The sequence below is a fragment of the Schistocerca piceifrons genome, chromosome X, assembly GCF_021461385.2.
Source record: "Schistocerca piceifrons isolate TAMUIC-IGC-003096 chromosome X, iqSchPice1.1, whole genome shotgun sequence".
Taxonomy (NCBI): Eukaryota; Metazoa; Arthropoda; class Insecta; order Orthoptera; family Acrididae; genus Schistocerca; species Schistocerca piceifrons.
This window is the reverse complement of record NC_060149.1, coordinates 252681209-252785247: the sequence shown is the minus strand read 5'-3', so window position 1 is coordinate 252785247 and position 104039 is coordinate 252681209. Positions and strand designations below refer to the sequence as shown.

General features: G+C 38.8%; 1 protein-coding gene across 1 annotated transcript; it reads left to right on the top strand.

The window, feature by feature from the left end:
- The first annotated feature begins 13043 nt into the window (after positions 1 to 13043).
- On the top strand, positions 13044 to 85016 carry LOC124721319 (PI-PLC X domain-containing protein 1-like). The gene is made up of 6 exons (XM_047246229.1): positions 13044 to 13192; positions 37560 to 37718; positions 44995 to 45223; positions 48444 to 48680; positions 71716 to 72011; positions 83090 to 85016. The coding sequence occupies exons 1-6, from the start codon at positions 13132 to 13134 to the stop codon at positions 83455 to 83457; spliced, it is 1350 nt and encodes a 449-aa protein (XP_047102185.1). The 5' UTR covers positions 13044 to 13131; the 3' UTR covers positions 83458 to 85016.
- Positions 85017 to 104039: the final 19023 nt, after the last annotated feature.

Genomic DNA, 104039 nt, shown 5'->3' with positions numbered 1-104039 from the left:
CACACTCTGACATATTCCACATTTCTCTCTCACCATCTCTTTTGACTCACTGCTCACTGGTTAGGCTGACACCCAGTTATTTGTGGGGTGCTATGCATCGCAGTATTTCCACTCATCCTGAGCATTTTTTTGTGGATACTATCAATCCACTATGCAAAATATAACACCGACTTTTCTTGTGAATAGGGAAAGTAATGCCAAGAAGAATGAGGCTGCAAAAAAGTACAGATGGAGCTACATTACATTCTCTTGGCACACTGAAATTTCTAACTTAAAGAAAAAGTTCATGTTTCGTTGGAATAGTTCTGGTGCATATGATTCATTATAAATATAATAGAGAATTTGAAGTCATTGATTATGTGAATGCTAGAAAACTTAAACTAGAAAAACTGTGCAAGGTATCATAGTTTAGGAGAATGTGTATTCAGGGGGCAGCAGTTCGAATTCTGCTCTGGCCATCCATATTTTTTTCTTCCATGATTTCCCTGAATTGTTTAAGGTCAGTGCCTTGGTTGTTCCTCTAAAAGTCCATTGCCAATTAGTCAGCATGCACTCACTTTACTTAAGTGTTAAGTTCTTCATGCTGTCACACTCTGACATATTCCACATTTCTCTCTCACCATCTTTGTCTTTTGTACCTAATGACCTTGTTGTTGAAGGGATGTAAAACTTAATCTTCATTCCTTCCTTTCTTCCTTTTAAACAAGAAAAAAGGAATAGTGGGTTTGCAAAAATGTTTAGGTTCAGTTACTTCCACCACAATAATGACTGAGAACATTTTGTGATCTAGAAATCTGTAAGTTATTGTGTTTCACATATTGTTATTCATTGATGTGCTCTGGGATCACATAGGCTGTTTCACTTCTGCCCCAGAAGGTATGGGTGCCTGTGAGAGCCCACAGCTAGCCCACCAGTGAGGTAGATGATGAAGGCCACACCCATCTTCAAGCCTTGTTCTGTTGGATGCACACAGCCTTTCTCACTGGTATTATGAGACATTTAAATTAATTAAATATGATACTTTAAGGAAAGGGACTACCAGTTACTTATGTCTCTGGTAAAATTAATGCATTCAGAGACAAATGGGATCTGTTTGGAGGGCAACTTAGTACAAAAAAAAAGTAACTTTTTTGACCAGCTTTCATTTATACAGTTATCCTCAGACACATTACATGGTGTATCATCAAAACATTGTGCAACTTCATCAGATGTCTGAGACAAGTCAAGAGAAGTGTAGCCTATAAAAAGAACTGAAATTATTTTGCACTAGATTTTCAGTTACACCAGCTTTTGGAAAAGCAATCTGAAGTGATTTATTTACAACACTGAACTCTGCTCATGGGGAGGTATTACAGCAATGTGAATTTTTGTATGATGGTACCATGACATACACATAGAGCAGTGTCCCAAGTTGCACAGAAATGTACTGAACACCATGTCTGTTTATGGGTGTGCCTTTTATTGTGAACAATTTTTTTCTGGGATGGAAAAAGAAAGAAAAACTGCAGAAAGGTGCCGCCTTCACGATCCAACACTGAAGTTCAGTCTGTATCATGCTGTAATATTTTGTCAGTTGTGAATAAAAATAAATGTCATGGTCCACAAATGTAATAAAATGTTAATATTTTGTACTTAAATTAAATTTTTGTTTTGAACACATCCTGTTACAATCATATTTGCTTTGTCACTTCACTAGTGGATATTGTTGTGTGCAAAATGTTGACGGCTTTCACAACAGCCTTTTGCCCAGCCCTTGGCTCACAGGTGCCCATTTGCTCACACCCAAACACTCAAGCTGCAGTAGCCTGGAATAATCATTGGTTTGGTATCTGCACCTGCCAATAATACCATGGCAATGAGGATGTAGATCCAACTATGTTTGCAACAAGTGAACTGGTCACAGTGGCCACCAACAGGGCACACCCATGCAGTGTCTGTTGGAAAGAGCCTCTGGTGACCAAGGCAAGAAAGAAAGGCAGCTGCAGACTCAATTCACTAGTGATCTTACTAGTTCATAAGCCAGACTTGCTAATTCTGCCACACATAGACAGTTCTCTCTGTCTCTCTCTCTCTCTCTACTCTTTATTAAAATGCATTGTACAAAAGAAATTTATTATTACTGTATGGTGTTCACACCCAGACATTTTTCTTAATTTGTTCAGGAAAGGGAATATTAACTGCAGTGTCATGGCATATTTATCTACAAGTGAAACATGCTGATAATACTCATTTTTAATTTGGGAGTGACAGAGATATTTACAGCTGCAATAGCTAAAGAAAATTGTCTGTGGCGCTTTCAAGTGCTTCAAACTTTGACACAGAAAGAAAGGAAATATGCAGATGGAGGAGATCCGAGAGCTGATCAGTTCCAGTCATTCCACCAGGAATGAGGTACACGGCTTGTGTTGTCTGTAGTTCAACCATGCCTAGACAGTCAATACCACAGTTCAATCACATCCGCATTGTTACTTTGCACCAGGAAGGGCCCTAAACAAGGGAAGTGTCCAGGCATCTCAGAGTGAACTAAAGTGATGTTGTTTGGACATGGAGGAGATACAGAGAGACAGCGACTGTCGATGACATGCCTCACTCAGACCGCCCAAGGGCTACTACTGCAGTTGATGACTGCTACCTACGGATTAAGACAGCAACGCCACCATATTGAATAATGCTTTTTGTGCAGCCACAGGACGTCTTGTTATGACTCAAACTGTGCGCAATAGGCTGCACGATGCGCAACATCACTCCCGACATCCATGGTGATGTCCGTCTTTGCAACCACGACATCATGCAGTGTGGTACAGATGGACCCAACAACATGCCAAATGGACTGCTCAGGATTGGCATTACGTTCTCTTCACTGATGAGTATCGCATATGCCTTCAACCAGACAATCTTCGGAGATGTCTTTGGAGGCAACCCTTAGACGCACTGACCAGTGAGTGCAGAAAAGTGGAGGTTCCCTGCTGTTTTGGGGTGGCATCATGTGGGGCCGACATATGCTGCTGGTGGTCATGGAAGGCATCATAATGGCTGTACAATACGTGAAAGCCATCCTCTGATCGATAGTGCAACCATATCAGCAGCATATTGTCGAGGCATTTGTCTTCATGAACGACAATTTGTGTCCTCCATCGTGCACATCTTGTGAATGTCTTCCTACAGGATAATGACATTGCTTGACTAGAGTGGCTAACATGTTCTCCAGGCATGAACCCTATCAAACATGCCTGGGATAGAATTGAAGGGCTGTTTATAGATGACGTGACCCACCAACCACTCTGAGGGATCCATGCCAAATCGCCATTGAGGAGTGGGACAATCTAGACCAACAGTGCCTTGATGACCTTGTGGATAGTATTCCATGATGAATATAGGCATGCATCAATGCAAGAGGCCATGCTACTGGGTATTGTAGGTATCGGTGAATATACCAATCTGGACCACAACCTCTTAAGGTTTTGCTGTGTGGTAGTACAACAAGGAATGTGTGGTTTTCATGAGCAGTAGAAAGGTCAGAAATTATTTTTATGTTGATCTCTATTCCAATTTTCTGTATAGGTTCCGGAACTCTCAAAAACAAGGTGATGCAAAACTTTTTTTTATGTGTGTACATAATCAATTACAAAAATGTGTGTGACCATGCTCTGTGCAGTTCTGCCCCTTTCTGTGCATTTCTGTCCCTTGTCTTCAGTCCTGAATGGCTCAATGTGGCCTGTACTGTTTTGCAGAGAAGTTATTTAATAATCTATAAAGCTAGCACTACACTGTTCATTCATTTCTCACTCCCAGTTACTGCATACACAATACACACACTATTTTGTAATGTAACACTACACACACTATCAGTTGACATCAAGGCCATAGTGACAATGTTTGGTTTCCATTCTGTCTACCTCAACTTTCCATTGGCCAGCCTGAAAAACTGAGTCAGCATCTCTCTCTATAGTGAGATACTGAGATGGGAAAGAGGATAACGTGCCAGTTATTATTATTATTATTATTATTAATGTTGCTGTTGTTAAATTTTTTACTGAACTCCTCTGTGTTATTGAAGTAATCCTTGCTGTATAGAATGTATTGCTTAACAGGTACTTTTTAAATGCCTTCTAAAGAAGTTCATTTTAGTACCCTCTTTAATATCCTTGGGAAATTTATTGTATAGTTTTATTCCTTGGTAGAAAATGCTGTTTTGTGTCATATTTACTTTGTGTTGGTGAATGTACATTCCATCTAGATCTTGAGGGTGTGTCCTTGGGTGATGACGGTGACAGTGATAGCAATGGTGGGCCCAGGTCCACTGGGTTGGTGAGCGGGGACAACGAGGGCAAGGGCGCATCATCCATTGCTCCTCCTGGAGTGCCCTAGTGGCACCAGCGGGTGGCTGCAAAGGCTGCGCAGTCCTGTGAGGCTGTGAATTTGGGGGAAGAAAAACAGCAAATCACAGGGCAAATGACATGCGCTAATTTGGCTATGCTGGTGGTGCTGCAAACCATCAGGATCTGCAAGCAGATACATAGAAGAGCCAATGCATTCCTGGATTACACCTCTTTCCCAGTGCCCATGTTTGCCATAAACCCTGAAAAGAACAAGATCGCTTTGTACAAAGTGATACTTGTGGACCACTGGTGGTGCCAGACAATGCGGTGAGTGTAGCAAGTGTAGCAGCATCCAATAGCGGCAGCCGTGCAGAAGTTCCATCGGTGATGGTCCAGCTCATGGGTGGGAGTGATAGGAGGCAAGAAAGAGCTGCAGCGCCTGTTCCCATGCATGAGTGGTGCAAAGTTTGGCGATCTGTTGCTTAAAAGTGCGTATGAAGCATTCTGCTTTTCTGCTGGACTGTGAGTGAAATGGAGCACTTGTTAGACGATGAATTCCTTTGCATGCACAAAACTGTTCAAAGTCACATGAAGTGAACTGTGGTCTGTTGTTCGACACAAGTGCTTCTGGCAAACCTTCTATGCAAAATATGGAGGACAACACTTGTATAGTTCTGTGTGATATGGTAGAGTTCATAGGCACTGTAAATGGAAACTTGCTAAAAGAGTCTACCACTATGATCCAATGAGTGTTCCAAAATGGTCCTCCAAAGTCAATGTGCACTCATTGGCATTGTAACCAAATCTCAGGCCAAGCTGAGAATGTCTGTGGTAGAGCTTATTGGTTTTTCACGCATGCATGACTCTGTGACATCATCTGTTCAATATGGGCATCCATGCCCTGCCAAGTACAGTGTTGCCGCACTAACTGTTTGGTGTGAACAGTTCCTCAATGTCCTTGGTGGAGCAATCGCAACACATCCTTTTGTAACTCTTTGAGAATAAGCACATGTGATTGCCCACTGTCATTTTGAACTAGAATCAAACCTTGTTGTACCGAAAGGTTAAGCTGATGAGCAAAGTATCGGCACACAATTGAGTTCTGGATACTGTTCAATGAACGAGGCCAAGGTGTGCAAATGTAATGCAACAAAATCTAGAGATCTGGGTCTGCATCTGTGGCCTGTGCTATTTTTCTGTAGTGCAATGGAAACAATTCCAGCAATTCAGAGTTCTGCACATCTATTTGACAACAAGACGTGGCAGACGTATCAAAATCAGAGACGGACCCAATTGGAAAGTGAGATAGGACGTCTGCATTGCCATGCTTTGCTGGAGGTCTGTACACAGTTTCATACTGACACTGCAAAAGCAACAAAGCTCAACATCACAATTTATTGGCAGTGTGTGTAGGAACCTGCTTTGATGTATGAAACAAGGACTGCAAAGGTTTGTGATCTGTCACTAAATAGAACTTGCAACCATGCAAATAAAGCTGGAATTTGGCCACATCACAGACAATAGTGAGAGCCTGTTTATCTATTTGAGAATAATTGCACAGAGTTTGAGTGAGCAACTTTGAGGCAAAAGCAATAGGTCCGGAAGCACAGCGCTGATTCCGTAGGAAGAAGTGTTGACATGCAAAACTACTGGCTTGGCAGGGTCAAAATGCACTAATCATCTGTCACTAAGCAAGGCATTTTTGAGTTTCTGAAATGGATCGTGACAGTCTTTAATCCCCACAAAAGGTACATTTTGTGACACAAGTGATGTAATGGAACCACGATCTGAGCAGCACTCAGTATGAACCGAATGTAGTATGTAATATTGCCTAATGCTGACTGCAATTCAAACACATTGTGAGGTACAGGCAGATTACCTTGCAAGATGGATTGCAAGCAAATGAGATTGGAGGGGGTGCACACCCTGACTGATTATCACACGACCTAAGTACAGTAGTTCAGTTTGAAAAAAAGTCAAACTTTTCCAGACAACACTTGACTCCTGCTTCGGACATCACTTAAAAAAGAGAACACAAATTGGCAATGTGTTCCTCTGGTGTATGACCTGAGATGACAATATTGTCAAGGTAGTTTGAACAAAATCACACTTTTGCAGTAAGCTGTTCCAAGTAACGTTGACAAATGGCAGGTGTGGAAGCACTGCCGAAGGACAAACACAAATACTAAGTGTGTATTTACAACAAACACTTTCTGTGACTCTTCATCCAATGGAATTTGCAAGTAGGCAAACCTATTTTAGAAAAGTAACATCCTGCACTGGGAGCAATTACACCATTATCTTGCTATTCCTTCAATTCACTGGCTACTTTGTCTCTTAAAGCAATTGGATCAGGAAGGGCCCTGAAAAACTTAGGCTGTGCATTGTCTTTCAATGTGACATGTGCTATGAAGTTATTAGCTTTTCTATTCCTTCTGAAAATAGTTCAGAAAATTCTATAAGCAAGCTAGTGACACTGGCTTTTGGTGCGAATGTAGAGACTGGCAGTACATTGTTGTGGATGCTAAGGCCAAACAAATCAAAAGCATCTAAACCAAAAATGTTCTCACTGTCTCTTGATTTCAACACGTAAAATTCTCTGTCCAGCTGTGAGATTCGTAAGTGGCAAGCAAACTACACTGTCCAAGACTGGAATTGCCTGTACATTGTAAGCAGTGAGGTGCTTTCTAGATTTAGAAAGGTGTGGTGAGCCTAACTGTTCGTACATGGTACAATTAAGCCAAGTTACTGAGGCACCTGTGTGTTACTCGAAGTTCACACGATGGCCAGCAATTCTTAGTGAGACATATAGTGTGTTAGAATGTCGTTGCACAGCACTAGGGCAAGAAGGAGGCACAACCTTATTCTTACTTTATTCAGAACCTGCTGTGGGTTTGGAAAACACGATATTCGCTGCATGTGTAGAGTCTGTTTTTTCTGGGAAGTGGGCAAAAATTGCCATTGCAAACAAACTGTTTGGACATGGCCTTTTTTTCCAAATGTGTAACACGTTGTGTTATGTGATGGGCAATTCTGTCTTTAATGGCAAGCAAAACATTTAGGGGAAGACATCACTAAGTTCCCAGGTCTGTTTACATGTCTACATGGCTGACCATGCAGCTTTTTCCACGCTCATTGTAGTGGCTGCTTGGGGCAGTCACAAACAAGGGGCAACTTGACCCAACAAATCGGGGCATGGTCAAACTTATCAGTCACTATGGCTCCCGAATGATATAGCTCTAATATTTGCAAATACTTGTGGAAGTGATGCATCAGAGTAATTTAAGATCTGTTCCTGTATTCTACTATCTGGGACATTGAATGTTATTGCATCTGTAATCGTTAAATCACTGTAAAAGTTGCCACAACTACACTTAAATTTACACTTTTTAGTAGTGCTCATTAATCCTGTGTACCATAGTTGGTACGCCTGTTCTGGATTTTTCTGCAAGTGAAAAAACAGATATCTGGCTGCAGCTACTTGAACTTCCTGGTCACAGTACTGAGTTAATGCAGCGATTACTTTGTCATAGCTGAGTTCATTGGGAAATGCCATTGGAAATAATTTTTGTATTAACCTGAACAGTGGGGATCCTGCAATTGAAAGAAAGTATTCTAGCTTCAAAGTACCTTGAACACGATGAACTTGACAATTTGCTTGGAACTGCATCAGGTATTCGAGCCATTCCTCTTCTGAGTTGTTAAACTGCCGGCACATTGTTATGCTGGTCAGCAGCACTTGCTCTGGGCTCATTTGTTCATCTGTTGTGTGGTCGACACAGCTTGTGCAGCCAGTTGTTGTTGTACCATCATCAGTAAGGGAGCAATGTTTTAGGCTTGAAACTGAAAAGCTTGTGTTAGGTCCACCACATTGGCCACCTGTGGCTGAGGTGCGGGTGCAGTGGTGGAGGGGGCTGGGTAGCCATGGTTTACACAAATACGTTATAGCAATAAAAGTAAGCAAATATTCTGAAAAGAGATGTTTGATTAGTTCTGTGGCTCCCCTTCTGGAATACATGCAAGAACAAACAACAACAAATTAGCAAAATGACCACACCTGCAAGCTAAAACACAAAATAAGCAAGCAATATCTTCTTCTGCACTGAATTATCCTCGTCGCCATGTTTGTGTCATCTCATTGCCGCTGTTGAGTCTTGTGCCATGGGAAGCAAGGAGAGGATGATGTTTGGTCACTCGGTATCCTCTTTCTACAACACAACTGCACACACGTATTAACAGGGTTATTTATTTATCAGAACAGAAACCTACTTACCTTTAAGCTAGTCCATGTGTTGTGGTACAAGTTCTTCTGTAATAGTCCATGTTAGTGTCACTTCTGGTGAAGTACAAGTCCTGCTATAAACACTACAATCTCATAGCCAGTGATGTAAACTGACAGCTGCCAACTAGAATAGTGACCAACTCTGTGACGGCAAATGAGTGTGACTTGATGACTCTCTCTCTCTCTCTCTCTCTCTCTCTCTCTCTCTCTCCTCAGTGGTGACCTAAATACTGGCGGTTGAGAGGCTGTTGGTGGCACCTTTCTTGTAAGTCTGTCTTCGTCCTCTCTCCTTATAGGCATGCTTGATTTGGCACCTATCACCGATCTTGTTGCAACCTCTTTGCTGACCTGTGTGCTAGTGACAGCTTACACCTGCACTGTAGATAGAGCTGTTCGTACAGTAATTATCAATGTTATTTTTTGTGTGTACAACTGACTGGTAAATGCACTCACATATTGCAATTTAAATCCCTAATGTACTGAACAGGTCTTTACACTGGCTTTACTAAAATTTTTGGTTATTATTCTTATGGTCCTTCCCTGTAGTTTGAAAACTGTGTTCATATTTTAATGAATTTGCTCTCCATAAAAGAATTCAATAGCTAAGAACTGAGTTTACGTACGAACAGTATGTAAATGAAAGACACTAGTTGGTACACACCAATGGCAGTATACTATGGCCATAACGTGCTGATGACATTTTGAAACTTCCTGGCAGATTAAAACTGTGTGCCCGACCGAGACTCGAACTCGGGACCTTTGCCTTTCGCGGGCAAGTGCTCTACCATCTGAGCTACCGAAGCACGACTTACGCCCGGTACTCACAGCTTTACTTCTGCCAGTATCTCGTCTCCTACCTTCCAAACTTTACGGAAGCTCTCCTGCGAACCTTGCAGAACCAGCACTCCTGAAAGAAAGGATATAGCGGAGACATGGCTTAGCCACATCCTGGGGGATGTTTCCAGAATGAGATTTTCACTCTGCAGTGGAGTGTGCACTGATATGAAACTTCCTGGCAGATTAAAAATGTGTGCCTGACCGAGACTCGAACTCGGGACCTTTGCCTTTCGTGGGCAAGTGCTCTACCATCTGAGCTACCGAAGCACGACTTACGCCCGGTACTCACAGCTTTACTTCTGCCAGTATCTCGTCTCCTACCTTCCAAACTTTACAGAAGCTCTCCTGCGAACCTTGCAGAACCAGCACTCCTGAAAGAAAGGATATAGCGGAGACATGGCTTAGCCACATCCTGGGGGATGTTTCCAGAATGAGATTTTCACTCTGCAGTGGAGTGTGCACTGATATGAAACTTCCTGGCAGATTAAAACTGTGTGCCTGACCGAGACTCGAACTCGGGACCTTTGCCTTTCGTGGGCAAGTGCTCTACCATCTGAGCTACCGAAGCACGATTTACGCCCAGTACTCACAGCTTTAGTTCTGCCAGTATCTCGTCTCCTACCTTCCAAACTTTGCAGAAGCTTGGAAGGTAGGAGACGAGATACTGGCAGAAGTAAAGCTGTGAGTACCGGGTGTAAGTCGTGCTTCGGTAGCTCAGATGGTAGAGCACTTGCCCGCGAAAGACAAAGGTCCCGAGTTCGAGTCTCGGTCGGGCACACAGTTTTAATCTGCCAGGAAGTTTCATATCAGCGCACACTCCACTGCAGAGTGAAAATCTCATTCTGGAAACATCCCCCAGGCTGTGGCTAAGCCATGTCTCCGCTATAAACTTTCTTTCAGGAGTGCTAGTTCTGCAAGGTACGCAGGAGAGCTTCTATAAAGTTTGGAAGGTAGGAGACGAGATACTGGCAGAAGTAAAGCTGTGAGTACCGGGCGTAAGTCGTGCTTCAGTAGCTCAGATGGTAGAGCACTTGCCCGCGAAAGGCAAAGGTCCCGAGTTCGAGTCTTGGTCGGGCACACAGTTTTAATCTGCCAGGAAGTTTCATATCAGCGCACACTCCACTGCAGAGTGAAAATCTCATTCTGATGACATTTTGTTTGTGTGGTGGTACCACATCAGCTGAGAATAAATATTCATTCCTAGAAATTTTGTCTTTGTTATGCAGTCTATAGAGGTCACATCCACATGTAACTTAACAGTGTCGTTTTCCTTCCTCAAACTGAAATTTATGGCATTGCTTTTCTTTATGTTTAATGTCACTTTATTGCATATTGGCTGTTTGTAAACTTCTTTGAGGATTTCATTTGATTTCTCTTCAATGAGTTCTCTTACTTCCTCAGTGACTACAACATTGCTGTAATTAACAGAGAGAATTTATGTCTATGGCTGACAATATTCATAAAGTCACTGATGTATGTGAAGAACAGTACTGCTCTTAATATGCTGCCCTGAGGGACTCCCATATTAATGTATTTTGTTTCTGATAAATGTTTCACTAAAAGTTTACCCTTATTTGAGGTTTGTGTTGTCCATACACTTTCAACCCTGCCTGCTCGGTATGATCAGAACAAGTCATTAGCTATCAATTAAAGAACAAAAACTTGGCAGGTTTAGATGAAATCCCAATGTGTGTGCTGAAAAAATGTATAAACTGTTTCAAAGCTCCACTAACAGAAATTCTAAATGAATCCTTCAAAACTGGTTGCTTCCCTGACTATCTGAAGCACGCCAAAATTTTACCAGTTCACAAGAAAGGCAACGTAGAAAACATTGAGAACTACAGACCAATAGCCCTATTGTCATGCTTTTCCAAAGTGATAGAAACAATAATGAAAAACAGGCTTTTGAGCTATCTAAGTTAACTCAACCTCCTCTGCAATGACCAGCGGGGTTTCAGGCCTGGTAAAGGTACAGAATCTGCAATAGCACAATTTACAAAAACAGTTTTAGAGGCACTAGATGAGAACAGCTATGTAACTGGCCTTTTCCTAGACCTGTCTAAGGCATTTGATACAGTTGACCACCAGAAGCTGTCTCATAAATTAGAGGCACTAGGAGTAAGGGGAGTGGTTCTCAAATGGTTTCGTTCATATCTAGAAAACAGAGTACAGTCAGTAGAGATCACACATGTCTCCAGTGGATCAAAGTACATTGAGAAACACATATCTGATCCACAATATATCAATACTGGGGTCCCTCAAGGAAGTGTACTAGGCCCTGTATTATTTCTGGTGTATATAAATGATTTCCCATAACATATCAGCCATGGAGAGAAGATATTGTTTGCGGATGACAGCAACACAGTAATCACCAGTAAGACACCAGCGAAAATGTTGGAAAATTCTACTGAAGTGCTGAGGGATGTTCACAAATGGTCTCAGGAAAACAAAGTAACTCTCAACGTAAAGAAAACAAATACAATATGCTTTAGAATGAACAGAAAACAGAGTCCTTTAAATTTAAAACTAGATAACATCTCCATAGATGATGTACCCACAACAAAATTCTTAGGGTTGCACATTGACAGCCAAATGAAGTGGAATGCACCTGCTATGAAACTCTCGAAAAAGATATCCACAACATGTTATGCACTTAGAGTCCTTGTATCCGCATGCAGTAGTGAATGTTTGAGAACTGTATACTTTAGTTATATTCATTCAGTAATCAGTTATGGTATTATTTTCTGGGGAAACAGTGCTCAGAATTTACAAACAGTATTTAAAATGCAAAAGAGAGCAGTAAGAATTATAACAAAAAGCAGTAAGCAGGCCCACTGCAGAGAACTTTTCAAAATGTTAGAAATTCTAACTGTTCCTTGTGAATTTATATTCCAAACCATAGTGTACATCAAGACAAACATAGAAAATTATAGCACAAATAGCATTTTTTATAACTATAGTACAAGAACAAGTCACTGTCTTCACCTAGACAGGAAGAATAAACATAAGACTCAAAATAGCTTTTTGTACGAAGGTGTAAAACTGTATCATAAACTGCCGCAGAAAATAAAAGAAGCAGATAACATGTACCGCTTTAGGAAAAAAATCTTAAACTGTTTTTGCAGGAACACTGCTTTTACACTATAAGTGAATTCCTTAGTACAAAATGATTGTAAATAGCTTTTGTTTCACAATATTTTGATAAGGAGCAAAAATGATTGTAAATAACTTACATGTCACAATGTTTAACTGCATGTAACAACAAACTGTATAAATATATGAACGTACGCAACTGACAACATCCATACATTTTAAAATGTCCACGGATGGCTAAATAAATAAATTTAAAAAATCTTAATATTTTTTGATAGGCTAGAGCCATTCCACTGTTTGTCGAGTGTGTAAAGGCACTTTTTCTGGATGGTGGGTTAAGTGTTTGCTAAGGAGAGCTACTGTAACTACCTGTGAGTAAACGTGTATGGCGTTTTTGTGGGTCATATCAATCTACATGTAGGTCAGAGAGAAGCTTATACACTGCTGGGGCTACCACGAGTTGCGTACGGGGGCGTGAGGACGCCAGATTGCGGCATTAGGTCAATGGTGACTGGCAGGGCGTGCAATTTGCGTGATTATTCAATTGACAGGGGAGCCGGTGCCGCGAAACTAGCACACATCCCATGTCTTCACTCGTCGATGCGACCTCCCCGTGTCAACATGTTCGTCCTGCTGCTGTTCTGCGCCGATCTAGCACACAGTAAGTTTCAGCAGGCGTTTCCCGCGCCTGTTCTTCTTACACATTATTCTATGTCTGCTGCAATGTTTTTAAATATTCATAAACTCAGTTTCTTATTTTCTTCAATGAATGAGACCAAAAATAAGAAAAATGTATTTGTACAAAGAATTGTGTTTGAATGGGACCAACAGTGTGTGAAATTTTTGGAATTAATTGTCTATTTTAACGATACATAATATGGTCTTTTGTTCCCGTCCTCTTTTATTCGTTTTGTGGATTATTTGATCACATTTATCCCATCTAGATTTAGGATTCCCACAGTTTTCCGAAAACAATGAATTTGGATGCCAGAAACGTTCAATTGAAATGACCACAGCCATTTTCAGAGATTTGATTTTTATCTGGTGTTGTAAAATGACGGTTTGTATCATGTCCAATTAGAGTTTGTGCTTAGTCTCTACTGATTTCGTCATCGACAGAACACAAACCGTAATCTTTCGATCTTTCTTGTGATTGCTGAGATCAAAGTCTCGTGTTAAATGTGCTGAGGAAACAATAATTAAAATATTTCTACTTGGAGTCGTGGAACGTATATCGAAAAGACAGATTAGAGGCCATAGGAGTGGGAGTGTCAATTCCAGTTGACAAAAATATTATTGAGGTCGAAGTTGAATAAGACAGTGAAATCATTTGGTCGCGTATAACAGGCGTAGGTGAAACTAAGTTAATTTTTGGATGTTTTTACCTGCCACCAGATTCTGCTGTGACAGTTCTAGAGGCATTCAAAGAAAGTCTACAGTCAATAGCGCGTAAATACCCAGATCATGCAATAACAGTTGGAGGCGACTTAAACCTGCCGAGTATAGACTGGGATGTCTAGGGATTTATTGCGGGGAGTATAGACAGACAGACAGACAGACAGACAGACATGCGAAATACATTTTCAGCATCCCATACGCAATGGACATATCTTAGACCTAGTAACTACAAATAGGTCGGACCTTCTCGACAATGTCAATATACCGGGTGATCAAAAGTCAGCATAAATTTGAAAACTTAATAAACCACGGAATAATGTAGATAGAGAGGTAAAAATTGACGCACATGGTTGAAATGACATGGGGTTTTATTAGAAAAAAAAAGAAAAACAAATACGCGTGAAAGATCTCTTGCTCGCGTCGTTTGGTGATGATCGTGTGCTCAGCCGCCACTTTCGTCATGATTGGCCTCCCAGGTCCCCAGACCTCAGTCCGTGCGATTACTGGCTTTGGGGTTACCTGAAGTCGCAAGTGTATCGTGATCGACCGACATCTCTAGGGATGCTAAAAGACAACATCCGACGCCAATGCCTCACCATAACTCTGGACATGCTTTACAGTGCTGTTCACAACATTACTCCTCGACGACAGCTATTGTTGAGGAATGATGCTGGACATATTGAGCATTTCCTGTAAAGAAAATCATCTTTGCTTTGTCTTTCTTTGTTATGCTAATTATTGCTATTCTGATCAGATGAAGCGCCATCTGTCGGACATTTTTTGAACTTCTGTATTTTTTTTGTTCTAATAAAACCCCATGTCATTCCAAGCATGTGTGTCAATTTGTACCTCTCGATCTACATTATTCCGTGATTTATTCATTTTTCAAATTTATACTGACTTCTTGATCACCTGGTAGATATGAGGATTATCGATCATGATGTCACTATAGCAACTATGATTACGAAAGTTAATAAGTCAGTCAAGAAGGCTAGGGGAGCGGTTTTGCTAGATAGAGCAGATAAGCAGTTATTAGCATCTCACGCAGTGTGTGAATTGGCGTCACTGAGTTGATTATAACATTCAAATAGCATTTACGGCCAATATTCGACAAAATAGCTGTTATTTTTGTGTATTTAAACTTTAAAAAATCACTAAATATAGAGATTTGGCATGTGATCGAAAACGCTCTTTTATTGTCTGATGCTCTGGTGATGTCACAGACTAGGAGTAAGATGAAGCTATACATGTGCTATAGGAGTGCTAGTCGAACTTAGGAGGTTTTTACGTACTTTTTCTGCAACCAGTGTTGTTATATAGTGATGGAAAACGCAGTTACAATTTTTATCTAACAGTAGAAAGCAATTTGGTGAACGCTGATAGTGGAAACATTGTGAAAGTTGATTCGATTTGCTCCAACCATTTAGAGCGGCGATATGTGCAACTAAGGACATTCTTTTCCCTGCTCCCTGCAACATCATTAAACTCGCTCAAAACTAAGGAATTGTAGAACTTTTGCACTGCGTCAGTATATTATAACTAGATTGTCGACTATCAGTGATGGGCTACAAACCAAAGCACAATAAAACTATTCTTGGCAAATCTCTGTGCTGTTTCCCTACATAGAAGACATTCAGCTGCGATATTTCTTTAGTAGTAGTAGCAGCAGCAGCAGTAGAAGTAGCAGTTCTTTGACTAGATGCTCAGCGGCGCAACGGATAGCGCAGCAGACTCCGAAGTTATGTAGTTAGGAAAACGCGTTTTGTAGCTCGCGTTCAGCTTTCAGACAGGCGGTCTGGGAAGAAATCAGGACGTGGCCAGACCAGAACATATGCAACAATTCTCAGAAGTAGAATGAGTTTGTTAGGTCAGAACATGAGGAGATGGATGAAAAAAATGTATAAGAGCCTTTTTTATCTTCAGTATATTTTCGAATCCATGAAAGGTTATTCATTTTCAAAGGTTTTGCACGAAATACGAAAGTAGAGTTAGCAGAAACCAGTTGCATCGATGGTGGGATGTACTATATATAGCGTCACTTTAATCTTAATCTGATGAATGGATAACAGAGGATAAATGCATTTACTTTGCGAACAAACATCCCACTCTTTTAGAAAGCATTGCTAGTAGTGAAGATATAACTATACGACCACAGTACAACGAGGTGTATGACGATGGTGTTCTCTATGCGGGGTAGAAAAAATCATGTACAACATGAGGGTAATACAAACGTGAGGTTTGTGATGTACGTGAGTGTAAACTAACGCCAGTCTCTGAAGCAGACTTACGTCATCTTTATGCAAGATGATGAAACTTCAGAAGTTTAAACAAATAGCACCGTAGCTCGACAGTACAGAGATAAAATAACTTGTTTCTAATAAAGTAAAAAGGATTTGGTCACATTAACTAGAAAATATCTTTCTGAACGTGACATGTGTGAACAGTGATTGCAAATAATGTCAGCGCATGTAAACAGCAAGGAAAGCACAATAATATTCTGTTTCGTATATGTGAGGTGACGTTTTGCAATTTTGATGTGGTTTTCATATGAGAATACTATCGAGTTGTTTTATAAATAAGTTGAAATATTTTTCTGGTTGGATTCGAACAAGCGATCTGCGGGCATCATCTTACAAAATTCGACGTACCACGCTAATTACTGAGCTACCGAATAATGCAGATAAAGTTGAGTGAAACGACGATGTTCACTAAAAATTTAATTTTGTTGGATGACACTATCCTTCATTGTAATAGAGGGAAAGCATACCTCGGAAGCAAATTTATATTAACTTCACAGTGCAATATATTTGTAATTAACTTGTTAATGAACTTGTGCGTCAACGTGGTGGCACTTTGCCGGTTCAGTGCAACCACATTTTATGCATCTCCTCATCTTTGGAGCACTCAAACTTTTCAGGAGTTATTATAGATTTATTTGTACAGTATGGTACTAGACACCGTTTATAACCCATTTTCCGAAACGTGAATTCCAAAGCAAGACACCACTGTGAATCAGCATTATGACGGTAGTAGTAGTAGTAGTAGTAGTAGAAGAAGAGAGCTAGCCAGTGACGTCACAGTCATAATATGACTGGAATTGAGCGTTTTAGCAGGCTTTCTAATTATCTGAATTTCATTTCCGTTTTTGAAAAGAATACTGAAATTCAAGAGGAAAAACAGCATGTCAGGAGCATAAAATGGCATAATCAATCATTCAGACAGTTTCCAGAAAACAATCAAATACCCTATTATGGGCAAAGTTTAAGTAGATTGTAAGTCGTGGCATGGAGAGTTATGTGCTTAGTAAATGGATAAAGGATGGAAAAGACCGACCATGATTTAATAACGAAATTCGGCAGATGCTGAGAAAGCAGAGGTTGTTGCACTCTCGGTTCAAAGGAGAGCTCACAAATGACGACAAGCGAAGGTTATTAGAGATTGGGGCGTCTGTGAAAAGATCTATGCGCGAAGCATATAACTATCACCGTCACATCTTAGCAAAAGATCTGACAGAGAATCCGAGAAAGCTCCGGTCTTATGTAAAATCGCCATTCATTCCCTTGTTCACCAGTCTGGGTGGCAGATGAAGGTAGCAAAACGAAAGTCATAGTTTTAAATTTCACTTTCAGAAAATAGTTCACTCTGGAGAATGGTACAAACATGCCGTCATTTGACTATCGAACAGACTCTCCTATGGACGACACAGAAATAAGCATCCCGAGCATAGAGAAACAACTGAAAAATTGGAAAACAAATAGATGACTAGGTCTGGATGGAATCCCAGTTCGATTTTACAAAGAATACTCTAAGGCACTTACCCCTTACCTGGCCTGCATTTATCGTGAATCTCTCGCCCAGCACGAAGTCCCAAGCTATTTGAAAAAAGCGCAGGTGACTCCAGTGTATAAGACAGGTAAAAGAACGGACTCGCAAAATTACGGACCAATATCCTTAAGTTCGCTTTGTTGCAGAATGCTTGAACAAATTCTCAGTTCGAATATAACACATTTTCTTGAGACTGAGAAGCTTATGTCCACGAATCAACATGGTTTTAGAAAGCTTCGCTTTTGAAAAAGTCAGCTTGCCCTTTTATCACACGATATATTGCGAACAATGTGTGAAGGGCAACAGGCCGATGGCATATTTCTAGATTTCCGGAAAGCATTTGAAACGGTGACCCACTGTAGGCTGTTAACGAAGGTACGACCGCATGGAATAAGATCACAGATATGAGAGTGGCTCGAAGACTTCCTAAATAATAAATCCCAGTATGTTGTACTAGAAGGCGAGTGTTCATCAGAGACAAGGGAATAGTCGAGAGTGGCCCAGAAAAGTGTGATAGGACCGCTTTTGTTCTCTATATACATAAATGATTTTTCGGACAGGGTGGGCAGCAACCTGCAGTTGTTTGCTGATGATGTCGTGGTGCACGGTAAAGTGTCGAAGTTGAGTGACTGTAGGAAGAGACAAGAAGACTTAGACAAAATTTCCAGTGTGATGAATGGCATCTAGCCCAACATGTGGAGAAATGTGATTTAATGCGGATGAGTAGGAAGAGCAAACCTGTAATGTTCGGATACAGTAGTACTAGTGTCCTGCTTGACACAGTCAGGTCGTTTAAATATCTGGGCGTATAATTGCAAAGCAAAGCCAGATTAAGTGGAACGCCGACCGGGGTGGCCAAGCGGTTCTAGGCGCTTCAGTCTGGAACCGCGCGACCGCTACGGTTGCAGGTTCGAATCCTGCCTCGGGCATGGATGTGTGTGATGTCCTTAGGTTAGTTAGGTTTAAGTAGTTCTAAGTTCTAGGCCGTCTAGGGGACTGATGACCTCAGATGCTCAGTCCCATAGTGCTCACAGGCATTTTTTTAAGTGGAATGTGCATATGTGAACTGTGGTAGGAAAAGCGAATGGTCGACTTTGGTTTATTGGGAGAATTTTACGAAAGAGTGGTTCACTTGCAGAGGAGACCGCATATAGGACGCTGGTGCTACTCATTCTTGAGTACTTCTCGAGTATTTCGGATCCATACTATGTCGGAGTGAAGGAAGACATCGAAGCAATTCAGAGGCAGGCTGTTAGACTTGTTGTTGGTACGTTCCAACTACACGTAAGTGTTACAGAGATGCATAGGGAACGCAAATGGGAATCCCTGGAGGGAAGGCAACGTTCTTTTCGAGAAACACTAGTGAGAAAATTTAGAGGACCTGAGTTTTTAAGTTGACTGCCGAACAATTGCGCGTAAGGACCACGAAGATAACATTCGAGAAATTAGGGCTATACGGAGACATATAGATAGTCGTTTTTCCTTCGTTCGATTTGCTAGTGGAACAAAAGGAAATGGCAAGTAGTGGTATAGAGTACCTCCCTCCACGCACCGAAAGGTGGTTTGCGGAGTATCGATGTAGATGTAGTTAAGTGTCCACATATTTTGCGTAGACCTTGTAGTTTGGGGGGGGGGGGGGAGTATTTTTAATGTTTTGAGAGACGAATGGCGACTTGTAAGCGGCCGTAAAAGGTTCCATTCCGACCCTATTAAAAACCTGCATAACACCATCTTTTAAATCATTTTCTTGAAAGAGAATTACTTTATTACATTATATTTGTGTCCTTCGCGCAGAAATAAATGACTAAGTGTAATTGTGTACAAGTAGTAACTTGCTTGGAGCTCTTTTTGTATGTAAAATCCTGTATATTTGTAATAGATAGTCCGCAGCTCGTGGTCGTGCGGTAGCGTTCTCGCTTCCCACGCCCGGGTGCCCGGGTTCGATTCCCGGCGGGGTCAGGGATTTTCTCTGCCTCGTGATGACTGTGTGTTGTGTGCTGTCCTTAGGTTAGTTAGGTTTAAGTAGTTCTAAGTTCTAGGGGACTGATGACCACAGATGTTAAGTCCCATAGTGCTCAGAGCCATTTGTAATAGATACACAGTTTATAATCATCACATTAATTGATGTTGTCATATCTCATCTTCTCACAATACTGCCTAGTCCTGAATCAATAAAACAATAAATTACAATTTGCCTGAAAGCTGGGATGGGGGGCGGGGGCCGCTGAGTTATGGGCTCCCTTGGGAAGATATTCACTGAAACGAGCTTGGTTACTAGTAACGCAATGCGGGAAGCATTTGATAAATAATTACCGTAACACAGGACCCTTCCCAAATTCCAAGAAAGTTTCGTCATATGTTTAGGACTGCATGTAGCTTACAAAAGCAGCATCTATAGAAATATGAACAAGACAGGAAACGAAATACAATATGGCAAAACAAAAGCCGAAATTGTGAATTCTGTCTTCAGAGGTCATTTTATAAAGGAATGTTACCATCATTGAAAAACTGTACCGTCGGCAAGGCGAACGAGACGATAGTCTCTAGGGTATAATAACGCTCAAATGCAGCTTAAATCGCTGAAAGTCAATAAGATCCCAGAGTCTAAGGGGGACAGTGACAAGATATGCACAGAATTTGCTAGTAAATTGTTTCCATTCATGATTATAACTTGCCACGGATCCCTTGCTCAGAGAGATGCCTCCTGACTGGAGAGGAATTCAGGTCTTTCCCCATCCTCGTGAAAGGAAATCGAATTGATCTAGAGAACTACCGTTCTATACCACTCATGTCTATTTGTAGCAGAGCACTGGAACATTTTCTGAATCAAGCATTACGATCTACTTAGCACAAAATAACCTCCATGAAAATCAGGGTGGGTTATGAAAACATCGATCATGCGAAACTCATTCAGAGGTTTTCACACATAAGTATCGTCAATGCGATTTATGAAGGAAGCCTAGTTGAATATCTAATCCTAGACTTTTCTACACTTTGATTCTGTGCCATATCGACGTCTTCTAGTGAAAGGTGGCTATGGGCAGGGCCGGTTCGAGAACATTTTTTCCCCACAAGTGACATATTATTTTAATGCCCCCCCATCACACTCTCTTGGACATCGACACGTTTGCGAACTCACGTTTACTGGAACTTTTTTACCTCTATTATCGTATACTTTCATCCGATTCTGCTTTCGCTACTAATATGATAAATCCTGTATATAAAGCTTGCACTTCGGCACACCTGCGCTCCTCGCCTGGCAGAGGGTTCATAGAACTATCTGCACAATAATTCTCTATTACTCCACTCTCGAATAGCGAGCGGAAAAAACGAACACCTTTCTCTTTCCGTGCGAGCTCAGATTTCTTTATTTTATTATGTTGATCGTTTCTCCCTATGTAGATCAGCGTCAGCAAAATATTTTCTCCTTCCGAGGAGAGAGTTGGTGATTGAAATTTTGTGCGAAGATCCCGCTGCAACGAAAAACGCATTTGTTTTAATGACGTCCACCTCAAATCCTGTAACATGTCCGTGACACACTCTTCGCTATTCCTCGCTAATACAAAACGTGCTTCCCTTCTTTGAACTTTCTCGATGTACTCCTTTAACCATATCTGGCAAGGATTCCACACCGCGCAGCAGTACACCGGACGGCCAGGCGTAGTGTAGGAGGTCTCTGTAGTAGATCTGTTCCATCTTGTTAAGTATTCTGCCAATAAAACGCCTCCTTTGGTTCGCCCTCCCCACAACATTTTCTATATGTTCTTTCCAATTTAAGTTGTTCGTAGTTGTAATTACTAGGTATTTAGTTGAATTTACGGGCTTTAGATTTGATTGATTTATCATGTAACCGAAGTTTAATGGATTCCATTTTAGCCATCATGTGGATGACCTCACACTTTTCATTATTTAGGGTCAACTGCCAATTTTCGCACCATGCTGATATCTTTTATAAATAGTTTTGCGATTTATTTTGATCTTCTGATGACCTTACTAGACGATAAACGACAGCATCATCTCCAAACAACCTAAGACTGCAGCTCAGATTGTCTCCTAAATCGTTTATACAGATAAGGTACAGCAGAGGGCCAACACGGCCTTGGGGAATGCCAGAAATCACTTCTGTTTTGCTCGATGACTTTGTCAACTGCTGCAAACTGCGACCTCTCTGACAGGAAATCAAGAATCCATTCGCATAACTGCGACGATATTCCATAAGCACGCAATTTCATTACAAGCTGCTTGTGAGATACAGTGTCAAAAGCCTTTCGGATGTCTAGAAATACGGAATCAATTTGAAATTCCTTGTCGATAGCACGTGAGTAAAGAGTGTGTTTTACAAGAATGTTTTCTAAATCCGTGTTGGCTATGCGTCAATAGAGCGTTCTCTTTGAGGTAATTCACAATGTTCGAACACAATATATGTTCCAAAATCACGCTGCATATCGACGTTAATTATATGGGCCTGTAATTTAGTGGATTCCTCCTGTTGCCTTTCTTGAACACTGGTGTGACCTGTGCAACTTTCCGGTCTTTGGGTACGGATCTTTCGTCGAGCGAGCGGTTGTATATGATTGTTAAGTATGGAGCTATTGCATCAGCATATCTGAAAGAAATTTAGTTGATATGCAGTCTGGAGAGGAAGACTTGCTTTTATTAAGTTATCTAAGTTGCTCCATTAATCTGAGGATATCTACTTCTAAGTTACTCATGTTGACATCTTTTCCTGATTCGAATTCTTTGGTGAAGGAATTTCGGAAGGCTGTGTGTGGTAACTCCGCTTTAGCAGCACTGTCGTCGATAGCATTTCCATTGCTATCACGCAGAGAAGGCATTGATTGTGTCTTGCCGCTAGCATACTTTACGTATGACCAGAATCTCTTCGGATTTCCTGCCAGGTTTCAAGACAAAGTTTTGTTTTGGAAACTATTATAACCATCTCGCATTGAAGTTCACGGTAAATTTCGAGCTTCCGTAAAAGATCGACAATCTTGGGGATTTTGCGTTCGTTTAAATTTGGCATGCTTTTTTCGTTGTTTCTGGAATAGTGTTCTGACACGTTTTATGTACCAAGGAGCATCAGCTCCGTCGTTTGTTAATTTATTTTGTATAAATTTCTCAATTGCTATCGATACTATTTCTTTGAATACAATCCACATCAGGTCTACACTTACACTGTTAATTTGGAAGGAGTGGAAATTGCCTCTCAGGAATTTTTATGTGCTTTTTATGTAATAGATATATTTATCGTTTATTTTTCGTGGATCTGAGAGTTAACGGTATTCACTCCCGCTACGACAACGTATGTTCACTAATCCTTGTACCCGTTTCGATGCTCGTTATTAGTTCAGGATTATTTGTTTCCACAATCATTTACTTTCTGGTGGGCTCATAAACCAATTGCTCAAAATAATTTTCAGAGAATGCATTAGCAGAACTTCGGATTATGCTTTATACATACTTCCGGATTTAAACGTATATTTTCGCCAACATATCGAGGGTAAACTGAAGTCACCACCATCTATAATTGTATGAGTAGGGTACTTATTTGAAATTAGGCTCGAGTTTTCTTTGAACCTTTCAGCAATTATGTGATCTAAGTTGGGAGGTAAGTAAAAGGATCCAGTTATTACTTTATTCCTGTTTCCAAGAATGGCTTCTACCCATATTAATTCACAGGAACTATCTATGTCAATTTCGCTACAAGATAAACTATTTCCAATAGCAACAAACATGCCACCGCTAACTACGAGGGCTATCCACAAAGTACATTACGTTTTGGAATTAAAAATAAATAAAGTATTGTAATTTTTTTTTATTATATACAGATGAAAACCACACTTCAATACTACTTTTCTACATAGTTGCCATTTAAATTAAGGCACTTATCGTAGCGATGGACGAGCTTGGAAATTCCTTTGTCGTAAAATTCGGCCGCCTGCGCCTTCAACCACGTGGTTAGCTCTTCTTGAAGCTGTGCGTCGTCATCAAAACGCTGGATAGCCAACCACTTCTTCATTGCTGGGAATAAGTGGAAGTCGCTCGGTGCCAGGTCGGGACTGTACGGCGGATGAGGAAACAACTCCCACTTAAAAGATTCGAGAACTTCACGAGTGGCATTTGCCGTGTGGGCCCGGGCGTTGTCGTGAATCAGCAAGATCTTTGAGCCCAACTTTCCCCAGCGCTTGTTTTGTATTGCTCTTCTGAGGTTGTGCAGACTTTGGCAATACCTTTGAGAGTTTATTGTAGTGCCTCTTTCCAGGAAATCCACAAAAATCGTATTTCTACCGGGTTACTGATTAACCACGTGGTTGAAGGCGCAGGCGGCCGAATTTTACGACGAAGGAATTTCCAAGCTCGTCCATCGCTACGATAAGTGCCTTAATTTAAATGGCAACTATGTAGAAAACTAGTATTTAACTGTGGCTTTCATCTGTATATAATAAAAAAATTTTCCAATACTTTATTAATTTTTAATTCCAAAACGTAATGTACTTTGTGGATAGCCTATCCTTTCTGAACACCGTTATGTCCTTCGTAAAAATTTCGGCTGAACTTATCTCCAGCTTTAACAAGCTTTCAGTGCTTATAAAGAATTGAGCATCAGTGCTTTCTATTAGCGCTTGGAGCTCTGGTACTTTCCCAACACAGCTACGACAATTTACAACTGTTACACCAATGGTTCCTCGATCTACGTTCTTCCTATGCTCAACTTGCACCCTTTGACACTGAAGCCCTCTTTGTGTTTCCCTGAGACCCTCCAACCTAAAAAACAGCCCAGTCGACACATACCTTGCTACCCGTGTGTGGAATGGTCCTATTTAGCGGAACTCGAGCCCCCACTACCCTATGACGGAAGTATAGGAATCTGCAGCCTACACATCACAGAACCTCTGAGCCTCTGATGCAGACCCTCCACTTGGCTCTGTTGCAGAGGTCTGCAACAGGTCCTGTCGACTATGCTGCAAATGTTGAGCACTATTGTCACCTTGCAAGCAAGACTGGCAGCTTTTACCACCTCTGACAGCTGCCCGAAACCAGAATGTCTTCCGATCCAAAGCCACACACATCATTGGTACCGACGTGAACTACCACCTGCAGTTGGCTGCACCATGTGCTCCTCATGGCATATAGAAGGGCCTCTTCCACATCTGGAATGGCTCCACTCGGTATGCACTCGAAGTGCACACTGACTTTCTTCTGCTCCTTGGCAGCCATGTCCCTAAGGAACCCAATAACGCTACTAACATTGGCGCTCCTAATTACCAATAATACCACCCTCTGTGACTGGCCAGACCTTGTAGACTGAGAGGTTTCCTTTGAAACTGGACTAGCGACTGCATCTGGCTGAGAGACACTGATAGCCACAGACAGCACCTGGAATGTGATTGTCAGACTAACAAGGAAGGCCTTACGTTCAGCTTCCCGTGTAGTCTTTCACAACCGGCCACTCCTCGAGGCAACCTCCCACTTGACCACGTGTGAGGGGACAACCTCTATGTGAGCAGTAACTGCACTAGGCACTGTTGTGGACCAATTGGAAGACTCACTGGTTGTGCTGGACATCTATTGGATCCCCACGGCCAGTCCACAACAGCGATGCCCATCCACTGCAGCCTCAAGCTGTGTAACTGAAGCCAGCACGGCCTGTAGCTGACAGCGAAGTGTCGCAAACTTAGCACACATTCACACACAGCAGTCACAATCCCTATCCATACTAAGGGCTGTGGAAAACTATACTATAACTATCGACACGCACTGTGGAACTAAACTGCAGTCACTGATGAAAACACAAGAGCTGTGTCTGGTAAATTAGATTAACATGCAGAGAACCATAAACTAAACTACCAAAGCACACAGGTGAGACTAATAATTTGCTACTGGTTAGGAACTTATAACATGTCACAAAATCGGTTACTTTCCGACACAAACGAAAACTCGAAAACACTATTATTTATGATGCAGTTATGTATGAGGAAATTCTGTCTAGTAAAATCTCGCAAATATATCAGTTAAGACTGGCACTAGCTCTTAATGTAGAGGAATGTAAAACTGCACCCTCCAAAAAACATAAAAACATGTTAGCTTTGGAGCACAGGATTAATGAGTCACAACTCGCCAGTAATGCGATAAAAATAGTTATGAGTATTAATGTGTGTAGATATCGAGTGGAACGAAAACATGCCCCATCAGACCGAGATTGGGTTAATAAAAAAAAATAGAGAAAAGTTCAGATGGTTGTTTTAATGCTTCAGGTGCTGTACATAGTCTCCCCCACTTGAGTACAAGGCACATAACGTTCATAAAACCATCTGAAACTGTCAGAAAAGTACTTCTTTGGGATGATGTTCAACTCGCACATCACATTTGCACTTGCTGTGTCTTGACGGAAATGCAAAATGTGGACAACTCTTTTCTTGAAACAGTCAAAAACAGGCGACGCGACTTGAAGTTACCAATATGAGCCTACTACCAAAAAGACTCATTTCTCTGCAAACCACTGTGAAGTGCGTGGGACAGGGTAATTCTCGTTATACCGTAGTGCATATTAGTGTTTCTTCCCCTTTCATTCCCGTACTTTGCGTGAGAAGAATGACTGCTTAAATGAATAAGTTTGCACTGTAATTAGTCTAATCCTGTCTTTGTGGTCCTACCGAGCCGGGTGGCGCAGTGGTTAGCAGAGGACTCGCATTCGGGAGGATGGCGGTTCAAACTCGCGTTCGGTCATCCTGATCTGGGTTTTCTATAATTTCCCTGAATTGCTTAAGGTAAATGCTGGATGGTTCCATCAAAATGGCATGGCGATTTCCTCCTCCATCCCTCCCTTATCCGAATTTGTCCTCGGTCTCTAATGACCTCGTTGTCAACAGGACGTTAAACACTAACCTCTGCCACCACCACCACCACCTCCTCCTCCTCCTCCTCCTCCTCCTCCTCCGCGGTCTCTATGAGCGCCATACGTAGGAGCTCTTGTATATTCCCATATCTCTCACTTAATACTGGTTTTTGAAACTTTGCAAGTAGCATTTTCGACCGTTTTAAGCGTCTACCAGTCTGAGGTCAGTCTGGTCAATGGGACCCTCGGGTAAGGACCTGAAGTCCCCCCCCCCCCCCCCCCTGCCTCCGTACTTGCCTGCTCCCCTTTGCCAAATCATCAAAAAGTCGCCCACACCTTGTCTCTCACAGCCAGAATAAACGACAGACCGACGCTTTGGATTTAGTGGCTTTTGTATTACCCAGGAAATACTCACGGAACACTAACTTTTGTGGTCCTGTCGTCATCAGTTGCGTATAATGTTACGGTATGCTGATAATTTTTGCTTTTGGAGCGTCTAATTACAACTGAGTGAAACACAAGTTTTCTTGCCATACGCGTTTCGCCATTATTCTTTGCAAGGCATCTTCAGTGGCAGGTTATGTGGATGTTGTTCTACCTGCTGTGTTTTGGTTGCATTTTTGGCGTTGTTCTTCTTCTTACAATTGCCGTTTGAAATTTTATTTTTCAGACTTCGCAGCACTCGGAACCGAACACGATATCAAAACAAGTGGTTAGTTCCTTGTTGCTTGTGTGCATTTTGGTGTGTTCCCTTGTTTTATTCGGCTTCCCCCATTGGAGGTTCACGTCCTCCCTTGGGCATTGGTGTGAGTGTTGTTCTTATCATAAGTTAGTTTAAGTAGTGTGTAAGACTAGGGACCGATGACCTCAGCAGATTGGTCCCTTAGGAATTCACACACATTTTTGAACACCTTGTTTTATTATTTGCCATGCTGCCTTGCATTTATTTGGGGCTCTTTCTATATAGTTTTCCACTGCCAGGTAATTAACATACAGCAATAGCAAGTCCACCAATGCTTTGCAATTGCTAAATATGTATGGGAATTGGATATCCCAACTGACTGCAAGAAAGAAAACGAAACCGCACATTAGTACAGCACAGTGCCTTCGTTCTCGCAATCGGTTGTAACAGGAAACCTGTACATTGTTGCTTGAAGAATAATTATATCCCATGTGCGTCTGAAATTTTATTAGCGTGTCGTGTAATAATTTGAAGTAAAGCGTTCAAGGACTTTTAGGAATTTTTGCTATGAACGCTTTCCTATTACATATCATTTACACGTTTATGTATTAAAACATATAGGCTATGTCCTTCCGAAAGTTTATTAGAGTAGCATGCAAAAATTTGAAGTAAGTCGGTCGAGAACTTTTAGAGATTTTTTGGTAACTTTAAACGTCTTGTCTGTATACACCAGTATAGAAGAAGAGGAAAGGTTCCCATACGCTACCCGGGGGCACGCCTGAAGTCACTTCTACACTGGTAGACGACTTTCCAACCAAAATAACACGCTGTGTCCTCCTTATTACGAAATTTCTAACCCAGTCACAAATTTTATTTGATACCCTATATGATTGTGCTTTCGTAAATAAGCATTGATGTGATATTGAGTCAATTTTTTTCTTTTGTTTTAGAAGTCAACAAATACTCCATCCACCTGATTGCTTTGATCCATGGCTTTCAGGATGCGTTGTGAAAAAAGCACGATACTGGTTTCACATGACTGATGTTTTCGGAGTCCATGCTGGGTGGCATGAATTTCATTTTATTCTAGGGACTTCATAATGTTTTAGCTCAGAATATGTTATAAAATTGTACAACAGATGGCTGTCAATGATACTGCACAGCAGTTTTGAGATTCAGTCCTGCTTCCCTTCTTGTGTACAGATGTGACCTGTGCTTCTATCCAGCCACTGGGCGCAATCCTTTGCTCAAGGGATGCACTGTATATTATGATTAAAATAGAAAAATTGTTTGTAACGAATAGTCAAGAGTTGACAAAGTGGATGCGTCACTGATGATAATCCAGACAACTGTAACAAAGTCAAGTGCTTTGGAAGTACAATGTTACATAGTTGCTCACAACAGTTCTATTAATATAAAATGTGTTGTATGGGGGCTGTGCAGGCAGTAAAAAAATTCCCATGAAAAGAGTGGCTAGGGTGCAGATTCAGGAGCAGCTTCTGTACAGAAATTGCCAGAAATTCCACCAGTCCCTGGGGCAATCCCAGTTTTTTCTCAAAGCCCTGACATTAATATACACCATGGGACCAAAAGTATCTGGACACCCCTATGTAATGAGGAACTGAGCACCAGATTTCACAATAGGTGAACCAGCCAGTATAAAAGAAGGCAGGGAGTAGTGAGTTGTCGATAGAAATACAGTAGCAGCAGAGTAGGTCGGTCTGAAGAGATTAGTGACTTCAAATGTGGATTAGTCACTGGATGTCACCTGAGTAACAGATCCATCAGGGACATTTCAACCCTTCTACAGGTGCCCAATTCGACTGTTGGTGGTTTGATGGTAAAGTGGAAATGCGAAGGAACAACCATAGCTAAACCAAGACCAGGTAGATCTCATGTAGTGACGACCATAAACCAACAAGCAAAGCAGAGGGTGACTGTAAAAAAATAGTATGAAATCAGAGGAAGGAATCATTCGTGAGTTACAAAGTGATGTCAGCAGTTGAGCTAGCACAGAATGTTACCTGTCATCATGGTACAGTGAAGCATGGGTGAGGTGGTGTTATATGGGGAGATTTTCTTGGTTATGGTGTTGTCACCTTACTGCACTTAAGATAACGTTAAATGCAGAAGAATATCAAAATGTTTTGCAGCACTTTGTAGTGCATACAGCAGAGGAACAGTTTGGGTATGATAATTTTTTGTGTGAAGATGGCAGTGTACCCTGTCAATAATCAGCATCTGTGAGACAATGGTTTGTGGACAACGACATTTTTAAAATAAACTGGTCTGGCCAGACTTCCGATCTGAATCGAGCAGAACATATTTGGGATGAGTTTTAACGTCGACTACGCTCCAGACCCCAGCGCTCAACATCACTGCCTTCTTTGGTTTCGACTCTTGAGAAGAAATGTGTTACGGCATAAAGTCGAGCAAAAGCACGCCAATCAGGAACGAGAGAGCAGAGAGGGGTGTGAAGAAGTCAGCCCATTGCACGCTGACCGACTCCTCTCCAGCATTGACCTCTATGCGAAGAGAACATGAGAGCCGTGCCCGACTGGCTGCGGCCCAGTTCTACAGAAGCTAGAAGACTAGTAACTAGATAGAAGCGTCAAAGTTAATTACTTTAGTCGTACATTCTATATAGCTCAAACCTGGAATTGTTATACTGAAGAACATCGTTTATTTTGTCTGTCGCCTTTTGCTTGCGACACATCTGTTTAACACAAATTTAACTATTGTCAATTACTTTTCGTAATAAAACTCATTAATACGATTTGTTTGAATTGTTGGCTAGCGATTCGATAAAGCAGGTTTTCTAAACATCGAATATTCCACGACTAGGCAGGATTCAACTAAATAAACTGCCATTCCTCCACAGACATCCACACACCTCACTGAAAGTGTACGCAGCAGAGTTCAAGCCGTCATAAAGGCGAAGGGTGGACACAGTCCATATTAATGTCCACTAATAAGTCGCTGGATACTTTTGATCAGGTAGTGTGGAGGTGTGAGAATTAAACTGGGGCAAAAATCCTGGATCTTGGTTTCTAAAATAACGTCCGAGTCTGGGTTCAACGTTTGCTTTTCCATCCCCAGTTTCTTTTCTGCGTCATCTGTGAGTTTGTGGACAGTAACTTTGGTGCCACGGCAGCCTTTACATGTGAGCAGAATTTCTATATTAGAAGGCTTTCGAAAAGATCTTGTTAGCTGTTGAAAGAGTCACACATTGCAACATGTAAACGTGTTTCATTGAGCAGCCTTCTGTCTACAGCCATGTGCTCTGTTTTACATCAATTGTACAATACCGGTCGCCGTTATTTCCTTAGAAATTTCGTTATAGAAATTCTATGCCGTGGACACTCCATCCCTCCCCCTCTTCCACTGCCCCGTCAAGAACTTTTCTATCAGGACATATCTAACCAGTGCGTGGTCAACTTTTCTTGTACACATGAGCCATAACTTATCTACAAGGCCATAGTTGAGAAATGACAATACTGCATTTTATCTAGTTTGCTGAACTTCTAAAAATTTCTACTTTTTTGTTGCCCTTTGCATTCGTTAAAGAGGACAGGAATATTTATTGGTATTATATCTAATATATTTCTTCATGACTGGGCTTCAGGAAAACCTGTTCTAAGCGGTTCACAGGGAAAGCATTTACCATTGTTTTACATGATGTCTTGTCATACAGATTACTCATAGTACCTGTCTGAATGGATTGCTGGCTGATTAAAATCTTCTAGCAATATCATTAAGGAACATAACTATCAGTGAGCCGAGATTTTCTGGTTACATCTTGTGGTTGATAGAAGGACCGACCTGTGAGTTTTTACTCATCCTCGATACTAAGACTCTCCCGAACAATCTTGCATACATCTTCAGGTCCTGTTACGGTGGGTTTCAGTTTCTTTTTTACTACCGCAACGATTGCACCACCTACATTCCTCGTTAATAACGTGTCCTTTGATATGTTGCAGTTAATAGTGGAGCTCAGACCTACCAGAAATTTCCAGTTTCAGTCGTCATGGAGAAAGCGAGGATAGTACAACTTTTGTTACTATTCTCTGTACAAGCACAGTCTATGTTAGACTGTGGTACAAGTAACTTGATTTAGAGGTTACTATTCTGACTCAGTAATCTCCACGGATCACAGGACTGACATTTGCTTCGGAAATAGCTGGCTCTAGTCACTGGCCACAGGTTATCGGACACTTAAGAGCGGCAACAAAAGTGTATTCTTACTTGAATGACTTTTCCAGCTACGGCACTTTACTGAGTGTGACGAGTTTTCAATATACAAAAGAAAGTTTTCTGATGACTTGTTCACAAATACGGGGACGTTGACTGAATGAAAATGCTTTTGTCAGGTCACTAAGTTCATCGACGTGCTAACTTTCGCAGTTTCTTCCGAAATAATCTTAAATGAGTCTTATGCTCAAAGCTTAACGTTTTACCTCTCTTTACAATACCATTGGCAACGTAAAAGAAAGCTTTATGGTGCTAAACATTAGGGCGTTTTCGTCTGTGTGTTCATCCAGGATCTTCCAACAGATAAGTAATCAGAGCCAGGGCCTATCCATTGTGCTCAGAAAGGAAGGGTGTTAAATTATTCACACGCAGTCGAAGGTGTCCATGACTGAGTTTTTTTCGCAAATTGAACTACATGGGCCTTTAGTACCTCGAGATCGCACTTGTATGGCCGGCTCTTAATGCCAATAAAGATAGATGTGAGTTCAGGACAGGGACTAGCAGAGATGGAGGCTAGGAGGAATGTTTGATCAATGGATGCGCTGTAAGGGCAAATCCCGTCTACATATGAAATTCGGAAAAGCTGATATTCAGGGAAGGATCCACATGGCATGGCTTGTGAAGCAAGGGTTGAGGTGGAGCATGTTGTACTCAGCTGCTTGTTCTACCTCTGGGTGCTCAACTCTTTTCTTGGTCACAACTTGACAGTGGGAATTTCTTTGGATCGATGGGTGATTGGTGGATCATGACCAAATAAAAGGCTGTGCAGAAGTTACAGCAGAGCTGGTGTATGATATGACTGATTTTGTAGATGACCTTGCTTCTCATAGTATAGTATATGCCTGCGATGGGACTAGAATAGGATGTGCAGCATGGATGCATCAGACAAGTCTTGCAGCTGTATTTTCCGCAGGCGTATGAGACTTTCTAGGGTAGTAGGTTTGGCAGTTATCAAAATGGAAGTACTATTAGTGGTTAATGGACTTGATATGAACAAATGTTTATTGATCTATTTGATATGTGGAGATCAATGCACAGGAAGGTCGTTTACTGGGTTGAAGAGGACTATGTAAGGAGGGTGGGAGGATAAGTTTGAGGTTATAGAGGAATGAGGGTAGGCTGCATTGCTCCTAGACAGTGGTTTTGGGATCTTGGGTCGAAAATTGGCTATGAATGTTAGGGCATACCCCACAAGTGATATGCCTTCCCATCTCCCAGGAAACATGAGAAATGAACAAAGGCTACCCACCACTGGACAAGGCGGGCTAAAGAAGTTATTCCATCTATGAATTGCAACTGTCAACATTTAACCATGTCCAAAAGAAGCTAGGAATTAGCTGAAACCTTGAAAAACAGGCACGTACACATTACATATATCCAATAAACCAAATGGAGAGAACCAAAGGCCTGGGAGAATGGTGATGGATAGAAACTGTACTACGACAGCACAAGTAGCACTCATAATGGCATAGACATTGTGACAAGTGATAGGCATCAGGACAGTGTCACAAATGTATACTGAATATGTGACTGACTCATGAGTGTAAAAATTGAGTCTGACACGTCTAAACTTTGAACTGAGTCCTGTTACAGGCCCCAGGTTGTATGCCTTGATGAAGAAAAGGATGAATTTTGGACAGAATTAGATACCCATTTGTGCACTATTGATCTCGAAGAATATCTGGTAATAGGAGGCAACCTCTATGGTCTTGTAGGATCAGCAAGGTGTATGACCAATGTCATGGTGGAAATGGGTATAGCACTGTCAATGAGGATGGGGTATGATTGCCCAAGAACATGAGCTTGTGGTGACTAACACATTCTTCAGGAAGGAGCATATACATCTGATAACATGGTCAATTTGAATCTTGTGCCCACCATTTGTACATCTGCTTACAAGAAGACATAACCTGAAGCTGGTAACTGACATAAAAGTCATCCGCTCAGAATTGGTTACTCCCCAGCATTGGCCTCATGGCATGGACCTCAAGCTGAATATCCACAACTGAAATCATCCCCAAATCATTGAAGTGCAGAGAATCAAGTGGTGGTATATGTCAGAATGCAAAGCCAGTATCAGGCATATGGGACAGCATTACCAGCCAAGCCCACTGTGAAGTGAATAACATTCTTGGTGGGACAAAACCAGGCAAATGAGCAATCAGTAAAGAAGTGCATAGTGGAATGAAGATGTGAGGGAGAAGAAGGCTTTTAAAGTATGGTTCCAGTCCCACACTGATGAAGATCTGCAACACTACAAGATGCAAAAATTGGCTGCCAAATGAGCCGTTGCAGCAGCCAGATCTTCTACATCTACATTTATACTCCGCAAGCCACCCAACGGTGTGTGGCGGAGGGCACTTTACGTGCCACTGTCATTACCTCCCTTTCCTGTTTCAGTCGCGTATGGTTCGCGGGAAGAACGACTGTCTGAAAGCCTCCGTGCGCGCTCTAATCTCTCTAATTTTACATTCGTGATCTCCTCGGGAGGTATAAGTAAGAAGAAGAAGAAGAAGAAGAAGAAGAAGAAGAAGAAGAAGGCCCATAAAGAGGTTGTCATAGAACAGTGCTATGTGCATGCTCGTGGCTGTGATGTGGATTTGTTTATATACATTCCACTCAAAGGAGAAACAGTTGTGGGTAAGGATATAATTTGTCAGCTGTATAAGGAATGATGTGATGAGCTTGGAGTTGGTAAGACACTGGGACAAGTAGTGTTTTAAAGTGGCAAGGCCATGGGCATGGAGGATTCTGGTGTATAGGAAGATGGCTTCAGTAGTTATGGGTAGGGATGCAAGTGATAATGAGATAGAGATGTTTGAGAGACAGAGAAGGAAGCGGTTTGTGTCTTTGATATAGACAAGCTGTAGGCAATGAGTTGGAGATGTTAGTTAATATGAGGTAAGATTCTTCCATCGATAGCTCAATGTATCTTCTACAAATTCTTTTATGTGGTCGTTAGCACCAACAAGCTATCCACTCGAATTAGTGGCCAGTACAAAAAGAAAAGAGTTGATCACCTAGTGGCAGAAATTGCTACTGAGCAAAATATGCTCCACCTCAGTGGCTGCTTTGCAACCCATTGCATCTGGATCCTTTCTGTCTAATACCAGCTTCTCTGAAGTATGTGAATGGAAATTCTTTGATATTCCTTGATCAAGCAGTCCTACTGGCACCAATCTCAAGAAGACACTCTCCCTCACCTACCTGCATTGCTGTCCCTATAGCCTTCACCAACTTCAATCATTTTACACTCTCATGTTCCCCTTCACAGTCTGCCTCTTACTCTGTTCTTGTTTGCACTCTCAGTCCAATCATGCGTATAATTGTGAATCATCTACAAATCCCAGTGCCTGTGCCAGAGTTAGCTCACTGGTGCCACATTTGTATCCAGTCATGACTTAAAAAATGCAGCCAGGACTTCTGATTTTCTAACATCTCAGAGATAATCCTGGACAGCTTAGCTATTTACAAGGACTTGGTTTTCTTCTGGCCACACCCCAGCCATTAGTACACATATCTATAGTAACCAACCATCTTGTCAGACTTGTATCTCACACTCCAGATGTTGCTACATTCCATAGTCAATGTTTGACATCATTCTGGGACTGATATTTAGCTAAGAGCTTAGACATTATACTGGAACTACAGTAAGAATTAATGTTTGGGAACACAGTTGGGACTGATAAATTGTTTTTCCCAGTTGTGATGTCCATCAATGCTAAAGCTGTGATTTAACATAAATTTTTCTGTTGTAAGATACAACGTAGACCTACAGAGAACCATTCACCACATCCTTTTTAAATATGATATCATCACGATTGCAATGTCAATTGTTGCAAGCTAACTGAAATCAGTAATTTAGCAATAAAATTGCTTTGTTGGCGATAATTTTACATGACTTCTGTAAGCACTGTATCACAGAATGAGAGATAACTAATACTGCTTTCTACATGTGACAGTGCAGACAAAGGGGCCTTAAATCACTAATTGTGCAAATCTTTTAAGTGGTTGACATGAATGATCAGTTTAATGTTAACTAGAAGTAATGTCACATCAACAGCGAGATCATTAAAGACAGAGCTCAAGCTGAAATTTGACATGGGGGAGGGAGAAAACACATGTGACTTTTGAAAGGAAAGCTATTGGCATTTGCCTTAAAAGCCTTAAAGAAGCTGTGGAAAACCTGTATCTGTATGGTGATTTGAGCCTCATACCTTTCAAATAAATTCCAGTGCCTTAATCAGTGTACCATCCTTTGTGACCTGTCTTTTCTATGAAGAGCCTCTTTGATGATGTTGTGTGCTCTCATAAAGACACAGAAGTCTCAAAGTAAGCTGTGATGTGTTTTGGTTGTAATATTGTGATGTAAAATGGAAAGTCCAGGATTTTGTTTCATACTGTTTTCTCAACTCACTAATACATATATGTTTTTCTCAATGCTGTGGCCTTAAAGTTTTTTTATGAGGGATACAAATATGAGAAGAGCTTTGATTGTGAGACATTATGATACATATAATCAGTTCACATCATAAAACTCACACTCTTCAGTGACTAAGACATTATTTGTTTTCCAAAGCATAGAAACTGAAGTCTTCAAAACTAAATCTTGTTTCCAAGGTTTTGAATGATTTCATGTTTCTGCACTGCTGGCAAAGTTCTTTCAAACATCTTTATATTCAGAGCCTGCAGCTTCCACCAAGTCTTTTATGGCCTTCTGAATGTACACAAGATCATCCAGAAGGTTTTAGATAGAAAGAATGGTCCAAGTGAGATGGCAGAGTGTTTAAGGTGCTGAACTTAGATTTGGAAGGTATGGGACTCAAATAGTTATCTCGTCAGTGTAAAACTAAATTGAAACAAAAAGTTTTCAGTTCTAAGTTGCAGTTTTCTATAGTAATTAAATGAGATCATTGTAATATCTTAAAAGTTTTGAAGCCAAATATGTGATATGATTTTTTTGTATTCTTAGTGTGAAAATATGATGTTCCCAACAATTGTTGATTGTGACAATTCTTCATTCTGTTTCCTGGTGAAAACCAGTTCACCAAAATGTTTCAAAAAGCTGAAATCTTCTAACCTGAATAATTAACAAACTAACAAGTTATTTTAGTGAAGGAATACATTTTTGGAAACAGAAAAATCTAGGCTACAAAACTATGATGCTGGATTTTGGAAAGAATTACATTCTGAGATATGAACATTCTTGAACACGAAAATTTTAAAAATGAATAACTTTTAAGTTATTGTGAATTTGAAGAAAGTAAAATGTTTGTTGAAAAGTGAAGAAAGTGTACTTTTTAAATGAACAATGTTAATCTTCAAAGAAACATTTTTTAGTAGTATGACAATTTGAAATGCATTTGGTCTTCAAGTCTTATAAATTATGAATATTAATTCTAATAAAATGTTTCCATAACAACTAATTATACCATTATCGGCAGTAGTCTGAAAACTATCTTGTGAATAATAAAGTTCCGAGAACCACAGCATGAACAAAAAAATTAGTTATTTCATGTAACCATCATATATGTATTACTAATAAAAAGAATCAGAAAAAATAATATTGGTAACAGGAGTGGCATAAGATCAAGCAGAACAGTCCCACCTCACTCTGTTACAAAATGTTTACTGAATAGCTTATTGTCTCTTCTATTTAAAATTGTTTCCCAGCTCTGCCTCTCTATAGCATGAAGCAGAGTACTGTTTGTGACACTCACCAACGTACTATCTATTTGTGTTCTTCCCTCATCTTTTAAACTCCCAGTGTAACATTCCACTTCAATTGCCTTTTGGAAGCACACAAACAAAGTGGATATATAGAATGACACCAGACACCTGAGACTGGTAGTTATGTGTTTAGAACTGAATATGTATCCTCATTTGCCCTAGACTACTGCTAGTTGAATGCATATTAAAAGCCTTTCTGCCAACTGAGGAGCTATTCCTAACACTAATGATAAACTTCCACATGGAACAAATTAAATTCCAGTATATGAAGTTTGGTGAATGTGAAAAAAAAGTTTCTGTTTTCAGCTGGAAATGGTTTCCCAGATGTGTCACTCACAGTGTGTCCTGCAGAGGGGCATGAATCCAACACACTTCAGTATGATCTGGAACTGAACTGGCAGCCTAGTCTGGATGCAGACTGGATTTGCCTTTACAATGTATCTTCACTGCAAGAAGTAACACAAGGTATGGCCTCCAGCAACATTGGCTTTGATACTTGATTTACTAGCATTTTCAGTTATTAGTATTTCCTCATTGTAACCTTTCCAGGTACTCTTTAAGTTAATTAAGTGTGAACAAGGACATTCTCCATTCTTCACTAAATGTGCTGACAAGAAAGTGGTTGTCATAGTTCTTGCTTACTTTGATACTTAACACTACTCATTTCCTACACACAAATGAAAATAAAACAGAAAAGTTCTTGTGATGCTTGAATGTTTCAATGTGTCCTAAAAATGCAAGCAATTTACAATTCTGCTACAAGCTTGAAATTTTAATTGTGTATGAACTGCAGCTACCAGTGGAGTTAAAAATCAGAAGCTGTATTTTTGTCTTTGTTTTCATAATTTTATAGTAAATATAACACATTCCAAAAGTTTGCCAGTCATGGTAAGAATGGTTTTCCTGAAGGAGCTATAAAGCAGTGAAAAATGAGGGAAGCAATAATAGTTTATATATCTATGGACAGTGAACATGTTCATATTTCAGCTATTTGACTGTGTGAGTTGGTACAGTGGTTACAACACTGGACTGATATTTAGAAGGTGTGGGATTTAAATCCCTGTCCAATTATCCAAATTTATGTTTCAGTGGTTTCGCTACATAATTTCAGGTGAATACTGGTATGTTGAATACCTTATTGAACAGAACATGGTCAGTTATATTTCCATCTTAGACCTATTGAGCCAATGCTCCATCTCTAGCAATTTTAGTGTCGATGATGGCCCTTACTTTTGCAATTTTTTTTATTTTACTTAATTCAGTTTTTAAAAAGGAAAATGTTTACACATTTTGACAAACTTTAAAATGCTGTTTAGAATATCAGTATTGAAGGAAATAAAAAGAGCAGCTTATATAACTGTCAAAAATTGTGACTCTTTTTAATATTTGAAAAAATAATTTTCTTACTATATCAGAATATTAACAATAAATAACACACTTCTTTTTGTTGTTACACCATTCTCAGTTTGGCTGTAGATGCCATTTACCTGATTTCTAGTCATATTAATAGAAGGATTTGCTGAAATGTTGTGTAGACAGTCTCTGAAACCCATTCATTTATTTGAACTAAGAACTACAGCACTGCAGTATGTTGTTTGGCATTGACATTTGTGCTAATGACACAGGCAACTCAGCTCAGGTGCAATGAACCCACTCATGGTATACTTTCAGGATAGAGACATACAAACAGTTTGCTAACACTGGCATTTCCAGAATATTGTTCCTCTTGGAATGAGAGACAGAGGGTGTTCTGTTATGCAGTTTCCACTTTTACTTGTGAGTACAGCAAGTAAAATGCATATAGGCGAACTGTAAGTTTTACACACACCTCATTAGTTAGTTTGTTAGTAACATGTTCCATGGATCCTTAAACAGATGTCTTCAAGATGATTGTGGGTGAGCACCATATATTGTTCTCACAGTATGTTTTTTCACAATGAATACTTACTTTCTTTAAGATGAATTTCCCCAGAACAGTATTCCATATCACATTCAATGACAATACGCAAAATGTGTCAACTTATTGTTTTGTCCCTTCCCCAAGATTTTCAATGACTCTAAGCACAAATGTGGCAGAACTGAGTTGTAGAGGTTTCAAAATGTGTGCGTGTGTGGTTTTTTTTCCAATTTAAATTCTCATCAACATGACCCTAAGAATTTTGAAGTTTCCACCCATTTTTTTTACTTCCTCGCCATATGTTATGCTTATCATTGGTGTTGTACCTCTAGTGTGCAGAAATGAATACGTTAGTTTTTTTTAGAAATTGTGGGTGGGACCATTCACAGATAACCAGTTGATGATACTTTTAACAATTTTATTTACCATTTCTTCTGTTTCTGTATGTATGCACAAATTGTTTACAATACTAGTGTCACCTGCAAAAAGAAGTAATTCTGCTTGTCATATACTAGATGGAAGATTGTTTACATATATGAGGAACAGTAGTGAACCCAAGACTGAACCTTGGGGAATCCCATATGTGATTTCTCCCCAGTCAGAATTATGTCCCTGGACTATTTTGCTTGAACTGAAAAGCACAAATTTCTGCATTCTTTTGGTTATATATGATGTTATCCATTGGTTGGCTATACCATCAATCCCATAAAATGTAAATTTATCTAGGAGAATACTGTGATTCACACAGCCAAATGCCTTACAGAGGTCGCAGAAAATACCAACTGGCGCTATTTTATTATTTAGTGCTTGCAAAATCTGGTTATTGAACATGTAAATGGCGTTCTTAGAAGACCAACCCTTCTGAAACCCAAACTGTGATTTTCTAAGGATACTACTGTTGCTAAGGTGAGATACTATTGCAGAAGACACCACCTTCTCAAAAATTTTGGAGAATGATATCAATAATTACTGACCTGCTTCACTGCTGACATCTCTCTTATTGCCTTTCATAAGGAGAGGCTTAACAATGGCATTAATCCACATTATGTGACATGTATCCAAATTTACACACTATAGACTTCACATCTAGAACATTGTCAGAGAACTGTAACCTGACTTGACTGCACAGTGTCCCTAGCCCACAGTTCATAAAATGTCACAGAGGTTTCTACTGTGACTCAGGTCACTGGCAAACAATAATGGGTTTGAACCAACTGCCTCTATGTAGATAAAATCATGAATTAGTGTCCTTAGCCAAAAAGATTAGTTGATATATTCAATAAAAATTCTAGTAATAGTGTTTACTTGTTTCTGACGCTAATAGTACATGTTTTTGTTGGTTCTACATAAACTTTCATGATCTAAAGTCAGATACCAGATGCTGGTATAGGAAAGGAACCCTTCTTCTTCTTCTTCTTCTTCTTCTATGAGTGGGTGTCTCAAGGATGCATGCTTTAATGTATGAATCCTATAACCAATGAATTTTCCTATCACTTTAAAGTGACTGATAATATATTTTTTATTATTTGTGGTGGTACAACACAGTAATTTCATGCACACAAAAAAACATAAGACTAATTGGCAAAAGGAAGTGAAATTTAAAGCAAAAGTATAAATTTTAAAGAATGCATCAATTTAAAATGTAAAAACAAAGAAAAAGGTGCTAAATATTTCAGTATAAAATCACAAAGGAAAGGGGTGCATTTAGGTAATAGTTACTTTAGTAACACCATGAAATTTATTAATGGAAGATACTAACATATCAATATGTGTAACATCACTTTCATCCGGCAAGGATGCCTGCAGCAGGAATGCAACTGATATTGCAGGCTGGTCATGTGAACTTCTGTAGCTGACAAATATAAGGTCACCTAGCAGTGGTCTTTTCATATGTTCCTGTTATTGGACTCACCTCTACCTGTGAACTCTTAACTGCGTGACTGTTTACTGTGTGCAAGGTGGTATGAAATATTAACTTGTAGTTTCCACCACTGCTAGGTTTAATGGAATTATGATTAATAAACCTTTGTTTATTAGCTAAAAGGTGCTTGGACTTGAATTATCAACAACTATTTCATATTAATTTCTATTGTGGCTTGGACAGATATTCCACCAAGAACTATTACTGTTCAGTTCATGAACTAATAGACCATTTTAATTGTTTTTTTACAGACGTTCCCTGTGTTCAACAAATAAGTGAGGGTTGTAACAGTTATAAAGATGCATCACAAATTTTTGCCATATTAATGCCACTGATATTAGTCTATACTGACTCAAGCCTTATACAGCTAGATGGAGATAGAGGGCATTTCATCAAGTGCATTGTTGTCACAGTTTTGCTACATAAACTGTTGGTCTCTCCCATTCCAGTATCCCCATATTATTCAGGTAACATTTACTTTAATTGAAGCCCATTTGTAGCCAAATACACCCCATATTTTTTCATAACAAGATCAGGATTTCCTGAATGGTTGGCAAACTTATGGCTCCATAGTTTCATTTTTTATTAATCTGTGTTTGGTGGTATGATAGAGTGCAGGAAACCATTCATAGACCTCATTTGAGGACAAAAAAAGATTATTTTCATGATAAGAGTGAGCTAGTCAAGTGGGAATCCTTAATTGTTCCATAGTTTCATTAATTTTATGACAGATGAGACATGGAAGTATGCTTGCAAATGCAGACTGTTTATCAATGTTGCTTTTAGGCACCCTGTGGATGACATGCATATTTGGTTTATGGTGTCAAGCATATTGGAACAGCAGTTAAGGCATCATACTCATATTCAGGAGGACAAGTATGCTGGAAAAAAAGCTCTTTCCTTTCCAGCAAATTAAAAATAAAACATAATGTACCTCAGGGCTCAGTACTAGGACAGGTTGATTTATGTGGACACCTTGTTGAACATAAGAGTCGCCAAATAACTATCCTATTTGCTGATGACTCCAATATATTGCTCATTGGATCCAGCTCAGAAAGTTTTATGAAAATACATTCAGAATTTCCATAAAAAATTCATTGTAAATACAAAAAAAAAAAGTTTGTGTCAACATTCACTTATCTCCCCTTTCTACACAAATGTCTGTTCAAACAAGATTAAAAAATGATCCTCTAGAAAATGTAAGTGTGACAATATTTTTGGGTCTGTGTGCTCAGCAACACTTGAAATGGGACACACATGTAAATAATTAGTCAAAAACTGTCATTCATGTGCTATGGTCTAAGAGTATTATTAAATTATACAGCAGGCAAAACAACAGTACTGAAGGTATAATATGCATAGTTCCACTGGCTGCTGTGCTGTAGGACCATTTTCTGGGGACACTCAACTCGTAGCATACATGTTTTCAGAATACAAAAAAGAGCTCTAAGAATAATTTGCGGCCTTAAAGAAATGGAATCCTGTAACTTTCACTTTACTGAGCTTGGTGTTCTGGAAGGTCAATGCTTATTCATCTGTGGAACTATCTTATTCAATAGCAACTGGTTTGTCAAACCAGACAAATTATGTAGGACAAAAATCTACATAACTACTGTACCAGGGGGCAATAAAATGTCCATCAAACATATTCCAGAACAGCATCCTACCAGAAGAGCATAATTAATATTAGTATCATACTTCATAATAAGATACTAGATGCAATATATAACCAATGTTTAAAAGTAAACTAAAGGTGATCCTAACAAATTACTGTTTCCATTCTGTAAAAGAATTTCTGAATATGTAAAAATAAATTTTAGTTAAACAATTCTGGTAAACTTAGACTTTAGGAATATGTGCCTAATTGTGTGTCCTTATTAGGGTGATGATATATATTTCTCTATTCTCATTTTGCCACATCGTTAAACAGTTATAAACAAACTTAGGTTACAAGTACTGTATATTTACCTACGTACCTTACTTTCACTTTTTTCCGATACTAAATTTAACTGGAACTTCATTTTCAAGTGTCCAGTACCATTTGTACAATTTGTGGTGTATGTTGAAACTGAACCAATTAAAAAGTCAATCAATCAATACCCATCTGGATATCTAAATGTAGGTTTTCCTTGTCCTTAAGGGCCTCAGGGAACTTCTTTTTCTTTCTACCCAATCTGAGGTACTGCTTTGTTTCCAATTTAGGACAAAGTCAACTTTTCTAATACGCTTTCACCCTTTATATACATGGTAGATGAATTCTCTTCATGAGTAGCCAAATGCTGGAGCTATTGTCTTTATTGTTGGACAATGTGAATCTCCCTACTGTCATAATTTGTAAACCACTAATGCATAAACAGTTATAAATAACACTGCTGTACCAACCTAGGTATAAAACCTACAACCTCACCATCCTCATAATTGCTTGATTACCCTTGTTTTTTGGCACTTAAAGTATCATCTGCTCATTCATATTTATGTTTTCCATGATTTCTCTATATCAATCAAGGCACATACTGGGATGATACCTATGAAAAGGCACAGCTGATTTTCTTGCCCATCTTCCTATAAAATATTACAGGATGAATTTAACAAATTTTTAATGTTTAAAAACGCAATTTTATAAATAATATATACCATTTTTTTATCCAGATATTCCTCAAAATTAATAATATAATATATTTTTTATTAAAGTTCATAACTTACCTCTTCATAGTCAGTAATAATAAATATCAGCAACTAAAAGAAATGCATCCATACTATTCAGACTGCCCAAGACTGGACTTCTGAAGTGGTTCAAGAAATTCTCACAATGCTGTTTCATTTCCTATTCTTTTAATGTAAAGCACTGCAAATCTGTAATGTATGGAAAATATGGGAAAATGCTTCTCACTATAATGATACAGAAATTCATTGAAAGCATTAAAAATTTGTTGAACTCATCCATAGAAGGATGTGAAGCAACTTTTCAGATTCTTATAGAAAAAGATGCAGTGCTGTGATAATTTATTGAACCACATCAGTTGTTGAATCTTGGGAGTTGTGTACATCATGAATGCATGTTTCAGCTGTTGATATTCTTGAATGAACATGATGTTTGCTACTGGCCTTTATCTTTAAGTACACATATGATTTGTTTGTGAGTGGTACATATAATTCACAAATTATACCAATTGTATTTTATATCATTCATTAGGCAATGCAGCAATTACATTGATAGATAAGAGAATTAAAGATATGTCCCAGAACGTTTTGGTTACCAGGCATGCACTTTACTGCTGGACCAACAGACTCAACAGTTTGTATATTAGTTAGTTAGTTCATAATATGGACTTCTAAACTAAAAAACCAAAATATTTTCTATAAGAATATATAATTTTATGTTAGAAACATAATAACAGTTTGCTTTATTTGGGCAAATACACTTATTATGGAGATCTATTAATTATACATGCTGTTCTTTCATCTCATGTATGCTTCGGTTTGTTAAATTACAAGAAGACAGAATTGCAGGTCTGTAGGCAAAATCCCATATACTGCCAATAGAAACAGTTAAAAGTAGAAAAACTAAGATGTTTCCTTTTGTCTTCATAACAGGCAAGTCCCTCTAAATCTCCTTACAACCTTCCTCAACCAATTCCTCTTTCCTTCCTGAGGAAGGAATATAAAATTTCTGAAAGCTACACATAGGTTTCTTTCTATTTTTTTAAGTAGTTCTATAAACAGATTTGAAATTTTGCCTTGTGGGTGGAAATGGTAATTTAAGAGTTTCATGAGTCGAGTATGCTTAGGCACTTCACTATTTTTGCAAGTTACCGACTTTATAAACACAGGTTTTTTTTAACGAAACTCCAGTTTGATTCCATGTGCAAAAAACACCACAGAACTGATGTGTTTTATCTCTCACACGGATATTTGGATTACAGACACAGAGCCTCTCATTCGCATCAGTCCTCATGATTACCCTGATGGATACTACAGTACTAATATCAGCTTTGCTGAACAACAGTACCCCAATGGATGGAGTAAAGGGTCTGGAGAAAATCCCGTGCCTGGAGATGCTTGTCTGTCCTATTGGATTGCTGCCTACAAATACAATGAATTGCATCAGGCTGTCTGTCTTAAAATCCACCCTACTTGGATGTGGGATCATAGGTAAGGTGCTGATTGCATCTTTCTGTATGATGGCAAACAAGAACACAATGCATTTTAATATAATTGTCATAACTTTCATGATTTAGCCAGATAGTATATTGAATATTGTATGTAAATTTGCATTTTTTGTCAAATACTGCCAAATGCAACAATACCATTGTATGCATACACCAAGAAATTAATTTTTTGTTGAGTACTGTCAGTCATACGAAGTGCAGTGAATTCAGCTGCATAATTCACACCAATTGTTGTGTATATGTTAGCTATCATTTACAAACATACCGGTATTTTCCAGTAACATACAAGTTAAATGTGGAGTAAAAGTAATTGACTTTAGATTTAAGGTGTGTAATGAGCAACAGAATGAGACCTTACAATTACATAGTACTCATATATCAGAATGTAAATTCTGTTTTTAAATGGCAGAGGATTTTCACCATCATTAATAATGGCAATTTTTTAAAATAAATATGCAGTAGCTGGAATATATGATGAAGGAATTTCTGATGTTCTACAAAGCTATGCAGAAACAATTGTATAGTCTCCTTTCATTAACATTTACAGTATTGAGCTCTTACTCAGTGTGTGGTATTTTATTCCTTTGACTGTGCTTCCACACCTAATAGTGTGTGAAGTTACTGAAGAACTCAGTAATATTTAAGAAAAATGGAGGAGTCATGCAGTGGAATGTCTGGGACGATTCAGGGAAAGAACTGAAATATTGGACTATTATGTGGATGGATTAGGCATCAAAAATGAGGGTAAAAATTAAATATATGGTAGAGGATCCTAAACTGAGTATTTTGTAATAAGGATCCAGTGACTGGAAATTAATATTTAAGTCAGTATGAGGTCATGAATGCAGAATATATGTGAGGCTAAAGGTGCTCTCCCCCCCCCCCCCCTCCCTGTAACCCCCCCCCCCTCCCATCCCAACACAAGCTCTCAGGAAAGGAAAAAAATATAGTGTAGTCATGTCTTTTCTTTCAGCAACATATATTCTTTTTTATAGAGTATGAAAGGGCACAGCTGCTTTCCTTCTCCATCCTTCCCTTAATCCAAGCTTGTGCTCTGTCTCTAATGACCACATTGTCGTAGGGTGTTAAACACTAATCTTTCCCTCCCCCACCCCCCCCCCCCTCCTCCTGCCAATAGTACATAAACAATTGTTGAGCCCACAATAGATAGATCATGTCTGTATGCGTTTGGCACACAGTATTTGTTTTGCCTGTGACGTCATCACACTAGTGTAGACACACACACATGATTGTTATGAATTAGACTTGTGTAAAGTTATAAACTGGTGTAGTGTGGAAACATGTTATGCTAGGACATTGACTCAAGTGTCATTGCAAAGAATGTGTGGAGAAATACTAGGACCCAAAGTGAGACAATAAAAATATTGAACAGAATGTAAGTGAAGATCTGTACTAAGCTGAAAACTGCAAAATAATCAAAGATGTGATCTCATATGACTCTTAAATTTGCACAGAATTATATAAAACCCAAGACAGAGGAAAACTCACATTGAGTGAAATCGAAAAAGCCTAATAAGTCCTGCATTTAGTGAATGCTAGGCCTACAGGTGCATCAAAAATGAAATGAAAAAACAACACAAGGTGATTATGTGGATGGTCTATCGGGCATACAGAGGCCAGCGGCAGTCCAAATATCTACAGATCATGTGCAAGCATCATTCAAAGGCAATACAGAAAACAGTGATAATATAGACATCACCAGCTGAGTATGTATTGTAACCACCAAATATCATCAAGTTGTCATCCAACACTGACATGTCAGGCATCATTGCACATACATTGATGGAAGGTACTATGGAAGACTGATGTCACTGGTGTAGCCACTGTATTAAAGAGAGTGATTAGTTAGTTACTTTAGTGATCCATGCATCATTTTGCATGATAAATTGTAATGATGTGGAACGAGTCATTTTACATTCACATCACAAACTAATTTGTAAATGATTAAATTACATTTAACATGAAACACTTCTTATGATTTTATCTCACCATGTTAAAAAAATCCAAGGCGTGGAATGAAAATGCACACACAGAAATTTTATTTCTTGTTTATGGTTATTAACATGCAAAATTAGTATTGGCACTGTTTTAGAAGTTCTTTTTCTGGATATGTACAAACTTTAATGCCATTTTCTTCTGAATTTGTATTATTTTTAGTACTCATGAAAATAATTTTTTATCGTTGTAAAGCATTTCATTTGTAGGCCTTTTTTTTTTTTTAGTGCCTTGCTTTAGGTCTACTTTGTGAGAAACAACCACTCTATGACGTCGCAGAGATTAATTCTCTGTTCCTACCAAATGAGATTTACCCTTCACTGATCCTTTTCCCTGAGGACCAGGCAGTTTGGAATTTTTATATTAGCACTGCAAAATCTTGTCAAGTGAGGGGTCAGGACTCATATTTGTTTTTGCTGTGGTGTAATGACTAGCATCTTGCAAATTTACAATGTTATAATAGAATGAACAGTTTTTATATATATATATATATATATATATATATATATATATATATATATTTTTTTCCACGTGGGAAAAATATATCTAAAAACAAATATGGTGTGACTTACCAAACGAAAGTGCTGGCACGTCGATACACACACTAACAAACAAACACAAACATACACACAAAATTCAAGCTTTTGCAACAAACTGTTGCCTCATCAGGAAAGAGGGAAGGAGAGGGAAAGACGAAAGGATGTGGGTTTTAAGGGAGAGGGTAAGGAGTCATTCCAATCCCGGGAGTGGAAAGACTTACCTTAGGGGGAAAAAAGGACGGGTATACACTCGTACACACACACATATCCATCCACACATATCCATCCACACATATATGTGTGTGTGTACGAGTGTATACCCGTCCTTTTTTCCCCTTAAGGTAAGACTTTCCGCTTCCGTGATTGAAATGACTCCTTACCCTCTCCCTTAAACCCCACATCCTTTCGTCTTTCCCTCTCCTTCCCTCTTTCCTGATGAGGCAACAGTTTGTTGCAAAAGCTTGAATTTTGTGTGTATGTTTGTGTGTCTATCGACGTGCCAGCGCTTTCGTTTGGTAAGTCACATCATCTTTGTTTATATATATATAGTATTGTATCAATAGTTTTCTATATTTATTTATTGTAACTTGCAGAATAAATTAATTACTGAATTTGAATACATTTTTTCTTTTCTTTTCTTTTCAACAGAGCTGAGCTGGAGAACATGCCTCTTATTGGTTTGTTCTTTCCTGGTACATACAATTCAAATCACTTTAACAGAGGGAGTATACCCTTGCCAAGGCAAACAGTCAGCCATTTTCTTCTCACACAAGATTCTGATGTCTGGGGGGAATTAATTCGTGGTATTCGGTACCTTGATGTTGATATAGAGTATTGTCCTAACCAGGGGTCTTCTTCCACCCCTGCAATTACAGATGATGACAGGTACTTACAAAAAATAATTGTGTAATTTAGGTACTTAATTGTAGTAATTACTGTGCTTCAATGCAGCATGTAAAAAACTGAACTGTAAAGTATGGGAGTATAATTATATTTTCTCTGGTAGTTTAATATAATAAATCATACAATAAATCATTCAGTTATAAAGAGCACAGCTTTGTGAAATGAGTCCAAGCCAACAATAGTTTAACGAAATGAAAAAAAATCAGTACTCCAGCTGTATTCATTTCATGAAATGCATAGTTACAGAGAAAGTCAGAAAATTATGAGGAAAAACAATTACATTTGACTACGGATGCTGTTACTTATTCTTGTGCTCTGTGGTGACTGCTGTGACTCATTTAGATACTGCTAATTCCTTCTGCATGCCGTCCATTGATCTACAAAGTATGCTATATATATTTTAAAATAAGACATAATGGTTCCACTGAGACTTTCTGCTGTCTGAATAAAATATTTTATTTATGGTTGAAATTGGCCAATAGTGAAGAATATATTTTAGTACAAAATTTACATGATTAGTGTAAGGCAGTTTATCTAGCTATTGTGGATGTGTAGACTTCCTTTGCCATGTATTTTCAGTATACAAATTTTTATGAATTGAAGTGTGACACTTGTCTTACAGTGAAGTTTAGTTTCATACTTAAAACTCCTTAACCAAATGAAACATATTTAATTTCTTTTCATTTTATTTGTATCATAATGCAGCAAAATGACTATGTTTATCATGAGAATTAATGGTGTTTATCTTAAACAAGATTTCATTTATTTACTTATAATTATTGGCATAATAGTACCAGTATAGGATATGTCACATACAACATAGGTAGTCATTGTTTTTACTAAGATTGTACAGGTCTCATGAAAGTAACACCATTTTTAATAAGGTGGCTCATACTATAAAATAATCCATTGGAAACCTAGAAATTAAAAAATAAATTTATAATATTCTTCACTAAAAATATTTTTATTCAAATAACTAATTTTATAAATTGATTAGTGTGAGTAACTATGAGCAAGCAAAACTCACATCAGCAAACACGTGAGTAACACTGTAAATATTTACTGATGAACTTTGGAGCTCTCCTCCTTGGAGATGGTTTTGTATTCAATTAGCATTTATTAGCTGTGGATTCATTCTTCTGATATTCCTGATACAAACAACAAAAAAGTTAAGTTGATACTCATGTTTCCTACACTATGAAGTATAGCCATAAATATGCTTACAAACAACTCGCGTATTGATTTTATTGTTATATGTGTGGCATCTGTTCTGTTGGACATGTCTGATAGAACAGAGACCACACATACAATAATTTATATGCACCTCGACAGCAATGATAACTTCAGTGCAGATGCATACTATTTTCCGAACTCTTGTAGAAACTGAGAAAAGCTGTATGAAGGGGGTGTGTTATTTTTCACATTTGATTGGTTTTTATAGTTAGAGGATTGGTATACAATAGCTTGGAAGTCGAAATGCTGGTAGATGAAGGTATTTTATTGCTTTTTGAATGACTCAGTTGTCTACAGCAACATTTTGCTTTCACAACCAGTTCAGCATAGCCTGTTACCCATATTAATTTTAGAAGTCAACTTGCAAATCAAGTAATCAGCCACTTCTGCAACAGAGCACTTTATAGAGAAATCAACTGAAGATATAAAATCTGAGTAAATCTCCATGATCTTTTGTTACTAATGAAATTAAAATTGGGATCTCACTGGAACATAACAAAAAATCATACAGAAATGGAGACACACAAAGTAATGAAAAAAAAAAAGTTGACAGGCCACCAAAAGTCCTAGTCTCTATGGGTACTGTTGGTAAACATTTACCTATTCTAGAGATAATGCACAAATAGGGTTAATAAAACACTGCAGAAGGGCAAAATTGGAGCAACATTGTATGGAAAAAGAAAGGAAATGAAGTTGCTCTCTGTAAAGCAGTGTTTCACTTCTTATGATATAAGGAAGTAATATAAAATATGAAATAGATGTGCTGATTTGTGAAATGTTTTACTGTAACTGTTGTAGTATTAGTTATTGGTTGTAGACTTGTTTGATCCAGATACTGTTAAATAAATTGACATTAAGGATATTTAGCCTACCAGTGAAACTACTGGGCATAATTTTAAGCTCTTGAGATGTTGGTTTGAATATTCACTACCCTACTGCTCGTGGAACACACAGAAATACATAATGAAGTGATCATTTCATTTATCTTTCCATAGAGTAGCTATAACTTTGAATTTCATTATTATTTTGTCACTTTGGGATTGCTAGGATGGGATGAGTGACAGTCGTGCTGCAAATAATGAGAATGATTGCATTATGGTCCACTGCCACATTTTCAATCAATTTTAACACTTACTGCCAATTGTGGAGTTGAAATGGAAATATTTTTGTCATGATTATTTATGGATTCATTATGGATCTGAATGTAAACCAATGCCTTCAGTGTTTGCACTTGGCATTTGAAATTACTTTTCCTTCTGCGATTATGCTCATCTAGTAAACAACATTCAGTGAAACACTTTATGCAAGGGATCGTGGATTTGCTACATAGTAATACTCTGCATTTTTTGATTTATTGTTTTTTTATTTATTAGCACTTGGTTTAGGATTATAAAGGTCATATCAATTATAACTGAGATGACTAAACATGGACCACTTAACACCACTCTTGATAATGATATGACTTATGCCTGAGGAATAGTTTTCACACGTATGTGAGCTAAATAATCTATCACTAACACCCAGCTTATCATTCCGAACAGCATGAATAACAGAGGAATTTAAATAAAGCCACATATATCTTAGGTAACTGGAGGGTTCTGTAAATACCTTCTAACCCTTATCATCCGCTTATACAATAAGGTAATAACCAGACACAGATAAATTTCGAGTGTCAGTGTAATGAACAATGACCTGGTACACTGGCCTGCCTGTGTATGGTTTGTGAACTATTCTATGCCTATTTAGAGGTGAGGTGAGATAGTTTTTTATATTAACAGTAAGAAGCGCAAACTACAAAGCTTAAATGATTTACAATCAAACATTACGTACAGTGATTCCCATTACAGTTGTGACAACATTAGCAAAGACTGCAGCATACAAGGACCTTCACAGGAATCTCAGTAATACAGTAACTAGGGAAGCAGGCAATTATGATTTAGTAATTTGTGATTTAGCAAAGGAAACAAAATGTAAAAGCATTTCATTAAATGAGCACTGTAAATCATGATTTTTTTTTATTTCTTATTTTGTAATGAGTGGAATTTACTTATCAGTGTTAAGGAAATTGTCCAAAGCAGAGAGAGAGAGAGAGAGAGAGAGAGAGAGAGAGAGAGAGAGAGAGAGAGAATCTTTATAACATTCTTTGAAGTAAAAATTTTGATACACACATCTTCATTAACCTACATAGTGGACGGTGGGAATGCAGCCAGATACAGTGATAACAATAAATGAAATAGCCTCATAGTGCAGTAATGGCATTACGAGTTTTACTGCATGATCAATCTGAAGACTTCACATCTCATCTTCAGATATACATTTGAAGATAGAAAATATTATTGAACTAGTACTGGTATTTGCTATGACTAAGTATAATTTCTATGTATTGGGATTCAGCACAGACCTCCAACCCAACCTTAAGAATGGTTAACTGATTAGCTTACAGCATATACTTTACAAGAAATGTATGTTGTGTTGTATATGAACTAATTTACGTAATCTTAATTCTTTTTTTACCATGTGCACAGGTATATATAAAGATGAGACATGAAATCTTGAAATCAATCATGCAGTAAAACTTGCACCAAACCTGCACCCTAAGGATATTTTATGTATTGCTACAACTTTGATATTTTTTATTTCTTTTGAGAGAAAATTCAAGCATAGTGATGGAAGAAATGAAACATATTACAATAATGGGTATAAAGTATGAACTATGTTGTATTTGGAATTGTGGAAATAAGAAGTTTCTGTAAGACCTTCTTGCTAAAAGCACCAGCATAAGTATTGTACTCAATTAAATACAAATGTGTGAGTAGTGATAAGTGTACTTGTGCTTGATGTCAGGTAAATGATTTACTTAGCCAAGAAGTGGTTTCTATAAAGCCCCTCTTACACTTTGTGTTAGTATTATCAGAGCCTGTCATTTGTTGAACTATATTTAACAGGTTCAGATATTTACATTTATTGTGGGCTATGCTGTTTGGAAATGAAACCTGACCCTAACTAGAGATTTTGCTCTGAAGACTATTTCTTATATTAATATAATTAGTGATTCTTTTTATGTCCATTACAAAACATGCAGTTGACACTGAAGCATTTTGTCTCTGAAGAATGTCCATTTTATCTGGCAAATTATCAGTAAAAATACAAAAATGGTACGTGGTACGAGTAAAGACAATAAATCACTGTAGATAATTTCGTTGAAATATTGAACCAGCAGGAAAGTAAGCGACTTTTTGGGTGGAGGGAGGAGGGTGGGTCAAGATATGGGATAGAAATAGGGGTAGTGGTACATGGAGAACAGGGTATAGCAGAAACCGATACAACGAGGATTACAGACTTGAAAGATATGTTAAGAGTGAAAGTTTTGACCTGCAAATTTCAGTGAACCTGGTACATGTAAGGAAGGGGAAGCCACAAGACACATACTGTGCAACAGCAGTGGAACTTAATCATGTTGTGCTAAAAAGTGTAAAATCTGACCTTATGGTCAATCTTGCCGTTGGTAATGATTTGAGATTGAGCTATTAATGTAGGAAGATTGGAGATTATGGACAGCACATGGCTATATGGTTTCTTATTAGAATACCTCTTAAAGAACACACTGAAGAAAGGCTATGACTTTAGCCTCTAAAATTTAACTGAAGTTGAATTTGTTGCTGGGAGTAATTGGGAGTCAAATCTGTTGAGACAGCTCCTCACTGTCATTTCTGATATTTGTTCAGTATGAAATTTCTGGAAACAGTTGAAACATAATATTTACTATAGCATCTTTTAATACACAAATATTATCAATGTCTCCCAGATTGGTGAAGAACTTTTAAGAAATATAAGGCAGTTGTCTGCTTTCATAATTCCATTTGTAGCCCAAAGCAGTAACAGTACTGGGTGAGAGAAATTTGGTGAATGAAGGCTGTAATATTTTTTAAAAGCTGCTCTTAGTTACGTCACTAGTTTCAGCTTGAAAAGCCAATTTCAAGTGTTTACCTAGAGCAAGTTGCCATAAATATGGAAATGGCAGCAAAATTTTGTAATACACTACCATTTGTGATAATGTTTAACAAACAGTAAGAGCAGTTAAGGTGGGAAATAAATTCTGTAACAGGAATGCTTGGATGCAGTGTTCTATGGGGCAGCTACAGCTGAAACATAGAGCAAACACTGTCAAATATTGAGAAGTTCTACCTTGTTATGCAAACACTCATGATGTAGCCACATCAGCTGACATGGCCATAAGCATAAGAGATTCATCATTTTATTTTTCTACTTATTGTCAGACGCTTAATGCATCAGCCTTTATGTCAGTCAATATGTCAGTCAGTATGTCACAGGTTTAGTAAGCACTACCATGTTGTGACAGTCTTCCCCCATGCAGACTAATCATTCACCTCATTGTAACAGTGCTTTGCTTGTATTACACTGTTAAATATTATTTCACAGTCCTTTGGGGCAATTTACAGCTCACTGAGAATATAGAACAGTTGTCAGATATCACAACCAGAATCTGTTTATTGTTTCATAATACCACAGTGAATGTCAACTGTTACATTCTTGTTGTAGACATTTGCCTGTGTCAACAGTTTTTCACACTAAATATACAATTTCCTCAGTTTACCCATTTACATTATAATCTTTAATCAGAAATTAAATACATGCTGAACCTTTCTGTGTCAGTAATCAGGGTAGTTTTGAAGTGTATATACACAAATTACCATTGCACTTTAATAAATAACTGTGACCTGGATGTCCCAAAGTGGTTTAACCATCTAAATTGCAGTGGTATTTTATTTTATTTGCATCACCTTGGAGCATTCCTTCATGAAGTGTGTGTGCTATCTATTCAATGTAATAGTTTTGTGTAAGAAATACATGTAGGTTGTAGTGTTGTGTTAGCGTTAACGATGCCAGTGACAGAGCAAGGAAGAGGATACAACCTACTATCACAACATATCCTGTTTCTTTTGGATGTCACTAGGTGGGGCATCACACTTAACACACTCATTTTATGAGGAGATTGCTTACTTTTGTACTTTTAGTAATACATTTTTATTAACATTCTACAATAGAAGCTCCAGAATAGTGGATACGGACACATAAATGGGATGGACAAAAATGTGGGAACACCAAAACCACAACAAATTACAATGCCTAATAAGTGTAGGAAACCCATTGGTATTTAAAACAGCTTCCAGTCATCTCAGAATGGATAAATCCAGGTAATTTATGGTTTTCAATGGAATCTTGTACCAATCCTTCTGCAAAATGGTGGCAAGTTCAGGTAATGATGATGGAGATGGATAGCTATCAAGCACCCTTCCCTCCAAAGTAAACCACAAAGACTCAATAATATTGAGAACTGGTGACTGTGATGAGCAGGAGTGATATTACATTTCATCCCTGTACTCACAAAATCAGTCCTGGTTGATGTAAGCTGTTGTCATGTTCCAACACGGCATCATCATTTGGGAATGAATGTTGTAACATGGGATGGACCTAATCAGCCAGAATGCTCACATAACCTTGGTAGTAGTACGACCTTGCAGAATACCTATTCAGCCCCTGGTGTACCATGTTTCACATTTGGGACACGAACTTAGCCAGAAGTTCGAAACAGTGTCCAACCAAATGACTTTCTTCCATGGCACCATAGTCCACATTTTATGGCTTTGGCACCACATTTTTCTGTTACCAACACTTTCATCACTGATGAGTGGTTTTGGAATTCCAGCTCACCCTGCAATTGCCTGCTTATTGAGCTCCCTGAATGTTTTTTTGATGCTGACAAGGTTCATGAGTGTGACATTCAGTTGTGCAGTGACTTTTGTAGCTGTCATTCTTTTATTTTTCCTCAGAATCCTCTTCAATTATCATCTGTTATGATCACTCAACACACACTTCATCTGTGTTGTCATTTAGCAGATAATGTTTTCCTGCTTTCCCTGTATGTGGTATACATCTTTGATATGGTGCCTTTTGAAACATGAAACACTTCAGCTCCCTTGGCTACAGAAGCATCCATCTGCATTTATGTCCAAGCATGCATTTCTTGCATTGTTTCCATATTTTTGTTCAAACCCTGCACAATGGAAAGCATATTTCTGCAGAGTCACTGTAGGCTCAAGAGAAATTCTGTGAAGGAACATTCCAAGCAAGACCAATCCATAGCACAAGTTTCAATACTAAAGTTTGAAATAAACAGCTGAAAATTAGCTCAAGCAAGCATAAACATGTCCATTGTGATAATGCAAAATGCTGCTCTAGCAGTTATCTAAAAATAACTGGCAGAGGTGCTACCCAAGAGATGTGATGAAGTTGGCACACAACAGTGCTTGGGGTGTCCCACTGGTGGCACTCTCAGCAGTATGATAACAATTGTGAGCTCCTCTGTATTGCTGTCTCAGGGGGGATAGCAAACCCTTCCTCCCCATGTTATCAGCCTGTGGGGATGCTGATGCACCAGAATGGAATCTGATACAGCAATGACGGGAAGGAGCCACCAAGATCCTTGCCAGACTCCTGCCAAATGATGTTCTACTGGCTAGTGAGGCCCCCACAGAAAACAACATGGCTAGTGGAGAGGCAGAAGGAGTAGAGGCATAGAGGTAGGTGTAGAGGTAGAGGTGTAGAAGGTCTAAACTGGCACTGAGTGGAGTTAGACCTCTCCTCTGATGGTCGTTATCTCAGCTAGTTCTGCTAGCATACCAAGGCCAGAGGTACAGGTAGAAAAATCAAAGAATGTGACATGTCAGTTTCTCCTGAGATGAAAAATGGCTTTTCTTTTTGAATAGGAGAGAAACGAATTCTGTTTAAGCTGAGGGAACATGTGAAATATGTCAGTTTGATAAAACAGGGGATTTGATTTTTTTGTAGGAAATGTGGTTGTTGTGGCTTTTACCAATGGGAGAACCAGAAAAGAATATAAATTATTATGTTTATGAGGATAGGTAACTATGTGGGATTTGATGACACTCCTATTAACACTGATAGATGACGTGGACTTTTACGTAGATGTACAGGTCTGGAAATGGTCTGTTTCCATGTTAAAAAAGGAAACAAAATTTTATTTGTTTTTTCACTATTGTGTCAATTTTGATATTCCTAATGTAGTTACCTTCAAAAACAGATTGATATAATACCCACCACATTTGTTGCACAAATAGTATATATGCAATATGTTCTGACACATCAGTAAAAACTTCTGCTGCACCCATAATCTGTGCAAACAAGTCGTTCTCCAAGTGTACTGGGGTCTCATAAACAAGACTCATCATTGAGACCCACAAGCAGAAGAAATGGATGGGAATTGCAAAATTTGTTGTGTGAGCCATTATGTTGAAACCATATTTTTTCATCAAATCTACCAGCACATTTGGCAGAAAAATCAGATATCTCTGACAAATCAGGAGGAAAGGAGAGAAGTATGACTGAAAAAAAAATCACTGCCAGTGATACCTATCCATACGTAGTTGCTGACAGCAAGCTGAAATCCATGGGAATGTGGCCGTTTTGATTATTGAAAATGGTTTCCTGGTAACGTGTATTGTCAGTATAAATACTTTACCTTGAAAATAAGGTAATGCCCACATAATACTTTAGTAACCAAGCACCAAAGTTGACACAAGCACCAAAATCTGACAGGTTTATAGTCTGTCCCTTCTGGTAAGGATAAGGCTACAGAAACTGCTTATGTAGAGCGCAGTAGTGTTGCGAAGCAAATCCTTGTCACATGCAATGGCTGCAGTACTCGGCACACAGTTTCTCTTCAACTCTAAGCATATCTGCTTCAAAGTCAACACTGTTTTGACTCCTAGGAGTACCACAGTTTTCCTTATTGACTGTGAGCATCCACAGAACCACTCTTACACTCTAACAAAACTTGTACATGATAGAATTGTGATGTGGAAAAAACTGTCAGTAACATCAGCTGCCTGTATCACATAAGCACTCATTGTGGCCAACGACAAACGTGAACACTATATAAGAAACATCAATATTAATGCAAAAGTTAAAAAATATGAGTTAGTGTTATTTTATTATAGGTTAACTGGCTGAGTAAATCAGTTCAAACATTAGAGGAAGACAGTGACCTCCAATAGTATCATGCATAGTAAAGTAGTGTAGTGTTGAAACCAACATTTGAGTGGGTGGCAGTTTTACATTTATGCTACATGGAAACATATCATTTCTACACAAATGTTGTACACAAAACTTCACCTGCTAGTCATGTCTATAATGTTTAGAAATACATAGCTGAAATATTGTAACACTTTGTATCATCATCATCATCATCATCATCATCATCATCATCATCATCATCAAATGTCAGACAGCAACTGACAGATAAAAGTTTACTCTAGCCTTTTCCATTCTGCAGTCTGCACATATACACATTCATGTTGTTCTTGCACATTTTTTAATCTCATCTGCCCACCTTACATTAAATCTTGATCCAGATAAGAACTCCCTTGGTCTGGATACCATCAATTTGATTGGCTAAATGTTCCACTCACTCCCTTTCATTTTCACTGTGGTTGTAATTACCGAGTCATCCTTTTGTTTTCTTGTCCTTCCTAGTAATTCCTAAAATATAATTATCCTCTGCTAACAAAGTGATCACTAGGTTTTGGATGTTTTTTGTCTTAGAATTTCATGTCTCACTACCTTAAGTCATAACTGAGAACACACAATAATTGTAAACTTCCATTTCTGATGTATCAGAAGCTCAGGTTTGAAAACCACATTTAGTCTCTAAAAACATCCTTATTTCTCTTTCCATCCAGACATTGTTATTAACTGCCTGAAATACATAAACTAATCCACTGTTTTCTGTTTGATATCTTTATGAAACATTATTTTAGTCTCATTGTGATTGATTTTTAAGCCAAATTTTAAACTTGTTCAATGAAGTTCATGTTTTTGAAGAGAGTGTGTGCAAGAGGCAAACAGTACAATGTTATCAGCAAAATCAAGGTATTTCAGACACATTCCACTAACATGTATTCATTCTTCCTTTTTTTCCCTGTTTGAGCATTTGAAAAGTTGGCCTAAGGTTGCTGTAAATAGTTTTGATAAGAAATCATTTTGCCAGATTCCTCTTTCAGGTCTGACTTACCCACTATCCTGAAAAAGTCTAATGGATGAAGTAGCATTGAAGTGTGCACAGCATTCTAGAAATGTGATAAGCTTCGAGGTGTTGTAGAGGGTGTCTTGAGGAACAAATTGAGGATAGAAATCAGTGTCCAATGCTGCCACAGAGCATTGAAGTTATAGGCACTGGTGCCTGCCATTAGGCCAGCCCTTCATCAGCGAATGTAACCTTTTACACTGAAAGATTATAGGCAGAAAGTCTCGCAAGGTTGTTTGTTAGTCAACGATCGTGACTGACTGCCATTATCACAGGAGAGAAGATTGAGCTAGCTGCTGTGTAGACGTGCATTATCTCCTACGAGTGCAATGCTCTGTTGCCTTGTTGGATGACAATTTTGGACACAGATTTCCATCTCCAGTTTATTTTTCTCCTGTTTACTGAAAAACATTGGACACTTAGGGTTCCAGGAGAAAAATAAACTGTGATGGAAACCCGTGTCTGAAACTGTCATTCACCTAGGCAACAGAGCATTACATTTGTAGGAGACAAAGCCTTTCTATGCAGCAGCTAGCTCCATCTTCTCCATTGGTGACCACAGCAATCAGTTGCAACCCATGAATAACAATCAATATTGCGAGATGTTCCACCTATGGTTGGTCAGCATAAAAAGTCACGCCTGCTGCCAAAGAGGTGGCCTAGAAGCAGGCACTGGTGGCTATAACTTTGATGCTCTGCAGTGTCATTGGATGTTGTTTCTGGACATGGGTTCCTATTCTCAATTTGTTCTTCAAGACAGCCTCTACAACCCATCATAGTTTGTTGCTCATTTCTAGGACATCCTGTATATTCTGTAGCATACCAGAGTTTCATGCAAGTTAGAGGGCAGCTATGCTATGCAGTCTGCAAAGAGAGAGATGTTGAATACTATACAGACTCACCATTGTGCTCTGTTTTTCTATCCCACACTATCAGCACCAGCTGTTACCTGGCAACTCTTGAAAAATTTAGATACTTGCAAGACTATAGCTATTGCATGTTAGTGTAATACTATTTGTGTTCACTTTAGGTCAGTCATAATTAAAAACTACACCACCATTTGTGAACATTTCAACTCTTAGGAGGAGATGTGATTACAATGAAATTTATTCCACAGTTAAGGGACAAGACAACACAAATGATTAGAATTACAGAACTGTTCATGATTTTGACAGAGAGAATTCAGTATGATGTGTAGCTACATGCTAGAATCGGAGTCTCTGGACCCTGCAGTAGGGAATCAGAGAGGTCCTGTATATGCTGCTGGGGGTATAAACTGCCATGTAGTTTGTATTCACATCCACAAAGCACCAACAATGTTTGGAGATGGACCAAAATGATCAAGTTGCTGACCGAACATATACTGGACATGTTTGATAGGCGACATGTCAGGCAAATATGCAAGCCAGAGTAGCAGTGGTACACATTGTTCTTCAAAGATGGATTGCACTTTCCTGGCCACATGTGGGCGGGTAATGTTCTGGTGAAAAAAGCCATGTCGAGGGGCATTACTTCAGACTCTAAAGCCTGCCTGGCATAGCAGATGCTGTTCAGATTGCCCTCAATATGTAGGAGATGAGATTGCACATTATAGGCATTGTCACCCCAAACTGTCACATTTGTCATTTGCCCTCTATGCTGCTCAACTTTGCAATCTGCCTGATTGTGTTTAACACAGTAGCACCTAACACGTATGCAGCTATCACTCACTGCAGGACAAGTCGAAATGGGATTCATCAAAAAACACTTCATTCTGCCACACAGTACACAGTGATGGCATTCAGGTGCTCATTGCAGTCTGAGGTGTCGGTGGTTTCTGGTCAGTGGAAGCCAACACAATAACGTGTGCCGTTAGTCCAGCCCCAGCAGAGGGTGTTGAATCATCTACACAGACATGTCCACACCCCCTACACTACACCAACATTGAGCCAACACTGTGGACACAGCTGTTCTGTTGGTTGTGGCCATATGGATAAGATAGTGATCATTCCATTCTGTGGCCATATGCTGTGTCCAGTACCCACTCGTAACTGTGCATGACCCTCTTCTATCTGCTCATTCCTCATACCCTTTTTCCAGAAGCCAATCATTCTGCCCCATTCAGACTCTCTGAGATACTTATACTGCTCTCTTGGACATTGAAGAGTCATACCAGCACTTGCTTGCAACTCATTTGATGGTTCTGTTCTGTCTGAGGGTGGCATGACACTGACCTGTCCATGCCATATGAAAGAGAGTGCTGCTGGATCTACAAGCATGTCAGCTTTCCCCAGTCTTAATCACCTATTATTGTTCCACTGTTCTATACATCCTCCAGTTTTGGAGTGGTCCAGACCATTATTTCTGAGTGTTGCAATTTTCACTAACAGTAGAGTACAAATGCTAAGAAAAACCTTATTGTTCCTATACTGACACAGAAAACAATTTAATTGTTCTATGTACACCCTGAAGTGCACACTATGGACAAGCACGGCAGAATGATGTTACTGGGTGATGAGTCATGGTACACTGCCCCTTCCCTACCTCTTGCCATCTTAGGTGCACATCATTCTAATATAGTTTAAATTAATGCATTGTTTCTCAAAAGCTTTGAGTACAAATTGTGTTGAAACTGAGTCAAAAAGCTTTCTCACAACCTATGAATCACAAAAAGGGGCATTTCATATTCATTTTTTCATTCTACAATTTTTGGTCATTATTTGTAAATTGTCTATTCTGCTAAGTCCACTTCAAGAGCCAGCATATTTCTTTTCCTGATTGAACTCTATTGTTTTTCTTGTATATTGTTGAATGAATTAGAACACTGTGGAATAAAGGATGAGTTATTTGGTAGGGTTCAGTCTTATTTAAGCAATGGAAAGAAGAAGGATGCTTACATTCTCATATAACAGAAAATGAGCTGGTATCCAAATGGATACTGTAATATGAAGTGCACCACAGGTTAACATATTAGGTAATTACTTTCTTGATATACATTGCTGGCCAGTAAAATTGCTACACTAGGAAGGACAGCAAATAGTTAAGTGTTACTTGCTGTATGAATATAGTACAAAAGAAATAATACATGATTATATCTGTAGGTGATTTTGGTTGTATTTTAACACATTTTATCCTAATGACATAAATAAATTTACATTTTATCATCATGTCATAAGTAAAAGTACCACATTTTTCTTTTAAGAGTTTTCCTCTATTCTTACACCAAAGATTGCCTTTTAACAATAAGAAAACATTCATTTTGTAAAAAATTTTTGATATATGAGGAATGCTTTTAATTTCCTTTCGAATACTTGTACATTATTAATTTCCTTTTTTTATGTTAATGGGAAACTTATTGTATACTTTTATACCCCACTCAGTAACTCCTTAGTTTACTTTCAGGAGAGTTGCCAAGCCTTGGTGGAAATTATACATTGGATATATGTGAAATATGACAACAGCATAATTGTTCTGTCAACAAAGTGAAAAATTCTTCTCAGTGCAAAGCATGCTGAGCAGCCGATCGGCATAATCAAAGGGCATAATAATATAAATTGACATACAACATAGCTTCTACATTTGATAGCAGTGGTTATTAAGTGGGATGACTTGATAAACACAAAGTAAATTATAGTGTGAAGTGGCATAATACATAATTAACAATATTTGCGAAATGAGGTGTATCTGATATTATGATTTAGAAATTCAGAGACAGAGCAGAAGCAGTGTTCAAGCAATAACTGTTTCAGCCTTAGCTTAAATATATGTAATTTTGGTAGGCATTTTAGGCAAGAAGGCATACGGTAATGTAATATATCTCCAATACGATACACTCCTCTGCGGCATAAGTTGGTACTTACTGTGTTTATGTGTAGATTTAGCTTCTGCCTAGTTTCATATATGTTTATATATTAGTTATGTTTGAAGAGGTTTTCTTTAAGATTTTCTCTGTTGTGATGAGATAAAACTACTTTTGTCCAGCCATAACTGTGGGTTCCTTGATTGCTCTGGGACAAGGCTCATCAAACTACACTCATGCTCATAAATTAAGGATAATGCTGATACATGGTGAAACAATGCTGTGGTGGGCAGTTTGCATGTTTAAATCACCTTGGGGTATGACCATGCGGTGCATTTGACCTGCGGTCATCGTACGGTGGCACTGGTAGGAGTCCACATATGCAAAGATGTGTTGGTGCACGTCAGAGTACAGGGCAGTGAGGAAGTGTGCAGACGTTTTCAGATGTCCTAATGGTGACTGTGTGTTGAAAATGGCTCAAAGAACACATATTGATGACGTTATGAGGGGTAGAATACTAGGGCGACTCGAGGCTGGTCGAACAAAGCAGGTCGTAGCGTGGGCCCTTTGTGTGCTACAAAGTGTGATCTCAAGATTATGGCAACAATTCCAACAGACAGGAAACATGTCCAGGTGCTACAGTAAGGGACGTCCACAGTGTACAACACCACAAGAAGACCAGTATCTCACCATCAGTGCCCACAGACTGCCGTGGAGTACTGCAGGTAGCCTTCTCGGGACCTTACTGCAGCAACTGGAACAGTTGTCTCCAGACACACAGTCTAACAGACGAATGGACAGACATGGTTTATTCTCCCAGAGACCTGAAAGGTGCATTCCACTGACCCCTTGTCACAGGAGAGCCCATAAAGCCTGGTGTCAAGAACACAGTAAATGGTCATTGGAACAGTTTTCCCAGGTTATGTTCACAGACAAGTCCAGGTATAGTCTGAACAGTTATTCTCACCAGGTTTTCATCTGGCGTGAACCAGGAACCAGATACCAACCCCTTGATGTCCTTGAAAGGGAGCAGTATGGAGGTCGTGGTTTGATGCTGTGGGGTTGGATTATGATTGGTGCACATGCAGCCCTGGATGTCTTGGACAGAGGAACTGTAACAGGTCAGGTGTATCGGGACGTCATTTTGCACCAGTATGTCCAGCTTTTCAGGGGTGCAGTGGGTCCCACCTTCCTCCCAATGGATGATAACACACAGCCCCACCGAGCTGCCATCGTGGAGAAGTACCTTGAAACAGAGTATATCAGGCAAATGGAGTGGCCTGCCTGTTCTCCAGACCTAAACCCCATCGAGCACATCTGGGATGCTCTCGCTCGACTTATTGTTGCACGTCTTCAAACCCTTCCGACACTTCAGGAGCTCCGACAGGCACTGCTGCAAAAATGGCAGGCTATACTCCAGCAGCTGCTCGACCATCTGATCCAGAGTATTCCAACCCGCTGTGCGGCCCGTGTACGTGTGCATAGTGATCATATCTCATATTGATGATGGGGTACATGCTCAGGAATCAGTAGCGTTTTGTAACACATGTGTTTTGGGACAGTTTTCTCAACTTATCACCAATACCATGGACTTACAGATCTGTGTTGTGTGTGTTCCCTATGTGCGTATGCTATTAGCACCACTTTTTTGTAGTGTCACGTTGTATGGCGCCACATTCTGCAATTATCCTTAATTTATGAGCATGAGTATAGAACACATGAAATAATAGTTCACTTTATGACACAAATGAATAAAAGTTTTAGTTAACTTTGACACATTTCTTTGCCACAGGAGTCCTGTATAATTTACAACTGTCATTGACTATGGAAGCATTACTTAATGCACTAAGCGACAAACTAACAAACTGTTCTCTCGAGGCACAATGTGCAGCATGTACTGAAGTACAGCTCCATCAGAAACTTTAACAACTTGTTGGTCCTACACTGTGATGGTGACTCCTTCAGATGAGGTCACAAACTGGGACAGAGCTCTTCCAATCTTGGTCCTATATTAGCCTCAATGCGAGGGCGCTGCAGTGCTTGGGGAGAGGTGCGATTTTCAGAAGCATCTCGCATATGCTGTTGCAGATTGCAGCACGCCCTCACTAATTTTTGTGGTATCGATATGCATTGTTGACTTTAGTGTGGCACCACAATCTGGATTATACCACTTCCCCCCCCTTCCCCCATTCACCAACCTCTGCACTGTCATGTAGGGTGGATGCACGTTACAACAGGGGATGGGGGGAAAGGAGGACTGGATGTGGATGCAGATGAGGATGCAGGGAGGGTAACTGTGGCCAATGGCACACCCCTGCCCACACCCTGGTATCCAATGCAAGGGTGACCGGGAACACCAGCCAAAAAACCAGCCGCAGGGTGCATGCGCACATCCAGGCATACAGACACTGTAGTCAGTTGGATGGCATGAGGATCTTATGGAGATGCATGATGACCTTTTGCAGACACCTCGTCCATGGACATCAGTTGGGCAGATGTCAGTGCTAGTGGCTGGGTGTCGATCTCCATGGGCATCACAGTGTATGGTGCCAGTCATGACTGGTGAAGAGATGGCTGCGACAGTGGATGAGGACCCCAGCAGTGTGCTGGGTCTCTGGACAAGCATTCTCTGGTCAAGCAGAGTCACTTACAGACACACAGGTGCAGTGCAGCTGGTTTTGGTGGCACCTCAGTAGCCCAGCAGAATTATAGATGACGTAAGATGAATGTATGTGTGCCTTGGTAATGAATCCATTTACCCAACACTATTTCTTTCCCAAGACTTTGTAAAAGGCTTAATCCTGATGCTGAGACTTTGTTGCAGTGGAAAAAATTGTTTCCACAATGTGCCTTTAACCAAGTCATAATACTGCCGGTGATTTCCCATCATGTGGCAAGGAAAAGTAGGAGGACAGAAAAATGTTCAGTGCCTGGTCCTGTGTATGGGAGGTATGGAGTTTCTCTCTGTGACTTTTGAATGTTTGAACAAGCTGTTTACCTTCAGCATTAGACTGTGGATGAAAAGATGCAGTGGTAACATGGTGTATGCCACTGGTGGCACAAAACTCTTGGAAACCAGCTGATGTGAATTGTGGACGATTGTCCGAGACAATGATCTCGGGAAGACCTTCAAGACACAAAACAGAAGACAAAGCTGATATCATACTTACAGTAGTGATGGATATCATGGGGACAACAAAACGAAACTTACTGTAAGCACCTACCAACTACAACAATCGCGTATTCTATAATGGACCCACACCACAGTTGAGACAGATGTGGCCACTCAAAAGAGTGTTGCAGCAGAGCTGACTGATTTTCCACATGAACTTTGCAATGAGCAGTCATTTGCTCAATCTCAGTATCCATGCGAGTTGCTTTGGGCGAACTATGCACCAATGACCTTGATGCAATAAAGACAGAACTTCTCGCTTTAGAGTTTGAGGAATCATAACATGTGCATGGTCATTCTCTGTATGCAATATAAGAACATTGCATGTGGAAAGTGCATAATGATGAGAAAAATAGCATCGTGCCACTGGCTGGAGAGTTTCTTTCAAACTACATAGCCACCCATGGCACACATACTGCAAAACAACATGAAGAGATGCGCCAGAAGTAGTTACTGCAGCAACATGCTGAAAGTTGAGAGGAAAATTTTGAAGACATTCTATATCCTGACAAATGATGTGAGAACATGGTTCTTCAGACAAAGCAAATGCTGTATTGGTACCAACCAGTAAACATGACAGCATTTGAATTTTGGACAATGAACCTGTACAATAACTCATACTAATAATTAGACAATATCAGTCCCCAATGTTCACTGTCTGAGGTGGGACAGGCATGGCAGGATTGAACAAGGCCATCAAGTGCCAATGATTTGTCAGCAAATGGAACTTTTGACCATACAAATACTGTTGGAATTTTGTAACTCTTTTTCAAGCTGACTGTAGTTACACTGCACTTTGTTAAGAGTTTTTGAGGCAAAATCAATGGGCTTGTCAGAAGAACCAACCTTATGAGAGAGCACCCCTCCAGTCCCATAAGAATGCAAAGTGAATAAAACATCTATGACTTTCAGTTGTTGAAATGCATTCTAGCAATGTTTGGACCACACAAATGGAACATTTTTCTGGTGCAGCCAGTTAAGCAGAGCAGCAAGGTGCACAGCGTTACCAATAAATTTTATATAATAGGTGAGCTTCCCCTTGACTGACTGAAGCTCCTTGACGATATGAGGCATCAACAGATCTCTAATCACAGCGAAGTCTGATGGAGTCATATGTATACCCTGTGCATTTATTATATGACCTAGATAGTTCAGTTCTTCCTGGAAGAAGGAGCACTTTTCCTTATTACACTTTAAGCCAGGTGCATAAAGAACTTGAAACAAACAGTCTAAATTTGCTGAATGATCTGTGATCACAATATCATCCAGATAGTTAGTACAAGAAGAGACTATTGCTGTTAACTGTTCCAGAAATCACTGAAAAATTGCAGTAGCTTGAAGCACTTCTGAACAGTAGCCTTTGAAACTGGACAAACCTAAGTGAGTGTTTATCATGAACTATTGCTTGGACTGTTCATCCAGAGGTAACTTACAAATGTTTTTTGCAAACCTACCATTGCAAAGTATCTGCCTTAGCCCAGTGTGTCCATCAATTCCTCAGGATGTGGAAGAAGATAAGAATAGTCTGTGGGTTTACTGTTCCCTTAAAGTCAGCACACAAATGTAAACTACCTGAAGGCGTCTTCAGAATGACCAAGGGCGATGGTCATTGGCTTCCAGAAACAAGTTTGATAACTCCATTGTCTTGCTATCATTGCAACTCTGAACAACTTGTTCACATATTGTAAGGGGGATAAGAAGCACATAAAAAATTTGATTCTGTGCATTGTCCTTCACAGTGATGTGCGCTTCGAAGTCTTTAGCCCTTCCTCTACTTGGTCCCTGTAGTTCCGTGTACTTACTACACAAGTCAGAAATATAAGTGAGAGGCACAGAAACACTGATCTATAACACATTGTTCTGAATGTACAAGTCGAACAAATCAAATCCAACCCAAATATGTTTGCACTATTTTTAGAATTGAGTTCATGAAAAGAAACACACTTTGTCACTCCCTGGAAAGTTGCTGACAAACTACACATGCCAAGGACTGGAATTTCTTGTCCACTGTAGGCAGACTTAATAGAAGTAGGCAGCTGTAGCAGTGGGCTACCACTTCAGGTGCAAATGTCTATTTATCAGGAAAACAGAAGTACTGGTGTCAAACTATAGCTTGATTGTATTATGCTTCACTTTTCAATGAAATAAAAGTTTGTTCACCTGCCTGCATATTGCAATAGAATCCTTCCATAGTGTGGAAATACTTGGTTTGACTTGCACTGTGCTGGCCGGAGTGGCCGAGCAGTTCTAGGCGCTTCAGTCCGGAACTGCGCGACCGTTACGGTCGCAGGTTCGAATCCAGCCTCGGGCATGGATGTGTGCGATGTCCTTAGATTAGTTAGGTTTACGTAGTTCTAAGTTCTAGGGGACTGATGACCTCAGAAGTTAAGTCCCATATTGCTCAAAGCCATTTGAACCATTTTGACTTGCACTGTGAACACTTGTTGACAGCAAAGTTGTGGTTGCCACATGCTAGCACGGCAGCAACTGTCTCGCTCTCCCTGTCTGCAGCATGCACACACAGATTGAATGTAACCTTCACATCCACATTAAAAGCAACAAGCATTACAACGAGGGCAGCCTTTCTGATGATACCTAGAGAAACACGAAGGACATGATTTTTTACCAGTGTTGTAACACACACTGTATACTAGAAAACTTAGATTGTTACTTCTACTGTTCCTAATGTTTGTCTGAGCTCCTTCCTGAACTCTTGGAACACTATTCTGCACTGGAGACTGAGTGTCTCATGCCCTACAAAAGAGGTACATGGAGCCTCAAAATCAACCTGTGTTGAGTCCACAATTGTTTGAGATTCCACTATAGACAGTACTATTTTCAAATAAGGGTCATACAGTTTTAGAATCACTGCAGGAAAGTGTGCATCAGACACATTCTGTGTAATATCATCACACCACATGGCTTCACTATAATGAATGGCACACAAACACTTAAACTTACAGTGTCTGGTGAGACCTTTGAGTTCCTCTACCCATTGCATGACTGTCTGAGCAGGCTTCTACTTCAGATGCTACATTAAATTCGCTATCACAATATTCAACTAGCGATTTCACTAGATCATTGTACATGACCGTCTCAGGAACAGTTTCGGCACACAGTCCAACACTGATGTTTTAGACATCAGGACAAACAGTGGACAAAAAGTAAGCATTGTTCTTCATACCTGTTATTTGGTAGGCAGAAAAGTATGCTTCTAATTGCACCCAGTAGTCTGACCATTCTTTGTTCTGGCTGTGGTAGGGGAAAATTTTTGGAGCATCTAACGGCAGCATTACTGCATGCTTGTTCAGTAAGGACATCAATTGACTGACAGCGAGCAGCAGGCATTCAATCTGCTGTACCTGAAACTGTGCAATTTTTGTTATAGATATTTCCTGTGACAGCTCAGACATGGTAAAAATTGGTAGGACACACAAATACAATAGAACACAACAGAAACAGCAAGAAAAATGTGCACTACTCATATGCAGGCAGGCAGCTGCCAAGGAATATGAGCCAATTAAACACCAATCATTGTCACTTTTGTTGTGACCACATTAAACTACTTTTGTATAATGTATTCAGTTTTTTTATTTTGAGTAGTAAGGTGCATTTCCCACTTACAATCCTCCTGAACATGTATGCATAAATATTTGTATGACAGTAATATCAGTGGTGAAAACAGGGTTTGCAAGATGGAGGTTTAACTACCACATCTTTTTCAGCCTATTGGTCCTGAATCACTGTGCTAAGCTATGCATAATAGATGTGGCAGTTTCCTGCAGATTTTCCTCTCTATGTGATTTAATTAGAATATCAGAGTTATTGTCAAGGATTACTGCTGTTCCATCATGTAGTTTACCAGTCAAGTCATTTGCATACAGCAGGAATAGGACTGTTCCCAGAACTGAGTCTTGTGGGACTCCATACTTGATATTTTGCTCATTACTGCAAACACAAGAAATTTTGTTTGTTTCACTGTCTTTGTATTTTACTCCTGTAATTTTTGACAATTATTGAGATATGATTGGATCCACCTTTCAGAATTTCATAATTATTTAATTTATGCAAGGGACCGTCTCGATCAATAACATCAGAGATTTTACTTAGGTCAAGAAATATCCCAGATACAGGTTGCTTATCACATTACATTTAAAAAGAAAAAATTGCTAACCGGGTTGACTTTATAACTCTGAATCCATGTGAGTCTTATCAGCCTTCCTTTATTTAAGAAGCCAGTTAATCTTCTGAGGAACATTTTGATGAAGCCTGACAAAACAAACTGGTAGGCAATCCTTTAATGATTTTTGGCAATTCTCCAGGTGTTGCTGGATACATGAATAATGCCTTTCCATGAATTTTTTTGATTTGAATGTTCTCTCTTACTGTACGGCTGTTTGTCATGATTTATGTTTATCAACTGCTGTGCCCTGTTTGAAAAATAATGGTTGAATGCACTAGCCACTTGTCTGTGATCAGTTAGTTTACTGTTGTCCATAATCAGCTCATTTCTCTTCTTATAATTTGCCATATGGCTTTGGTTTTATTCTTTAAATTACACATTATTGTCATTTTCTATTTTTTTCTTTATAAAATAATTTGTTTTAGTATTCATTGGTATCCTTTGAAATGGGTATTAAGACTACACAGAACTAGTATTTTGCTTGGGGTACTCATACAATCTCTCCTCTTATTTTGACATGATATCCAACTACATGTTGGTTTGGTTTAAATCTGTCTTTGGGAGAAGCAGATTTCAAAACATTCAAGAAATAATTTCAAGAATGAATTTAATTTCACATGTGCTGTGTTGGTTGGCACTTCCTCCCACACAGTTCCTGATTTAAATGGCTTCTAAACAAATTAATAGATTCAGTATTTATTATTGTAATATGTTTAACTTGAATGTGACCATTTAGTGTTTTTCTGCTAGTGAGTTTTAAGGTTGTCATTTGACTGTTGTGATCAGGCAGATCATATATTCAACCCATTGTCATCAAGCAAGGTCAAGGAACAGATTAACAGTCAAGGTCTTGCTGTGCCCATATACACTTGCTGAGTATGACATCATAAGGTACAGGTTGAAAGTGAACAATAATGAGTCCAGTTGTTTATGATTATTATTGTTTAAAAGCAAATACAGTTTTAAAAGAATTGATACTAGCAGAGAAAGGAACTTTCTAATTTTTCCCCGCCATGTAAACTGTTTATTAATTACTACTACTACTACTACTACTACTACTACTACAACTACAAAGAACAGTTTCCAGTTCTAATCTGGCAACACAGCATCATTCACAGTATTGTTCAGTACAGTTCCTAGTTACATCTAGGACTTCCTCTCTCTGGGTAGCAAGTGCATCCCCCTCCCCCTTCCCCCCAATGAAAATAGAAATATTTAGTTGTGGAGAACTTTGTTTTCCTTTGTGGCTCCAAAAAGAGTCACAGTAAGTAGAATGTAGAATTTACAAGAAAAACAGAGCATAAAATAAACAAATTACAACCAGAGAATGAGTTCAATGTTCACTGTGACTAAAAGAGCACTATTTATACATACATATATTTCTGTGTGATTACATAAAAATAGGATTGTCTGATTATGCAAATAGTAAATAATAATTTCAATATTTGAAAAAATTGTGTTATAATGATACAACAATTAAATTACAGCAAATATATTCCAACTAAAATTTACTAATAAACTGTTTAGATGCTCGGTGAATCATAGCCTGCCTCATGCAAATCATCTGCTGCCTGTGCTTAAGGATATTAAAGAATTCTTGAAGAGGGCAAAGTATGAAATAGTCATACTTGACATTCACCACTTCCCCATGGGATTTGAAAAGAACACAGACCTACACCGTGAATTTGTTTCATTGCTGTATTCTGAGCTTGGTGATTACATACTGTCATTCGACAACATTACCTACAATTCTACATTGGCTGACGTGTGGCACACTGGACGTACTCTTATTGTGGCATACAATGATTCTGAAACAACGACAGGTAAGGGTAATTTATTGGTAATATTGTGTAAAAATTTATTCGAAAAGCTGGAGGTCTTCTGTTACAACTTTTCTAAAAGTCTGCAATTAAATGATTTTTTTCAAATTTTCTGTAGAGAGAGAAACAAACAACTGAAGGTTGTGGCACATGATCTCCAGTTTTCAAAGTGACACCAACTGTACTCCAAACTTACAGAGGAAACATATGAGAGAAATTGGTTTCTGTTATTTCAGTAGACAGATTGTGTTTAACTGCTGGATCATAGATTACTACCAAGTAACAAACTAATTTAATAACAACAGCAATGATATGCTTTCATATTATTCACTTGCATGATTAATGTTTGCTGCGTCTGCTTCATGGTATACAAGATGTGAGGGGTGTCTCACTTCTCAAAGACAGTCCCTTGTCCTTCAGTCCTTACTTAGTTCTAGATCTTGTATATTCTTTTCCACTGCCTTTAAATTTAAGTTTTTTTCAAATGCCTCCTGTGTTTCACATCTTATCCCTACTGGTTTGCTACCTGTTACCCTGAAGTTCCATATCTCTACTGGGTTTTGGTCGCTCACCCATTGTCCAAGGTTCACAGCCATGTGTCAACACCTAGAATATGTGTGAATCAACCTTGTGCCTTGTTTAAAGAGTTCTGTCAGACTGCATTAAGCAGATGGTATTTCCAGAACAAAATTCCACCCCTTTCTCTCTTCAACTCTGTTATCCAGACAATGATGTGCAGTAAGTTTTACTTAGTAGAAGATTCTGTCATTGTGACATCTGAAACATGACAAGCCGGTTAGTTGAACTTACCACATTACAAAGATTCTAATGGCCAGCTTTTTAACTTTTCTGCTACATGCTTTATCATTTGGTAAAGCTACACTATGCAAAACAGACTTATCATCATCTTGCATCCTCCTCTGATTAGCTGATACACGCAATTGACCTTATTGCACTAATAGGTACATATTTTTGTCCAAAGTTCTGCCAATGAGATCTGTGTTGAAGAATTTCTTAAATCCAGTGTGTTTACAGTCACTGCTGCAAAAGGTGCTGCAAGGACTATCAGTTTAATAGAATCATAGGCTTTTTTTTACTTTGGCATAAGGGGCCTGTTTTGTGACCTTGAGTCTCTCAATTTTTTTTCCCCCTCAGTGAAAGCTGAGCACTTGTGACTACGTACTGTGTGCTTCCCAGTGCATTTCATGCAAAATATATAAAAAATGAACACATTGTTCAAGGTCCATATACAACCTTTCCACATTTGCCGTAAGTTGCCTCACACTTGCAATTTATGGCCATGTATCCACAATGTTGGTATTTAAAGCACCTCATTGTGTTGGGAAAAGAGAGTCACACCCTGAAGTGAATAGAGCTGGCCTTGACATAATCTGGTAACACTAGTGCACTGAGAGTGAGTATAAATGTATTTTCTCAAGTGTACTATTTACTCCTGTTGTTACATTTCTTATGCTAATAAGATCTCCTCCTTCCAATTTGTCATTTAACCTTCGAATATACATACCCGTTTAAGTCTCTACAAGATATGAAATCCTCACTGAAATTCAGATATTTTGAAGCTTTGTAGATATAGGGTATTATCTTAGCAATTTTGCCTTTTTTTTTTTTGCAGTGTCATTGATGTTTGTTCAAGAAATGTTCCATTTCTAAGTAATATTATTCACTTAAGTGTTCTATTTTGCACATCTAAAGTATGCCATCTCTCAGTATACTAAATATTATCACAAACAGAAATGTCTTCCCAAATTCTGCTTTTACAATAAACTGGCTCAGGTCAGATTTCTTCAACTTATTAAACAACTGAAGAAAGAGTTGACAGATTAGAAATGTTATCGTACTTCCAGTGGCAAAACTGACTTTTCTTGTTTCTTTAAATTCATTACTTTTTCTTCATATTTTTGGCACATCAGTCTTAAGGTATGTAAAATTCATGATTGATATTGGGTTCATCTAATGTTGGACATTAATACAAATAATAAAAAACACAGGTTTTTATATTCACTGTCAACTCATTTAGCCCATATTTGCCAAATGTTTATCCTGCAAATAAACAATATGAAGCATGCTGCATCACATGCAAAATATAAAAACTACTTTCACATCTCACTTCCTGTCAACTTATGACTTCGAACTAGTAGCCAGGAAGTACAATGACAACATATTTATCAAATACGTCTTTGACATAACAAATGAGTTTCTTATTGATAATCTTTCCTGAAGTTATATTGAAAGTTTATAATTAATGGATTTAATGTCAGTCACTTTAAATGAAATTAAAACAGGGACAACCAAATTTTGAAATAAATCCAATACATGAAAAATAATAAAATTAATACTATTTATGTTAGAATCATGTTTGAATAAATGTACAAAACCATTTTATTTATGTGATTAAAACTATGCGAAATCTGAAATTACAGTTTTGAACTTATCTGTATCATATAGCGCCGCCCCTCCCCACTGAAGAATTTTGCAAGCATGAAATGCTAGCAACATTCTGTACTAATATAATGGAACTGCCCAATGTTTAATTCTGACAAACCAACATAATGATAACTATCTTTTGTAGTTATTGTTAAATGAAAGTATGTTTCTGATTAATTCATTTCAAGGCATTGCATGTTAAATTTAATATAATTCCAACATCATGACTGAATGATTACTTGATATACACTTAGAAAATAAAATTTGAGGAACACATAATAAAAAGAGTTATATTTTTATTATTATTCAAACAACAATCAAGCTAGTACATATTTAATGGAATACAAAAATGGTGTGCGTATTACTGCTGTCAACATGTGAGAAGCAGTGAAGTGTAGTTTTATATTTGTAGGCAAACAGGTGTAAACCGAGTAAAGTTCACAGAAAAATTTGAGGCATGTATGGGGATGACTATACATACCCTAGTGGTGGGCATTGTACCAAGAAGGCTGTGTGAACCTTAATGATTCGCCATGCTCCAGGCAGCTGGTAACAGCTGCAGCCCCAAAGAATGTTGGAGCCATTGAAGCAGCAATTTTGAGTGGCCAGTGTGTGCAACTGTGGACCTTGTTATACCAGTTCAATATTTCCTATGGTGTGGTGTATGATAATGTTCATGACACATTAAAATTTCATGAAGTTAGTGTTCACTGGGTGCCTAAAAACCTGATAAACAACCACAAGGGCCAGCCTGGATCACTTAACACACATTAGGCCACAGGAGGGCATGACTTCCTGAAAGGAATTATTGTGTGTGCACAACTAAATGCCTAAAAAACAAAGCAGACCTCTATGGAGTGGAAACATGCAGGTTCCCCAGTACAAAGAAATGTCAATGTGGCTCAATCTGCTAGACAAGTGCTTGTGGCAGTGTTCTGGGATACGCATGGTGTGTTATTCGTGGACTTTGCTGAACATGGAACCACTGTGAATACTGCAGCCTACATTGAAACCTCAGTTAAGTCACGTCATTCCCTTCATGACAAGTGCCACAACATTGCCACTGAAAATATCAAACTACTTCATGACAATGCTCATCCCCTGTTGCTGCTCCTGTTCACGAGAAAATTGCCAAATTTGGATGAGAGGTGCTCCAGCATCCACCATACAGTCTGGACTTTGCACAATTGGACTTTCATCTGTTTCGTCCCATGAAGAACTTCCTGGACAGCCAACACTTTGTGACAGATGCAGAAGTGAAACCAGCAGTCAGCAGATGGTTATACATCCACCACATGGATTTCTATGAACAGGGCATATTGAAACTGGCACTAAACTAAACTAAATTAAACTAAACTAAACTCAGTCCGAACAGGCCTTGGAAGACCCAACAGTACCGACTGGCTGCCTTGTCATCCTCAGCCCACAGGCATCACTGGATGCGGATACGGAGGGGCATGTGGTCAGCACACTGCTCTCCCAGCCATATGTCAGTTTACGAGACCAGAGCCACTACTTCTCAATCAAGTAGCTGCTCAGTTAGCCTCACAGGGGCTGAGTGCACCCTGCTTGTCAACAGCGCTCGGCAGACCAGATGGTCACCCATCCAAGTGCTAGCCCAGCCAGACAGCTCTTCACTTTGGTAATCTGATGGGAACCGGTGTTACCACTGTGGCAAGGCCATTGGCAAAACTGGCACTACAAAGGGAAAAATATGTTGAGAACATATGACTATGTAGAAAAGTAGAGAAAAGATGTGAATTAATTTGTCATTTTTGTTTTATTGCTTATTAAACTTTTGGTAATAAAATTATTGTGGATGATGATGACGACGACAACGACAACGACGACGATGACGACGATGACGACGACAATGATAGAAATGTCATGAATTGAGCAACAAGAATCACAAACATTGATTATAAATTCTGTAAATTCTCCAAAATAAACAATGATAAAAATTGATGAAATTGATCAACACTATGCTTCAACATATTAAAGGAACAGCCAGATATGAAAAACTCAACATCAGAAGAGAGAAAACTCAGTATACTGTAACATATGTGATTTGTGTTGGTAAATGACCATGACAAATTATCAAAACTGAAATCTGAAACCAGTAAATTTGTTCCATATGTCAAGGACCTGACAAAGCAATCAGAATGCACCTTAATGTGGTGGAGATGGTAACCCCAAAATAAGGAAGAAAGTGAGGGGCAGCTGCTGGGTAGCAATTTAAGCAAAATAAAGGGTAAGGGCTAAGTGCAGGATTGTTGCAGGATTCTCAAACATATTCTCAGTTAGAATATAATGAATTTCCTTGAGACAAAGAAGTTGCTGTCCATGCATCAGCACGGCTTTAGAAAGCATCGCTCCTGTGGAATGCAACTCGCCCTTTTTTCACATGATATCTTGCAAACCATGGATGAAGTGAATCAGACAGATGCCATATTCCTTGACCTCCGGAAAGCATTCGACTCGGTGCCCCATTGCAGACTCCTAACTAAGGTACGAGCATATGGGATTGGTTCCCAAGTATGTGAGTGGCTTGAAGACTTCTTAAGTAATAGAACGCAGTACGTTGTCCTTGATAGTGAGCGTTCATCGGAGGTGAGGGTATCATCTGGAGTGCCCCAGAGAAGTATGGTAGGTCCACTGTTGTTTTCTATCTACATAAATGATCTTTTGGATAGGGTGGATAGAAATGCGCGGCTGTTTGCTGATGATGCTGTGGTGTACGGGAAGGTGTTGTCATTGAGTGACTGTAGGAGGATACAAGACGACTTGGACAGGATTTGTGATTGGTGTAAAGAATGGCAGCTAACTCTAAATATAGATAAATGTAAATTAATACAGATGAATAGGAAAAAGAATCCTGTAATCTTGGAATACTCCATTAGTAGTGTAGCACTTGACACAGTCACGTCGATTAAATATTTGGGCGTAACATTGCAGAGCGATATGAAGTGGGGAAGTGGGACAAGCATGTAATGGCAGTTGTGGGGAAGGTGGATAGTTGTCTTCGGTTCATTGGTAGAATTTTGGGAAGATGTGGTTCATCTGTAAAGGAGATCGCTTATAAAACACTAATACGACCTATTCTTGAGTACTGCTCGAGCGTTTGGGATCCCTATCAGGTCGGATTGAAGGAGGACATAGAAGCTATTCCGAGGCGGGCTGCTAGATTTGTTACTGGTAGGTTTGATCATCATGTGAGTGTTACGGAAATGCTTCAGGAACTCGGTTGGTAGTCTCTAGAGGAAAGGAGGCGTTCTTTTCATGAATCGCTACTGAGGAAATTTAGAGAAGCAGCATTTGAGGCTGACTGCAGTACAATTTTACTGCCGCCAACTTACATTTTGCAGAAAGACCACAAAGCTAAGATAAGAGAGATTAGGGCTTGTATAGAGGCATATAGGCAGTCATTTTTCCCTCGTTCTGTTTGGGAGTGGAACAGGGAGAGAAGATGATAGTTGTGGTACGAGGTACCCTCCGCCACACACCATATGGTGGACTGCGGAGTATGTATGTATGTAGATGTAGATGAACAGTTGAAAGATAACACATACACATATGTGTTACAAGCAAATACTAAGGATTATTTATAGGTCATTTGTGTATCTCATACCTGTGTCTGATATAATTTGTATCTTGAATTAATGTATATAACAAAAAGCATTAGCAGACACACAAGAATGGAACAAAACATAAGTAGCAGACTAGTGATACAACAAAGGTGTTGCTGAAACACAAGAAAGCTGATGAGCACTGGCATATGAGCCAATCAGATGATGCCACAGCAAATGATTATCTTACATCATAGGTTCATTGGACTGATTCACTTGCAGACCAGTCACATTTGGCTCCATAGTAAGAGGAACAATATACCTGTATTTGTGGGAATTAGATACGAACTGTGACTTTTAAGGAACACTGATAAACAGTTACATGGTAACAAATATGTACTGTAATTAATGCTGCTGATGGTCAACACCTGAGACTAAATTACTGCAACAGCAAAAACCTGAAATGAGCAATAAACTCAACGGACTCCACAATGGCATGACAAAGATCAAAGAGCCAAGTAAGAATGAGTAGTTACTAGAGGTGCTTTGGCACCAGCAAACAACAATTAGTAATCATTGCTAATGGTGTGTAAGATTAATGGTGGAAATGTTCCAGTTGATAAATATTCCAGTGTATAAAATTAGTGATGGAAATATGCCAATTCAGGGAATATTTCAGAGTGTCAAATTAGTGAGATCAATGTAGAGTGTGTGGTGATTCCATTGTTCTCTTATTGCATTGAGCTAATGGTAGGAAAGCATAGAATGGAAGAGGGTTACAGGGAAAAAATGGTATTGCAATGTTGTTGAAAAAACATGTCATAAATAACATTCCAGAAACAGTTTTTCATTTTATCATGTGTTTTGATTCTTGTTTGTGTTAATATTTCAAAGTTTTCTTTACCATCAATTGCCTTTCTTATGTTTTTAAATGTATGTCTCTAGTGATATGTGATAATTATTTAGATATTTTGATGAGAAGTTATGTAAGGCTTAGCTTTTGATAATAAATATTTTAATTGTAGAACCTCCAAAAGCAACCAATAAGTATGTTAGTATTTCAATTGTGATTTATTAATTTTTTTAAAACTTGCAATTTCTGTTAAAAAAATGTCCTTCAGATGGGGAGTATGTGAAAAGCACTGTCATAATTTTTTTATTTATGTAACGAGTAAGCAGCATTTCCATTTATGCATCAAAATTAAATTAAGTCACACTTTCCATGTTGTAGATAGACAGTGAGATAATACAGTGGTAGTTCCAGGCAACTTTGAGGTAGTGGTGTATACTCAATTCAAGGTACGCTAGTGTAGTGCTGCTTACACATGTGAAATAGGAAGGTGACTACCATGGTAATTTTCTCTCATCTTTCTCTTCATCCTATTGCTTTAATTCTCACTCTTATCTCACTAGAAATACTGTCATACTGCTCTGAACACTTCAGCAGAGTGTATGTTACACAAGACATTTTTAAATTGCAGTGTACTGACAGCAGTTAGGCAACTGCTACAATCTGTCAGTCTCTGTGTGTTTGAGTTATCTAAGAGCACGTGCATTGTGGATAATGTGAAAGCAGCTAGCTACTTGCTGCTTTGTCTGTCACTGCAAGTTTTCTATCCTACTTGGTGTAAGTGGAACACAGTTTATGATGACCCTCTTTGGCAGTGATGCAGTAACTGGTGGAACAGACAGACAATTCCTGCAGTTGATGAAACTGAAGTACATGATGTGAACAGTCTGCAAGCAGCAAAATCGAGAGCATAGTGAAAGCCATTGTAAGTGAGCGTAGACAGTACAGGGAGCAATATGAACTGAAAAATGTGAACACTGGCAAGGTCAATCACTCTACTGTCAATGGAACAAATCAAATACTTTAGAGAATAGCGAGACCTGCCTGAGAAGTGCAGGGCCATGGTATTATGGACACTGTCTTGTCAGTGGACAGGCTCATGCGGCATGCCCATGGTGGCAGCAGTGCTGGCCTCCAAGGGAGCAAGTTGTATCCATCGTATGAAGCCTGACTGTATCTGACCTTTCCTCCACATCGATTCTTGGGCTGGATGGAGAATCTTAACCACCATATGATACTAAAGCAAGTCCACATATTGTCCTTTGTTGTCATTTAAACTGTTTGGTAAGAGAGGAATATTAAATCTGGGGAAACAGTGTGATTTAATCTGGTCAGCTATTTAGGCATTTCATGATGTTGAGCACATTCCAGTTGCTAAATGAAAAATTGCTTGTTTCTGCCTTTGTTTTTGTCTCCAGTGCCATGAGGCAGCTTCTTCATCGCACAACAGTGACACCACTACCATACTAAGGAAGACAGCTGCTACATGATAATATTTAGCTTGCATTTACAGCAATTTTTTCAGTCTCTTAGTACAGGTGTTAGTCTCCTTTCCTAACCATAGAATTATATTACATCTAAAAAGATTTCCTTATGACAATATTACTGAATTCTGGATTGCAAAGACACTGAGTAAAAAAAAAAACTTGCATTAGGTTGTAACTCACATGGAAAGTAAAATGTGAACTGTTAACTGATAACACCCTTCTATAGATATGTCATCCGACTTGACATTTGAAGTAAATGAATCAGTTAAAATATAGACTGTTTCAAAAATGTTTGTCAGTTTCACAAGACTACATCTCCTACGTGAGTTAAGATAGAAACTTGGGTGTAAATTTTAACTTACACAGTGGAGTACAAAGTGTGTGCTTTCAAAAGAACCATCTGATTTTGCCAGAATATATCTTTTATATATAGGAGTATTCAATCCTAAGGTGCTTTTAACTATTATGTTTAAAATTACACCCATTACAACTGATACACTGAGGATGCAACACATTGTTGAAAAATGCTCTTCCCTTAAGGTGCCAGTGTAGAGGTGGCCCACCATGCTAAAAATGAAATTTTTGGCATGTTCTCACCATTTCAGGGGAAAAACCAACAGATCTCTGACACATCCAAGTAAGTGATTCCTGTAACCATCTCTCTGGAGGGAAACAAAAGTCATACGTCTTTTCTTGGGAAACAGTGTGAAACACATCAAGCTTTGGAGAGCCTCTCTCATGCTTGACCATGGTATGAGGCTGCCGTGTTCCATTTAAATGGAATGTAGCCTAAACATAAAAATAAATTGTTAACTTCCATCTCCCTGCCTAGAATGGATTCATGGAACTCTACACAGTGTTGCTTACTACCATTATGAATGGCTTGGCAACTGAATAGGTATGGTTTGAAACACAAACAATGGCACAAAACGCACAAGTCAGACACATGACAAATTGCCAACTCTTTGCTAGCATTATGAATTAAATTCTGTGAAACACATGCAAAACGGTTTATAATGTGCTCTGGTTCATATGACTCTAAGCACTATGGGACTTAACATCTGAGGTCATCAGTCCCCTAGACTTAGAACTACTTAAACCTAACTAACCTAAGGACATCATACACATCCATGCCCGAGGCAGGATTCGAACCTGCAACCGTAGCAGCAGCGCGATTCCGAACTGAAGCACCTAGAACCGCTCGGTTGCAGCGGCCGGCTATAATGTGCTCCATCTTGTGAATGAGCACCCAGGGGTGAACTATGGATTCCTCCTTAGATGATTCATCAGTGTCTTGAAATTACAGATATCAGTGAATTTATTACACTGCACCTTTTACAGCTCAAAACAATCAGTGTAAATCACACTACACAGTTGTAAGTAAATTATTGTTGTTGAAACAGAGAATGCAAAACATCTTTTGTTGCTGTTATTGCCATCTTGACTTGGCACACATTGGGTAGTGGGTGAGCTGCACAAAGGAGGGACAAACTAGCGACTTGCAAATGACATCAAGGTCACCTTTTAGTTTTGATGTGCAAGTTAAAACTTATCCTTTAGTTCTGTCTTTACTCATGTAGATGATATAGTCTTAAAGCTATGAATCTTATATACACCACATTTGACTATATAATCCATTTAAAATTCTGTCATATCGTATGTCAAACATGTCACCATTTGATCACAGGTCCCTTCATTTCCCTGCTTACTCCTGACATCAGATTGGTACGCCATTTAAATTTCACAGTTTACTCATTTCATTGAAATTTCTAACCTTCCACATGGTTCTTACTTAAACAGCAATTTTGTATATTTTCCTTTTGGCAGGCATTGCTAAGATGATTTGAAATAGGATGAATAAGCCTGACCCACCTTTTTTTTTCTTTTAATATCTCTTGTTTAGAAACAGTTGATAGTTTATTAACTACACAAACATTGTTTTTGCCTTGTTTCACCAAGAACCCACAGCTGATTCAATTAGAATGCGCTAATAGTTCTGTCTTACAAAGACCAAGTTCATTGACAGAAATTTATGTTGCTGATACCTTTTAAGAAACCCTCGCCATAATTATCAAATATCATTTTAGGCACTAGTTCCCTTGTAGGGGCCAGAGAATGCCCAACCATTCTATCCAGTCTTTGTTGTGGAAGATATGTAGTTTCCATGGCCATGACAGAATTTGACAAAAACTGTAAGTCTTGCCAACTGTGAAGTGCAAGGTGTGATTGAAATACACATGTGTAAAATACTGTACCCTCTGGCATTCATCAGAGTCATTCTTGTCAAAGATAAAGACCTTCTGAACATGATTAGTATCCTGAAATTCCAATTAATGTTCAATAATGAGTGAATAAATATCCACAGCCCTCACAAAAGTGTGACCCTCTCCTCACATGCACTGAGGAAAATCGGCATAGATTGCAATTTCAGATATTACAGTTTTTGCTGAAGATGAAAGAACAGCTTGCTCGTATATAGCTTGTGGACAATGTTAGCACCTAAGCAGATTAATAGGTGGTCACATAATATGTCAAGTCAAGATGATCATGCAACGAATCAAGAGGACAGTATGTGTGAACTGGTATGTATTCCTCTTATTGGACGATTTTAAAAATATTTCTGAATAACAAAAGGCTCTGTACTTTCCAAATGATTCTCCTCTTTATGAGTTCACTATATATTGTTAAAATGCCTTCTATTTTTTAAAATTAACAGTGCTCTCTTTTTTAAAGAATTTGCTTGGCTGTGGGGCCCAATACCACGGCTTTATGGAGATCACCAAACAACAGAAGGGCTCAAGACATTCCTTTGGCAGTGCATGGACGATGCACGTGCCACCAGTGGGACAACTTTGGAAATGTCTACAACTAGTAATCTACCAACACCAGCAGTTTCCACATCGGATAACTCAGATAGTCTTCATGATCTAATTGACATGGCCAGTCGTAATATCACTAAATGGTTTCATAATTATTGGTGGAGATATTCAAACCTTGTTGCCACTGACTTTTTCCTTGGAAATAACATAACTGATGTTAATGTTAGAGCTTGCCTGGATAAAGCGAATAATGTAATATTTCAAATAGCATCAGAAGACTAGTGATGGTTATCGTGATGATAGTTTACTGCATGACATACAAAGTGTAAATTCAAAACTGCACACACTTGCAACCAATAATACTACTACTAATAATAATATTAATAATAAGAACTATGTAAAACAATAGAAAGAAGAGAGATACATTGTAAACTTAAGTTGTAAACAGGATTCAAGTGCTTTCTAGTCATATTTGGTTTGATTCTCTCGGGTACATCACCATCAGTAAACCAAGTCTCTCCAAGTCCATCCTTATACAGACGGTTGGGGGGCCTTGGCTGTTCAATACAGAATATCGAATCAAAACACTTTCCAGCTATCTAAATTTTCAGTTGTTATTTTATTTGAGCAACCAGTTTTGGTGCTACACTACTACACCTTCAGACCACCTGACCGATAGTAGGAAGATTCCCATAGGGGATATCATTCACTGACTGGCATCTGTAGATTTCTACTTGACACAGTGATCCTTTCAACCATCACTTGCCAAATGTTACCTGACAGCCAGCAAATGATGATCAAGGGATCACTGTGTCAAGTAGAAATCTATGGACACCAGTCATTCAATGCTGGCCCCTATTTTGACTACACCAAAGGTGAGAATCTTCCTACATGTTGGTCAGGTGCCTGAAGATGGCATAATGTAGTGCTAAAATTGATTGCTCATATAAAATAACAATTGACAATTTAGATGGCTGAAAGGTGTTTTGATTCAACATTCTATACCAGTAAACTAAAGTCAAATGAACTTATTTGACATATTTACTGAACATGGCAGCAAAGAAAGGTATTTAAATTTGTTTGCATTGACTGTAGTATTTCATATAATGTAGAAGCAATAACTACTTAGCAGGCATTGGCAATGCATTGTAAAGCATAATCCAAGGCTCAAAACAAATGTGTAATGAGAAGGATGCTCCACGATTGCTGCCAAATAAAGCCTACAATTTCAATACACAAAACTCTCATTAGCTTAACTTGACACACGTGTGAAGCTTTCAGCCATAAAACTCCATCAAAGCTATATTTGCTCACAAATACGTAAAGATGTGTAACATATAGATTTATGATTACACACATGCATTGCTGTTATTTGATTTTGATACCCTTCATGTGGCTTTCCTCATTTCGTACAAGTTCATTTCCGCACATGCTGTACTAAAGACAGTGAAGCATTGCTTGGTATGCCGTGCTTGTTCATTGTGCTTAGACTTTTGGATGGTTTCACACTCTTGTTCAGAAAGTTGCCAAGATGTTCAAAATTTTGCAGTGAAGTGAACAGAAGCAGTACTACACCTAGCAATCCTATGCTTCTACAACTAGATACATGTACACAATAAATAACACCATTTTAGAAGAGTAAGTAAAGTGGCTTTGTGTATACATTTGTCTCCTATATGCAAGCAATGTTTTGTCAAATTTTGAAATGTATAACTATTACCATTCAAAGAAGTGGTAATTACATTTTGTTTTTAGCATAATTAATTTTTTAAATTATAATAATCAGTGATTTCTGGTTCATCCATCAGAAAACTTCTGTCCTTTTTAAAATATATAACAACTATGTATCATTGTGTGTTTTAATGTTTTAACATATTGATTTCTTTCAATTTATGTTCCAAAACTAATTTTTTATTAAAGAAAGCATCCTATAGTGAATGACAGTACATATGAAGATAGTCTTTAAAGCTAAAAATAATGAGTTACAAAATTTTGAAGATCACTAATAATAAAATCCCGGGTATATTTGTGCACTGGACATTCACTAAAATATCCTAAAACTCAAAGTTATTTTTTAGTTTCTGGGTAGCTATGAAGTCTTACCATGTATTTCACAATGGTTTCCTGTGAACATAAATCTTAAAGCAGCTGGGTGGAGCACAATGGATGTATTTATCTCATACCACTGGTGAGCACCTGTCACTCAACTGAAGAACTGTCATCACTTTCAGTCTCTAATGCAGTAACATCCCATTCTTCTTCACTTTCCGAGCCACTAAACTCAATATGAAACTCAGGCTCACTATAACCGTCCTCTTTTAAAAACCATAAATACAGAAAAGAGGCAGAAAGTGTGTGTTTTGTCACTGAGTATCCAAAACTGTACACAGTAAAGATGATAGCTAGTGGCAGCCATCTTGACCAAAAGATCACAGCTAGGCTACAAATGTAGGACCAGATGCTCTCTAGTGGCTGAACCCTTAACTAATAGTGCTGAAATGGATATAAGCATTTTATTTATTTATTTTTTTTTTTTTTTGCCTCAGGATTGTAAGTTTCTGTCAAAATAATAAAAAGAAGATAACTCAGGGTTTTATGTCAAGGAGTTAATGTCACTTCAGTTTTACATAGTTGTCAGATTATTGTGAAATACTATCTTTTTCACATTTGACAACAAAGGCTTCTTTGACAGGAAGGTTAAACTGGCTAAATTAGTTCTGTTAACAGACTTCAGGTGTTAGTACATATTAGACTTCCATATATGAATATTTTTGTATGAGAGTATCAGAATTGTGTGTCATGCAATTAAAGGAACTTGTGTATTATTTCACAATAACTGTTAATAATAGCTGAAAATGAACTAAAGTTTGAGCATAATGTCAGCTAAATGGAGAAAAACTGCTAAGATGGACAAGGGCCAGTTATTTACATGGCCATGCCCTTGTTGAAAAAATACCACTATCAGGATGGGTGGACTGGAGTTAGGATCCCCCTCTCCCTGAATGTGAGTTCGGTGTAAACCACAGTGACACCACACATGGTACCAAAGAGATCTATATTTATACATACTGCTAATCCTCTCAGCACTGCATTCATATTACAATACAATGGCATAAAATCCTTCTGGTTTTCAGACTTCTCATTTCACAGACAGTACAGTTCTTACACGATTTAGAATTACGTAATTTGCTGCCGAAGTTTACTAATGCTCTCACAGCAACTGCTGTTTAAACAAAAGGTAACACCAAAAGTAACTTCCCCTTTCTCTAGCGTTGCCATCCTTCCCACTTAGCAATCATGGCTCCATATATTTTTCCAACCATTTAATTGTTTTTATCCCATTTCATCTCCTTACCTACATATGTTTAATATATCATTCTATTCTAATCACAATGTGCTAAAATTAGTGTTACAAACTTCTCCTTTTGAGTTCATATAGATTGTATCATGAAAGTACAACCTGACTTTCATCCCAGGCCTCATGGAAAGATGAGATTCAATTAAATGGCAGTTTTCTGCTAAATGAATAATTTCTCATGAATTTTACATTTGCAGAAAATTTGTATTTCTGCCACCAACCAACGCATTTTGAAAGAAAGAAAGGTAGAAAGAATGGAAGATTATTTTCTATTAAAGCAAGAACTCTAACATTGTCAAGCAAAATGAGTCAGAAGTTTGATGATAAGACTAACAAAAGGGATTTGAAATACACAACATTTGTTGTAAAGTTGCAAACAGAACATTCATGTTCTGAACACTGTCTATGTGAGTTCTTTATTCTCTGTAAACCTTCCATTCAGACACTGGCCACATTCCTTCCATCTAGTGATAATTTATAGCTCAACATTTAAGGTTACTTAGCTGTGTTTGCTTGGCCTCGGTACCTGTCCTTTATGACACTACTCCTATAATTATTTGGTTTAGCAACCTGATTGTTATATGATGAGCACAGCACTGCAGAAGTTAGCTTGAAATATCTCTCATTTATTGACTTCAGACACCTTATGATGATCTACTTTTAATAATGAATTTATATAGTTCTTGCACTTCACACATCTTAACAGTGGCAACATATTTACTGAAAATGTCATCATTGAACCTAGTACCACAGTCACTGCACGTATTAGATGTTCACACAAACAAGTTATATTATGCTTGACACACAGTGTGAATCACAATGTATAGTATACTTGGTTGGAATCATTTAGCTGACCAGTAATACATTTCAATTTGAGAATGATCGCAGGATATTAACTAGTTGATTACTTTATAACACAGATCATCTCCAAAGAAAAATCATAAAAATGTATTTGCAGATTATAACTAACCCAGGACAGTTTTAAAGTCTGTACAGTATAACTATGTATTTATAGCAGTGTTCATGGATAAAACTCAAGATTCATTGTTAAAATATGATTTTCTAACAGGAAAACTGACAAAATAATAAATTATTATACTCCTACAAGTATTCACAAATCTACCCAAGATTGGCTAAATTATGGAATTTTCTAGATCAAATAATTAGCAAACTAATGCATTTTCCTGGTGCATCTGTACATTTTTGTAATCACAACTACAAAACTATGCACCTGAAGTTTGTAAATAAACACCTGTTGAAAAGTGAATGACAGACAACTTCTGAAATAGGAAATTTTTGGAAAAAATAAAACACCCACTGAGAAGAAGGGCACGAGAGCTTTTATACGAGGTATATTGCTTAAGTCAGAACCACTTATTAGCTCACAACAAATCTGACCTCCATGTGTTTGTACAAATCACCAAATTATGGATATTCACTCACAAAATTTTTTTTAGCAAAACCAATTATTTAGGAAGAAAGGCGATAACTCACGGAAAGGCAGAAACACTGCGTCATTGATAGGTACCCAAACAAAAGGTACAGAGCTTTGCTATCTTTCAGAATGAACTTCCTTTTTCAAGCTTGTAGGTAAAAAAAAAAAAAAAAAAAAAAAAAAAAAAAAAAAAAAAAAAAAAAAAAAACCACCCACCCAAACACACACACACACACACACACACACACACACACAAATAGCACATAGGGGAATGCCCCTGACTTCTTCATGAATCAAGTCGTTCAATTTGGTGGTGTACCAACACGGACCATCCAATGTGTCAACAAGGAATGGTTTACTGCTTGTAGCCATGCAACCTGACATAAGGACAGTTTTTTGTTGTTTCAAAATTCACAACTAACAGGGAAGAGAGTCATGAATTGCCAATAACCATCTGTTTCAAATCCAACACAAATCGCTGCTGTCAACAAATTTAGTTTCTGAGAAATCACTGCAAAGAAAACTATACACAATAGCTATTTGGAGTCTAATACCTCACAAAAGGCTGATGATGATAATGATGATGATAACACAAACACCCAGTCCCCAGGCAGAGAAAATCCCCAACCTGGCCAGGAATTGAACCCGGGACCCCGTGATCCAGAGGCAGCAATGCTATCCACTAGACCATGAGCTGTGGACTCACAAAAGGTCATTTATAACAGTGATACATAAGGCTCCATGCACTTAGTGGGCCAAACAACACAAACAGAACAGCACCTGAATGGAGGTATGTAGTGTGGTCTGTGAAGTCATGGTTCTGCCTCTTTTGAAATGATTCAAGTGTTGATTACTCTGACAGCCTAATGGTGTGGGGTGTGTAGTTCAGATTGGAGACAGTTCTGATTTTTTTGAGGGATTTTTCCCATACAGTGACTTTGACCCTCTCATTCAGGTTACCCCGAACATGAAGCAGGATTTTTATTTCAACATTCTTGGTGACAAGGTGTTGCCCTTTCTTCAGCAGAAACATTTCATGTGGGAATATTGGCTATTGAAGATCAGTTGACAGTTAATCTTCACTCTGAATGATGACTTTGGTGCACAGTTAAATTCTTGTAAGGCTCAATATTTGAAATTTAGGAAATCTTAGGAATTGAAACAAATGGTTATTGGAAAGTCATTACTCTCGTCCCTGTTAGTTGTGAATTTTGAAACAACAAAACACTGTTCTTACGTCAGGTGGCATGGATACAAGCAGTAGATCATTCCTTGTTGACTTGTGGGCATTCTCATCTCCTAAGATGAAAACAGACATGTTCACAGAGCTGCAAGTGTATATTACTGGCCTGAATACACAGCACCCTATTGCAGAATACAGCCTCCCACCACAGCATGTTTGTGACCTCTAAAAATTACTCCAAAATGTCTATTTTTTAAAGAATGTAGACAGTTTTATTACAGCGCTTTACTAGAGATAGCTTGTGAATACAATACTGGCAGCAAAATTCACAAATCTTATTTATGAAATAATCCATGAAAATTATATCTACATTAGTTTTCATGCTATCTTAACTAACAAAATTTCATTGTATCAGTCAAAGTCCTGAAATTTCGTCAGAATTAATTTGGTCACAGAACTGTTTGTGTACACATTTCACTTACTGTCAGTTTAGCAAGCTGTGTTCATATATTCTTGAAGGCTTTAACTTCCTAAATTTCAAATATTGAGCCTTACAAGAATTTAACTGTGCACCAAAGTCATCATTCAGAGTGAAGATTAACTGTCAATTGATCTGCAACAGGCAATATTCCCACATGAAATGTTTCTGCTGACAGTGAACATTATTAAGAAAAAAAAATGCTTTTAGATAATATCCGATTTTCTGTTTTTACACTAGATGTGTGCTTAACTTTCACATGAATTGGTATGTACTGCCCCTCAGTGCCAAAAAATGCACAGTCAGTTTTATTATCTATTTTTGATTGACTTAGAGACAGACAGAGAGAGAGAGAGAGAGAGAGAGAGAGAGAGAGAGAGAGAGAGTTAATAGATGTATTGAAATACACACTCCACAAGCTCTAAAATCTGGTGGGTTTTCTTGCTGGAGCAAGGCATGGTTCAGAGGACAGTGACAATATGGAAAAAGGTAAGAGCCATTTCATTCCATCTCTGTGACCAGGAGGTGGCTCACCATTGCCCGACAGTTTTGCAAGGTGACAGTTCATTTTTCTACAGCGTGTACCTGGCAAGCTTCCTTGACTGTGGAAGTTCATCACAGTGTTCTGAATAATTTGAAGCTTTTTCTCTACTATGTACGCCTGTGTAACCACTTGGAGGGCACTGAGGAAGCTGGAAATCAGAAAATTCTTCCCCCTCAAGCATATATACCAGTGCCTTCAGGATCATTTACAGTTCTGCACCACACATCATAATTTCATTTAGAAGGCAAATCCTTAATACATGGCCAGGAAAAACCACCATGCAGCCAAGATAACCATCTGCCTAGACTCAATATACACCAGAATAAAACTGTGATACTTCCATAAAATACTCTAAAACAGATTTAAAATGCCACTAGATGTGCTATCCTTTTAAAATGTATCAGATTTAAAGTAACTCTGGGGCTCTGAAGTAGCCAAGGTGGTGATTTCCTCCAACCCGGGCATAAAACACTAATATTTGCTAAGCAGATTTTTAAAACATAGCTCTTTGAATAAATCCTAAATGGCCTTCTTGCTCTCTGATTATTATTAAAAAGTTGCTCCATGCCATGCCATGCCATGAGAAGTTGACACCTGATATTAAGCGTAATTTCACCAGCTTCAGTACACATTTCAAGACTGGGGCTGCCCCCAAACACCATTATGGCCAGCCGATTCCCTCATGGTGAACCACATTGAGGATCACCAAGTACAGTGGTCAATTAGACCCCCACACTGTACAAAAGTAATCAATGTGGGACTGTAAAAAGGTTCCATAAAAGTGGAGCAGACATGTTCTGTTCACTTCCAATGACAAGTGGCTTATACACTTTAAAATATTGTGTGCCTAGACATAGTTTGCTTTCACACAAATTTCTGATGTGGTAACACCATAATTTTCTCATTAAATATGAGGTCCAGGAACCTCACCGAATCTTTAAATGGTGTCTGTTGTAATATCTGTAAAATTAAAAACACCTCTGGACTGGCAAAAAAGAGCTCACACTTATTACATTAGTAAATTTGAAATCTGTGTTGTCCCCTTTCTCCAGTCTCTTAATAATTGGTTGCAACTGACATGTGGTTGCTGTTAGGTTGGAAGAAGATTTTAAAATCATCCATTAATTAGAAGCACTGCACAGGCTACTTATCATGGATGTAACACTATCAATAGCTATTAAAAAAGAGGGGCACAGTCAAAATAGTATTTTGAGGAACACCATTTTCATGACCAGATGGAATGTTAAGAACTTTAAGTAACATAGGTACAGGAAAAACTGGAGGCACAATTGTAAGACATCCCTGAAAGCCCAATATATGAAGTTGTTCCACAATATTATGACGCAAAGTAGTATTATAGACCTTGTCAAAGTGAAAATATTATACCTCTTAGATGGTACCTACACAGGAAAGCCTGCTGTGTAGTTGCCTCCAGCAAAGTCAGCTTATCAATGGCAGAGTGACATCTCCTCCTAAGATCCAGACAAAGTGGCAGCTAGTCATGTGCTCCGAGGCCTTCATACACAGAACTGATGAGGGAAACACTACAGTAAATACTTGGGCTTTTACAATCCTACCCAGGTTTCAAGAGGGGGACTGAAATGGCTTCTATCCATGATATGGTAAGTGGTCCCATTTCAAAAATGAAATTAATGATAATTATTTTGGAGTTTCCATTGGGTTACCACAGCAAACTGTATTAAATGCTGTCAGGTAATGGTGATGGTGATGGTGCCCCAGACAGTGCTGACTCAAGCACCCACATTGAGAAAATGCAGTAGTATACTTCATTGTTGATGTAACTGAAGTCAACACCACTCCTCTCAACAAATGATTAATGTTTGCAAAATGCTCAAACCTGTTTAGCTGTAGTAATTTGAGTGGACAATGTCTCCTTTGTAGGTCATGGAATACCAGTTTTCATCACAGTAGTAATTGGATACCTTGCAACTCTGAAATCCTCCAGATGGTCTCTCATACAATAGATGGCTTAACATAACAGTATACAGAATTCAGAGATGCCTGCCACAATATTTTCTTACTCTCATTTAGAAAACAACAGTATTTTACTCTAAAAACCTCCCAACTGAAATCTGCACCTGAACCTAAACAGGGCTACATACCTGTCCCAGACTATGAAGCAGTATTCTTCACTCCAGCATGGCATACACTGTCTTTTTATATGTCATTGTAACTTAGGAATGAATGTATCAGCAGTATGATGGTCTGTGCTGGTGATATAATGCACCAATTCCTGGCTGCAGTCTGTATGTTCAGATACATCCAGCTGGCCATAAGGCGTCAAGTTTGCCTTGCTATGCCTTGGCTGCTGTCTTTTGGGGACTACTACTTCTGGCTGGTGTATGCAGATCAGGAACTGACAAATGGAATGTAGACTAACCAATTTTCAAAGAGCAGTGTGCTCAAGAGCTGGAGAGCACAGACCCTGTACCCATTCTAATGTGTATGCACTGGCCCTTATAAACAGACACAAATATTCTGGTAAAAAAGTACTCTCGCCAGCTTTGTCCTGGGAGAAGCTGGTGCAAGAGCCTTGTAGCACATGGCATATATTAAAATCCATACAGACAAGGAAAGGCTGGGGGAGTTCTGTGAGAATTTTAGTGAGAGCCCCTTGGCTCATCAGAGGGTAGTAGAGGGAGTGTACAGTAAGTCTGTGCTAAATATTTACTCTAATAGCAACTTCTTGGAGGCTGGTGTTGCCAGAGCTGAGGAAATGGCATGTATCACTAAGGTTATCCTTTTCAGTGAAGGCTATAACCCATCACAGGGGGTTCAGATAATTTAAAACATTTTTCTTGTGAACTCAACATAAACACAGAGGTCTTCTTTGAGCTAGAAATCTGACATTCTTTTGAATGCGTCCAGAACCAATTTATGTTCCATTGTAAAGTAGGACCCATCATTGTGGTGAAGTTTAGTACTTTTTTACCCTTACCTTCCGTCAAGGTGAGGATGTTGTGACAAAAGTGTTTTTGCTAGAGCACATTTCAGGATTTCCACTGGAAGATGTGTGTCCATATCATCTGTAATTTGTTCATCATATTCATCACACAAGACAAGTGCAGCATAAACTGATTGTTTCAGGATATTTCATTTTGGTCTAGACCTCTTTACCAACTTTTCCTCAGTCGCCGCTGCATTAAAAAAAGAATGGACCAGGAATAAAGGTAGTTGTGAATTGACAACACACCCTTATGTAAGAGTGCAGTGGCTCTTCGCACACAATACATGGTGTAACAGTACCATAAATTTAGCCGTTCTTTGTATACAGTGCATCCTGTAGTATAAAATGTGCCTACTCACCCAACAGAATATTGCCTGGCTACATGTCAACAACTTCAATTTGTGCCAAAAACTGAAGAGCAAATTCAGAACATTACTTTGGGTCATGAAGTTTCAGTTGCTGCACTATATGGATTGTGTACAGGTACCAGTGTTAAATATATCAAAAATCTTTCTGTACGGTGGCAGCAGCACTTGTGTGATCTTTTCTGCCCATGCCCTGTTCCTGATCCTGATCCATTACATATGGAAACATTTCTATACATCTTTCTTGCATTCCGTGTCAGACCTGTACCTGGTGGCCAAAATTGTAACTAATTTTTTTCCAGTTAATATTGTTTCCACATTAATCCATTAGAGTATCTACCAAATTTTGCTGCCATATGAAAATTACAGGCCACACTGGACCTCTGAAAGTAACTGCTTTAATTATAATTATCTTGTAGCTGTCTGTTCAAGTTTACCATTCACTCTCATCCATTAGATTTCTGACATCTGTCATGCCAACATCTTCCCACTCTTCCTTCAGTTCCATGTGCATCTATGTCTATTAGGTCTCTGAAGGTTACAGTGCTGTTAGAATTAAGGGTGTCATGTAACTGAGGCAAATGCGTATTCACTCAGGAGTATTTGGTTTCTGTAATATTTCAGCTTGATGTGATTTGGCAGTTTTCACCAACATGGTGCCATTCCTCAAACACTTTACAAATTTGATTGTGCCTGCTACACATTGTAAACCTTTATCTATATAGAAATTTAACTTTTTCAGAGCACCTCTCCTGTCTTTTTTTATCATTAAAACATATTCTGACACACTAAGTTTCCTGTTACTAATAGACTTACATTCTTTAAATGAACTCATACTAGGCTATCTAAAGCCCTTTTTGTTGAGTTGGTGTAATTACTCCCAAATGGTAGACATATTCCACAAGGAAGGCGTGTGCGTGCGTTTCACTGTGGTGCTCCCACAAACAGCTAGTGCAACAAGTTTCCACCCAGATGGAGCCCCACTTGACTGGGTATGTCTTTTGCAACTGAAGTACAGCAGGTTTACCAGAGCCTGCCTGCCAATGGCTCACCTCAACAGTCCTCCACCTCAACAGTGTGCAGTATACCTTCTGCTTTTTTATTTTAACTATGGCTTGTACTATCCTTGGTATCAAGGTGATTAAGCCTAGATCCCTGATGCTTGTGACACAAAATGATCCACTGCTGCACCACACATTGGTCACTGAAGCATTTACAGGGATTATGGGTGCAGTGGACTGGAGATGATCACCAATCTCCAGTTCAGGAACACAAGGTTCCTCAAACACGTACACTGACAATGGAGATTGAGTTCCCTGAGGTTGTTGCATTTTTGGTGCAACCCAGGACACATGTGACCCAGGACACATGTGCTTATTGAATATCACGGAAGCAGTGAGCTCAGTCCCTCTAAATTAGAAGGCAGGTCCCCACATAAGCCTACTTGTAGCCTCCTATCAAAACAAAATTTTATTGAGATCTTCAGTCAGCAGATTAATTCGATGCATCTCTCCATGCCGGTCTATCCTGTATAAGCCTTTTCATCTCTGCATAACACCTACAGCCTAAATCCTTTTAAACCTGCTCACTGCAATCAAACCTTAGACTTTGCATAGAATTTTTATCCTCCCACACTTTCCCACATTACCAAATCTAGGATTTTTCAGGGTGGATGCTACCTATTGATCATTACTTTTAATCAAATTTTGCCATACATTTTTCTTCTGCACTTGATTCATTACCTCTTCACCAGTTGTCTAATCGACCTACCAAATCAGTATTCTGTAGCACTAAATTTCAAAAGCTTCTTTCCTTTTCTTGTCTGAACCATTCATCAGCAATATTTCGCTTCTGTACAAGGCTACACTCCACACAAATACCTTCAGAATAGACTTCCTAACACTAACATATATTAGACGTTAACTTTTTTTTCCAGAAATGTTTTTCTTGCTATTACCAGTCTACATTTTATATCCTATCTACTTAAGCTATTTTCTTATTTTCTTCTCAAACAGCAAAACTTTTCCACTACTTTTAGTGTCTCATTTACTAATCTAATTCCCTAGGTGGCAACTGATTTAATTTGAGTACACTATTACCCACGTTTTACATTTGTTGATACTATCTTAAAACCTCTACTGAAAACACTATCCTTCCCAGTCATCTGATCTATCAAGTTCTTTACCATCTCTGACAATTACAAAGTCATCCAGGAACAACAAAATTTTTATTTCGCCTCCTTGAACTTCGATCCCCTTTGCACATCTCTCCTTTGTTTACTACTTGCTCAATTCATAGACTGAATAACATCAGGGATAGAGTACGACTCTGGTCTTACTGCCTTCTCAATTACTTGGTCCCTATCATGTCATCTTACACTCATAACTGCAATCTTGTTTCTGTTCAAGTCTTAGATAACCTTTCACTTCTTTCATTTTATCCCAGATATATTATGAGTTTCAAAGACCGTATTCCAATCAACATTGATAGCTTTCTTTAAAGTTAAACATGCTATTTATAAAGTTTGCTTTTCTTCAGTTTATCTTCCGATTAAGCAGTTGGGCCAGTACCACCTTGTTGTTCCTACTTTTCACCAGAATCTCCAACAATCTTCCACTTAGTGTAATGCTGACAGTCTTCTCTAAAATGGTTTCTATAATATTGTATTCAAGTTTATTCCTTTTTTATAGCCCTTTTATATACTACTCCCACCTTCCAATCTTCCCTTCTAGTCTTTGTGCTTGTGTCCTATGTAATCTCTTGATATTCTTAAAGCTGCTTGTTTGTTTGTTCTAAGCTGCTGAAGTTCATCTGTACAAAAAGTTTTTACCACATCACCAGTACACTATTGGAAAGTTTTGGTCAGTGGCCATTTTTAAATACCTGCAATGTCAAGTATCAGAGAGATAATACAAGGTGAAAAGTAAAACACTTTATAATCATCACACTTTGCAAATTACAAATGCTGCTACAATATTTAATGGTTACATTAGTGAAATGTACTTCATATTTAAAAACTTTAGTGCTATGGGGGAACAGAGGCATGTTCTCTTCCACATGTTTACAATATACATATATTGTCTTTAACATCAAAGACTGCATACTGGAATGCATTGTGTAAACCATAATAATTGAAATGCTGTTGTCAAACTGTTTCCAAGTCCTCACTTGGGAGTATTTAGCAGCACAATAAAATCAGGGACTTGGAAACAATTTGTCAACTGCATTTCAATTATATGTTACATAATGTGTTCCTGTAAGTAGTATGTGATGTTCAAGAAAATACACGCAGCGTTTTGATGTGCCCACATCTACATCCACATTCGGCAAAACCACTCTGAAGAGGTATGGCAGAGCCTACTTCCCATTGTACCAGGTACAAGGACTCTTCCTGGTCCACTCACATAAATAATTGCAGTGTGCATTCTTTCTGCATTCATCTATTCTTCTCCTCACAATCCCTACAAGAGCAACAAAGGGGTTTTTAGTATATTCCGATAGTCATCATTTCAAGCTCTTTAAACTTTCATTAGTAGACTTTCTCGGGATAATTTCTGTCTATCTTCAAGAGTCTGCCAGTTTAGCTTCTTCAGCATCTCTTTGGCACTCTCCCACACGTCAAACAAACCTATGACCATTCTTGCTACCCTTCTTTGTACAAGTTGACCAATTCCAGTTGTGACTCATTGTAGTCGAAGGGAGGTAGTACATTTTTTTTTAAATTTTGTAATGTGTACAATTTTACATTTTTTAATATTTAGAGAAAGCTATGAATTTTTACACCACTGTGAAATCTCATCCAGATCTGCCTGAATATTTAGATAACTTTTTTCAGACAGTACTTCATTATACATAACTGCATCATCTGCAAAAAGTCTGTGGTTACTACTGATACTATCTGCAAGGCCACTGATATACAACATGAACAGCAAGGGTCCCACCAACCTTCCCTGGGACACACCCAAAGTTACTTCTACATATGACAATGGCTCTCCAGCCAAGATGACATGCTGTGTTCTCCCAACCAAAAAGTCCTTATTCCAGTCACCTATTTCACTTGGTAGCCCATATGATCGAACTTTTGACAGTAAGTGCAAGTGTGGTTCTGAGTCAAATGGTTTTCAGAACTCAAGAAATATTGCACCTACCTGAACACCTTGATCCCGAGCTTTCAGTTTGTCATGAGAGAAAAGTACGAGTTGGGTTTCACATGATAGATGGTTTTGGAATCCATGTTGGTTGGCATGGAGGAAGTCATTCTGTTCAAGATACCTCATTATGTTTGAGCTCAGGATATGTTCTAAGATTCTATAACAAAAGGACATCAATGATATTGGACTGTAGTTTTGTGGATTACTTCTGCTATACTTCTTGTAGAGGAGTGTGATCTGTGTTTTCTCCCAACTACTGGCCACGGTCTTCTGTTCAAGGGATCTGCAGTAGGTTACAGTTAAAGCGAGATTAACTCAGCTGCAAATTCATTATAGAAACTTATGAGGATTCCATTACACCCTGGAGCTGTGTTCAGTTTTAATGATTTCAGCTGTTTCTCAACATCGCTGATAGTAATACATTTATCACTCATCTACGCAGTGGTGCTAGAATTAAATTGGGATAATACACTCCAAGTTTCCTTTTTAAATGAGCTGTTGAAAACTGAAATCAGCACTTCTGCTTTTTCTTTGATATACTCAATTTCAGTATCTGTCTTAGCCCTAAGTGTCTGGATAATAACTTTGGTACCACTAGCAGTCTTCACTTTTGACTAAAATTTCTTTACATTTTCAACAGATCCTTTGATAATATTGCACTACAGTAGTTGAAGGCTTAACACATTGCCCTCTTAACAGCCAAATGCATTTCCATATCTACAGCTCTATGCTTTATTTTACACCTATTATACAAAAGAGTATTTCTTTACAAGTTTCTTTACAGTCACTGTATACCATTGAGGGTCCCTCACTTCATTAACTGTTGTACTAGTTATATATCTGTCAAGTGCATAGTCAACTATTTTTCTAAACCTGAGCCACAGTTCTGCATGCTGCTTTCCAGACTTAAGTGTTTCCGGTGTGCCTCTAGTGTGCTGAAAACATAAATCATCCTAGTTGTTTTAATTGAGTTTTGAATTTTGGTAATTACTGTTGCTACAACTGCCTCAGGTTCAATGTGGAGCTCCTCAATGAGGTCACAATGAAAGTTCACAGAATGAGCATTCACAGGTGATTTGTGCAATGTTTAATATCTGCCAAGGACACTGGCATTCCACTGAGTTCCCTTGTGGGTTTTTTGGTAATATTTTTAAAGCTCTGTGGGTTGTCACAGCTTGCCGTCAATGACAGTAAGACACCTGCAGTATGACACTACGAATGAGTAGTGTTGCTGTTTCTCACACTCAATCTAGATAGGTCATCCAAGTTGATTTAAAAACTTTAGGAGTGCCTGGAGTTACACTGATCATCTCATTACTTCTCTGCAGGATACGGACAAGCACACGCACACGAGCAACGCGCATGTCTTGCGATGCTTGACAAAAGGGCCACTGTGCTCTTTTCATATGCCAAGTTGGTTGCACACTTTCGGAGAGCAAGGATTTGAAACTGGTGGTCTAAGTAGTAACCTTTTAGTTGATTAATTAATTAATTGAGATGGGTTATGAGACCAAACGGCAAGATTATCAGTCCTGCAATTTCGAAGTTACTCACAGAAGAAAGTGGGTTCACTAAAAGTGGACAGATCCAGTCAGGTGAGTTAAATTATAACATAATGAAGTGAAAACACACATAGTAAGAGACATAGAAGATGAGGCCACATCTAAAAACTGGAAAAAGGAGTGGTCTTTCCATCACTTGTGAAACGAGAAGATGATAAAATAGGGTGAATAGGCATCACCACATGTATCTACGATTGCATCGTCACACTACCATATTCACACAAAGAAGCATACCATTAGATGTATGTTGGGACACCAGAAAAACTAATTTTTTATGCTAGTCAGCTGATCACACATTTATGAAAGAGATCATGTGGAAACTGAGTGTAAATCCGTTCACTCCAATACAGAGAAAGTATGGGGCACCGTACCTACCTAAAGGTTGGAAATCCCTGAAGTTGTAGAGGAACCATAGTTCACATTATGCCACATTACCATTTCCTCTACTTAAAAAATGACGAGGACATCTCCCAAAATTCCATCATCTGCCTACTTCATTATGAAAGAAGCTAATCTCTCTTAGTTTTGTGTAAGACACCATTTGAAGGGAACTTTATAGGAGTAGCCTTTGAGAGACAGGAGTGCCATTCTGTGTGTATGTTTATTCCCATGCCACTTACAAAATAACTCCCAACTGCTAAACCAAAATTTACAGATCTGTTCACAATGTGTGAGAAACTGAGTATTCCACAGGAAATTAACAATGGAACTGTATGTGATGCATTGTCTAACCTAAATACTGAAGAGGACTGACTCATTAATAAGGTTATGAAAATTAGAGTTTTGTTTACAGTTTCTTGCCAATTTTACGTCTTAACACTGTAAAAAGGTATTTTGAAGCAACAAAATTGGATTTGAATTCAGTATATTTTACTTGCCGTACACATTTGAAAATCCGGCAAGTATTTCTAATGCCAGAACAACAAATATGCAGTCATCATATCTAATATTTGCAATTGTGGTGGCAATAAATCAGATGCTAAAGAATTGCTTAAACTTCAATAGTTTATTTTTAATGCTCTAAACCTTTCAGTCACTAGTACCTCTCAACTAGTAAAATGCACATTTGTTTCTTTGGCATTAGTGGGGTGGCATTGTTGGATTATTTAATAACAGCAGCAGTCAAAGAATTCAGACAATACTCTGATGAATGCATCAGTATTGGCTGTCCAGAGTTGTTTGGTTTCACAGCCACACTGTGGGTAGCATGGATGACACACGAGTTGGCAATACCCTCCAGCAGCACAGGCTAAGACAGAAGTGAGCATGCCAGTTTTAATGACTGTGACTGGAAAGCTTAAGGTTCATAAATACTGGTGTGCTCACAGTGACAAGCTTTTTGTAGGTTATTCTTTCGGTTTGTGGTTCAGGTATGTTCCATGCTATTAACAACTCTCTTGACTTTATATTTACCTCTTTGTTGGCTTTCTGAGCATGGTGTATGGCTTGCCATCATCCACCTTTTTCTGGCTGTTTACCATTTTTTGTTAAACGGTCTCTGGACACTCTCAACTTGCATAGAATGATATTAAGGTAGCAACAACGCTAATTTGTGTGCAACATAGCTAATAACAATAGGTCGAAAGTTTCTGAAGGTTTGGCAGCATCAGATTGTGCTGCAGCTACAACAGCACAAACGGATGTGAGTCTTACAACTACAGCAGGAGCAAGTACAGGAGCTGATCAAGCAGAACATGGAGCTGATCCACAACTTTCACCCCTATCATTTGCTGTGTTTGATGATGCTGTAGAAAGGTCAAAGAACTACATGCACATATTTATGCTGTATTCAAGGTAACAAACACATCAGGTCCAGTAGTCCAGAGCAATGTGTTGCTTAGCAGTAGTGGTATACTCTGTGAAACTGTGCAAAAGCTGTGTCCACACTTGACCCAGAGGCATTAGAATTTAGTTAACTGTGCAGCCTGTTAAGTAAGCATTTCTACTGTAAGATTCATACTGTGGCAGTGCAATTAAAGTTTAACCAATATGGGAAATGATAGTGATCAGTCTTTTGAGTCCTGAAGGTCACCCCCATAAACACAAATTTGAATGTGTGAATTCTGGAGTCTCATACAGATTTGTTAATTAGAGACGTAGTTGTCATATTAGCAACTGACAAGGACGTCCAATCTACAGCTTTGGAATTATCAGACCCCAACTTCAGCACAATCACATTGGAACATTTGAGGTGCCAGCAGCAGCTCACAAAGGAGATTCAGATAAGAAACTTCCTGGCAGATTAAAAGTGTGTGCCGGACCGAGACGCGAACTCGGGACTTTTGCCTTTTGTGGGCAAGTGCTCTACCAACTGAGCTACCCAAGCACCACTCATGCCCCGTCCTCAAAGCTTTACTCCTGCCAGTACCTCGTCTCCTACCTTCCAAACTTTACAGAAGCTCTCCTGCGAGAGGTTCGCAGGAGAGGAGCTGTAAAGTTTGGAAGGCATGAGTGGTGCTTGGGTAACTCAGTTGGTAGAGCACTTGCCCACAAAAGGCAAAGGTCCCGAGTTCTAGTCTCGGTCCGGAACACAGTTTTAATCTGCCTGGAAGTTTCATATCAGCGCACACTCCGCTGCAGAGTGAAAATCTCATTCTGCAGATTCAGATAATTGGCAAATATCTGAGCTCTCGGCCACACAATGGGAAGTTAGCCCCCCAGATGATGCTCAGGGTAAGTGTCCCGTGCAAGGAAATGTATCTTGCTCCAAAGTGGATATACATGGACTTACTAAACAGCTGCAACCAACCTGGACTCTCACCATAGATGATGTTTGTTTGATAATAAGCAAAGTTCCCTCAGCATAGGATTTGCACCCAATGATGCTTAAGCTTTACATGGATTGTTGGATGTGCCATGAGCATCACCAGTGTCCATATTGTTTTCAACACGTTATGCCTCTCACAAGCAACGGCATTTAGCAGAAGTGTGCCTGCACAGGAAAATGACACTGTGGCCAATGCGCTGGTGTTCACTAATACACCGTGGGCAGCAGAACCTGACCAGCTCCAGTCTCAACAGAACCCGACCAAGCACATACTTTGCACATAATTGTATTGGATATCAATGGCATTTCAGCCAAATTCCAGGTGAATATGGGGGCTGATTAACCAGGAAATCTATCAATGTTTGGGTGCCCTGCCAGCAACTGCTACAGCAGCAGATTTTTCATACAGCTAGTAGAAGATCTGTAGTGTTCCAGGATTTAGAATAATTGTTAGTTTGAAGCGCATATTTTACTCAAGCAGTCTGCTGTGCCTAAATTTTTTCATGCCCAGTCAGTTCCATTCACAATGTGTGATGCAGTGAATGTTGAGTCTGCCAACTCCCATGGTGGTCACGAAGAAAGCACACAGGTCTACCAGAATTTGTGGTGATTTCAAGGCCATGATTAACATGCAAAGTGAGACTGACCTGTACACAATCCCTCGGTCAGAGAAATATTTAGTAAAGTAAGGGGAGGGGAATAGTATTCTTCAAAAAACTGATTTGAAAGATCTGTATTTGCTTATTACCTCTACGCACAGATACACGAGAAAGGCTGTTACTAAATATGTCTTCTGGACTGTATCAATACAAGAGGTTGCATTTTGGGGTGACCTCAGCACCCAGAATTTTCCATAGGTACATAGAGCAACTAACTCACAAGTGCATAAATTATTTGGACAACATGGCTGACAGGTGCTACTAGAGAAGAGCACATGTCAAATTTACAAACACTATTTCAGTGGCTGCTGTAGAACAGACTCCTTTGTAACTTAGACAAGTTCAAGTTTTTTGCAACCTCTGTGCAGTATTTGGGGCACACACTGAGCAGCAAAGTGATCATGCTGACACAGCAAGTAAATGCAATTGAGAAGCTGTTGGTCCATTAAAAATTGAAGGAAGTACAGTCTTCACAGGGGAAAGTGAAGTACTTCGGGTAATTCATTCCTCAAGAAGCTCACCTCTCACAGCTGTTGAACCATTTGAGGAAGAAAGGCATTCAATTTGTTTGGTCCCCGAAGTGTCACAAAGCATTCTTCCAGATGGAAACACCAGAGGCCGGTATCCCCCGTAGCATTGTTCATTCCAGGCAAGCTCCTGACTCTTGCAGCCAGTATGTCACAATATGGGATAGATGCCATTCTCTCGCATAAGAATTACGCAAAAAGAAATGATCACTCTGTATCATTGCAAAGATGCTCTCACAGGTAAAGCAAAATTATTCACAAATTGAAGTGGTGTTGGCCATTGTGTATGGTGTCAAAAATTTCAAGTTTTCATTCCAGGCCACAACCTGCACAAAACTCCCCTTTGCCGCACCAGACAAAATACTAGTCTGGCCATTTTTGACCCAATGTGCTTGTTAAAGTGGCAGAAATTTAGTATTGTCATTGGATTCAGACAACAATACCACAATGAATGCACCAGTGTTGGTCATCCAAAGTTTTTTGGTATCACGGCTGCACCCCAAATGACACGAATACCGCTTGAGGAGGTGAGACCCTCTGGTGGCATCAGCTAGAAAGAAAGAGTGCATGTTCCTCTGCCAGTTGTGTTAATGCATCTCAAGATTTCAGGTCAACCATGTGGCTATTGCAATCACAGTGACAAGCTTATTCTACGTTATTCTCTTTGGTTTGTGATTCAGATTATATTTGCACTGTATTGATGACTCTTGACTTCGCATTTGCTTTTCCTCTCTGTTTGCCTTTTCAGATCAGTATTCAGCTTGCCATCATAGTGTGATATTAAACGGAACACCAAATGTGTGTGCACTAGTCACATGACCCCATAAACCTCAGGCCAGTGGTTTGCAGGTGCGGAGCTGGCATTTG

Excerpts from the sequence above, each read along its gene's own strand:
- LOC124721319 (XM_047246229.1), top strand. The coding sequence starts at position 13,132 with ATGCGACCTCCCCGTGTCAACATGTTCGTCCTGCTGCTGTTCTGCGCC. Across the intron at positions 13,193-37,559 it reads CTGCGCCGATCTAGCACACA|CTGGAAATGGTTTCCCAGAT; the intron begins GTAAGTTTCAGC and ends TTCTGTTTTCAG. Across the intron at positions 48,681-71,715 it reads GCAATTACAGATGATGACAG|ATGCTCGGTGAATCATAGCC; the intron begins GTACTTACAAAA and ends TAAACTGTTTAG.